The 144,179-nt window shown below is 41.8% G+C and overlaps 4 protein-coding genes and 1 long non-coding RNA gene across 10 annotated transcripts in view; 2 read left to right on the forward strand and 3 right to left on the reverse strand.

Annotated features, from left to right (window-relative positions):
* Positions 1–13,202: 13,202 nt before the first annotated feature.
* On the forward strand, positions 13,203–16,023 carry CITED2 (Cbp/p300 interacting transactivator with Glu/Asp rich carboxy-terminal domain 2). The gene is made up of 2 exons (XM_051792455.1): positions 13,203–13,395; positions 14,033–16,023. The coding sequence occupies exon 2, from the start codon at positions 14,040–14,042 to the stop codon at positions 14,757–14,759; it is 720 nt and encodes a 239-aa protein (XP_051648415.1). The 5' UTR covers positions 13,203–13,395; positions 14,033–14,039; the 3' UTR covers positions 14,760–16,023.
* A 16,642-nt stretch (positions 16,024–32,665) lies between these two features.
* On the forward strand, positions 32,666–68,963 carry TXLNB (taxilin beta). Of its 3 annotated transcripts, none has more exons than XM_051792448.1 (10): positions 32,666–32,853; positions 37,764–38,180; positions 40,134–40,225; positions 43,875–44,045; positions 50,611–50,805; positions 52,450–52,569; positions 57,715–57,789; positions 62,570–62,662; positions 63,743–63,838; positions 64,924–68,963. In XM_051792448.1, the coding sequence occupies exons 2-10, from the start codon at positions 37,778–37,780 to the stop codon at positions 65,716–65,718; spliced, it is 2,040 nt and encodes a 679-aa protein (XP_051648408.1). In that variant the 5' UTR covers positions 32,666–32,853; positions 37,764–37,777; the 3' UTR covers positions 65,719–68,963. The 3 variants fall into 3 exon arrangements, with proteins under 3 accessions (XP_051648408.1, XP_051648410.1, XP_051648409.1); XM_051792450.1 differs by having other exon boundaries at positions 52,471–52,569; XM_051792449.1 differs by lacking the exon at positions 32,666–32,853 and adding an exon at positions 32,858–32,915.
* Positions 68,964–82,503: 13,540 nt separating this feature from the next.
* On the reverse strand, positions 82,504–109,171 carry HECA (hdc homolog, cell cycle regulator). Of its 3 annotated transcripts, none has more exons than XM_051792453.1 (5): positions 108,840–109,171; positions 92,671–93,711; positions 89,445–89,599; positions 86,799–86,840; positions 82,504–82,746 (listed from the first exon to the last, which is right to left on the reverse strand). In XM_051792453.1, the coding sequence occupies exons 1-5, from the start codon at positions 109,066–109,068 to the stop codon at positions 82,666–82,668; spliced, it is 1,548 nt and encodes a 515-aa protein (XP_051648413.1). In that variant the 5' UTR covers positions 109,069–109,171; the 3' UTR covers positions 82,504–82,665. The 3 variants fall into 3 exon arrangements, with proteins under 3 accessions (XP_051648413.1, XP_051648412.1, XP_051648411.1); XM_051792452.1 differs by having other exon boundaries at positions 86,642–86,840; positions 108,840–109,168; XM_051792451.1 differs by lacking the exon at positions 82,504–82,746 and having other exon boundaries at positions 85,470–86,840; positions 108,840–109,168.
* A 21,108-nt stretch (positions 109,172–130,279) lies between these two features.
* LOC127473169 (uncharacterized) lies at positions 130,280–134,796 on the reverse strand. Of its 2 annotated transcripts, none has more exons than XR_007905303.1 (3): positions 134,778–134,796; positions 133,147–133,326; positions 130,280–131,650 (listed from the first exon to the last, which is right to left on the reverse strand). It is a non-coding gene; the product is annotated as an uncharacterized LOC127473169 (long non-coding RNA). The 2 variants fall into 2 exon arrangements; XR_007905304.1 differs by having other exon boundaries at positions 134,732–134,796.
* Positions 134,797–142,234: 7,438 nt separating this feature from the next.
* ABRACL (ABRA C-terminal like) overlaps positions 142,235–144,179 on the reverse strand; it is a 4,245-nt gene continuing 2,300 nt past the window's right edge. Inside the window, exons 2-3 of the mRNA XM_051792456.1 lie at positions 144,019–144,085; positions 142,235–142,787 (exon numbers count right to left, since the gene is read on the reverse strand). Of these exons, the coding sequence (XP_051648416.1) occupies positions 142,603–142,787; positions 144,019–144,079 (246 nt within the window). The 5' untranslated portion in view covers positions 144,080–144,085 and the 3' untranslated portion in view covers positions 142,235–142,602. The remainder of the gene's footprint in view (positions 142,788–144,018; positions 144,086–144,179) is intronic.

Consider the following 144,179-nt stretch of genomic DNA (forward strand, 5'->3'; position numbering starts at 1 on the left):
CAGACTTTCAGACTGTAGATAAACTAATAATACATTGTACTTTTAGTTTGTTATTCAAGGGATGCTACATAAAGTGGGATTGATTTTGCAGCTATTGCACTTGAGCAGCTCCTATATGGGGCAATGGGCACCTGTGTGGGAAGAACTGCTGTGGAAGCAGTCCCCATAATGCACTTATTGACAAGATTAATCCTCAGTTTTCCTTCAAAGTGATTACAAGCTGCATCACCATTCCAGTGATCTTGGACGGTTTCTGTGTATTTTCCCATATAGTTTTAGCAAGAAGTTTTTAAAACTTATATGGCAAAAGCTTGATTAAAAAGAAAATAAAATCCCTAAATTGGGTCATATGTAGGACATTCCTCTTGGTAATCTCTCTGTATTATGGAACAGCCTCACAATTTAAATAGAAGTCAAGCCAATTTACAAAATTGGATTGGACAAAACACTAGAGAACATGTTACAGTACAGGGAGTCATCATGCATACATAGTGCAGATGCACTTCTGAATGACCCAACGTGCCCATTTGCATCTCTAATTTCTATGATATAATCTCCATTCCACACTGCAATTATTACAGAAAGAAATTAATTTCTTCATTTCAAGGAAGTTGGGAGAGGAATAGAGGGATGAAGAGAAGAAATCGCATTTTGCAGACCTATGATTCCATAATTCAGGAAAGAAAAATCCTGTAGAAGAAGAGGGTAAAAAGTTATGGAAGATAATTGACATACAGCATGCTGTTAAAAGTTTGTATTGCTGCCACAGTGACAACAAAGTCACTCCTTGTTTCTATTGTATTCAAACTGTTTTTTCTCTTCCCCTATTCTTTGCCATTTGTTTTTATATTTACTGTTCCATATACCAATTAAGAATTCGTAGCAGGTCTTCCAAGCAGTAGAAATTTAAATTAGATTGCAAAAAGAACCTCAAAAGCAGAATGAGATTTTAAATGGATCATTGAAACTAACTGCAAAATTCTTTTATCAGAAGGGGGGAAGGTAATACTTTTTAAGAGTGCCTTAAAGTTAATCCAAAATTAGTATCACTTATTTTCAGCATGTCAGATGTGGTAGGTCTACTCTGTGGTTAATATGAAAGTAAAAATATTTTAAGCTTTTAATTCACCAAACTGGAATGCCATGAACTGAAAACTTTAGGAAACCAAGGTGGTATCAACAGTACCAGCCACACAGTATGTATGGTGCCCTATTTTATTGAGGGAAATGAACTGGCATACAAGTTGCTCAGGGTATGAGTTGCTGCTTCTCCTTTTGCCACATGGAATGGTGAAAAGGTATCTGGCTGCATATTACTTGAAGGGAACTGCAGTCCTGTCATATGGTTACTCTGCATTGTACAAACCAGCAAAATAGGCAGCCTTTCACCCACACCACCCTACTCCCATCTTTGCCTCCTCCTCCATGCTCGCATGATGGTCATATCTTGACGAGAAACACAGCTGATCTTGCACATTTAAAATTGTTATTTTTTGCTAGCAAAAACCAACAAATAGTAGGCAAGGCAACCTTCTAAAACTGCAGCGTCTGCTGTTTGGGGGGCAGTAGCCTTGTCTGCACCAATATTTTTTCTGGAGTCCCTGAGGATTGACAAGGCTGGACTAACCCCATCAGTACCAGGGATTCAGGGGGCACAGCTGCAGATGGAGCTCCCTAGCCGTACAAATGCCAGTGATAGCTTCATCTCCATCCTTGTTCCCAAAGCTTTAAAAAAGAGCTGTGCCACACCCATAACCAGTGTTTAACAGCCTGTAAATAATAAAAAAAAAATTAAAAAAAAAAAAAAGAGGAAAGAAAAGGGTGGGGAGGGTGAAACAAGAAAAAAAACAAACAAACAAACACCCACATCAAAATCCCCTTAAGGAAGAAGATGTGTCTCCTCCTATGAAAGGTCCCAGTTTGAGAGCATTTCTACTGTCGGGTGTTGCACCACTTCCCACACACTGTCAGAAGTCTCTAGTACTTTGTGCCATTATTTTCTGGCACCAGGTGATCTCAAATCCCTTCATTTTTCTAAGTAATTTTCCATTCCTCAGAAGTATGAAGCAGAGTTTGCTAAAGGTGATCCACCCAAAACCAGGTGATTTTTGTGCACTGTTTTGGCTGGCTGCCTGGTCACAGCCAAGGCCCACTGACCACACGGGACACTGACCACGGCCCACTGACCACACAACTCTCCTCCAGGCTGACAGGTTGACAGCTCATGAGGACACCAAGACACCACTGCTCGAAATCCCCCAAACATACACAGCCACCTGCCTGGACAGGCACCACAGTGAGGGGCACTCTGTGCAGGTGCTGCCAGCTGCAGCAGTGGCTGGGAAGGGGAGGGCAATCCACTTGAGGATTGCGGTGCAGAGGCTGCCATGTGAGGCCTGAGGAGAAGAGGTGCCAGGGTTGAGCAAGGCTGTGGCAAGGCAGCTGTGGGGTGGCAAGCAGACAGAAGCCCTGGAGGGGAAAGGAAGCACAGGCTCGCAGGGCTGTCAGGCCTGGTGTCCGAGAGGAGCCTCTCCTGCAGGCAAAACAGAAACCTGAGGAACTCTCCTCAGGGAGAAGTTGGTAGCTTCTGACCAGCTAGTACCAAATTTAGTCACACAAGCAGTGGACCCTAGGGTTAAAAGTGAACCCTCAGCGAGCCCCAAACTCGGTTGTGGGTACCGGGATGCATCCTTGATGAGAAAACTTCATTTCTTATTTTTTTTCAGCTCTTGAGTGGCTGACAGAACTACTTCTGCAGAGATTGCTACTCGTACAAAACACAACAGCTTGCTGAGATGAATTTAGTTTATAAAGTAGCTCCCCATCACAGCAGCACCGCAGTAGAAGAGACCTGAAAGTCACCTGTACAGAACACCAAAACAACAACACTCGTAGCAACAAAAACTTCTGGGTCAACAAACAAAAGTTTGTGAAAAGAAAGAAGTTTCTTTCATGTGTCAGTTCTTTGGATTTTGAGCAATTTTGAGAAGCTATAGCAAAGTGCAGGGTAATGGGGAACCAGAAGAAGTTACTTAAACAGTCCAAAGGCTTTGAATAGTGTTCACAAAGGGCTACTAAGGAAAGCCAGTTGCCAGGAGGAGAAGAGTGGGTAACACCCTGCCAGTCATGGATGCAAATCCAGTTAGGGGATAGCACACAGGGGTAGAGCAGGAATAATTGCTCAGTTCTCTTCACAGCATTTAAGTAGTGGGGTGCCTCTAGGATCAATACAAACAGCAGCATTGTTTAATGTACTTATCGAGATCCTACCAGAAAGGCAGAATACATAAGAGCAGTGGGCAAGACAAGGCTGGTGAGGCACCTTGATAACCCTTGACAACACTAAGTAACTGAGTAATGCATTGGCAGAGGGAATGCGGTGTAGATGAGTGCAGAGTAATGCACCTTGGAAGGCATGATTTAAACTACTCATATACACAGATGGGTTCTGAATTAATTGTAACCTTTCAAAAAGAAGATTGAAGCATGAGTGTGGACAGCTTAATGAAAATGCCTGCTCAGTGTGCTGCAGTGGTCAAACCCAGAAAATAAGCTGTAATTAAAAAAATGGATGACAGAAAATATTGTAATATGATGATATAAAAAACATTGACAGAAAATTTCAGTTATCCAGCCTTGGACGAATGCAGAAGAGAAACCTGTTTACAGAATAAACCAAATGACCTTGTAGAGGTCAGTCCTGCCAAGTGTTGCTTATCTCCTGAGTTACTGACTGCAGTGTATCCTAGCATCTCAGCACCTTAACTGAGCAGACTGATGACTTTTAAAGAAGGAGTACAGGAAAGTTTGTACAATGAAGGACAGACCAGATGTGGCACATGGCATGCTTATGTACCTTGTTCAATAATAACGAAACATGTAAAAGGACATAGTTTATCAATGCAGCCTGTAACTAATCCATAGAAAACTGGTCATAAACTGTTACCATGGTAAATAGCTTTGTTTACCACCAAAACCAAGGAGACTTAAACATACATTTTAAAAAAAAGAAGCAGTCTTCAGCTCATATAAATAGAGTCAGTCCATTAACTGTTGTAATCTGTTGAACTGATTATACAAACCATGAAGGTACCATTTCATCAGTTGTACAAAAAATAAAAATGACAAGAGCTTTCAATTTCCAATGTTCAAGAGTGAGCAGGGTTAAGATAGAAATCCCTCAGATTTATGTCTCCATCAGTGATGATGTAACTGGCAAGTTGCTTTATGTTAAGAGGTTTGTCCTCTCAGTTGTACGGCCACGAGGGAATCCTTCCCCAGGTATAGTGTTGTTGAATGCTGGATACATCATGAGTTCTTCAAAAGACATTAGTGCTGGCATTGCTAGTTAGGCACATACTGAACTTAGTGTACCAGCAGCTTTTTCTGTGCTATGAATACTTATCTTCAGGCAAAATACGTGTGACTGAATTTCGGATATCCTTTTACCTATTTGTTCTTTCTGAAATCAAGTTTCCTTGTGCTGTGCTAAAAAAAAAATTGAGCAAGGGATTGCTAGCCATGCAATATATGAGCAGCAATGAACCTTACATTACAGTTAAAAATAGCATTCATCAGAGCTATACACTGAGTTTGTCAGTATTAGTCACAGAGCAGCTTGTTTTATTCTGCAAGAACATAATATAATATTCAATACCATATAATATTCAAGACCATAAAAATAATATTCTTGAGCCTGGAGAATTGATACATGAAAGACAATGAATGAAATGTTCATAAAACATTGCAAACCGGCAGGAGTTTTGTCCTTAAACATGAAGACTTCTAGAAAATATGTAAATGAAAATAGAGTGGTGGATATTTCTCAAACTCTTGGAGGACTAAAAGTTATATATGCATGTTTATTAGTAGTCATAATCCTCTTTCTACCCTGGCATGGGAATGGTTGAGGGTATTGGAATACTAGACAACCTCATGGGGTAGAAAGCCTTCACCCTTGGAGGAAATATTTTACTAAAGATCTTGAAGACAACTTCAGATGGATGTAATAGCCCTAACACAAATTTGTGCCATTGCTGAACACCTTCCCTACCAGAGAAAACTGTAGGATATGTGTTTTACTGTGTATGAGAATCATAACTGCATTTAACATTTTCTATATGAATGGAAGTTGGTTATTGGGGTGTCAGAGTCTGGAGGGAAGAGGCGGTGGATGTGGTTATGCAAAGAAGTTGTCGAAGAACATAACTTCACTGTGACTGATAATATGTTGCTGGACTACTACCGTTCACCTTGTGAGAGATCTGGTGGGGGATGTTGCGTGTAGCTGCAGGAAATGGGCTATTTGGAAGGAAAATCGCAGTGATCTTCCTGGACAGGAGCTATGAGGATTGAAAGTCTGCAGGGACAATTCATCCTAGAGCAGAAAGGAAGCAAGAGCCTCCAAAGAGTCTTGCAGAGGTAATTGGTAAGAGGCACTGGGAGTGGAATATTTAGGACACAGGGAAGGAAGAGAAGAGAGGGGAGAATTTTGCCCTGTTGCTTGGGTGGGACTGAGCGCAAGGTTATTGGAAGGGTTACCTTCTGTGTGAGATTAAAAGTGCCAGGGTGGACCTTGCCAACTCTGAAGTCAGTGATGACAATGACTATTTCTACTGACACTGAGGTGGCCAGAGTCCCATTCATGATCTGAACCACAAGCAGAAAACTAGGATAGCTGTAACACGTTTTTGACGTGGCCATAGTAGTGATTCTAAGGCACCAACTCAAAAAGATCTCTGCTAGGCATTTTCTAGGAAAAAGGTATCCGTTTTTTCCATTTTACAGAGACACTGAGGTCTCTGTAGGACTTTCAGAAGGGGAAAGGAATTTGGGTGCTTAAGTCTGATTTTGATTACATTGCTGGAATTGGGGGAGGGGAAGAACAAGTACCCTGGCTGCTGGCCTTTTGATGAGACCACTACACAGGCTGTTAAATGACTTGTTTTCCTTTCTGATTACAAAGCACCATTTAAATCCATCGCTTTCTACTTTAAAAGGAAAAGAGTGCATGCTCAATTCTAGAGTAATTAGGTAATGCTGGTATTATGCTCTGAAGCTGTAAGGTGCTAATTTATGTATAAGGTAAGTAGTAGTATTATTACTGCTTGAGTATGATATCATCAGGCTGACGCATAAGAACAGCAAAGTGTGAAAATTACAGACATCTATTGTGCCTCCCTAAAAACAACTGAAACCAAAAATAATCAATTGGAAAAAAACAGTGTAGTTTGCAACACTCACAAAGATATGTCTGATAAGAAATAGGGTTTATATTTCCAAATAAGAGGCCACAAAACTTGAGTTTTAACTAGTTTTAGGAAATATAAACTATTTTAAATATTTACATTTACTTTGTTTACATTTCATTATTTTTCAGGGCTTTGACTGACTTTACATATTTCAGACCAAAACATAAAACTTACTGAAGTCGGCCCTGTTGTTTCCAAATCCTATGGCCCATGAAACAGCTACTCACACAAATGGAAACAACACTTGCTGGTGCCAACCAAAATTAAAGGCTGAGGGAAAACAGGAAGTAATCGACATAGAAAGTGTGTAACTAATCTTGAGATGGATAGCAGCAAGGCTCCTCTGCAGCAAGCATTCAGGAAGGGAGAACAGATAGGCATCTTCTACACTGAGAATGGCCTGTCTGAGAGAGATTAACCCTTGCCACAGAAAACAAAGATAACCTATTGGTGTTTCAGGGAACACACAACGTGAAGTGCTGGACTGAGACACAGTTTGAAATATAAAACCTCAAAATACAGTTTTGCAGTAAAAAGGTTCTTCAACCAAAGAAAAGCAGTGAAAAAACACTGAAAAAACAGGTCAGACTGGAATGATTCCCAGATTCTTCATACTTGTAAAAAATAAACCACTGGAGAAGATGTATGCAAAGTAAGTTGCCTAAAAAGCCAAACAAGATGAGAAGGTTTATGGCTTACAAATTCTCCTGAACCCACGGCATATTTCTGAAGGCCTGGAATGGATGGTGCTGCCAGTACCACACAGTACACACATTATAATTATTTAATTTAGGAGAAGAACATAATCAAATCAAAGGAGAAAATGTAACTGAAACTGCAACCGTCTGCTGACAATGTGTGACACGTGACCAACACCACAGCTGTCTTGTAACCCTTTATCATCATGAGGAGGATTAAACTACTTCCCTATTTATTTAAATAAGAATTCAAAGTGGCAAAGATGCTGGAGAAGCCTTAATGACCACAGTGACTATACGGAACAACTACTTTCCTACATACTACCATACCGTTCTGGCACACACTTGTTTGCTCTACAATGAACCTTTGTAGAGTCCCATCAAAGTCAGCATTTCTCATGTGATTTAGAGAGGTTCTGCTACATATGATACCGTTGAGTCCAATGTTTAGCACACCCAAAGTATGTGCTTACCCATATCTAAATTGACGTTCAGCATTGCAACAGAACATTTCTCTTATATAACCATTATGTTAATTTTAATAACATTTTCTTCAAGTCGGAAATATTGAAACTGCAAAGATAAAATGTGGATTTAATCAATGCAATAATATAACTACATTTTAGACTGAGTATTATTAAATTCCAGGCCAGACGCTCACACAGATCAGTGTTTTAAGTGGACTGCTGTACTGTAAAGATGTGACCACCTCAAAATCCAGTTCCCAGTACAGACTGTTGTTGGACTTAAGTTGTGTCAATTTGATCAGTTGGTGGTTTGAGAAGTTAAAATTTTGTCAAACTTACTCATACTGAGTGGTATCTTATTTCCTCCACGGCCTCACCAACTTAAAATAGAATATTTGTATGCAGATACAGGGGAGTAGGGTAGGGTATGAAATGATCTGCCTAAAAAAACGTGAATGTTAATCATATGTGTAAATGTATCATATATTGTGGCCTATATTTGTAATCATAAATCTTTCTCTCTTTTTTTTTTTTTGAGCATTCCAATTCATCCTAATAATAAGTTTCACTTATTTGGCGGACTTCAAATAAATTACTTGTCAACTACAGTTCAATTAATTACAGAATGCATGCAATGAACACTTCAGGTGTACTCATCCAGGTCTAATACATACTTAAAAGTATGTACACTGCTTTCTAATAATTTCTAATTAAATAAAACATTTCATTCTACCTAGATTTTTTTTAAAGTGTTTGGTTGACCCAATCCAGTAGCACTAGTACTTGGCTTGGTCTCCAAACAAAACAACTATTTGTTCATACAGTCTAGCTGGTGACTGCTTTCCACCTCGGTGCTCTATTTGAACCTTGTGTCATTCAGTTTACTACAGAAACTACTATGGCTTTATCAAAGGCACCTGAATGTTTCCTTTTGTTATTTCTGGTTCCCACTGATACCCAAAAGTAAAGAGTAGTGAACTCCAAACTGAAGTTCTGTGTGACAAAGAGCAAATGGAATTATGCCTGATTAATTATTTGTTTATGTGTATGTTTATTTTTGTATATTTACATCCTCTTGAGCATCTTCAGGAAATAATGTTCTTAATAAATTTTCCAATTTTTCAGAGTTACTTTTTCAAAGAAGATGTCATGTATTGAAATTACACTTAAGGAAGAATCTCAGTTGTGATCACAAAAGTTTGAAGGACTGCTCTGAGAGGGCATATAAGGGTAAAACAATGGAATTTGTCATGCTTCCAAACACAGTCTCACACAAAAAAGGTGATGCAGATGAAGGGTGCGAAGCTATATTCATTATTACTGAAATAAAATACACTGGCATGTTACTATCTTGAGCCATCTAAGCTAACGCAAAAAATGTGGGTGGGAAGAGAGTAGCACAATTTGCATAGCCTATGTTCCTTAATTTTGGCCAGTAATTTGATACATATATCTTTGGTTCCTGGCATACCAACAAGAGATTCAAGCACATGAAGCCCTCTAACGTATCCCCTAATGCTTCAAGGAAGTTCCTTGCTCTAACTCTTTGCTTTTCAAAATGATTTCCTACTAAAAACATATACCTGTAACCCCCATTATCAGCAGAGTAACCTCTTCCAATCAGCACAGAGATGGTTTATCCTGTGAAATTTGGCAAGTAAAAAATTAGTCCTGTGCAGACTAATGGAGACACATTCTGTGTCTCTCTCTGTATTTCCACTGACTTTCCCACACTAGCCAGCTCTTAGGAACACAATATAGATTTGCTTTGACATCACTCCAGTAACTCCTTGTAACATAGGCTACCACTGAAAGAAAACCCCAATGGGTCATCTCTTCCACGTTTAGGCTGCCTACCTGTAAGTCAGGTGCACTACCTCACTGAACAGTGGCCTTCCCCAAGAGAGCAGATTGTTGCAATGGGAAGGCAGATACCCAGCTCTGGAGAATAGCTGGCTGGTGTCTGGACTAACAGAGGGGAGCTGTGATGGCTTTAGGAAGCTTGTATCTGGTATTGAACTAGGTGAACTGAGTTAATTCTATGTTTTCTGCCATAGTCTGGACTTTGGTGCCATTCAAACAAACATGCCAAGGTAATTCCTTCCCACCTGGATACTCAGAGAATTACATAACCAGATCCATCTTGTGTCCAGTCTTTCCCCTCAATCACATAAGAATAATAGGTCTCTCAGTAAAACAAGTCAGAAAATGGAACTCCCTTTTAGTCAAAACCCCAATGGCAAAAAACCTCCAACTGTTCTTCTCACAAAGAGAATTCCAGAAAAAGGAAAAAAAAGGCATAAACAGATTTTTCTGTTTCCTGGGTGCCTATCTACACAAACTCGTCATTGCTTTCTTCAGAGTGGACAGTGAAACCAGGGCAACCACCTAGCAAAGAGCTGGGGACCTCCTGTACCAAAGTTCCCTCTTCCCTCCAAGCTGCCAGGTGCCTCTGGGAAGGGTGGGACTGAAGGAAGCTGAGAAGAGGTCAAAAACAAGAACAGCCAGAAAATCCTGGCTTGTCTTCCCAATAGCAGAGCATAATCATTTTTACGGAAAGGGCATTTCTTCCAGGATATCATTCTAATATAAAATTTCCTATCAGATAACCCTAGCAGATGTCCTGACCTGGGTTTTCCTGACTGTTTTGTGTCAGCATGGGAGGGAAGACACAGAAACCCACCTCCATGATCATTGGGACAGACAAGTCACAGAGAGTTAGGGATTATATTCTCAGAGTTGCAAAAAATGACTTGGAGATCCAAGTCCCCCTGAAATTGGTTGCCTCATGTATCTTGTTCCAGTGATATGCCCCGGTATTCAGCTGGTTTAAACATTTCCAGTAAATACCTGAAAAAACACCACGTGGGATTCTCCTTTTTGATTTTCTTTTCCTTCCTTTCACCACACTCTACAGACATTCCAGTCTGGAAGGAATGAACAGGGATGCATCTGCAAGCCAGCCTCAGTGCCTGTCTGACCTTCCAATCCAAAATGTTAACACTCAGCCCAGGATCCATCTTTCCCTTTCTTTTCCATTGTTGTTTGATATTTCTCAGTGATTCTTCCTTGATGGGCACATAAGTCACATTCTGCTTTCAACTCTACTCAGATTCTTCACTTAAGAAGCAACTCTGTGAATCCTGCTGCTTTCATTCCCACCCATGGCCATCTCTGGCTTTCTCCTGATATGCAGTGCCCTGATTTCTTGCTGTTTGACTGAGGAACCAACACATGCATGCAGAAGACTTTGAAGAATATAAGTGAAAAGATTCTTTAAATAACCGTGGCTTAGATCAGGAGAGGCAAACAAATGAGATTTGGGGTTTCCTGTGAGATCGGTAGTGATGGGCTCATGCTTTGTCCTGCACTCCCTCAGCTGCCTGTCACAAGTCTTCCAGCCATTTCCTGGAAAGCAACCAACTGATTGTGTTCCCACTTTGCTAAGGCCATAAACAGTGACAGACTTGGCTCAACCACTCAGCTGAGCCTTATCTGGACCCCACTGCAGCCCCGATGAAGAAAACACCGTCCTGCCTAATTCTCTGTATGTGGACTGTAAATACCTGAAGATATGCTTAGTATGAGTGAGGTATCATGGCTGTGACTTCCCTACTATTGCTTCTGGCAGTCTCATGCCAATTGTCCATAACTCACTTTGGCAAGCCGGCAGCTTCCAGCATCTGAAAGCTGAAAATAGGAAAGGGCATTTGCAGGTCGGTGATACAATGTGTGCTTGGCTTTAAAAAGGATTGCAAACTTAAGGCAGTGGAGAGTAAAAAGACATACCAGTATCACCATGGATATGTGACATTAAACAAACCACTTGTCATGATACACAGCTGGCTACGTGCCAAATGGAACAGGATCTTCTTATTATTCATTGTTTTGCCCCACAAAACCTGCACACCAATGAGAAAGAAAAAACTCCAGAAAGGTACTGTCACTTTTCTGATCATCCCTGGCCATACTGGAGGTCCTCACTCAATCACAACTCCCAGATGTCCACCTACTCACATGCATTTGAAGACCAAAAGGTGAAATCATGGTGGGCACCCTACTTGATCACTGCAGGAAGGGAAGCTGCAGGATGAGGTAACTTCCTTGAGGTAACTCGGACACTTTTAAAGCTTCCTGTCCTCCCAGTGCTTTGATTCCACCCCTGTACCTCACAGCTGGGGTGTCAGCCGTGTATTTTCCTGGTGTCAAACCACTACCACCTGCCCACATGGCTTTGCTAAGGATTGCACCAGCCACACGGGGAATCATTCATCCATTATATCTCACTGCATCCAGGAACCCAGCTCTGGCTCCATGCAAAGGAGAGATGAGGTGGAGGTTACCCTCCTTTTAATTTCACCTTTATATTTTGCTGCAGCCAAGGACCTAGCCCACCCAAAAGGAGGCAGGACATGCCACATGGACTGCATCTTGAAGTATCCCATTTGCCCTCACCTGTGCCTCCCAGGGAGGCCCTCCAGCACCACTGCATCCTTGCGAACTGCTTGGAAGAGTAGAAACCTCATGGAAGCCTACAGGATGGCTGCTTTGACGTCCAATTCACAATTCCTGGTGCTGAGGGGAGTGTCCTATCTACCACTGTGCCCGCAGACAGCTGAAAGCAGGAAAAAAGAGGGGAAGCAGAAAGCCAGGAGAAGCCACTATGGAAAAGGGGCCCACCATCCAGCACTTCCCTGTGGCATGCTTCCCCTGACCCTTCAGTTCGTCCCTGCGACTTCAGCATGGCTGCCCTTCAGAGAGGAGCTGGTGGATCTGGAGCAAGAGGCAGGAGCGCCGGTAGGGTAGGGGGTGTCTTGGATACACATGGCCCCGCCTGGGCTGTGCAGCAAGGCAGGGCATCGCCGAGCAGGAGGAGCGACAGTGGACGTGCCCAGCCAGGGCGACTGCCCGTGCAAAGCCTGTGCCCACCTGCACTCCTCATGTTCTGTTCGTCTTTGCCATTGCAAGGAAAACAATCGTAAATAACAATAATAAACCCCATCACACCGGCCAAGGGCAAGAGTGAGTGGGCACTCGCCCTGCACAGCCCCAGGGGCTGTGGGGCAAAAACAAGGGATGGAAGGACGTGGGAGTAGGAAGAGTGCCGGCACCCTCATACACACACCTCCCGCATGCGGCGCCCGTGTCTGTGGAAAAAGGTGGATTTCGGATCTCGCCTCTGGGAGAGCGGCTGGCTCCAAGGACGCCCACGCGGGTTCTGTGGCCTCACGCCGGCGGATCCGGGCACCTGCACCGCGGAAGCGCCGGAGGGATGGGCCTCGCCCTGCCCGGGCAGCGCCGCTGGAGCGCTCAGCCCCACGCGTGTCCGCGCCCGCCGCGCTGCAGCGACGCGCGCGGACGGGGCGCCGTGGCCGCCGGCGATGCCGGGACGCGGAGCCGGACGGGGCCGCGGGCGGAGAGTGAGCGGCGGCGGGGTGCGCGGGGTGCCGCTCCTGCCACCCCTCCGCCGAGCCCCGCTTTGTTCCCAGGGGAGGCGCTGAGAGGGGCGCCGCAGAGCGGACGAGGGGCAGGAAGCGGGGTGCCTGGGTGCCTTCCCGACCCGCCGGGCCCCTTCCCGCGTGTCTCCCTACACGCGCGTACCCCGCTGTCTGCGCGCGCGCGCTGCGCGCTCAGTGTTTGGCTTACCGCCCCCCCACTTTCTCCCCCCCAACACCTCCTTCCCTCCCCCCCGCCCCGCTTGCTCCAGGTTTTACTTCTGGTTGCCTGTAAGGGTTTTGCTCCTCCCTTCTGAAATCCTATATTAGCCGCGGCCAAAGCCGTGTAAGGAGCATAGCTCATTGTTGGCAAGTGCCGATGCGACTCGCGGAGAGGCGAGAACCAGGTCCGGGGCTGCGGCAGCAATCGCGGCGCCGTCACGTCAGCGCCGGGGAGAGGGAGTCGGGAAAGCCCTCTCTATGCTGGGTGACTCTCGCTGACTGATTCCACCACCACCTTTGAAGGAGAAAAAGAAGCCGGGAGGTGAGTGCGGCGGTTCTCGTGGCTGGTGCTGGGTGTCCCTTTTGTGTGCAACAGGAAAAACGTGACTGTATAAACACCCGAGGAAAGGTGTTTCTCAGCTGCCTTGGCTTCACGTCTTTATCTATGCACTACCGTATTTTTAACAAAATAATTGGGACTTAATTCCGAAAGTTGCTGACAGCGGCTAGGTGGGACTTGCCAATTCTTTGCTTGTTCCCCCAAGTTAGCGCGAGTGCCGTGGGAATCCGCTGCCTTCCCGGGCGAAGCCGGGGGGCTCGGGCGCCTTCGGGGCGCGGGGAGGCGGCTGCCGAGGCCGAACGCGACGCTCCCCGCCGATAGGTATGCGCGACTTGGAGTGGGAAGGCGTGCTGCCCACCGGATTAGCGGAGGGGACCGGGATTTTCGTGCCGCAGGCTCCCCTTTTATTTTTCCCTTTGTACTCCATGGTGGAGCCACGGTATATTTTTGGGTTTGGGTTGGTTTGGTTCTTTTCCCCCTCTCCCGAGAAGGAGAGGACTGCAGCACCAGCGGAGTATTTTCTGCCATGTCCAGGCAGATGCGGCTGGTCTGGGAGAGGGCGGCTGGATGTCCGAGGAAGGGTGTATTTTCCTAATGTATTCACACGCTAACTTTCCAGGTGAGCAATGGCAGACCACATGATGGCCATGAACCACGGGCGATTTCCCGACGGATCTGGCGGGCTCCACCACCACCCTGCGCACCGGATGGGCATGGGGCAGTTTCCCACCCCCCATCACCACCACCAGCAGCAGCAGCCGCCGCAGCAACACGCCTTCAGCGCCCTGATGGGCGACCATATACATTACGGAGCTGGGAATATGAACGCGAGCAGCGGGGTGAGGCACGCCATGGGGCCGGGCGGCGTGAACGGAGGGCACCCGGCCGGCAGCATGCCGCCCCCCGCCCGCTTCAGCGGCTCCCAGTTCATGGCCCCCCCCGTCGCCAGCCCAGGAGGGCAGCTGAGCGCCAGCATGCAGCTCCAGAAGCTGAACAACCAGTACTTCAGCCACCACCCCTACCCCCACAGCCACTACATGCCGGACTTGCACCCCGGCAGCCACCAGCTGAACGGCAGCAGCCAGCAGCATTTCAGGGACTGCAACCCCAAGCACGGCGGCGGCGGCAGCGGCTTGCCGCCCGCCGTCCCCCACGTCCCCGCGGCAATGCTGCCGCCCAATGTCATAGACACGGACTTCATCGACGAGGAGGTCCTCATGTCCTTAGTCATCGAAATGGGGCTGGATCGCATCAAGGAGCTTCCCGAGCTGTGGTTGGGACAGAACGAGTTTGACTTCATGACAGACTTCGTTTGCAAACAGCAGCCCAGTAGGGTGAGCTGCTGATTCATTTAAAACAAACAAAGGACTTTTATCGGTGCGAATGAAAACATTCCCCTAGACACGGTGTCTCACTTTTCAGGGCTTGAAAAGGTGAGAATCTGGAAAGCAGAGTCAAATATGCGCTTGTATAATTTTTTTTTTTTAAATCGCTGCCACCACTTTTTTTTTTTTTTTTGTAGCTTTGTCACTAACCTCCCCTCCCGTAGTAATAATATCTAGCAAACTCTGCCTTTTTATGTTGGTCACTACCCTCCCCACCTCCCTCTCTTAATTTCCTTGCAGTAACATGCCCATAATTCCCACAGTGCTGAACTGTTAGATATTAATCTTGGCAAATTCCTTAATCTTGTGGATTTTGTAAACGATGATTTTCAATGACTTGAACTGCATTCAAATTCTGAGTGAACAGGGAAAAAAATTGCATTCATTAGTTGGTTGCATGAACTTTGAAGGGCAGATACTACTGCACAAAAGCTGCCATCTTGCTTAATTTTTAACTATGCATTGCAGTGGACTAATTTTTTTTTTCTGAATACGCTAAACTGGAAGCTTAACAGATGTGGGCCAAACCTTTCCGGATCAGGAAAAGTAATACTGTTACTTAAAAAGTCTGCTACCCATTCCCCCTCCCCCATATGTATAGACAATAATATGGTGTGGATGGAATGTTGACTAGTGGCAAACATTTCACAGATCTTTTTTTTTTTATTTTGTTTCTGTCTTCAGCGTTTTGACACTGTGCTAATATAGTTTATTCAGTACATGAAAAGATACTACTGTGTTGAAAGCTTTTCAGGAAATTTTGACAGTATTTTTGTACAAAACATTTTTTTGAGAAAATATTGTTAATTTATTCTATTTTAATTTGCCAATGTCAATAAAAAGTTAAGAAATTCTTTAGTTTTTCTAGAAGTCATTTACCAGTATTTTTCTTCAAAACTCTTCCCCACTGTCCCTGGTAAGTAGAACATCTATCTGTACAACCGTGTTGGTGTGCAAAAAGACATTCCAAAATAGAAAGTACACTACACCCATATATACGTCATGGTGAACTCCGTAGGTGAGTGGGATTTGAACATACTTACAGCATAAAGCCTCATGCGTAACATTGTAATATGCCTGTCAGTGTGGTTTTTCTGAAAAATAAAGTTGCCAAGGCGCAACTTTTTTGTGACTTGCCAACATACTTGCTTTAAATGTAGTTGTCCAGAGTTATGATGCATAAAGTATTTATTATATTTATCTATTAAACTTGTAATTTTATAAATCTGCTTTCATTTATATAGTAGACTTTGTTCTTTTGTATATTTATTATATCACCTGGAAGAGTTATGTAAAAAGACATATATAAAAAGTATTTGTAGTGTGGGAAGGGGGGCGGGTGGATGTCATCCTGTCCCTCTCACCTCACAGGAGACTGTTGCATCAATCCAGACCTGCATCACACTGGAGCCGATTGCATTTCATTTCCAGTGGCTTAGGAGAAGGGGCATAGCATATATCCTTGAAGTATTCCACAGTGGGATATCTCTGACCCTTCTCTCCCACAAATTGCTACCAACTGATGTCACTGAAACAAATCCATACAGTTCTACTTTAAATATTTTGGGGGAAAATGCCCTTTATTTTAAGGCAGCTGATACTTTGCTCCTTTAATGCCAACTTGCTGCCTTCTGCCCTCATTGGCCCTTTGGCAAAGCTCCTGCACAAATATTTAGTTCAGTGAGGGCTGTGGGACTAGGACCCTAATAATACATTTAATCCTGTTTAGCCATGCTTCCCAAGTTCAATACCGGACCAGTATCACCGTGCTGTCTTTTTGCCTACTTTTTAATCCACATCTTCCGAATTTATTAGGAAGAAAACCAGTGTGGTGGATATAGTTAAATTTTAAACCTGGTCACATAAACAACGGAGGATATCACCACACAATGGGAGTGTAAATAGCAGTGTTTTGAATCCAGCGGGGAAGTTAAACTGATTGCTATTGCTAAGATTGTCCCAGCTGGTGAGAAAAGTGATACTTGGCCTTCTTTGCCTTAAGACAGGAAACAGCTAATATGTTTTATGAATGTTAAAAAAAAAAAAAAAAACAAAACAAAAAAACCCAACCAAACCCCAAGTAAATATTGAAGTATTAGCAAAGATAGAAAAAAGGAAGTGTACACTTCTGGGAAAACCTGAGATGACAAAATTCTCTCTGCAGGCAGTGACAGCCCATTCTTAGACAGCTCTCAGTACCCAACAATTTAAAAAAAGCAACCTTCTGGTTTCAGCCAGTGATGGCTAACGTTTTGTGACAGTAAATTTAACATCAAATGGCAGTGAATGATAACTTAATAACTCACCAATAACGTAAGAGTGTTTAGAAGAATACAGCTGTTGTTTTAAGACCCATTGCCCAATTTGGTACTATATAAATCCTTTTTCCATTTTTAAGGCTGTTTGATTGGTGCACGTTTCATTGCCCTCTTCTGCTGGAGTTTGGGAGGGTGACTTTTCTGATTCTTATCAACTTCTTGTAAAACAGAGTATCAGATTATGTGCATACCGAATTGCATAGATGTTTAAAGCCTCAGCAATCTCTTAAAACAAAAGGGAATACTCTCGCTTTAATGATAGGCACTTTTGCTTCATAAAGTTGGTTAAACAACAGATTCTTCACAGTTGAGACATCACTACTTAAGTCTGTCAACATTAAATCCTTCCATATAAGCTTTTCCAAGAATAGGCAGTTCCATGTGCACACTGGTAGAGTCTATTTGCGTACAACACCTTGTAAAACTCCTGAGAGCTGCTGCCTCTAAGTAACAGCAGCTACTGAAAGCACTGGCTTTGGGCAATGCATCGCCAAGGGTTTTATGATTTCTTAAAAGTTGACCCTGGGGAAATTTGCCAAACAATCATATTATCTACCTTGTCCCTTAATTTCTAATGAAGAGTCATATCCTAGTGGATAACACAACTGTGTATTTTCTTATTCATAATATCCACCAAGTAATTCTGGGGGCCTGACCCTCATCTTGCCAGTGTGAACCCCTTGGCAATGCTCCCGATGGCTGAGGCAGTAAAAGACTTTCAAGTAGGTCCTCTCTGGCCTCCACGCTGCTTGGAAATACACTGAAGTAATTTATTATTGGAACCGAGCGATTAGTGAAGGATGCACGGCGACCCAGTTCTCCGGCTCCTCACGAAGGACACTGCCATCCCGCTAAGTTTCTGTCAGTGCAGGAAACTTGACCTCTGTACTTTGGCTGTTTTTCAAGAACTTCCAACATGGTACATGAGATCTGCTCCTCTTTAAGCCACGGCCATAAATAGCCGCGCTGCTTTATTTGGAAGGGAGATCAGCCCTAAGCCGCCCCGCCACGCAAGGCGCGCTCGGTGGGAAATCAGGCGCCGATTAGCGCAGTCCTCGTCCTTCTTCCCTCGGAATAGAGAACTCACGGGTGGGCGCTGGGCTGAAGGCCGCAGTGGGGGAGCACCTACCCCCTTACCGACGGGGCTCGGGGGCGCTGGGGCAGGCCCGGCCCGGCCCGGCCCGGCCCGGCTCTGCGGCCTCAGCCACCTGCGCGGTCGGGAGGCGGCGCCACGGCGGCCCCTGGTGGCGGCCGCGCTCCCTGCACCGCTCCGCCGCGGGCACGGCCGGGCGCGAAGGGCGAGGGCGCCCAGAGCCGCCCCCGGGCCGGGGGCTCCGTGCCAGCCCCGGCCGTGGGCAGTGCGGGGCCAGGGCCCCGCGCCGAGGCTGGCATGGCCCACAGCGAGGGGAGCCGGCCAAGTGCTCCTCACAGCCCTGCCCGAGGGGCCCCTGGAGTGCCGTGCCGGGAGCGCCGTGCCGGGAAGAGCCGTGCCCGGGGGCGGCGGCCCTGCCCAGCACCCTGCCCTCCCGAAATTTCTCGTAGTGCGTTTAGAGGAGAAGCAAACAAACCTTGTGAAAACATGCCTGTTGGTCTCAGGTTTTATTAAAGAAAAAAAAAAGTAAAAAAAAGTTATATAAACAAGGATTATCCCCTGCTTATCTTGTCTTGCTAGGAAGATTGGAAAATTCCAACATCTGGATTTGCACAGTTCCTTTCATTTGTTTCTTTTTTTTCTTTCTCTCTCTCTTTTTTTTTTTTTTTTTACTTTTCCCCCAGGGAAATGTTTTCCACACTGGGTTGGATACACATCCCAGTTGGATCATTGGTGTTCAGCCAAACGCTTGTGTCTGTGGAGCCCTACAGAATAGAATTATAGAGTCATAGAATCACAGAATCGACCGGGTTGGAAAAGACCTCAGAGATCAAGTCCAACCCTTAATCCAACACTGCCGTGGTTACTAGACCATGGCACTGAGTGCCAGCACTTCTTCAGGGCACAAGTGGTTTCTGAGACAACTCACTGTAGGAGTCATCCTGTTCTTACCTTGTTCCGACCCTGCTCCTCCTGCCCTCTGCCTCTGCTCCCTCCTAGCTGTGTGGCACAGCAGGTCTTAATGTGTGAGCTGGTACCAAGGAGCCAATACACACTTGTATCAGAAACCCAGCAAAACTGGGGTGAGCACAGGCATGAGGGGGAGGCAAGTGAAGCCAGAAAAAGCAGTTCTTGTCCCTGGCCTCAGAACTGTCCTTTTTGAAGCCTTCATTTCCTCAAAAATACTCACTGCAGGTTTACTGCAGGCAGGAATAAGAAATGCCAATGTCACAGATCTGGGCTACACGCACCGACCTTAACCTGATCTATTTCTGTATCATCACTCATAGGGATAGCAGTGTGAACAAGGACTAGGTAACATTGACGGGAGCTGTTTAAATTATAAGACAAAGTATTTTTTAAATAGTCTGACAGATATATTTTTCAGATAACACTGCATGTGCAATAAAACTCAGATGAGGAATAGAGGCTTTTGGAACTCAAGGCAACAGCATTTTCTCAGAATTTCATGTATTCTAAGTGCATCATTTTGTCAGTACAGAGGAGGTGTTTTACATAGTTTATGAAAATATATTTACACATTTCAATATGGTGCCACTATTGAGCTCACGCATAAGATAAAGCTGAGTCGGAGTAACTGCAACAATAATGAGATACATCAAATGACTGAACAGATGAGCTGCTGTTATGGTAGGTTCTCTGTTATTCTGTTTGCCTCATTTTAGAAAAAAATTTGCAACACCAGGTTTTTAATAGAGTTGGTTCAGGTATTGCCGTCCCTCTCCATCTGCTGTGCCCTTCCCTCTCTCAAAAAATTACAGAGGGCCAATTTGATCACAAACCTGAAACAGATTTTGAAAGACATATTTACCATATTAAAAACTAGCAAAACATTTTCCACCTTACTGGGCTTCGTGAAATGCTAACCACTTTTCACACATTTTTCTTTCACCGGGCCATTTTGTTATCTCTCTCTATTGCAGTGTTTATTTGACAACATATTACCTATTTTATAAGCAATAAAGTAAAATAAAGGAAACTTTCAGATTTGTCAAGCTCCTAAAACTGTGTCTTAAGTTATTAGTGTGAATGCACAACATTTCTTAAGTTCAAAATATTCAGCAGATGCTCATCACAAGATACTGAAGGCACACTTACTTATGTGCAGTTTTAACCAGAAGCCTCCTAACAATTGCCCTGTGAGTTTCCTACTGCAGGCTGCTTTGCTAGCACTAGTGCACCGTGCAGGAGAGGGTGATGTTTCTGAAAGTGTATAAAATGTCTTATCTGCTGCTGTTCAAACAGAGGTAATGCAGAGTATTTCAGATTTCACTCTCTCTCCCTGCGGGGATAAGTATTTAAAGGCTTGTTACTCAACATCTTTTCTGTTTTCTTCAAGCTACATTATTTGGTCTAATAATTGATATTATTTCTGTCTATAAACCCCATACAGTTATATGGTGTTTTTACATCAGCTTTGTATGAAGTAGAGTATGTATTTGAAGGCAGAAATGGATTCCCGAGATTTTCCAAGGATGGGAAAGGACACCAAGCTTCTAAATAGTTAAAGTTTTAGGTTGCTTATAGGATTATAAGGGTTATATAATTATACTTTGGGTTGCTTCTGGGTTGCTTATCAGCAGGTTGCACTAAGGCTAGTGTGTGATCCTAAAAGGAGATGAAAGACGAGGTTCAAGCACATGTACAGAGAAGAATATAAAGTCTTTCTGAGTAGCAGGCAGAAAAAAAAATTAGTTATGACCATCAGAGATGAAGTTTTAGGGAAAAAGTCTGAAGACTAGTAAATCCTAAACCACATGCAATGAACAGGTGCCTATCAATGGAGAGATGGGGACAGATTGTTTTTGCTTGTCATGTCTGACAGGCACAACACTGTATGCCAGAAAAGTAGAGAATTCAAGAAAATGTGAGGTGTTAACCTTCTTCATGGACCATTATTTACACCAAAAAACTGAATTTTCTTTCGTGGATGCAGGTGAGCAAAGCTGCTGTCAGATGGAACCAATGAAGCCTGCAGATCTGGGCACCAGCTTCTCTGCTCTTGAGGACGGACACAGGATGTTCGTCCTTGCTTCTGGGATACGAGTAGGGAGCAGACCCATTCCCAGTCAGTCGTCACACTGGAAACTGTTGTATCCAAAACTTAGACTTGAAGTCTGTACTCAGTCCTACTTCTGAAAACCATCTTCTCTTTTTAAATCCCCTGTAATAAAGCATCTCAGCTTCATCTGGTGGGACTCTCTTTTAGTGGTCAGGAAGCACCACAGCTCTGTGCTTCCTCATGTCCTCACTTCAGTTTAATCAGGGCAAATATAAGTCACTGAAAGTGTTTGAGGCAACAGTGTGTTTGCTTTGGGATGCACGATCAGCCACTGTGATGGGGATTTGCAGCTGTGCCCTGGGATGGCAGGGGCGGGCGACAGCTGGTCTGTCACAAGTCACCCTGTGTGTGACTTTGCCCTATATGGAGAAGAGCAACCTCTGACAGGCATCTCATCCTGTTCCTGGCTTCTCAGATAGGGACGTGCTGCAGGACAGCCCGCCATCTCATCGCCTGACTTCTTGGTCTCCTTCTTAGGCTGTCTCCTTTTTAGACGGGATCCTCTTACCCAACGTTTTAATTAAGTGCTTTACGTGAAAGATAACAATGAACAGATAATCACACAGATTTTTACAAGGAGTTGTTTAGATTTTTGATACTTACTTGGAGGTGCCTAGTTTCATTTTACAGCTTTTATATTGAAGCAGAGCGCTAGTTATTTACTATAACAGATAAAGCCTCGGCCTCAGAGCAGCTGCAGAGAGGCTGCAGTACTGGGAGCTTGTAGCTAGGTGTAGCTGAAGCCCTGCCTTTTTTATTGATTAAAGTACTTAAAAAAGCAGCCTTTTAATCTGATTTATCTTATACATTTTAACTGAATGCATGTAGTCAGAGTGAATAGTGATGGATGCTTATGGAGTAGAGCCTTTACCTAATGCAAGAATTGCATCTTGGCAATTCCACAATGCCTTCATAAAAATTAGATTAATACTCACACTGGCTCTTTATTCTACTGGTTCCTTTAGCCCAGACTTCTAGTCCAGGAGTCTTTTTGACATGCTTTGTTTTACCTGTAAATATTGCAAGCAAAAAAGTGCTCTATTAGAGGACTATGTGTTTTTCCCCAAGGCTCTGTTACCAAGGGCTGGTGGAGGAGATTGTCTCCAGAGGAACCAGTGAAGCAGAGCACTTCTAAATTCCAGAGCTGAACTATCAGTATTTCGGCCTAAGGAAGAAAAGAAGACTACTTGTCTTCCTTGCCTCTCCTTCACATCTCTCTAGCTTTTACTGTACATAACAACTTTGCCCTGAATGGTATTCTCCTAACTGTGATTGAAGATAAGGTAAAGCTCAGGAGCTACATTCTATTCCCTTTTTTTTTTTTATGGTTAGCTTTCAAAAGACAGTAGTCTCACTTTATGAATTGTGAAGAATAACAGGACTTAAAATTATTATTCACCTATGATTTTTCCAGAGAAGCTTCATCACCAAAATCTAGATCAGTGGTCTCTGGGTTCATCTGACATAGGTAATTGCTTGGCCAGTGAAGTCCAAGTTAAAAATCAAGGCCTGACTGATGGCTTATCTGGTATAGTCATAGTGTAGGGATCGCTTTTGGAGTGCAGGCAGTACTATATGCCAAAACTGCATTGCTTATTCTAAGTTTCATGCAGTTTCTTCAGCTCCCCCTAAGTCACCACCCCAGTATCAGTGGGCCTAAAAGTGCTCAGAACAGATTGTTTCAGAAGGACTATATATTGCTTGGTCAGGGTACACCATAGTGGTGTAAATCAGTCTTGGGTCTTATAAGTCCATCTTGAGAGTCTGGAGTGATGTCACTGGAGTACCTGCTTGATCAAGATAAAGCATTGCATGAGCACAGCATTTCAGGTGCAGACATGAACCATCCTCTGTAACTACAACACCTTGTGTAATGATGACAATTTCAGGTTGGATTAAATCAGGATTCACGATAACTGTGATGACTAAGAGTCTATCCAAAGTCCTTATTAACTTAGTTCAAATATAACATCATATATTTGAGTATAATCTTAAAGTGGAGTTTGGGGTCAGGAATGGATTAGAGCATGTTCTGATTTGTGTTTTCCTCTGACATGAGTTTATTGGGTTTTATTGCTATTGAAATAATTCTGATAATGAATTACTGGGACCTTCCGATTACCTTTTTTCTTCAGCCAAAAGAGAAATAACTTGAAAATGTCTTCTTTCTTAGTTTTGTGATTTTTTGAATCACCTCGGTAGCAAGTGGCCTTCAACTACTGAGAAGGAAAGGAAGGTAGATGAAAATCTGATTTACTAACATTTTCCTAATTTTCTTCCTCCCCCACAAAAATGAACAGCTCCAAAGTGCTTTTCTTCAGTGGCTTTTGTCAGCCTCTTTCATTGTGAGGAAATTGCATTTTGCTTTTTAAGGAAGCTTAAGTACACTCAGGTTTCACTTTCATGTATGTCACATCTTAGGGTTATAGACACTTTTGTTTTTCTGGTTGTTCCGCTATAGATGCACGTAGTATTTAATATTCAGATCAATTCACATTGCAGAAAAGCATCCATGGTTATCAGGGGGATTTTGTACTTTCCTTTACAAAGGCAAGTTGCCAGCTTATACCTGCATGTGCCAGCAGTTACCAGATTCATGATTCCTCAGTGTTTGTTGTCTGAGATGGATGATGGTGCTGAAATGCTTCATGTCTTTCTTCTTCCACTTTTTTGATGAAGGTTACCTGGAAGATTGATGGCCTGTGGATTTCCTTGACACTTTACCATCTAGGAAGGAACGGGATGACAGAACAGGATTTAAAAATTGATAGAGCCTCACAAGGACCCAGCTAGTCAAACATGAGTTGGCGACATAAAAGGAAAGAGAAGACAGAGCAAACCAGTCTTATAAGAACTGTATCTTCTTTTTGCTGTTGTTTGGTACATAGGAGATTGCTGGGGGCCCCACTGACCTCTATGCCCTCCAACACGTTTTTTTCTTTGTGATTGGAGAATAAGTGAGAAAGAATAGGACTAAAGACTGGTTTTATTTTTTTTCCTTTTCCTTGTTTGTGAAATAGTCCACAGTCTTGCAAATGGTGACTACCCTTCCTGCCTGCTCTGCTATCTGATCTCCTAGTGAAAAATGATTGTGGCACAGAAGTTAACACTGAAAAGCCTGGAGGTCCAACTAGACAGCAGGAATCTGCTGTGTCAGGGAAGCACAAGCATGCAACAGAACAGTGGCTCTGGGTGACTTACCTACTGGATACCTTACAAGACAGGGAAGACAGGGAAGATACCAAATGATGAGAGAAAAAAAAAAGAAAATAAGAAAAACTGAGAAGAGGTAATATTTACTAGTCATTAGAATAATGATATGACAGTCCTTGGATTTTATTTACATTTTTCTCTGTGGGTTGTCATAGTCACAACCTCTGAAATGTCTCAGAGATCTCAGAGAAGTCTTCTGAATTTAATGAAAATCAGAATTATGTTTTTCCGTGGTCATGTGAAGTACAGTTCCTTTGTATAGGGAAGATTCCTTTATATTCATTAACATTTAGGCCCTCCAGACCTATAATTTACCTACTTTAGTCCTCTTTTGTTCAAAGCAGCGTGGTTTTTAGGCCATCTTTATTCAAGCTGACTGGACAGGTCCTATAAATTTGATGCAAATCCTTTGCAGAAAGTGAAGACACATGCTCAGAGGGAAAGGGAGGTCCCCTTCACAAAAATGCTCGGTGTCTTTATGTGCTTTATGTAACTCTGGTCCTCATGTATAAAACAAACATGCCACAATTAAAGTAGGGAAGAGTCTGAGCGCATCTTGTTCCCATCTGCATGACCTTGGGCAAGTCATTATTTATTGTGCATGTAACATGTAACACTTTATGTCTTAGTTTACCCTTTCAAATAATGAGTACAATGAGCTTTCTGTAGTTCATCGTTGCTTCATGGTAGAGTTACTTAATAGAATTTATTAGATCCTTGCATGCAAGCTACTACACAACTGGAAAACACTACCACAGAGTTAAATAGTAAGTAGCGATGTATCTTGGAATGCTATAGGAACTCAGACACTATTATGGATTGGCTGATGATGAGTATCCAAGTGAACTAGAATTGTTCTCTGTGATTCCAAGTGGGGTGCTAAATAGTTGATTCCCTCCCCCTCCCCCAGTAGTTCAGCAATTCCCCATACTCCAAATAGTTTGGGAGTCTCACATTAGATAACTGCTCTGAGGCTATTGAAAAGCACTGAAATTTGACCCATCCTCTCCTTCAGAGTGCCATTAGAGGAAAAATACTCTTTAAATTCTTAGTAATAGGGTTCTGGGAACACATCTGAAGATATCTAAGGCTAAATATTATGCACATATCTGTCTATATACTCCTATTCAATCCAGGATCTATATTAGAGACCAAATTGCTTTTCACATTAAATATTACTTGCATGGGCTTTTTATCTACACAAAATAAAGACTTGCCGTATTCTAACAAGTTTGTGACACTGTGCCACCTCTTGTATTTGTCTGTCAGCTTAGTAAAATATGAAAGTCAATCTCACCTGATCTTTTCATTATTCATCCTTTCATCTCCTGGGGTTTATTTTCTTCTTTATTCATTTGGTCTTACAAACGTTGTTATGTTTAATAAGGTGCTTCTACCCAGATAGCTAGAAAATCCTTTTAGAAAAATCCAATTAACACTGTTTCACAGTTTTGATCTGCCAATGCCAATACACCTTTTGCATTTTCCATGTAGTCATTCTCTTTCCACGCATGCCTTAAAATAGGTCATTGGTATTTACATCAGCAGCAGTTTTAGACATCACACAGTAGCGCTGCCACTTCTGCTGATCACTGCAGCATTCCTTCTGAACTAACAGTTCCTCATCCACCCTATCATTATCCTATAAAATCCTCATTAGGACTTATTTCACCATCACTGTCTCTGTTATTTCCCCCCATCTTTCTACAGATCTTTATCTTTCACCACAAATGTTCCCCTAATTTCCAAGCGTGTTTTAAGTGTTATATCAATCTGTGTTGTTCCCATTGTGTTAGTCCCTATTCTTCCTTCCAGTAGTCCTAGACAGGTTAGTTGTAACCTCAGTGTTGTCCTGCCCCCTGACCCCTCAGCTTACTTATGATTTTCAGCAGAATTTGGACTTCGTCCTTTCCAAAGAAAGATGTTTGGCTCCAATTATGAGATACTTTCTTGTCCATGTACAGCCCATACAGATGAGAGATTCAAGCCTTCAATTTCTAATTTTCTTTATTCTCTGTGCTGCTTACCAGCAGGTGCTGCTAGGAAAATCAATGGCAGCTCCACACACGGAGCAGCTGCAGGACTGAGCCTTTAATGAGCCTTTTCCATTCCTAATTTTTACAAGCCAGTTCTAGCAGCAATCTAAAATAAATGATACATACTGATAATGAAACCGATGCAACTGAACATTACTAGCAAATGGAAGGATTTAGAAAAAGTAGGAAAAGACAAAAAAAACTGCCTTGTACAAAGCAAGTCAGTTTACATTATCATACAGGAGTCAATAATTTCCTCTCTATAACTCACCCTTGACAAACGTACCACTGGCATTTAAAAGACTTCAAAATTACACTAGATATGTGATTTTACAGCATGATCACATCTGAATTGGGCCCAGAGATTTCCCCTGGCAGGTTTAGAAAATGTCCAGGATGACAGTTGATTTGGCCCAACTCTGTTCTCACTGTGTGTTGATAAAAGATAATTTCTAGCTAGAGGAGCATCGTTTTAAAATGCAATTACATTACAAAAATAGACTGTTTCAGGATTCAGTACCTTTTTGAAGTTTCATGCTAGATTTACGTTTGCTTATAATGCTGTAAAGCATCAGTAACTTCACTGCAGTACCAGAATAACTGGAAACAGCTAACACTGCTCTTTCCCTTCCCAATAAATTACCTTTATATATTGGGGAAGAGTTATTTTCAAACAGCAGATATACATTCAAGTGTGACTGCATGCCTCATCTGAGGGTTTACCTTACCTTTTGTGTGACTTTTCAAGTGAAGCTATTCTCAACTTTGCCAAATTCTCCAAATAGCACGTAGCATAATATATTTATGTAGAGTCTGTCTCTTGGGCAAGCTGAAGCAGTGGAAATTGCCCAGAGAAAATTGAAACCCTGATAATTGATTTTGCTAGCTCTTAAAGTTTCAAAAGACTTGAATCTTTCCAAGAATAAATCAAAAACTGTTCAGTAGCAGAGCATAGGGATTCCCTTCAGATTCTTGAAGTGGTTTCCATGCTAAAATTCAGAAATTATATTCTTAGCGATGTAGATTAAGAATTAAATTATTTGCTTAAAATAGTTAAGTCAGTTGCCTACTGGGGTTTTTTGTGTCAGCTAATTTGGCTGCATTATTAACTACCATTGGTAGCCAGGGTCTTTGAGCTGTAGAAGAAAAAGACCTGTCAAACATTAGGTATATGACAAACCCTTCAGGTCATAAAATCTTATTAGAAGGCAAATCACAACCTTCCAATCCTTTTGAGATTGATTTGGAGCTAGGAAATCTATAGAAAATTGATGCAGTGTGGAACACCTGCTTTGTATATACAAATAAATGCAATTATATTACTCCTCCCCACCTTTTTTTTTTTTTTACATTGACACAGGACTAAACAAGAGAGAAATGATTCACAAGAGGCCACTATGCAAAATGTCTTATTGGTCCAGGTGTTTATGACATTTCTATGTAATTCTAAGTAAATTAAGCCCAGTGGAGATTAGTCTTGACAAACTTTTCATTGGGACAGCATAGGACTCTCACAATATCAGTTCAGTCATAGCTGCCAGTGGCAGAAGAACACTGCCAGATTCAACAAGCTTCTGACTTCTAGACCACTGCTCACATGTGAACATGTTTCTGTGTCCCAAGACCCTTTATGAGGGCTCTTTCTAAATTCTAATTATGTGGATTATGTTATAGGCATTTCTAAATCCTTCATAGACACTGTACTTTCATTATGTATTTTACATGCCTGCTTGTTACTGTGTATTATCATATTGCATGTATGTTATATTATTATGTAATGACATGAATATATTATAGTCATACTTAAACAGAACAGATCAGTTTTATTTCATAGAATGGTTTGGATTGAAAGGGACCTTAAACACAACCTACTTCCAACCTCCCTGCCATGGGTAGGGACACCTTCCACTAGATCAGGTTGCTGGAAGTCCCATCCAACCTAGTCTTCAATGCTTCCAGGGAGAGGGTATCTACAGTTTCTCTGGGCAACCTGTTCCAGTGACTCACCAACCTCACAGTAAAGAATTTCTTGCTCGTATCTAATTTAAACCTAACATCTCTCAGTTTGAAGTCATTACCTCTTGTCCTACCACTATCTGTCCATGTAAAAAGTCACTCTCCCTCATTTTTATAAGCCCCCTTTAGGTACTTGAAGGTGCTGTAAGGTCTCCCCAGAACCTTCTCTCCTCTGGGCTGAACAACCTGAACTCTCTTAGCATTTTTTCACAGGAGAGGTGCTCCAGCTGCCTGGTCATTTTTATGGCCCTGCTGTGGACTTGCTCCAACAGGTCCACGTCTTTCTTGTGCTGAGGATCCCACAGCTGGATGCAGTACTCCAGGTGGGGTCTCATGAGAGCAGGGTAAAGAATCACCTCCCTCAACATGCTGGCCATGCTTCTTTTGATGCAACCCAGGATGTGATTGGCCTTCCAATTATATTTCTAATATAATTGACTGAAATAACAGTATTACAGGAAATGGTTCTGCCCAGGTGCAATATAATATGAAAAACCTGTATCTTTCATAAAATAAATCACAAACTGTTCAGCAGGAAAACTGTGAAAGTTCCTGCAAAAGAATAAAAAAATGGTGCTCTCACCGATACGGATCTGGCATTGAAGTAGCAGACCATGGCAGTCCACTCAAGTCTGCATCCTTGTGTCTGACAAGACTGGGAACGATTGTCTCCAGATTTTATTCTGCTGCTGGCAGGCAGGGTCTCATGGAGCAGAGCAGCTACAATTTGGGTGGAAGAAGAATTAAGGCTTGCCGTAGCTTGTGGTGAAAAAAAACCCCTCAAAACTTTTTCAAGTGGTTTTAACCAACACAGTATTGCCTTCAGAGAGAGACTGCGTTTTTTAAAGCCCTTGAGCATTTGAGAGAGAGACTCTAAACATGAACCACTGGTCTTTTACCTAAACCAAAAAGAATACACAAAACTCCCAAAAGTAACATTAGCACTGGAAGAAGGGAGGAGAGCAGGGAGCATCAGCAGGTGAGACCTGAATCTTGTAATTGAGGAAAATGGCCTAGACAAAGAAAGGAAAAAGTATGTCAGAGAAAGATAGGAAGAAAACCCAAAAGCTTCAATAGCCTTGACTTAATGGTGAACTTATCCTTCTGTTTGGTAAGGCTGAACACATTGAATATTATATAGAGCAAATGATAAATATAAGTGGAAATTTTTTTCCTCCCTGGGAAGCCTATATCTTCAGTAGATTTATGTTGCTACTTAATATGTTTAACCCAGAAACAGACAGTTTCTCTGTAACATGCCTAATGATCTTTGTGTAAATACCACTAAGCAACAAAGAGAGTGTATAGTTATTGATATGCAATCCAGTTCACAGCTGAACGCACCTGTAAGATAAATTCAGCTTTGTTACTGCAAATTCTCAAGGAGTCATCTAGCTTTAATGTAACAAAGGTGCATTTCTCTTCTTTCTCATGTATTAGAGAACGATTTCTTTCTCTTCCCCTAAATAGGGACATGAAATGCTGAAAGCATTGCAAAAGCAGAAACCTCAGAAACAGTGCAGATTTCACAGAGAGCATTTTCAGTCAGCTCTCTCCTCAGTTTGCCAGATGCAACCATCCCAGTGTGCGGAGTCTGAGTGCCAGTCAGCTGGTTGTCCTCAGCATGTAAATTGCCTGCGTGGTAGTTTCAACACACTCCTCTAAATTTCTCTGTCTGAGTTTCACTTTCGATTCCTAAGGTGGTTATTTCAATTCACAGGCCAAAATCCATCAGATCCCTTTCATCTTCGGAAGCTACACCCACATACTCCCCACAAACTCAGGAACATAGAATTTGTCTGCCTCTTTCTATTTCCTGACTGTACCAGAGACTGTTCTATGTACTCGTTTATTTAGGAACAACTCAGAATATGTAGCTTCATACTACAAACTAATTTTTATAATGATGATCCCAACTAATTTCCTGTTATCAGTACACACTGATGTCTTAGGGACATGACCAAGTTCCCAGTGCCCAGTGAATCCCAGCATGTCATTTGAGCTATGATAAGGGTTTTGTGTGGATGCTGTCAGGCTATTGAAAAAAATGAGCTGACATGTAATAGCTATACCACCAGTGAAAGAAAGCAAAGCTGAATGTGTCTTGCCTTGTGTTTGCCAAGGAGTTTGGATATGCTGGAGTAACTTTCTGCATCTCAGCTGTTACTTAGCTCCTTGGTAGCTCAGTTGTGCATTTTGACCTCAGAGCTGCTTTTATTTCAACAGAAAAATTTACAGGGGACTGAAACAGGAGAATTCTCCAATCAGATCAGGAGGAGCACGAAGAGCCCACACAAACTCTCTTATCTTCACTGGTATTCTGCTCTCTCACGCTTCCCTGTCACAAACATCCCCAGAGCTTTATCTTCTCTCAAAACACGTTCAGCCAGTTTCCAACTCTCTCCGCAAGATTTGCTGCAGAAGCCCCTGGCCTTGCAAGCTCCTTTTCATTACCCTTAAATCTGTGACTTCCTTAAGACCACCACTGAGCCACCATCAGTGTCTGAAGAAGATTGTAAGAACTGATTTTCCCTTAAGCCGCAATGCCCACACATACCCAGACTCTAGGAGCTGCCTTTTCCAAGCAGAGAAACAAGACTAAGGAGAAACCACTCCAAGTGTGAACTGTTTGTCCCATAGACTCTGCCTCCACAAATATAACAAGACCTTTAGTCCTCTCCAGTGAAAGTCTGAGATGCTGGTAACACATGGGCTATTTCTGAACTGGTACTTCTTGATACTGAGCTGTGCAGTACTGTTTTCTCTTACATGCCTTGTAAATCAGGCACAAAACATTTCTGGTTCCTCTAGTGCCATGGTTCAGTTTGAAGGCTTACTCCAAATCATTGTAGTATACATGTGTTTTTCCATGTATTGTTGTTCTGAGCCTTATTTTTTTTCACTGCAGACCAAGTCCAGTTTCTCTTCCATAGCCCTGGCTGCCACTTCCAGCACCAGCCTATCATTTCTCCGTTGTTTGCATATCTGCGTGTTAAAGTGGCCTACATCTCCTTCTAGGGAGTGGGTGGCAGATGGTCCGTAGGTGATCTGGCATCTCAAGATGCTGCCTGAGTGGCTTGTGGGTCACAGAAGCGGGAAATACTGGTAGCTGCATAACCAGTGTGCAGCTGAGCTCCCTCGGGAGCACTCTGCTTGTTTGTGTCAACAACTTTGGGCCAACCTAAGCTGGCAGGGTAACATGCAGAAAGTGGGTCAGGCAGCTTACCTTGACAGCAATAAGAGCACTTGTTTGGGAGCTGCTAGGATCAGCGGGGCAGCTACACCAGCCTACTCCATTAGCATTGCTGCCTCAGTGGGAGAAGCTGGTCAATTCACTGGAGGAGCACCATGATGGCTCGTGCTGGAGCACTTGTTCCATGCGGAGAGGTTGGGGGAAGTGGGATGTTCAGCCTGGAGAAGGGCCAGCTTTGGAGGAGATTATCAAAAGACAGAGTTAGGCTCTTCATACAGGTGTAAAGTGGGAGGACAAGAGGCAAAAGGCACAATCTGGAACAAGGGAAGTTAAGGCTAGGTAAAGAGAAACTTTCACCACCATGACAGTCAGGCAGAACAGGCTTCCCAGAGAGGTCATGCAGTCTCTGTCCGTGGGGGTTTTTAAGACTAATATAAAGCCCTGAGAGACCTGGTCTGAGATCACAGATGAGCTTGCTTCAAGCAAGAGGTTAAACTAGAGGCCTCCTGTGGTCCCTTCCAGCCAGTGAGTCTGTGATTAAGAATCAATCTGTTTTAAACAAATCCTGCCCAAATCCCAGGTTGCAAAGGGCAGTCACAGCTGGGAGTTCACATTATGGAATGCCACTCCAGTCTTTGCGATAGAGACAGAAAAATTCAACCACTTTTGACCAATCCATAGTCAATACAGACAAATTTCACACCACACAGCAAGTCAAGCAGTTGAGGGATTAACACTTAAATTTGAAGGGTAGCAGCTGTGTAAGTATCCTTCCTTTATTTTCTCTTTCAGAGGGCTGGAGTCTCTAACCTCTTGTGCTATCTCTGTGAGAGCAGGGAACAGCCAACATAGCTAGCTTACGCTGCCAGCCAGCAGGCAGCTTCCCTGTGCACCTATCAGAGACTGTCCCCTACAAAGTGTGCACTCAGTCCCTGCAGTGCTTGCTCCTGCTGTGTCACTCTGTCCTTCCCTCCTCGTTTGGTCTTCCCATCCCTCTTCCCTCGGTGGCAAGATTACAGAGGCAGTGTCCTGTTGCTGGTGTGCCCTTGTCTGAGGTTTCTGCTTGACTTTTTTTTTCTCTGCTCAGCTCTTCTCTTTGCTCGGGTAAGTTAGATGAACAGCTTCCTTACAGTCACTGCTTGGTGGCATGGTGCAAGGGCTTTAATGTGAGTACTTCCCTTTTGGATTGTCAGCACACATTTTCTAGGAATAGCCTTAAAAACCTGGGCACCATGTGACACCTGAGGAAAATGGGCAAGTATCTAGGGTTGTTGGTGAAAGTAAGAAATGCTTCTTTTAAGAGTGATCAAAAACTTTTGAGATTATTTTGGTAGAGCTTGCCTTGAAGTGAGACAAGGGGCCATGGCTGGTTTGCTACAACAGTAAGTGATCAAGACTCAGGTGCTGAACGTGAGGTGAGGCAGGGGACTTCAGAAAGTCTCTGAGTCTGCTTCTGAGCCTGTATGGAAACCTGCCATGAAACCTCCAAACTTTTGTTCGGTTTTGTACTAGAAAATTGTGTATAAATCATAAAGCTATTCAAATGTAGCATGTAGTTGGCTTTATCATCACTTTCTGAAGTAATACATAGGGTGGTGTCTAGACTATAAAAAGGTACTTGTATTTTTCTGGAGACTAATTGGAGCTACAGTAGTGTGGGCCATTCCAGAGTTTAATGTTTTCTGCTTTGACATGTTACTGTAGTTCAATCTGGTGTTATGTCAAGGTAAGAATTCTGATTTTATCAGCATATGTTCACTGCAAATATACAAGTGTATGCAAAGCTTTGTTTTAGAGAATTGTGTGAATATGTGAATTTTGAGCATAAAGTGCCCATCCCATTACCCATTTTAGAAATGCTTAAAATAGCTCCTGGCTGCAGAGCAGGCGCCATGTGTCCTTCTGCTGGATACATGAGGAGGCAAAAGCTAAATATAGAACAGTTTGTTAAACCTCTAGAAGTTCAAGCTGCAAGAAGGAAAGGGGGAAACAAATTCCATGAAAAGGAAAGGGAAGCACACTGTCTAACAAAGATAAACAAAACTCTATGACAGTCTTTAAGACAACCTGCAAGAAAAGCTAAGAAGAAAACATTTAATTTTAATTTTTGCTTTATTCATGCCAGGAGTGTGCCTGGGCAGCAGTGTTGGCTCCAGCAGTGCGAGGTGGGCTGGTGCAGCCCAGCATGGGAACAGCTGCCCCAGCAGCAGAGGGATGGCTGTTGCAGCTCTGCTAAATCAGTCATTGACTCTTGCCTATTGACCTTTTAGTTTGGAAATACTGGCTGTTGTCAAAGCGCAGTGAAGGCAAGTTGTGCTGCAAATGTGAAATATTAAGGGATATAATCAGAGACAAACAAACTCAGCATGTAACGAGACTGATCTGAGCAGCACACCTTTTGCTGTTGCCTCTGAGTGCAGCTGCGGCTGTGTTGTGTGCTTAGCTATTCTGAGAGCTCCATTGCTCTCCTGGGTTTTCCCAAGTTTTTAAAAGAGGAAGGAGGAGAATGCAGATGAGTCTTTCTCACAGAGGTGAGGCAGCAGCACCCTCCGGCTCTTGAGGGTATTTCCCATTGGAGAAGAGGAGGGCCACAGTGACTATCTGTAGAAGCAGCAACCACAAGTGTCCGGAGTCAAGTTTCCGTCCAAAGCACCAGGGCCAAGAAAGGTGCTGATCTCAGAGCTGTGGAACAGGTCCAGAATTTGGGAATGCAGGGGGAAAAGAATAAACAAGATGCAATCGTCAGACTCACTCAGATAACTGGTCAGTCCTCCCCTTTGCCATAAAACAGGATAAGGCTGTGTTGGAAATTTAGGTACCTGGAGGCAACAGTAATGGTAGTAGGAGTTGCAAAACTCACAAGGTGGGTAGTCTAAAATTAGGCAAGTCTGAGAAACCAAAGAATTCCTCTTCTGGACTCAGTCACCTAATTTTTAGGCATTACTGTGTCTAAGATAGTATATAATGTAAACACTTTGGGTCTTGGTGAAATTGGCACTGAAAGTCTTTTATGGCCTGATAAGGCAGAATTCCTTATCTGCATCAAGCTTAAACAGGCTGGAGCATGAGGAGAACCAGGGCCAAATGCAGTAAAATCTCCCAGCGTCAAAGGCTGTAAGCAGGCAACTATCAGTGGATGAGAGCTGCCCTGTCTCCCTCAAAATAAACTCCGTGAAGCTGTGGAAGCTGTTGTGCAAAAGAAGGTACAGAAGTCTTCACAGGCATTGTGTTTGTGCTAGAAAGAATTTATCAGACCTCTGGTTTAGCCTGAAGAAGAACAAAGGAAAACATTTGGATATTTATTTGTGTGAGTAAATACAATCTCTGGTATGACCTAGCAGGTGGGCATCCTTGGGTTAAAGGTTCATTGCTGGATGTTTATGGGGTTCCTGCCTGCTTACTGTTCTGGGCTTGTGGACAGGACCTCAGAGGATGCACATTGCTATGGTTTCAGAGACTGATTATAACTAATCTCCTTCTAGCTAGGAATGTATGTTAGGGATGATTTCCTGCAAGGCCAGCTTGTAAACATCTTGATTCTAACAATCCAGTTTCTCTTTCATTCACCCATGCTTTTCCCTTATTACTGAGCAACACCATGCATAGATCGATTGTTGATTTAAAGCCTGCTGTATTTGCAGGCATACTTCGTGTTTAATGTAAGAGGAAACCTTTAGCCAGACAGTGCTGGTTCGTGAGAGATGAAGTTGGGAGTTGGGAGGCACCTAAGGGAGAGAGTTGAGGTGTGATGACAACATCAGTTTGTGCCTTCTTACAAAGAGAGGGAGATAGTCAGAAGAGAAGTTCATGTTTGGAAATGGAACATTTTGCAATCCTGTTCTTCTTCTGTGATGAACATATTAAAAAAAAAAGAGTTTTGTTATGCCTAAACAAGAGCTGGTGATCTTGGGTTTTCTAGCTGATTGATTCCAACTGCCAATTAGCTCAAATTAATGATTACAATTGTAAACACTAGACTGAACATGTCAGAGATAAACACATACTTTGTGGAGCTTCTAGCTTAGCATTTACAGTACTCTCAGTGACCATGAATTATTTGGCAATCAATTAGCCCTAGTTAAAAAAAAGATCATAAACTGTAGGCTAATATTCATGCTATCTGGAATTATTTACCTAAATTGCATACATAAGGTCTTATGTTTCAGTGTAAGTTAAACTCAATATGGCATCAAATCAGACAGATATAATTTGACAATCATTTTGCAGTGATATCATGACAATGCCACGAGGAGGACAGAATGGAATGCAACTGTCTGAAGGGTCTGTGAAACAAGGTCCAGACAACTGCCTAAGCCATTTCTTCTGGCAAGTTGTACCTATGGGAGGACTGCAGGGGCATGGATTTATAGCTATGAGTTTTCAAGCACATCCTGAGCCCCAGTCAAAGTTTTCAATTATTTGCTTGAGAGATGATAACTCATTTGACTATCTTATCTGCAGGCCTAGTCATATAGAAAATCAAATCTTGAAAAACGTTGTTTTAGTGATGGCCATCACTGCACTTTCAAACATCACTTTGACTGGGGAGAGTTTAATAAAAAACATCAAGTCATTTATTACAATAAATGACATCTCTCTTATCATATACCACCTTTGGCCATGCTAGTTTACAATTTTGAAAGCTGAAGAAATTTAGACACTATAGAAGATATATGTTACAGCCCGCATGAACAGGGAACAAAATGCTTCCCAGTAAGCTCCATGTTTTCAAAGCAAGTTGTCTTTTAAAAAATAAGAAAGGAACTGCTTCAGATGCTAGAACAGAACCAACCAAACAAGCTTCTTCCTCTCTTCCTTCCCCACTGGCACCATTGTAAATCACATCATTAAAGAGAGGAACAAAAATCAGCCTGAAGAAGACCGAGAAAGGGCTCATGGTTGAAAAGAGTATAGTCTGCAGTCAAGAAGAAGTAGAGGCTAGTTGCAGAGCAAGGCCCACCTGTGCACCCCCTCTGGACTACTTCTTGAGGGCAACACAGTGGTGCAGCAGCTCTGCTGGCACTCTGAGAGGGAAGGAGCCTTCTCTACACCGAGTTTTTTAGCTACATGCAGCTTCTGCTGGCCCACACCTTGCAGAAGCTAGGAGCAGGTGCCTAGGATGCTCTTGCTGACACCCTCATTGCCAGTTTCTGGGTAAACTGGAGCAGGCTCTGAAGAAACACAGGTATGTTTGGGACTCTGTATTTGCCTGGCTCACTGCAGCTGCTCAAAGACATGAGAAATCAAAGGCTTCCCTTTGCAAACTGGGAATAAATTAGCTGAAATGCATCCTGGAAAACACCATGGACTATCAAACCATGTTATGTCTAGTTGGTTTTATTTCACTGTGATTTATTCTTATTTTTGTACTTTGTCAAACAAGATGTCAGCATCATGCAGCAAGTACAAGAGAAGGGTGGTTTAGAGCTGTTTATCTTATTCTTTGCTGTTATTGTGACAGTACCAAACCAGATCTCTTGTACATCAAGCACCATGCTGGGCTTTCCAAGGGCACAGCACAATTTTCAGTGCACCAGTTTCATTTAAAATATTTTTCATGATTATTGACTTAACATGTGCTGACAGGGGAAAAATAGGAAATGAAACTAATGCAGCTCTGAAGTGAAGCTGCCTATATCGGTAGCCAGCGTTGCAGGTAAACAGATCAAGAAAAGTAAACGTGGTAAATGGTGTGCAGGGAGGAAAATGGTATAAGTGACTCAGGTGTCATTTCATCTGTCATTGCTGGCAATGGGAATAGGAGGTTTTCCATTTTCAAGTGATAGATTTGGGTAGGTTTTTCTCTTGGAAAGTATATAATTTGCTTTTCTCCTTGCAGGCAAATCACCTTGGTTATTTATTTAAGTGTGATATATTTATCAAGCCAGAGCTAATGGATGAGATGCCATTCCAAATTTCACACAAAATCACTCACATGCTGGCCAAGCTTTGGGAACAGTTCGATGACTAATTCTGTGTGCTTTTAAGTCAACCCTCCATTTGTTTGCTGTCAGGTACTGCACTAGGAATGGAGAACGACCAGTCTCCGACATCACCTGAGCAGGATACCCAGGGGCAGAGTGGGGACAAACCTGCCCCTGGCTTGGTGTCCCCTGCTCCAGCCCCCACAGAGCAGCCAAGTGCCGGGCCCGAAGAAGCCACGTGTGACATCTCAGAGGAGTTGAGCCGGCAGCTGGAGGACATCATTAAAACCTACGGGTCTGCCACGAGCCTGATGGAGAAGGAAAACACTTCTACAGGAACTGAAAAGCCTAAGAAGGGAGAGCAAGGCATCTTGGAGGATGCAGAGTATGAAGATGGAAATGAGGAGAGTGAGAAAGAGAAGCTGGTTCCTGGGGATGCTTGCAGAGCAAAGGAGCCCAGCGGCAACAAGGAGCAAAAGCTGGAGAAGAAAATCCTGAAAGGACTAGGCAAGTATTTACATACACAGCCCTTCTGCAAACACAAGTAAGAACTCCCTTGCTCTTTTCCATTTTAAGTCTATGCCATGGATAATAGGAACCTTCAGTTACCACTGAAAATTACAGTGACCATTACATCTTTTCTCTAACTAGTAATTTTATTTTTTTTTGCATTACCCAACATGTAGGCTGGATCAGATATTAGTCCTTTTAAAAAGAAAAGAGCTTAGGATTGTATCACACAAATCTAATGTACTACTGAGCCGCCCAAAGTGGTTATCCACAGCTGTCAGCCTGACAATACACTGCACAAAGTCACTTCTCAGACAAAGGAAAACCCAGTCTCTCGTTTGTGCCTCAGTATTCTTTTCCTGCTTCCTCAGGTATGACTACTCACCAGTCACAAAGGTGCTAATGGTGCTACTATGTGGCGTGGGAACCTGCAGAACAAATTCAGTCATACCCAGGTTATTTTTGATTTAGCAAATTTTAGGAAGCCTCTGGACTCATTATGGACTATACAAAATAAACTAATACATTTATTCTCTCTAAGCACAGCGCTTAGAGAGCACTTCAGCCCTGCTAGGGCTGTTAGCTGAGCTAGAAAGAAGTCTCAGCAAGTTTTTGTACAGCTTGTCCTTTCTGCTGGGCAGCCACTAGAGAGCAATGTAGTCACATTCCAATCTAACAAACATGTAATTTATTTTCCTTCCTGCATTTAACTCTGGCCAATCTTCAAGCTTCTGCTTTGCATGAGAACTCAAACTCAATCACAGACTAAGCCTGTAGAGGAATAACCACAGAATGTTCTTACAGGCAAGGCACTAAGCATAGGACAGATTATAGATTTTTTTTTCCCAAATTCCTTGAATTTCCAGAAGAAAGTTCCTCAGTTTCTATTGTCTTGGCTTTGGTGCAGTTATTGGTACCTCAGCAAGCTCACTGAAAACCCTACCAACACACAGTGCTCCAGTTGCACTTGCAACAGTTTTCACACTAGGATTTGATTTTAGCTCTCTTCGACTTATTTATACAGATGCTGTAGAGAGAATTTAGTGTGAAATAACGGATTTTCTCCACTGACAGTACTTCTGGACTGCACTAGACTTGAAATGGAAAAAGTCCAGCCTAAAGCAGAAAGCAGATTTTGTCTCACAGCCTTGGGAAAGGGGAGCATTTGGAAAAGCACATCTAAGCCCCTGGCACCACAGCCAACCTTATCTCCTGGGATGCCAGGGACACTTTGTATTTGATGAACAAGTGGTGTTCAAGCTCAAGCTCATGCTTGGGGCTGAAATGAATACTGAGAGGTATCAGAGGAAAAGCAACACTTAAATGGCTGTGCAGTGATTTAGCTATTCACACCCCAGAGAGCTATCAGACTTTCTCTGGTATACATACTCTATTCACCAACTCATGGAACTGATTTACACCACTATCATGTAGCTCAGACCTGGCTGGCAGTACCTACTACTCTCTGATTGTTGACTTCCACACCACAGTCTCCGTACCTAACTTAATCTTCCTTATGTCATGTATGAGTTGAGCAGCAAAGGAGCTGAGTACACCAGTTCTGATCTGCTTTCACTTGCAAAGAGATCTATTCCTGGGCCTTCAGGGTCCAGGCCCTTTCTCTCCCTATTTCAGTCAAATGTGCCATGTATGTGACCTAAACATGTTGCAAAAACATTCAATGAAAATCAGATTACACAGGACAAAAGCATTTCAGAGATAACGCTTTTGCTAGAGTAGAGCACATTACTGAGGTCTGAAATGGAGGAAGATTCTAGCATGTTTGTTCTTATGGCGAAAACCCCAGAAGTTCATAGCAAAAAATATTCCTTTCCTTCCAAAATACCTCATTTCTCTCTGAGTTTTTCCAGATCCATGCATCAAACAACCAATTTTATAAAAGAACATCAACCAAACTACCATCAAATCTCCTCTTCTTCTTTTTTGAAGGAAAAGAAGCCACCCTACTGATGCAAAGCTTGAATAAACTGAATACTCCAGAAGAGAAGTTGGACCTGCTGTTTAAGAAGTATGCTGAGTTGGTTAGTACAGTATTGGTTCTTTTCTGTACAATCTGTCCATATAGGAAGGTATAAAAAACTTGTCATGCAGCATGGTCAAATCTCATGTAATGGTACTGTCTGTTGTGCTAAATGAATCCCAAAATAATTGTCATGGTCAAATAATTATGGGTAAGATGGAGAAAAAAAAGTAAAAAGTGAGGAAAACAAGCTGAACTTTGGGTCAAAATGTTGATGAGGCAGAATATTCATACTTAAAAGCAAACCTACCAAACTGACCCACACTGGAGACTAATGCCTAGGCTTCTGTCTTCACCTTCTGCAAGGAGTTTTGCATGCATCTGTAAGTGGGTATTTCTTTAAATTACGTTTCAGTCATTTAAATAAAATGAAAATAATACAGGACTTAGTATAAAATATTAGGAAGCAGATAATAGCCAACTGGGACTAATCGTAAGAGAAAACACAACACAATGAAATGAAGAATCAAAGCCTCTGCCAACATAACATCATCCCTATAACAATGCCACCTACCCAACTCTGTTCTTTCCACACTGATGATGGGTTATTTTCAGATTAATTTTTTTCTAAGTAGTCAGAGGACTGTATGAGCATAAGCTGTGAAAATCTTTCAAATTAAAAGGCTGCAGCATTTTACAGTTTGTGGAGTGCTGAAAAATGTGCCAAGCAGATCATTGACTTTGTAATTGGTTTTATGCACAGATGTGTCCATGTCTCATCATAATGTGAAGTTTAGCTTTCCCTTTTTTCACATGAAATCCTCTGTTCATGCTTTATCTCATGCTTAAAGGGAATTCATGCTCTCAGATTAACTGAAATAGGTCTTCTTCCTCTATAAAGTACTCTTCACTGCATTCAAACATCACTGCAGCAATGTATAAAACAGGGACCTTATTTCCAGTAACCCATGGAGGAGAAAGGTGCTAAAACAAAAATACTGAGCATTTGTTTCTGACATACTGTGCAATGTCACTGAAATAAATCATTCAATAAATACAACTAAAATCTTGTTGGAGAAAGCCTTACACTGCTCACTCAGTGTGGCTGAGGGGTGTAGTGTGATTAATAGCTTGTCAGCTCTCTCTGCTCCCTCTTGTCTATCCCCATCACACACTTCAGATCACATCTTGTTTTGCTGAGTTGTTTTCCACCCAGATCAGCCCCCTGGTCTGGTGAGCCATGTGGTGACACAAACACATGTTGCAGCAGAGGCCACGGGAAGATGTAGCCATGTGGCAGACTGAGCTTCCCCTGCTTTAGGTAGTGTTGGGGCTGGCTGTGGCTTAAGAGGTTCCTGGTACTTGGGGACCCAATGCAGCACTGACCCTTCCCCATGGCCAACCAGCAATATGTTATTTATCTGTCAGCACATGCCCTGGCACAGCCTGTAGTGACTGTGAGTGCACAACAGAAGGCATCAGGGAAGAGCATGGGCTGGTGAAGGAAGAAGCCATGCCTGTGAGGTTGGGGAAGCAAGACAGCATAGCCATTTGGGCACAAGCTGTGACTGCCTTATTTTCAGAGATCTTGAGGGTCTCTCATAAGTGTTGAGTGCAAGAACCATATGCTAATAAATAAATAAATGTAAGTGTTGTCATTGTCTGCAGTGGGGTCAAGATAAAACTTTTTTTCCTAAATTAGTTGTTTATTTCTCTAGATCAGCCTTCCAAAAATCGTAATTCCTTCTATTTGCATTTAATTTTAGCTTATATTTCATTAATTGTTCTTAAAAATTTATCATTGGCAGCCCTTTTGTCATTCCTATTTACCCTTTCTCAGTGCAAAAGTAGTCTTAGATATTCCTGAGAATTTTGAAATACAAGTTTCTAGTACAAGTTATTTTAATGGGAAAAAAAAAAAAAGGCAAAAAATGCTTGGAAGACTTCTTTTATTATGATTAAGACCTACTTTATTCTAAACCACCTATCTCATGCAGAGTTTGAGCGAATCGTGAAATTTGGATAAATCATTACCCACTCAGCACTGGCTGCACATGCAAAACGTGAAGCAAAAAGAACATTTTTTATGTTTCTCAAATGAAAGCGGAAGGGAACAAAATTAAGCTTATAAAGGAAAAAAAATAGCCTTTCTGTAGTTAAGGCTGAAATTTTTTTTCCTTTATAAGCTTAAGAAAGGCTATTTTTTTTCCTACAATACTAGAAAAAATTATTTCGGTGCTTGAATAGATTGGAAAGGCCCTATTCTGATCTATGGGAGTAAAACACAATGCGCACGCTGAAAGTTGGACATAAACTGTAAATATACTCCAAGCTGATGACTGCACTGTTTTGTGGTACACAAAAGGTGTGATTTGATTAATAATACACAGAGGTCTCTACTGGAAGCATAAATTACAGAACAACTGCAGAAAACAGATCCTCGGGCAGAGAAAGTGTAAAAATATGATGCTTGTTGACTGTCTTGTTTGAGCTGCACATCATTCCCTGGTGCTCACAGACTTTCCCAGTCATACTGGGGTTAATAATTAATACTAGTGGTACTATATTATTAGATAATATAGTCTTAATAGCAACTGTTATTATTAAGGTTTGCATGTTGCAGATCATGTGCTAATATTTTTCAACAAGAAAACATCTAGACTTCAGAAATATCTCACAATGTATGCACGCCTGTGATACAGTGGGGAGGGCTCTTGTGTGTTGGAATGGGAGATGAAATCATTAAAAGCTTCAGAGGGAAAATGCTTCTTTGACTTGACTGTTAATTTACAGTACAGGAAATTTTTTCCAAGCAGACTCTAATAGGCATGTGTCAAAAGAAATGACCAGACTGTGCAGGGACTGATATTAGCAATTCTGTTGCTGCCCCTCATTCTCCCCTCCAAATACACTCTCCTCCTCACCAGCCCTCTAGGGAAGGCAGGAGCCATGCACCCACAGGAATAGGAGGTTCTCAAATGACCATCAGGGACTGTCCACATTTCCTTCAGTAACTATATGGAGACAAAAAGCCTAAAGGAGTTTTCACTTCCCATAACCTACCCCTGTTGATGACAGGACCTCCAGAAACACAATTGACAGATGCTGCCACATGGTCCTGTGAACAAGAGGACCCTGGCAAGAGTAGGTGCCCGCATGACATTTTGGGAAGCTCTTCCCTGAAGAGAATTCTCCTCCATCAGCAACAAGGCTCCCATACAGACAGCATTCTTGGTTTCCAGCACTTGTCTTGCTATTTTTTCCAGAAGGTTCCTGGGTATTTGGGAAGCCACTTTTATTTCAGGAAACTGTAAAAAAGAATGAGCAACTACTGTGTTATCTCATGATCTGGAGAAATCTCACTGCATAAAGCACTACTGACTGTTCTAGTTCCTAAAGCCAAAACAAAAATAAAAACCTCACAGATGTCCTTCAAAAAAACTCAAACCAAAGAAGGAAGGACTGAAATGGTGTGACAAGAATGTTAAAAATTGTGTTCACCACCCACACTACAGCAGACTTGGGACTGTTGCAGTGAGCAGTCTTGGGACTCTCTCCAGCTCCCTCTCTCCTCTCCCATAAGCACTGATGAATACAAAACATTTCCTAAGAGGTTAAGAAAGTGTGAACACTCTCTAAACCAAAAAAAGCTCATTTTCTTTTCTTTTTTTGCCTGTCTTTTTTCATTTTAATCCCTGTTTCCTGCCCAGCTCGAAGAACACCGTGCCGAGCAGAAAAAGCTGAAGTACCTACAGAAGAGGCAGGCTCAGATCACCAAGGAGAAGGACCAGCTGCAGAGTGAGCACAGCCGAGCCATCCTTGCCCGCAGCAAGCTGGAGAGCCTGTGCCGGGAGCTCCAGAGGCACAACAAAAACCTCAAGGTGGGTGGTGGCCTTAGCAAGGTACTGAGCAGTGGAGAGGAAGAAGATGCTGATGCCTTCCCATCTTGCTCTAGTACCAGGTCAAAGAGACGTTTGCTTCTGTACTTGCAATATAGAATTATATGTTATAATTGTATTTATAATAAGTACAATATATATACTATATACTGTATAATATATGTAGTATATAATATATATATAAATATATAATATATAATTATATGTTTTAATTATATATCATGTAATTATATGTCTTGAGGTCCATTTACGCCAAGACCTCTTTATTTCTCATTTGGAAATATCCAAGCACTTTTGGATATTGTGTTTGCCCACACTAGTTGTAAGCCCTCCTTGCATGATCAGGGAGCTCAGCACAGAGAAAAGCAGTGGTGCTAACAGACCAGGTCCCCGAGACTGCAGATGAAAATGCATGTGCATGGACAGAATAATAGGGACACCAGCTTTGCTCCAGTGGACTCACAGAATGCTGGTGGGTATTTTCACGTAATTTGAGTTCTTGGGTTTTTCAAGTGATTTGTGAAGGTCAGTCAATTAGGACATTTGCCTCAAGACATCAAACATAAGACAGGAAGAATGCCAACATTATGAAAGTAATTTGGATTACAAGAATCAGTTCAAAGAGGAAATTTTCTGGAGTATCAAAAGGCTGGGATCCATATGTCTGCCTATTGCTTGGTGCATCACACCATTTAAATGTGAAATTTATAATATGTTTATGCTTTGTGAAAAATTGTAGGTTCACAAAGTATGTTACTGTTGTGATTGTCCTTTTTTTCTTGAGGACATGTTAGTGATGGTGGTTGTATTATTATACGAAAAGCCTCTGCTTTCATCTATTCAAACCCCTTCTTTATGGGGATATAGTTATGTATAGAATTACATATATGAATTGTCAGCAGCAAGAATTCCACCTGATATAACCCCTATTAACTGTAATGGATTTTCATTCATTTCTACCAGCTCAGGAGTGGGCCTTCAGGGTGTAGCTCTAACTTTTGTTGTACACTGGTAAGAATACATCTGGGAGAGGGCAGTGGTCACACATATATTTAAACTGTGTGCTAGTAGAAGGATAGAAGCAGTTTAACAGATGGGGAAACTAGAAGCAAATCTCTGTGCCCAGTTATAGTAGCACAGAACTGGTAGTGAAAATTAAATATATGCCTGTAATTTGTACCAGATCTGAACTGTACTTCAATACTGATTTACACTGATTTACCAGACTGTCCGTGGGCAAAATCTTTCAACAGAAATACAAGCCAGTTCTAAAGTGAATTAAGAGTACAGAGTACAGTGCTTTGCATAGCCTTAACTGAGATTACTAAACAAATAATATTAGGGGAACAAGTTGGTGGAGACTGGGGTATAAAGAAAAACTAATTATATTTGGAAAACATATTTGGAACAAATTTGGTTGAATTTCTCACACAATTTCCCAGCTACTTTATGCTTATTAATCTTGTTACTAGAAAGCATGATTTTCCCTTCCCCTTTGTATATAAATATTTCATCACACATTTCAGCTTTACATTTAGGAAAGTCTCTTTCCAGCACCTTTCCACTTGTTGGACTGTTTTGCCTTGTGACTAGGTCCTCTAAATAAACCTATCAATTTCAGACAGTTCTGATTTTTATCCTGTGCTTATGCCAGATGAGTCAGGAAAGGTACCTGAGTTGATCTGGTAGTAGGAAGAAGTGTTCAAATTCTGACCACTTCTTTCAAAGAATTTGGAGATCTTTCCTCTGGTTCCTGGGCTTTCAGTGTAGAAAAAACAAAGTTAAATAAGACAGTAAGACAAAAGAGACTTGCAAAATATACGTGAATTAAATTAATAAACAAAGGCATTCATTATCTTTATCCAGTTTCATCTCTCTGAGAATTTTAGCATAGTTCTTGGAATATTTGCCTTTAAGCTCTAGCTCCTGGAGATCTGTGACTCTCCAGAAACTCATGTTCTGTTTATTTAACTGAGTGCAATTTTCTTTCACTTAAGACTGTACTGAGAGGGTCCGAAAGAGGAAAATCCGTCAAATGTTATTTTTAAAATCTCATACTTAAATGTTTTTATTTTGGTTTTGGCAGGACAGAGAAGCTGATTCATAATTTTTTAGTGCTTGGGATTAGCACCTCTGATTATGTTCCAAATCATGAAAAATGAAATCTGTAGAAGATTGTCCCATTTCAATAACAAAGGAGAAACCTGGCCTGTCCAGATCATGAACCATCTCTGACTTACCATGTGGTATATTGTATGCACATCACGTCATGTAAGTGTCATCTTCACTCAGCTGGTGTGTGGAATTCCCATTAACTGGAGATCCATGCAGCCAAGTGGTGATGAATATGCAATGTGGAGCTGTATTGAAAATCCACAGGGCAGATCAGAGAAGAAAAATTTCTGGTTAGTATTGGATACCAGCCTCAAATTCTGACTTGCATACAGCCCAGGTATTCTGATTATTTCCTTGCAGTTACACAGACATTTAATTCTCCCTCCAAGAAAAGCAGAATAAAGGTTCATGAAATAGCAGAATGTATTCCCACTGCAATAGAGAGTAGGTCTCCTATGAAAAAGAGCAATTAATTTCTCTGCGTGGAGTTCATGTTCTGTCAATTATCTGACAGTTTGGTAACTACTTAATATCTTGCAGTGACATGAACATCTCAGGTCCCCTGTCCTTCCTGCCACCAGGCATTAAGCAATGACTTTCATACAAATGTCACAAAAGTCAACAGCTTTGACTGTGGGCTCAGCTTCAAACTGGCTCAGACTGTGGTGCCCAGGAATGAAGAAAACGGTTAATTGAAAAAAAGAATTCCACTCTTATATCCTCTTGGCTGATAGGACTTCAGCAGATCAACAGTCTTCTTGAGCTGGCCCAGAGAGGCATGAGGACAATTCCAGAGACAATCACACTCTTCTATTTTCAAATTATCTCACATTCCAGTGCTAAATCCCAAACTGCAAAATATCCTTGTCTTGATTTTACAAGGTTTTATTCAATTCATTCTTACATTTTTAGCAGCAAAACACCTGAGCAAAAGCAATATTACAGTAGGATACAAGAATATATCTTTGAAAGGTTGACATGGATTGTGAAGATTAAGAAAAGGCAGAGAAAAAAGAACAATAGTTTATGGCTGGACTTCAGCTTTCCACAACTGGAAATCTAAAAATAATTTACAATGCTTTATTTTTCTCACTAAATTTGAACACTTAATTAAAAGCTACTAAAAGAATAAGTAGAAAGTGAAGCATCTGACATCTGTATGCATGTTAGGAATTAACCATGATGATGCTGAGAATTCACTACCCCAAACACCCTCTGCTCTGCTCCCTAAAACCAAGTCAGCCAGAAGCTCTAGACTCCACGCAGCTACTTCAGCTACAACAGCAGTAACACAAAACAGTAATCAGTCTTCAAGACTCCCATTTGGGGGAAATCTTCAGGATTTTACTTTACACTGTGTTGTCTTGAAATGGGAAACACTAAGGAAGTATTCGAAAAACATGCATTTTCTCAGGTGCCAGGGATTGGTACGAGCAAAGAGCTGAGGCTGTAGCCTTGCAACAATAAAACCTAGGTGATAATGATGATTTGAGGTTTGCCAGACTGTGCCTGCCCAGGTGAGATGGGTGAAGGGGAGCTGGCCCCACAGCCCTGAAGCAGAGCTGGCAGGGATATAGAGCTTTGATGCTGGCACCGTGGGCATCCAGCCCTCTCCTTGGCTCCAGTGCAGACACAGCCTCAGCCATAGGCTAGTAAAGGCTCAGATTTAAAGCAGACACCTCCAAAGTCCTATCACTATTCTCATAGTATTATTGGTAGCACTTAGAAGCCTGTGAGATTAAAACTGTATTACCTTAGGGACCAGGCACCAGCCTACTGTTAGCTGGGCACTAGCAGCAACGCAGCGAGCTCCACTCATGGCAAAGCACTGAGCACAGAGGCTTTTGGTCTTGGGCACAGGGAAGAGGCAATGCCTGTCAGTCTGTGCAGTGCTGTAGCCACACAGTTGTCCTTCAGCTCAGCCAGGTCCTCTCACCCACACTGAGACTTAATCTGTGACTGGGATCTCAAGGATTTAACAAATGAGGGACTCTGAGGAGCTCTCTGGCACACACACCAGGGCCTGTCCCCAAGCAAATATCCTCCTCAAATATATTTTTCTCTGAAGCAGAAAAGATCCAGAGAAATACTGTGTCTTGCAACCAAATTCTTGCTGGCTCAGTGTCTTAACAATGAATCTATATATTGTCTCTGTGCTCTGTATTGCATAATTATTTTACCTCAGAAGAGCAGGAAATAAGATCCTCTGAGGAACACATGCACAGAGGGTTGGTTTGTGTACATTTGCATGATTGTTACTCTCAGGATGTCTCATTTCACCTTGTAACGGAGCCGTTTGGTGTGACAGATGCACAATCCACCTTTTTTTTTATATTCAGCTGGATTTATTACTCCACAGAGCTTTAAATCACAGCAGTGATGTGTTATAACACTATTTGGTCTACTGAAACAATAAATTTTTTGAGGAAGGATGTTTTGAAACCATAGAAATAGGACTCCAGACATGCAAGTTCAATTTCTCACTTTGACTTCCAGAAGTGAAAGCACCTGGTCATTCTTTTCCCTGCTCAGGGCTGCCCTTCTATAATGAAGAACTAAGAGGCATGAAGAGTTTTTTAAACAGTGTATTAGAGGTTGTGCTGGTTTAGAAGTAAACCGGTAGGAGAAATGAACCCAGCTCAAGAGAGATTGCAAGTCAGAGTTACAATTTATTAAAAAGATTACAATAAATACAGTGATACAGAGAAAACTGGTTTTAACCCCCAAGGACAGATGTATAACTCAGCACCCTGGGACAAGAATAGAATGGGGTTTGTTACCCCTGTGCTGAGCACCACGTGGTCCCCCTGGGGGCAAAGTAAAAGGAAAGGAGACCTGTTGGTCCAGATGATGGTCACAGTCCTGTTGAAGTAACGATCGCAGTCTTGTCGAGAGTGGCAGTTGCAGTCCTAGTGGACTTCTGGTCCTCCTCCGGAACTAACAAGTGGTACCAGAAGTTCCAAAACCCCAAGATTATATATGCTTAGGTTCAGTACCTCCCCCAGGGTGGGGAGTTTCACAATGGGTGATTTAACTCTGTGAGTCATGGGATAACTCTACTTTGGAAAAGCTTTCTTTTACTAGAAAAATTTAAACAAAAAGTGACTAGAAACAGAACACAGCTCAACTGCTGGTCAAGAAAAATGTTTCAAAATCATTCTCACCAACTGGAAAAAAAAATAATTGGAGAGCTTCTCTTTCATCTTGCTGCAAATTTTCCATGTGTCCAATTTCCAATCCAGGTACTGAACCACGACCCAATCTCCAAGTCACTTGCCCAGCTCCACCTGACATTCTTTCTTTCTCTTAAAAGGGAGAGTTCTTCTGGTTTCATGTTTTCTTTTACTCTCTTTGTGAGCATACACATGTGTTCTTGTGTAATCTGCAGAGCACAGCAGGGCTTCATGGTGATTTCTGTGCACATTCATGATACAAATTATACCCTATTAGAGTTAGCTAAGGCTTTATTCAAATATATTTACAGAAAATATCCATATGCAGTGTCATCAGAGATTTTTATGTAAATGACTATGCTAGTTGAAACCTTACTAGAGTATGCCATTTGCATGCTATGGAGTGAGTTCTTAAGATGGTCCTGGCATGATTTGTAACTACAGCAGATATGGTCCTAGCCACTCTGTATCAGGGTTACATTCCACAGAAGGACAAGCTGTCCTGGAAGCAAAAGTAAGGACTAAAAATAGTCCGTATTTCTGGATCCAAAGCAATGAATCCAGATTCTTTCTGCATTGTCTTTTATATAAACAAATCTAAAACAGAATTTCAATAATAGGTAAAAAAAAATTCTGAATGTCTGCTTTGATTCTGTAAGAAACTGCACACAAGCTTTCCTTGATTCCACTCACTAATAAATTAGTGCAAATGTTTATGTTGGTTAAAAAGTAGGGGAAAAAACTTGAGGAATTGGAATGGATTCTTCAGCAAGTGATGAATTTCTCTTAAAACTAAAATCCCAAAGGCCATACATTTGATATGAAGAGTCCTAGTTAACAGGAGGTATTTTAAAGGGTCATATTCTAATTCAGTCAAAGAGAATTTCGATAAAAGAGCTTTGGACTGCTTCACTAAACATCTTCTTCCAAAGCAAAAGCTGTGCTGCAGTATCATGAATCAAGATATGCACACATGTCCTCTCTTTCAGGCTTGCTTTGATCTGGAGCTCTGCTCTACATCCATCTTTATAAATGCAAATTCTTTGTTCCCTAATTTTTTCAAGGCCACTGTGTAATTTGCTCTGTAAATTTAGAATCACGCCTAATGCCGGAGCAGATGAAAGCAAGAAAATCTCCAAAGAGGAATGCAAACATGTAAAATCCTTCAAAGGGAGGGCTTATGCTACTCTGAAACAGTATCTTTCTGGAACTGCTTATTATGCCTCTAACTTGCTGTGTTCCTTCCCATTTAACAACAGGAGGAAACAATTCAGCGGGCACGAGAGGAAGATGAGAAGAGGAAAGAAATAACTAATCACTTCCAGGGCACACTGAGTGAAATCCAGGCTCAGATCGAGCAGCAAAGTGAGAGGAACATGAAGCTCTGCCAAGAGAACACGGAGCTGGCAGAGAAGCTGAAGAGCATCATTGACCAGTACGAGCTGCGGGAAGAGGTGAGAGCAATGCCGTGGGTACTGGAGGAGACAGGCAGCAAACCCAGGGAAAGCAGAAGGCATTGCCAGCAGCCTATCTGCCTTGCCGGCTATTGTTCAGGTGTCTCACAGAGGTAATAAGGATAGTCCTCACCATACTTTGCCCTCTGAGTGGGACTATGCCTGCAGCAAGCCTGCCACGCTCTGCGGCCATGGAGTTGTATGGGACAGCACCCCACCCATGGCACCCATGGCAGACTTGCTGCTGTGCCAAGAGGTGCCAACTCACACAAGCAGCAAGGTGTGCCAGCTGTCTGCTAAACTGCCCAAGGCTCCTCATAGCTCCCCCAAATCCCTGGGGACATCTCCCAGCACCCCTTTCTTCCTTCCTGCTGAGCTCCCACTGAGCACATCCCAGCTCCCATTTTTCTGAACAACCTGTTCTGCTGGTGACACCAAATATACTTTGTTCCCTCCAGATACACTTTGCTGAGAAGAGCTCTGATGTAAGTGATTTGACCCTTCCCCAAAGCAGAAAATTAAGACAACAGATAAAGGAGGCCCTCTGAAGTTGAATAGATTCTTTTCTTTTTTTTTTGCAAACACAGTGCTCACCATAAGATTTAGCAGATAATAGACAGATGGGAAATTATTCTTTCTGTAAACATTGGAATTGGTCAGAAAATTTTGACGCAAAAATCCCCATCCTCCATTAAAATCCCAACTGCCTTTTTGTTTTATTTTATGACAAATGCTAACAAATATCACGATGGGTCTTTTTATTGTTTTTAAATACATTTACTGTGAGCCTCAGTGCAATCAGACAACATACTGAATAAAACATAAATAATCTGTCTTTACAATCTGGAATGGCTGATACAATACCTGCATTTCCAAATCTGTTGAATCATGTATGAAGTCATATACTGAATGAAGGAAGTGTACATTCCTGTCTTGTGGTTTCTGTGAGAAGAAAATGTAAACCAGAGGGACACAGAATATTTGCTCCAATGAATTTTACCTAAATGAATTAAGAGTGAAGAGGGCTATCAGCAACATTTATCTCCTGAAGGTCACCATGGAGCTAGACATTTTACAGTCTAGAGGAGGCCTCTGGTTCATCTGGTCTGATCTCCAGATCCCAGGCCCTCCATGCCCACATTGTGCAGGTGTGGCCAGAGCAAAGGGGATTGTATTTACATAGAGGATGGCATGGGCTGTACACCTGTTTCCAAGTTCTGTAGGTGTGATTTACACATTTGTTCACATAGTGACTTGGATCCATAGGCCATTGAACAGCTAAAAAAAGTGTGTCCCCAGCATATTTATTATCAATGAGCAATTATTTGATCTTCAGTCTTATTGGATTATAGTGATGACTTCATATGTAGACCATAAAACTGGCAAAGATGCTAAGGCTTTTTTTTCCCCCTACAATAAGTCAAAATTGATAATGTAAACTGGTTTCCCTTCTCATGCAAAATCTGTCACAGTTTGTTCTTATTAGAGCTGTGATTTTTTAGTAATTGCAATAGATTGGGTGTCTTCTTGTTTTGCAATATTTTTGTCTTACAAGAGTTCTGGTTAATAGCTGTACATGCATAAGCATGAAGGTCTATGTAGATTATTAAACCTACACATTCAGCAGAATTTATTTTCTTACAGCACCTTGATAAAATATTTCAGCACAGAGAACTTCAGCAGAAACTGGTAGATGCCAAGTTGGAACAGTCTCGGGAAATGATGAAAGAAGCTGAGGAGCGACATCAGAAAGAGAAGGAATATGTACCTGTCGTTCTAATCTGTCTGTCTTTTATCTAACTTTAAGCCAAAACAAGCCCTGCATGCTATTTCACTAATATATTGGTTCTTCAGGTCCAATCTAGGATACAGTAGCAGAGAAGTTTTTATAGCTACCATCAATGCTTAATGCAATGGAACAGCCTCTGGAAGGCTGCTTCCATTGGCATTTACAGTTTTAGAAGCAAACTGCAGAGCGGTAGCTTAGAGTACAGGCTGCTCTAGCTAACTCACTGTTACTATGCAGTTGATTCATTGTGATGTTGGGTAGGTGATGCCATCAGTTTTCAAATGGCTCTGGTATTTGATACTCCATCTCCCCACAAGATAAATGCACACATCTAAACAATCAGAGAGGAGAACAAGAACATGGCTGAAGGCTGCTATTCTCCCAGGTTCGGAGCCTCCCCAGGCATCCTCCTGGGGAGTAGTCCACAGGAGCTGCTTGCTGATAGAGCCTTCCCTTCTCAGTTCCCCTCCCTACATTGTTCTGCCAGCCCACCTTTCAGGCAGAAAGGGTCTGGGTCTGCTTAGCAGCCTTGTCTGCTCTTCCTCCCTATCTGGAGGAGGGGACCTCTTTATCAGGGGGATAGGGAAGAGTAGATCCAGGAGGGATGTCACCCACAGGCACAGCTGGGATCGGAAGACAACACTCCTCCATCCACAGTCTCACATATTTTATGACTCAATCAGACCAAAATTAATTTTGTCAGACTGTCTGGTATTTTCACAGCAACCCTCACATCTACAAAGGATTGGAGTTCAACACTGACACATAGTACCTCTTCTCAGCAGAGGCAACAGCTGAGACTACTCAGGGGGAGTGACAGGTTCTCATCAGCTGGAAGAAAGCTTTAGTTTTCACCAGTCCTCCAGCTAACTCAGGAGCAGCATGAGAGAGCTCTAAAGAGAGAACATTTATCCCCTCCCCATATCTGGAAACAGATGTAGTAACACAAGCATGGCTAATAAGTATCTTAAAATATGGACAAAAATGTGGGGCTCTGATTCCTGGGGTTAGAGCACAAGCAAAACACAGCAAACACTTCTTACCAAAAATTGCCCATAAGAGCATTTATCCTCTTTCTTTGCACTGATCTTGTGGCTGGAACACATGCTCTTGCTCAGCTTTACTAGCTGCTAAAGAGGGCGGGTGAAGAGGGGCTGGGACTTCTCTGTGTGCAAATCTGCATGTCACTGCATGACATTTTGATTGGTCCAGCTGAGTTATTCCTTTTCACTGTGAAATGTACGTAAAGCCAAACCCCAAAATTCCCTTTATGACCATTGATTCTTGGCAGATTTAAACCCCAAGAAACATGTCCAAGAAATCACTTGCAATGGCAAAGCAAATATGGAACTTACTTTACTGCTGTCACTGGGAGTTTTGCTACTGACTACCAGATTTCAGATACTGGGAAAAAAACCCTCAAAACAGAAGATGTAAAAGACTAGGCATTATCTCTGTGGAAAACTGACATACACAGCCTTGTATCAATGATCTTTCTTGCTGTGTCTCACAGAATATGAGTTTTGGGGATGCTTGTTGCCTGTGACTGGCCATGTTTCTAGTCAAAACTACTTTGTGTAGATTATCCAGAACTGGTATGCACAATTTTGGGATTTTCATTTCCTTTTAAGTAGCAAAAGTCATCACTGTCTACAATTGAGAGTGGAAGATTTTCTTTCTGGCTTTGCTGTATGTATGATTAGCACCTCTGAAATAACAGGTTCAAAAACAAGCTGTAAAACCTTTAAGCAGTGGGTGTATAATGGTATGTGCAGTGTACAAAGAATGTTTTTCACACTGTCCAAATTAATGCTTAAAAACTCTGTCTTTGAGGCAGGCTGGTGATATATGGCTAACATCACCTCAGAGCAAGGTAGATTTAGCTGAAGAACTTAAGTGGCAGGCCAAAAGCCATGCAATGAGTCAAGGCACGATTAAGCATGTCACAACTCATCACAGGTAGCCCAGCACACAGAAAGCTGGCCGACACTTGGTTCCCACCTCAATCCTATTGATATGCTCTTAGTCCCACCCACCAAGCTATTGTGCTAGTGTCTGTGGGAGTAACGTATATGTATGTATGAAATCGAGGTGGTTTTGATGGAGTTCTCTCATTTCACTGTAACTCTCTCCAGCTCAGTAATGTGCAAAGTTAGAATGGCTTTCAGAACCTTTCTATCCATAGCATTTTTTATATCCCTGTGCATGACTTTTGCTGCAGGTTTTTGCAAATGTTCTTAAATTAAAATTATTGTATTCTTTTATCTATTTGATTACTCTTTGATGGCTCACTTTAATATCTTCCTAGGCAGTTCTTCCATGTAGGAATCTTTGCCCCTTTGCCCCTTAACTTCTTTAAGTCAGATAAGGAGAGATGTCCCCTCCTGCAGTCTCTGTACATCTCAACAGGCAGGTCCTCTCACTGCTTGCACAATTCACTCTGCACATGCATCCAAGAATGCAATTCCCTATATAAGCAGCAATGGTTCATAGTGTGTGGCCTCCACAAAGGGCCAACTTGACCTAAGGATGCAATTTCATTATCATCCTGTAACTGGTCAGCACTACCTGGATTTCTTCTCCCCACCATACATTTTTAGCACTTGTAATACAAACTTTGATGTGCAATTAATCACAGTTTAAAGCATCTATGGCTTTCAAGTATATGACTGCAAGGCATTGATTAGATTTCTTCATAATTGGAATTTACAGAGTCTGACAGCAAAAAGGGAAGCTTAATTTTCTCTAAGCCAGTCCCTAGATGCATGCCATTAAATGAGAACTGGTCCTTTTAGTCCTGGGTGTGATGTGACTGTCTGGGTCTCCAGCAGCTATCATAGCTCTAACAATAGAGTGTAACATCACCACACTTCACTCAAGTGCTGCTTTGTAAACACCACATGCAATATTTATTCATTTTTTTATACTTCAGCCTCCTTGTTACCACTTCACAGCCTATTAATAAATGTATCAGTTCTGATTCATTTTCTCCCAGCTTGGTGTTTGCAGATGACCTCGGGCTGCATATGAACACATACTAATTTGAGCAAGGCTCTCTGTGGCTTGCTTCCACTACAGAATAGTTTATTAACTCTTGGATTTTTACTGGCTGCAGAAGCTATGTGGGTCGGTAAGAGAGAAGAATTTCATTAACAGGCAAAAGAAGCAACCTTCCTTTGCCTTCTCTGTCCATCTGTTGTGCTGTGGCAGAAGACATGGCACAAGATGTGGGACCTTTTCATTATTCCAGTCACACTGGGTATGAAGGTAACCCTGGCTGAGATTAAAGCAATACAGATAAAAGCCCAGTTCTTCGAAGAAATGACTGGCCTAGGGACTGCGTAGCTCTGAAGGTTTTCAAAAAGGTTTTCATTAAATCATTCAAGCCTGATACCCTATAATTCCTAAAAAAAACATAAACAAGTAGATATTAAAAAAGGTGAAATATAAATATCCAGATCTCATCCAACTTTAAAAAAAATCATTCTTTTTATGTGTGTGAAACCTACCCTCTTCAAAGAAAATAAATGCATGGACTGAAACTCATTTAACCCAGGCCCACCCATACCATCTCTTTTTACTGGCTATGACACAACCTATTTGAAATGTTAGCCAATAAGATCTAAATTCATGAATTTGATTTATTTCCACTGAACCAAACATCCAATTAAATCCTCAAAATAAATATTGAGAGGCAGGTAGAAAACAAATAGAATGTGGCATTTCTTCACACAGTACATACTTTAGCTGTAAAACATTCTTGTCTAGGAAGTTGTAGATGGCAACAATTCTGTGAGTCTACATCAAAGGCCAAATTGATGGAAGAAATATTTTTCTAGAGCTTATAATCTTTTTGCCACAAATAGATGGAGGCAGTCAGCATTTTAGGATGCATCCTAAGCTCTCTCGCCAGGTGGTATATAGAGTTTACATGCGTTATTTCCAATAGAATGGTTAGAATAAAGGTTTTTACTGGGAATCAAACACATTTCCTGCATGTGGTTATATTCACCTTTCATTTCCAGTATAAGAGTAGGGTCCACTGATGTACAAAGTCCTTTTAATTTTCAATATAATTTCAGAGCCCAACTGTGTTATTTTAAATCCAATTTACAGTACAATTTAAGCACAATTTAGTCAAACAGAACAAATTCTTGTGGTAACTAACTTCTTTATGTCTCATTGCTCAAGTTATCATTAGCATTCTTTTTCTAAAACACATTTGGCTTCACTGGTAAAACACTTTATAAATGTTTGGTAGGCGACCAGTATATTTCCTCCACACTTGGCTAAATGTTTCCTGCTTTCAGATTAAACCAATTGCTAAAATATTACTCTGCACTTTGGAAGTCCTGACTCAGAACTGTAGCCAGAAAAGGTCTCTGTACACCTCATTCTTACAATTCATTCAGCCTCGACCAACCCTCCATCTGGTCTATCTGAAGCCTTCATATCAGAATGTAATTTTGCCAAATGCCTGGGAGCAGGGAGTTACATCTTCCCACGAGCAGCCAGGAATGAAACTGCAGTCAAGCTCTTCCTGGGCTGCCTCCTTGACCTAAGCGAGATGTTTGTCATGCTGAGCTGGGATTCTCCACTTGTCAATGCAAATAGAGCCCAAAGATAACAGACGGCAGCAAATATATGGCCTTTACTATGCATTCCCTTTCTGAAAACTTGCAGATTTTTTAAGGCATGTCTGACTGTGACCATGCTACGTCCTGATCGAAAGGGAGTTTGCCATTCATTGGAGAGCAGGAATTTGGCTGGAGCTGTGCTGAAATGAATGTGCCAGAAAGCATCACAACCATTCTCTAGAAGTCTGGTGAAGATATGGTTAAATACCACACTTTTTATAGTCCACTGCACTGCACACTTAATTCAAAGCAGTTTTTGAACTGCAATTCAAATGTTCTTTTGGAAACCAAATGGCCCATCCCATGTCTCAAGTTAACACTAAATACCCTGTCTTGCCTAACTCCTCTAACTACATTCACCTGAAAGTTAGATCACTCCTTATTACAGCAGCAGAGGTAGATGTATGAGTAGCTGGAGAATGAGGATTTCCAACTGATAAACTAGAGACCTAACAATTTTTCTCTCTGCTGCCCAAAACACAGCTCCTGAACCAAGCTGCAGAATGGAAGCTCCAGGCCAAAATGCTAAAGGAGCAAGAGACTGTCCTGCAGGCACAGGTGACGTAGGAGAGATTATTGCATGGTGTGCCTTTGTTTCCCAGTTTTTAACCCATGAGGCCCATTCCAGGTAAAGTATCCAAACTACTTTCTGTGTATTCCTTCTACCCTCGTTCTACATCCCATAAACTATTGCAAAGGAAACAGGTCATTTTCAAGCCAGCTGTAAGGTAATGCCCACAACTGCGGATCATACTGTGTCATGTGGTTGCTTAGTCTGTAGAAGAAAAGGCCCTGGGGAGACCTTTTTGCAACCTTTAGATATTTAAAAGAGGTTTATAAAGGTGGAGAGAGACTTTTTACCAGAGCATGTGGTGATAGGACAAGGGGTAACAGTTTTAAACTGAAAGAGGAGAGATTTATATTATATATGAGGAAAAAATTCTTTACTGTGAGGGTGGTGAGACACTTGAACAGGTTGCCCAGAGAATTTGTGGATATCCCATCCCTAGAAGTGTTGAAGGCCAGGCTGGATGGGGCTTGAAGCAACCTGGTCTAGTGGAAAGTGTCCCTTCCCAAGGCAGGAGGGTTGGACTAAATGATCTTTTGAGGTCCCTTCCGACCCTAATCATTCTATAGTTCTCTGATTTATGAGTGTTTACAGTATTCAACCACAAAACAATGTATGTGCCTTGGCTTGATTATACACCATAACTACCCTTCAGACAGGTTTATAATCCAGCAAAGCACTGGAGTACATGCATATCATGAAACATTTACCAAACTGAAGCTGATGTGCTCATGTGCTTTTCTGAACTAGAGTGTGAAGGCAGTGTTTTCATTAACTTTAGCAGGAATTCTGTCTACTAAGAGTTCATGCAAAGGGGTCGCTAGTTTTAACTGTAATTTGAAACTTTCAATAAAATAAAATTACTTGCCAAAATTACACGAGGAGTCAGGCTGGAGTGAAAGGTAGTAAAACCAAGAAATAGGCAGTATATACTACACTTTGGGAGCAATGCAATAATCAACACTGAATAGTCGAGTGAGACCATGAATCAAGGAGTGAGAACACTGGATGATATCCTGGACTTTCACATCAAAAAGAGAGTATTGGTAGATTTCCCTACACCTAGAGAAAGAGTCATGTAGATTTATCTTCTTTGATAAATCTGCGAGAAAGATTAGCAGGAGCTTGAGAGGGGTGGTGTCAGTCTTTCAGCCCCTCTTGCAGCTGCCAATCTCCTCACTCATCAGGAAACCCTCTCCTAGCCCTTGCTCACTGTTTATTATACTGGTAAGTTGTTCCAGCTTTGACCTTGCAGATGGTCTAATTGCTACCTGTTGAGCAGTCAAGAAATGCTAGTGTTAAACTGATAACCTGGAAATGTGATAAGAGGGGTTTGGTTCTTCAACTGTTTTTTCAAGGGTTAAGATAAGCCAGTAGCACACGGAAGAACATCATATAAATTCCTGCTGACACCAGTTTGACAGGTTCTGCAATCAAACCTCAAATGCCTCCAGCTGAGTCTGTCCCAACTGCAAACCTGCTCCCAATTTTCTCAGGGTGGTTTTAATTAAACTTTTATGTTCAACCAGAAAAAAGGGGTTTTTTGCAGGCAGACCTCTGTAGCCAGTTTAATGAAACTGAAGGTATTGATAAAAACTAGAATTTATTAAGCGTACATTTGAAACAGTAAAATTGTTTTTAGAAAAAATCCAGTCAAACAAGTCTGCAAAGGCATTGAAAATACATGTGCCCCTTTCAGTTTTGTGTAGAGAAACTTAAGTGATTCATTTGCTGAAATGAAACATACAGTTGTATATGGCTCGAGTGTGAGGGCTCTGTCACACATCAACCTCCCTTTGAAATTACTGGGAATAATAACACTATTAGTATTATTTTTGTTACTTTTATTATTTCTAGAATGGTAACACTGAAAGGCCTCCCTCATGGACCAGATGCCATCATGCAAGGTCTTGTGCAAGTGCCAAACAGAAAGAGCATAAAGGGCTCCTTGATGCAAACAACACAAAAAAATAAATAGATGTTATGTCCCATCCCTGGAAGTGTTCCAGGCCAGGTTGGATGGGACTTTGAGCAACCTGGTCTAGCGAAACATGTCCCTGTCCACGCCAGGGATGGTCTTTAAGGTACCTTCCAACCCAAGTCGTCCTATGATTCTTATGATTAGCAGAGGAACAGCTGCATGGAAATTATAAGACATTAGTCAGTGAGATAGGGAGAAGCCATAATATAACCCTCACAGAAATACCACTCCATTTTAGAGGAGGTGATGAGCACCCACTGCTTCCTTGAGCTGTAAGGAACTGCAGACATCATCTTCATGCCAGCCTGTCTCTGGGTCACACAGTGTGCCTGAGATGGCCAATTCTGGCACTCCGAATGGTGACAGGAATCTGGCACCAGCTGAGGGTTACACCCAAACTGTGGTGGTGCTTCCCAGGATGCTGCACGCTCTCCCCAGGTATGATGCTTAGGCAGATTATTTTAGCTACCTAGGTGCTGCCTAGGGCCCCAGCTGAGGTCAGAGCTTGCCCTGTTCAAACATGAAAGGTTTTTAATTTAATTAAACAAAAATTGTAAGAGAAAAGCAATGACAGAATTGAGGTGAGCTTTTTTTGAGGCAATGGGTCTGGGCTAGGAGCCTCAGTTTGCTGATTCCCACCCCTGCTCCCTCACCTGGCTTTGAGATGCTCAGGCATTTCCTCTTAGAGCTATGACATCTATTCCAAATGTCTTACTTGATATCAGTGTCCCACTTAGGCTGTGGCACTTGGGCTGCTGAAACAAATCCCTCTGAGTTTTTGTTTGTGCCTAGGTCACAACTCTGGATACAGCTTTCTATAAATACACACGAGCTTCATGTCAGCTAGCTCTGATATTGGCACCACAGAGAACTCTGTACAGATTAACCTCCCATGTCTTCACTCACCTTGGTGGGAAAGGGCTGCAGCCAGTGCTGTGTTCACAGCCACTGGGGCCATAACTACCTAGGTTAAACTTAGCTGGAACACATCCACAGTACAGTGCATTTATGGCTGTGACAAGGGGCATCATAACAACTAGCTTAAATGAGTATAATACATAATATAACCATACCTGATTTCAAAATCAGAATTAAACATGCTCCACCACTAGCAACGTTTTCTAAATCTTCTTTTCCTCAGTAATTGCACAGTAGTATCAGGGGAGGGGATGAGTTGACTGGCACCACACAAAAAGAAAGCTCCTAACTAATCATTTAGCCAGCTCCCTGCCAGTGTGGAGAAGGCAGCCAGCCTCCACTCAGACGTGAGAATACTGCAGGCTGTTCTTGAACCTCCCATTGCCCTGCACCTACCCTGCCTCAGCCACCACATGTTATGTCAATCACTTTTTCTAAGAGCTGTCAGGCTGGACAGATGAAATATCTGATCACCTAAACACTGTTGGGGATGCTTTGGCACTAGAAGGAAGTGAATAAGCTGGAGATGGTCTTCCTTTCCAGAGGACAAAAAACCAAAGAAACAAACACAAAAACCCCCAAAAAAATCCCACACCAGAAAAAGTGAAAAATGAGAAAATCATAAAGAAAAACTAACTTCAGATCTTTAGAACTCCCTAATGATTTTAGATATAAAAAATAGGTATTACTGACAAAATACAGCTACTGGTGAATTTTCACATGGCTGCCAGGTATACACTGACAGTACAATATGGAGCCCTAGTAGTCTGAAATGCTGGCACATTGCAACAGACCTTTCTTCTGCTCTGCTTCGTGAAGTGAAACTGGCAGAAAAGGCCAGCTGGAGATCACTTCTGCTTTTGCTGGCCTTGCCCACAGCTGCAGCCCACATGCAGGCTACAAAACAGAGCTGACAAGGTACCCTCAGCTTGCTCAAGCCATGGTACAGGGATGCATCTTGAAGTAATACAGTGCAGAATCACAGTGCTGTGAAAGTGAAGGGTGGGCTTTGTTTAGTGGTGGGGTGAGCAACGACACTCCTCTTCAACAGGGGAGTCCAGTGAAGCACATCGAGCACTGCCTTTGCAGCTCCAGGCCACAGTCTGAGCCACCAGGCAGAATGATGGAAGAGGGGAAACTGTGGTTGCAGCCTGATGTGGGGATGCCTCTCCCCCAGCTCACTTGGACATCAGAAGCAGCATAGCCAGGGTAGCACTCAGCTCCTAGCCTGGCTGGGGGAGTAATCCGCAAGGCAGGTGAACAGCTGGGCAGCCAAGTGGTACTGAGCTCCTCTGCTAAGGTCCATCAGGGCTTATGACCTTGGGTTAAAGCAGGGGTTTGGTGATGTCTGTGTGGTGAAGTAAGACTTAGAGCTTAGGCACAGCTCATTATCACGGTGGCTCTCACCTTGAGTGAATCCTGTTGCATGGTCCTGCACAGAATCAGTGGTTGGACCAGCTCAGCTTAGTTCGTGTCCATGGGGATGGGTCGGGGATCAAACCAAGGGAAATGTTTCAGAAGTCTCTATATCTAGGGAATTATTTTGCTTCTGGATACCCTGTGTAGAAACACCATAGCTGGAACATTCAGGAGAATAGGGCATCCACAGTTCCCAGGTCTTTTAAAAATCACTTGCCTGGATCTTTCTATTCTTACTCAATGTACCTTTCTAAAATAATGGAATCATAATAGTTTGCAACCTTAAAAAGATGTGTAGAGTTTCTGTTTCCTGATGTCTGTGCTTCGTATTCTCCAAACAGAAGCTAATTTCAATGTCCAAATGCAAAATTTATTTTATTATCTTCTACCAAAGTAGAAGTTCACTGTCCTGGAGTTTCTGAAATTAATATTTTTTTTTTCTGTTAATGCAGATCACTCTCTATTCTGAAAGGTTTGAAGAATTTCAGAAAACATTAACCAAAAGCAATGAAGTGTTTGCCACATTCAAACAAGAGATGGAAAAAGTGAGTAGTAACTCATGCCTGAAATTTGTAATTGATACTTTCCCTTTATATTTCTCACTGTAATAATTGTACCTGAGATGGGACTATTTTTTCACATTTTGAAGAAAAATCTCATCAACATTCAAATAAGATTTGGGACACACTCAGCCACAACTGACAGCAGCTTAGATTTCAGCTCTGCAAGCTGAACATTTCATTTTCCCTTTCAGCTAAAACCAAGATTTCCTGTAAGAATAAACACTTTACCTAAAATCTAATATGGTAGTTGGGTACAGATCCCTAAGAGATACCAGAGGGGGAGTCTGGAGCCATGCTTGTCAGACCATGTCTCCAGGAGTGCTCAGAAGCTTCTGGGGACTGACACTGGTACAGAGAGCTTGACATAGGCTACACATCTTTCCACTGGAGTGCCTAGGCAGAGCTGAAGCCCACCAACACCTTTTCACTGTGTGGAAACAGCCCACACAGACTGTTTCCTTGTAGCTGGGGTTATGAATTCCTGTAGTGAAACACACCAACATGCTATACCTGCTTTCATAATAAACACTCTGCCACCAGGGCTCAAAATCCTCATGCCCTGATCCAAGCAGTCTCTAATGATTCTTCACAGAGAGTTCAGTCAGAAAACCAAAGGGGAGAATGGGGCTATTTAGCTAGTGGTGTGTTTTGGAGGTAGTATAGAGGTGACTAATCCAGGGGGAATGTCCTTGGCATTGATGGCTCAGAAGATGCCAGCCCTTCTTTACCTTCCCAGCAATCTAACACTGTGGTCTGGTAAAGAGACAAACAGAATGATTCCTCCATTTCTTTGCCTTTTGTTTTTGTGATAGTTTGTATGCTGGAAGATAGCTATAATCAACTGGTCCTATTTTAGGACTACAGACTAGAGGCTGAAAGTTATATGGCAGCTACTTAAAATGAAATCCATCCCTTAACATAAATTATTACCTAGCACGGACACTACAGCTGCTGGTAGCAGAGTTATGAGTACAGCCAAAGACTCGAATAAAAGGGCAGCCCTATTTTCATCTGCAGCATGAAATTTCTGTTGTGATTCAGCTTTTCTTCCTGCTTCTATAGATGACAAAGAAAATGAAGAAGTTGGAAAAGGATACTGCTACATGGAAATCCAGGTTTGAGAACTGTAACAGAGCATTACTGGACATGATTGAAGAGGTGAGCGGTCTTTCTCGTCTTAAGATGCGTCTTTTTCCCCAAATAAAGCTTTAACTAGGAGATAAGATAACCTGACACTGCCAAAAGTCAGTGAAAATTTTATTTTTGAATCTAAGGGTCTTTTTTTAAAGCTACCTTGATAATTAGATGTCTTTTGAGAAAAAGACAATCCCAGCTGCTAGGGCTTTTAGATTGTGCAGACATTCACTACATCCATGAGAAACTGAATTATATAACTGTGAATTTTAAGTGCTCTAAAAATGGGTAATTGTTAATGCTCTCCCAGAAAGGCCAACTGGCATTAGTTGACTTCATACTACTTTCTTTCTGCATAAGAGCATCCATCCAGGGAATTAATGTGTTCTAGATAATGAACTTTAAATTCACACCTTTCATTAACTTCCTGTTTAGGCAAACTCCAAGAGTACAAAGCAAGTACTGAGTCTCACCATGGTTTTAAACATGTTGTCCCAGGGGCATTGCAAAGGAAGTTCATAAGCACATTGGAACTCATTCAAATAAGATAAGAGGCTGCCTGAAGTTTCACCCCAAACATATGCTGAACTTGGACCAGGTCTTTCTGGTTAGCTTTGTAGCTCTGTGCTATTGCTGTTTCTATTTTTATGGGTTTATGTATCTCTTGTTTCCTCACTGGGTGTAAAAGCAGAAAATGTTCCAATTCAGGCTGCTCTCACAGGACCCAGAAGCAAAACAAACAAAACGTAGTATGCAGCTTGTTTTCCTCCAAAATTCACACCCACACCAACCAAAAGTCCAGGAAGACTTTTGGATGCTTCTCTGTATAGACATCCAGTATGTTTTTCCACCTCTACAGATCATCAACAGGTATTCCTGCAAATATTTTTGAGTGAAATTGATCTGAATATGTATGGAGAATGCTAATACATTGTAGTAACAGGGATGAATTTCCTCTTGAATCTTTGTTCCAAAAGACCATAGTTATTGTAGAGCAGTTGGTGAAAGCCAGCCACCTGGCAGCATCCTGTGAAGGCTGCTTAGGTCTCAAATTGTTTCCTAATTGCCAGTTCTACTAATGAACCCTTGTCTGATGTCTTTGACTACAGAAAGCCATGAGGTCCAAGGAATATGAGTGCTTTGTGTTGAAAATCCAGAGACTAGAGAACCTTTGCCGTGCTCTGCAGGAAGAGAGGAATGAATTGTACAAAAAAATAAAGCAAGCACAGTACCCAGAAGAGGTGAATGGAAATGGCATCTTAGAAGAAGAAGAAGAAGATGCTGATACAAGCCCTTCCCCCTCTGAGCAGGCGAGCATTGAGCTGCATGCAAGTGACAAGAGAATGCTGAAGGAGCTGGCTGAAGGTTTCAGTGTGTCCCACAAGGCAGAGGAGTCCCTCCCAAGCAACAGCAGCAATCCAGAGACCTATGACACTCAAACGTGTAATGCTGCCCTGGAGCCAGAACTCCCCACTCCTCTCACCCCACAGTCAGAGTCTGGGAAACACTGTGAGCAGCCCAGCACAAGCACACCAATATCCACTGAACACATGCCAGCACCCACTGAAAGTATGACAACACCCACTGGGAACATGCCAAAGCCCACCAAAAGCATGCCCGCACTTCCAGGAAGGGTGCCAATGCCCACAGAAAGTGTGCCAATACCTCCCAAGAGTGTGCCAGTATCCACTGGGAATATGCCAAAACCCATTGAAAGCATGCCAGCAAGCCCCGAAAACATGCCAACACCCACACAAAACATGCCCCCTCCCCTTGGGAATATGTCAGTACCCATGGAATGTCCACCAAAAGCTACAGAATGTGTGGATGACCCAGCAGATAGATCTGTCCAAGGTCAGTTCACTGAGCAAAGAGGGGACGCAGACATGGAAGCAGTGGATTGAAGACACTGGTGTGTCCAGGCTTGTCTTCTGCAAACCAGAGCTCTGCTTTGTCCTCTAAATGGATACCTTTTTTTAAAAAAGAAACAAAAATGTGGGTGCTAAAACACACTCACATATCTGAAGGCAAATGTAATGCACTTCTCTTTGCTACCACTATCCAGTAATAATGAGTCTGCAAATTTTGCAATCCTTCATCTGCTTGAAGTATAATATTTTCTTAATGACAGGAAAATACAATAAAATCACAGGATCTTTTTTTTCCCAGGCATGATGAGTCATCTCATTCAGCAATATAATTTTAAAGTGTTGCAGTTTCATGTTTCAAAACCTATGGCAATTTACATCCATATATTTAAAGACTCATAATTAATTCTATCTATTTGTTTTGACATTGCATAAAAGATGGCCTACTTGGACATACAGTTATTTTAATAAATGAGCTGAAAGGAATCTGTAATTACAAAGTAAAATAGTGAAATGATCAACGTGGTCAGCCATATCCAAGGAGTAGTGCAACAACCAAATGTGAATTTTTGTAAGAGGAAATGACCGATCAGCACTGTGGCCTAAACACCCACCAGCTTTCAGCTTTACCTTCCATTGGTCTTTTCTGCTCAGTGTTCTAAAAGAGGTTTTGTTTTCCACAGAACTACAGGGAAGAGGAGAAGATCTTTTCTAGATTCCCATAAAATAACTAAAAACAACTGAAAAGAAACTTCCAAACTGATGGCAATTCCTAAGGCAGGGGTCACAACCCCCTTTCTGCATCCAACAGAAAACTGCTACTTTGTCATACTGTTTGGGATCATGAGCCCAACAGTGGGGATCATGGCTGTTTCCAGCTCACAAATAAGGTCAGAAGTTGGCTGCAGATCCCAGTTTCTAGGCAAGGAGCAGAAAGCAGACTGGAAGACACCAAGATGTATTCCAGAGGAAAACCCTGAGATCATGCTTCTGGATGGTGGCATCTCTCCCAGTTACAGCCACACGAACCTATTCACCACAGCTTCCTCCTGGCCCTGCTGCATGTGCTGATGCTCCCAGGAGAAGGGCAAGGACACTCACTTGTCACCCTGCTCATTGGAGCAGAGCACAAGTAAATAGCCCAGAAGCAAATAGGTATCAGGAAAGCAGGAATCCTTTTCACAGACACTCCCAGGCACTGGCTACATTCTTATCCCCTCTCTTGTCTAACCGGCTCTTCCTGTATGCCTGCCAACACACCATTGCTTATTAATGTAGCCACCTTGTCAGAAACTGGTTGATTCTAGTGCCAAGAACAGAGATGAGGAAGGAAGGAGACAAGAGAGGGTACCAACCCAGACAGCTGTACATGGTCTCAAGCAAAGAAAGTAAGAAGGCCTTTTGGAAGAAAGTTGAAAAATCCTGTTGGCACATTTCTTGTTTCTCATCTCCTTCTTCTGAATTCAATCCAGGCCTTTCAGAGTCTGAGCTGGATAGCTTAAGAATTTGAAAAGGGCAATTAAACAAGATGTTCAGAGGCCAGAAAGGAAAATGTTGAAATCAAAGAAACTTATGTTTATAGACAAATCCCAGGAAGACCCTGAAGACAAAGTGACTCATTCAAGCCAAGGTTGACATACAGGTGAACCAAGAGGAAAGATGTCATCATTGGCAGACCATGGGAAACAGTGGCCACAGAGCCCTTCCAGCATGCCACCCTCCAAAAGTGGGGTTTGAATCTTTGCTTACTGCCAACATGATCCACACCTTGGCTCAGTATGTCTGCCTCTGCACTGCCTGGCCCAGCCTTTTCAAGAGCTAACTCTTGGAGTATACCGAGCACGAGTTGCAATAGCCTGTTTGGATATGGCCTTACGAGTAGCTATTATGGCTACACTTTTCAAATATGGATGCCTTATGCTAGATAACAAGACCTACAGGATTTATTTCAGGTCTTTAATCACCTGAAAGTAGATCATTCAAGTCTTAGTTACCTTAAGCTCCTTTTATAAGCAGTGGAGAAGAAAAGGAATCTTTCAAGGACAAGATATCTCACAGTAATATTGGCATCCAAGACAGAAGGAATTACTTTCTCTCTGAAGATGCCATGTCTCTTCAGACTGTAGAGCCAGTTTAAGACAACTAGCTTAAATTTAATATGTCTGTGATTAGGTGTTTAAATTAGGCAACATGAATACCATCAAATGTTCATATTCAATACACTAAGTGAATGGCCATCTCTGAAAACCAAGCCAGTTATGTGCCTGTGAAAATGTTAACCTATAACAAATCCTTGTCCTAAGATAAAAAGTTATACTCATCCAATATACTTTTTTTAGTTTCCATTGACTTAAGTCTGTAGAAATATAGTTTCCATTACAAGTACAAGTTTTGTTTGTTGTTAGGGTGACTTTTAAAATTAATGCAATTTATATACTTGTTGATGTTTTGGGGTTTTTTTCATTCTTGATTTTGTTTGATTCTGCTGCCATTTTAGTAATTACCTGCATGAAACCAACTTTTTTTTCTTTAAATAGGCCCTTTTTTTAGTTCAAATAGCCTTCAGTTGTTGAAGTTTTCTTATACATTCAAATATTCAATTCAACAATAATGGCCTTGCAACTTTAAGTTGGTTCCATTTTACACAATCATTATGGTCACATCTTTAATTATGTAATTGTTGCTTTATACCTTCCAACTTCAGCGAGCAGGGAGACAAGGATCCTGCAGATAAAAACTTCCTACATAGTTATGATTTATTCTTACAGCATCATTCCTCCTGAATAATTACACAGCCTTCTGGGAAAATCACTCCCACTCTATTCCGCCTTCCTCATTTTTGCCCTTGTCATTCTAAAACTGGAGTCACATACTTGTAATTCCTATTACTGTGTGAGTTTCTACCCACATACCTGTTGCTTCTCTTCTTTAATACCATGTACCAACTGCATTTTATCCCTGCAGTTTCCTCCTCATTCTCAGTGTGTACACGTAACACTGAAAGCACAGGAGAGTGACCCTCCCAGCTGTTTGTTTCAGGATTTGGCTTCATGTTTTTGCAAGACGGGAGAAACAAATTGTAGGGAAAATGCTGGCTGATTCGAGGCTGCACAGAGTATTTAGAGTCAAACTATGGGGATGATTTATGTGTAAACTCATGGTCTATAGAGGCTGGAGACTCTCAGTAGAGGTGGAAAATCTATACAATTTAACCAAGCACCTGTTCATTGCATCAGACTGGAAGATTAAACCACCATCACAGGTTTCTGTGTGCTAACCTACTTTCTCTCATTCTTCAAAATTAATTCCTAGCCTTCTCTTGCTTTTCTTGCACTGGTACCCAATATAAAACTGCCTCTGCATAGTAGCAGTGTCCTTGTGAAAAGCCTTTGGGATGGCAGTCTGCACAACAGCTCTGCTGCACTTCCCTGAGGTACCTCTGCACTCAAAACACAGAAACCCATGACACTTCTGTGGTCATTTGGAGGCAGTAAGTAGCAGTGAGACGTGTCTTCCCAGTGTTCACCCCTATCATTAACTGTCATTATCCTACTGATACTGCCAGTCTCATCAATCCTGGTGTGTTCTGTGGTTGCCTCCTTCAGTCTTGCTTTTATTTCACATAGTTGTTCCCATACTACCAGGCACAGATTTGGGGGTGAGGAAAGGTGATGATGGTAGCTATTTCTTCCTTACTAAACCCAGCCATTGCTGCACTGCTTCCAAATCAGCAACTTATTTGAAAAAGTTGCAAGGAAAGACCAAAAATATTTTCCCTTTCTGTATATCTAACCTTTTGTTGCCTCAAAAATCTGACAGCTCCCCTGCTGAACATGTAAAATACAACATCTTTCAATAATCAAAGAATTTTTACATATGTGAGAAAATTTTCTTGATGACTGCTAAAATCACATTCATGACACTAACATGACACCTCTCACCTAATTTCTGATCCCTGAGGCAGACTACAGAACTGATAAATCCAGTTGATGAGAGATTAGTAAGAAACAGATGATCTGTTTCAGTTTAACTTTTCCCACAAAACTGAACAGAAGTAGACATAGGCATGGAATATACAGTCCAGATGACAGAACTGCAGCAATATTGCAAATGACCCAGAACAGGGACATATGGTAAAATACAGTGAAACTTTCATTCTAAGCTTCACTATTAATGCCATCTTCAAATTCACTTCATAAATCACATTGCAATCAGCTGCATATGTAGTTTCATGCTCAGATTCACACCGCCTCTCTCTTTGCAATGAACATCATTGCACTCATGAGTATTGAATTTAGACTTTTCTTCTTACTTGCTCAGGAAACAGCAGCAGGACTTGTTCTTCATCTGGGCCCACACACTACCCCTGTGTTGCCATTCATGCCAACATCCACCCATGACCTCTGCTGAGACAAGGGGGAAGCACCAGGGACAGAGATAACCCTTCCCTCCAGGCAGCCTGCCCAGCAACACAGCACACACCAGCTGGATGAGAGTCAGGAGGACAGGAAGGGCAGACACAGAGAAAGGGTGTTTGTGCACTGGTGGTCTCCCCTACCCCTGAATTTTTTGCACTAACATCATGACTGCTGTGCAATGCTGTTTTTTCTGCTTGGAAAATACTTATCACACCCCTGTCAAAGATGCAGGAGGAGACGATGATCGTGGCTGTGGGAGGATAGTGCTGGGCCAGTGCTCAAATCCCAGGGAAACCCAGAAATGTCAACATGCAAAGCCCCCACTGGCTCAGAGCTTCACATGGCTGACAGCTCAGGCCCCCCTGCAGCCTGGCCGCTTATCACACTTGACCCCACGCAGCAGGTCAAGTGGTAATTGCTTGTGGGCTGCAGATGGCTGCACAAACCATAGGTCAGCTCCATCTCCACAGGCATAGTGAGGGGCAGTGGAGGGTCTTACATTTTGGTCCTGACTTTGAGAGAGGAGTGGCAAAGAAGATGCCAGGACATCCATCATTTGTGAGCAAAGTAGCTTCCACATTCCTTCTGATATTTAGAGATATTCTGAAAGAAAGGGCATACAAAAAGCCAAAAGAGGTGACAGTTCAGAAATAAGGCCAGAATAATGTACTTTACTATATCTACATCACATGTATATGAACAAGAGTCTAAAGGGAATGCTCTTTGCTCTTTGCTCCTACTCAAGGGAGCCATATGATGTAAGCTTGCCCAGACAGAGCAGCTGAACTCCTGTATCCAGGCTAGGGAAGTTCTGGATTTACCCTGAGGATGCCACAAAGGGATGCATGTACACCCATTCGTGTTGCCTCGTGAGGTATGTGCTCTTTGTCCTATAGGATGCCACCATAAAGAGGGAACAACCATGTCATCCTCCTTCCCTGTCACAACTACTTGCAGCCCTGTCTTGAAAACTGGAAAAAGCTTTACATTTCACTGTATTTGGATACTAGGTTGTTTTTTTTTCTTTACGCATCTCTGATTTGAGATTGCTTTCCCTGTTTATCCCATTGAAAGTATTTTTATGCCTAAAAGAAAAAAAAGGTAGAGGTTTTAGTGCAAGTCTGTCTCTGACGAAGTTAGTAGGCTTCAGCTATGAGGTGCAGATAAAATACTTGCAATACAGACTGAGAGAAAAGCAGCCTTAGAAAAATACTCTATGCTTAGCACAAAAAAAGGATTCTAAAGTTGCACTAAGATGTTGCACCTTGTGGCCATGAGCCACAGAAGAGATGAAGAAAATATGTTCACGGATCAAGAAAGTAAGTTATATACTACTAGAATAGTAGAATAATTTTTTTCTTTCTTCTTTTTTTTTTTTTTTTTTTTTTTGCAAGGGGGGAGAAAAAAGAAAAAAGGGGGAATAAAGAGATGTTCAGCGTTAAGGAATGATTTATGACCTCACTTTGGGCTGAGGGCCACCTGCTCTGGGCTGTGATGCAACAGCCATACACTGCAGAAATACAGACAGTTAGAGTTAGGGCAGAGGTTTTCACTAGGTATAAATTGTAAGAGGAGAATCCATCCAGAAACTGGTAAGAGAGAGAAACCTTCCAATTATGAGTTTATTCCATAATTGGGGTGGGGGTTTTTTTGTATCTTGCCCTGATAATTCTGGCACTGCCACAGCAGAAAATTAAGTTCCAATTATCTGCAGGTGTAAATCAGAGGAGCTTCTTTGAAGCCAGCTGAGCTCCACACATTGACTCCAGCAAGAATCCCATCCAAAGGGACTGAATTACTGGACCATTAGCCAGTCCTCTCTTCCTATGAAGCAAACATTTTACCCAGAAAATACTTCAAGGGCCCTGATAGAGACAGAATGGATTTACTCAATTAGAATTTAGCCAACACATTGCATTTATTGAAGTTACTTTTAGAAAAAGTGCTAAAAAAGCAATTTTTATTGATCACAAGGGGCCACACCCTCCATGTTGCAGCTCTTCCAAACACCAAGCGCTGCAGTGCTCCAGTTCACATTCTCTCCTCAAAAAGGATGAAAGGCAGACTACCATCTCACCTATGAAGACAGGCTGAGACAACTGGGGTTGTTCAGCCTGAAGAAGAGAAGACTCCCAGGGGACCTTGTACCAGCCTTCCAGTACATAAAGGGGGCTTATAATAAAGATGGAGAGAGACTTTTCATAAGGATGTGTACCCTTAGTACAAGGGGCAACAGTTTTGTACTGAAAGAGAGTAGGTTTAGACAAGATATGAACAAGAAATTCTTTACTGTGAGGATGGTGAGGCACTGAACAGGTTGCCCAGGGAAGCTGTGGATGCCCCATCCCTGAAAGTGTTTGAGGCCAGGTTGGATGGAGCTCTGAGCAACTTGGTCAAGTGGAAGGCGTCCCTGCTCATGGTAGGGAGGTCAGAACCAGATGATCTTTAAGGTCCCTTCCAACACAAGCCATTGTATGATTCTATGATTTCTTTAACCACTTCACTGACTTCCTGCAGCTCTTCACTCTTTCTCACACTTCTCCCACCTAATGGCTGGCCTAAACCTGTTCTGCTTGCTGCAGATTGCTGGATAGTCGTTGTTAAAAATAGAACAAAATATGATTAAATTCAGATTTCATTTCACATGACATCTAGGTCAGGGCTGACAATACTGTTTGAGCTGCCGCAACAACTCTCTGTTTCTACATCGAGAGATGTTCTGCTCCTCTCACAAGCTTATGGCTCCACAGACCCTTCTCTGTGCCAGCTTTGGCACTTGTCAGGCTCTCTGATGGACTAATCTAACTCACTAGCCCAACAGAAAAGTAATGCAACTAAGGAAAAAAGGATTATTTTCCAGTATGTTAAGAATGCTGATGGAAAAAAGTGGGAATAGTTCTTCAGGCAGCAGCAAGCTGCTAGGTCAGCTCAGGTGTACCGAAATCCTGCTCTCTTACTACATAAACACAGCATGTTGTAAACAAAGTGTGATTCTCCTATAGCCAGAGACAGAGATAGAATATAGGACTATATGGATGATTGTTGTGAGCAGCAGAGTATTTGTTATTTCTTAAACTCTAGCTACCACAAAAGAGGTTCTTCCACTTCTGCTGGGTATCACAGTCTTCTCTCCTGTTTGGGTGTTGGCACCTCCTGACCCAGTTGTGGGCTGATTTACAGTTTAACCTGGAAAACAACCAATCTTGAAAAAGAAAACAATTTTTTTTTTTTGCTACTGTGGTTCTCAAAAATGACTTATTATGGTGTTGTGGTGCTACCACTTCACTCACTGCAGAAGCTGAGAGGAGCAGAGGGCTTTTGAATGTCCATATGTCCTCACACATCAGTAACACTCAGGCCATGAAAAGCCCTTCTGGTAGAACACTCATTTCACATCACTTCTAGTTTGCAAAGCTGGGCAGTTTTCTAGGCAAAAAAAGCTATCTCAGATGCCAGGCTGTGGTAGCATCTGACTTTGCAGCCCAGAGGGAAAAGATACACTGTTTAACATCGTGAATCCCTTGAAGAAAAGGTTATGGTCTAGACACCAGGGGTCTGAAGAGATTCTAAGGTCCCAACCCCACGTGCCAGCTCAGTGGGATCTGCTGTGGACACAGAGCTGGGAACCTTACCAAAATAAGAGGGCTGGGAGAGCTGGCCTGTGTGACTTGGGCACATGGACCACAATAGACCTCACCCAGACAGGGAATATTTCAAGGTCCCTCCTAGCTTCATTCCATGATTTGTCAGTTATCAGCAACATTACAGTTGGGCACTGTGGTAATCCCTTTTCAATCCATCCCTTGGAGAGCATTACTAAAGACAATAACAACAAATAAAACAAAGCTTTTTAAAATCAGCATTTGCGGAGATTCACTGGGTTTCTGGAATTTCTGTTTTCTCATTTTAGGTGGTCCTGGTGCCCTACGGCTAACACTGGAAGGCTTCAGCCTACAAACTGCCGGCTAGTTCAGTTTCTAAAAAAAAAAAGTTACAAGCTGAACACCTCCAGTGTCACAGCCCATCATACACAGAAAAAACCCCTAGAGTCCCAGGAGGAGAGTCAAGTTGTGCTACTCATCATGCTACTCAGCTATTTTTTCCTGAGTGTTTTCACCAGTTTCCACAGAATTAAAAATAAAATGCCAGCTCTAGCAGTAACATGACTTACAGCTTCTTGGCCTGTCCCCCTGTTCAAGGCATCACTCCCACCCAGACACCTCACCAGCATGGTGCTGCGCAGATGCACTTGAACTGGGTCACTCAAGCAATTCAGGTTAAAAATACACCACCACCATCACCAGGAAGAGCTAATATTAACTCAGATCATTGCAGTAATTCCACTGGGGTTTTTTTTGTGACAACATCTTGGGAAACTACAACCTGAATTCTGGTCATCGTAACTCTAATTGAACTTCAGCCATCCTTTGCTCATAAAGGAATCCACACATTTGGATGTTAATTCTGGAGTATAATGCTGTTCTTAATGGTAGCCTTTCCTTGACTATTTTAAGAGACATCTCCTGGACTGAAAACAGAATTTGAAAAGTTGTACTTTAAATCTCAGTATATTGGTGAATGAACATATACCATACTAACATTTTATTTATATATTAATGTTCTATTATAGCTGTAAAACATACAGACCTGAAGAGCTGTAGTAAGGCACTTTAATAGTATAAGCTCTGTAACACCACAGCTGCACTTCTGCTCTTCCTGGTGCCCTTCTCCCACAGGGAGGAGCTGGGTCCCTGCTGCACCCTGAAGAATCCCATTGGCACTGGTAGATAGCATGGGGAAACATAGAATGCAGACACCAGGTGGTGCACCTGAACTCCTGCAATTATTGCATTATAATCCCTGCTCTTGGGACCCTGTGTCTCAGACAAATGAATGATCTTTCTGCCTCATATTCTTGTTTGTAAAATTCGAGTGGTGAATGTGGTTGTGAGTTACTGAGCATTTACTGCTCAGTAAGATTGCTTTCATCCAATTTAAAATGCCATTAAAGATTATAATCATGTAATATTTTATATTGATATAGATCCCTAGAGGTCACCTCCCCTTCCTAAAAGAAGCAGGACCAATTTTGAAGGTACATCAGGGTGCTTAGGTCCTGTCAGTTTTGAGTATTTCCAAGGATGGAGACAGCATGTTTCTGGGTACTCGTTCCCATGTTTGATTTTCTTCAGAGTAAATTTTTTTTCCTTTTATCTAATCTTCCATGGTGTAGCTCATGTCCTTGGCCTCTCTGCTTGCCACTATGTATCACCATCTTCTTTATAGCCTCCCATCATTACTTTAAGATTCCCTCTGAGCCTTCTCCAGGCTCAACAAAACCAGCTCATCTGTTGAGAAGACATGGGACATCCTGATTTCATAACAAGAGAACCCACGTATGTGTTTAACTGCAGCAGTGACCTCCCTGCCTGCTTGAACTGCTCCTATCCAAGCAAAGCAGCCACCACTCCCCCTTCATACACCAGTCTTCCTAGTACCTCACCATGAACTCCATCACTGGTCAAACCCTCACCAATTTTGCCAGCGTACCAGCTCGTGTGATGATTTTCTAAGCCAGCCTGGCGAAAATACATAAGACAGCTTTAGATTTAGTTATGGAAATGCTCAAGCAAACCAGATCATTTTGACCTGGCTTCGCTCAGGGGATGACTATGTAGGCAGCTGTGCCAGATGAGCAGAGAAACAACTGTTGGCAAACAGGTGGGATCATCCAGGTCTGTTGGGAATGCAAAAGCCTCACCTCTTTGCAGCTGTAGCTCCAATAGGATGTGTGACACAGCGACAGCTACTTGAGACCTACCTCCCATAAGCTCAGGTTCCTGTACTTAATAGTTTTTCTCCTGAAGTTTTGGCAAAACTGCTCAGCAGAGCAGTAATTGTTAACAATAACATTTACACAGGTGTATGAACTTTCAACGTACTGTTCCTGCTTGTTGGGCAAAATGTTACAAGGATTAAGAACAAAAATACAGCACCAGAAGAACCTGGTTAAAGCACACTCGTGTGTTACATTCAACCAGAGAAAGCAAAATAAACAAAAGTCTTTTCTAATCCTTAAAGGTCAAGAAGCTTAAGTCAATCTTATAAAGACATTTTATCTTGTCACACCAGCCTCCTATTGAGAAGCCCTCTAGAATAGAATAGAATAGAATAGAATAGAGTAGAATAGAGTAGAATAGAATAGAATAGAATAGAATAGAATAGAATAGAATAGAATAGAATAGTTCAGTTGGAAGGGACCTACAATGATCATCTAGTTGAACTGCCTGACCACTTTGGCACTCTCCAAATGCCTCTTAAGCACTGATGGGCTTGGAGCATCAACTGTCTCTCTAGGAAGCCTGTGTCAGTGTTTGACTACCCTCTTGGTAAAATAATGCTTCCTAATATCCAGTCTCAATCTCCTCTGGTGCAGCTTTGAACAGTTCCCATGTGTCCTATCACTGGATTCCAGGGAGAAGAGATCAGCAGCTCCCTTTCTACATCCCCTCCTCAGGAAGCTACAGATAGCAACAATTCAGACTCCTTTTCTCCAAACTAGAGAAGCCCAAAGTCCTCCTCCACTCCTCACAGCACATGCCTTCAGCCCTTCCATCAGCTTTGTTGCTCTCCTCTGGATGAATTCAAGGACCTTCACATCCTCCTTAAATTGTGGGCCCCAGATCTGCTCATAGTGCTCAAAATGAGGCCACACCAACACTGAATACAGAGGGATAATCACTTCTTTTGACCAGCTGTGTTTGATGCACTCCAAGATGCAGTTTGCCCTCCTGGCAGCGAGGGCATACCCTGTTGACTTACATTGAGCCAGCTGCCAACCAACACCCCTAGATCCCTTTCCGCAGGGCTGCTCTCCAGACTACTTTCTCCCAATTTATACTTGTGCTTGATGTTACTCCATCCGAGGTACAGAATCTGCCATTTGGACTTGTTAAACTTCACCCCTTTAATCATTGCCCAGTACTCCAATCTGTCTAGAGCCCTCTACAAAACCTCTCATAGTCATGAGCAGTTTAGTATTATCAGCAAACTTGCTAGTGGGGCATTCAACTCCTTCATCCAGATCAAGTACATTGAACAGAAATGTACCCTACAGGGCATCTCCCAGGGGAATTCCAACCAGCAAAGTCTGAACAACAAATGTGTTATAACTCTTTTGAAGTCTGTTGGATATGTATTTTTGTTTTGAAAACTTCTACTGAAACGACTTTAGCTAAGAGTCATAGTTACAGCTGACGATCAACTACGTAACTGGTAAGACTTGTGAAGCATCAACCATTTGGTTCCAAAAGCCAGGGGCAAGCTTAAGACAACATGATGAAGTTCACATGGTTTGTGCTCGAGCACTATCAATTCCAGGACTGAAGCCTGTCTGTAATATATCTTCCCCTATGCCCATGCAGTGTGCACCTACAGCAGTCAGAGGGAGCAACTGTGCTATGGAGGAAAGTCAGACTTATTTTGGGGTCCTCGCCACCACACTACAGGTTTTCAAAAGTGTAATACTGACATTTCTGGGTCTTGTTCATGCCTGTACATTTTCAATTTGATGTGGTTAAACTAGTGCAAGCTTTCACATGCATGTTTATCATGCCTTGACCTCCATCAAAACAATCAGAAGAAAATTACAGAGTTCACAGTTACACAGTATTTTTTCTGAAGATTATACGCACCCACTTTAAAATTTGGCCTACTCTCTCTGACTTGGCTCACAGAACTGCATTTCCACTAGTCAGCAGCTGAGCACGGCAGGAAGAGAGGATTCAATAATAAGCTGGCCTGGAAAGTCCAGCTGCTTTAGGTGTAGGTGTGTGTTTGCACAGACATGGCAGCTGAGTGGCAAAGGGGCACAAGGGCAGCTGTGCTCTCAAACCGGTAGCAGAGCAGGGCTGGGCCCTCCAGTGCTCCTCTTCTGCCAGCACATTTTCATCAGAGGTCAGACATGAAGCACACCAAAATCCACACAAATAACAAACCTCCAGTAAGGTCATGACAACACTGCCATCCCCACAAGGAGAGTGCCAGCGTGCAGACACAATCCTCAGCAAAAGCTGACTGCAATACGCAAACTCCCCTCTCATGGTGTCCTTGCATTGGGCTGTGCCCAGTGCTATGCGTAGTAACTCACACCAGCTCTAGTGACCATGACAAGACAGAGAGACCAGTGGAAGAAGCTTTTTGTACTTGACTTCTGTTGAGTCAGAGCATTCCTCCCTCCAGCCCTCTTCTGCTGTACACTGTCCAGAGAGGAAGTGAAATGTTAATTCTCCCATCACCTCTTTCATGCTTTCAGCCTTCAGCCAAATGTCCTCACCTTACTGTATGAAACAATTTTCTGATTCTTTTCTTCCTTTGAAAGGGATTTAGAGGATAAACCCTCATTAATATTATAATTCTTATTAAGAATTCCTTGCTAACGAGGGATCTGCAAAACACATGACTAGACTAATTTGTACAGTGCTTGTTCTCAGCAATACCTGTACTCTGAAGTTCTGACATCCATCAACTATCCAAAGCACTAGCGCATATCTTTTTCTGGTATAAACAGGTACAACTCCATTTCCACAGACTTCAGGAGACAGAGGACAACTACATTGCCAAAATCCCAGCTTGGCTTCCTGGTTCTACTGCAACTGACTCATTTCTCATTTTTTCCAGCTACAAATAGGCAGCTCCTGAGACCTACTTCTGTTAGGATCTTCCCACAAAAGCAGAAAGATGGGTGGGTGATCATGCTCCACCTGCTGCACAGCTGCTCCACCTCCATGAACACTTCACATTCAGCAGTCACACCATGGCAGTGACAGTGTGCTCCCACTGATCTTGTTCTAGGGCACAACTAAGGAAGCAAGGACCCTCACCAAATGTCTGTGTGCTGCAGGGAACTTGAGCAAGCTCATGATGCTTTATGTTCCCCTGGGTAACAGGTCTTATGACACTGACATGCACCAACGGGGGCAGTTAAGTCCTGCTCCTCTTTTGCCTTCCTTTTCCACGCAAGCCTTTTAGATAAATAGTTCTCAGAAGCACATCACAAGCATACCACAGATGAGGTAGAATGCAGAGGCAAAATAATTCAGCTCAGTCCTACCCATGCTGGCTCTCTTCAAGGCTTCAGACTCTCCACATGGAATCTTGCACCTGCAAGCACTAAGGTGCAGAGCCAGTTCACTGGGTCTGGAGGGAGCCAGGTCCATCATCTTCCTGGCTGTGAGCATCCCTTCAGCTCCAGCATGAGTGGGAGGGCAGAGGTAAAGAAGTGGAACAGGGACTCTTCCAGCCAGAGCCAGAGAAATTTAAATTCAACAAGGTACAAGCATTGTCAATTTTTAAGTGAGGACTGCTTACAAAATCATCAGGAAGAACTGCCATAAAACTTTTCGTCCCTTACTCTGCAGTTGACTTCTACTCGAACCAATGTGGCTGCCGTGCTGCCTGCAGCAGTGAATTACACTTTATGTGGTATTTTGCCCCTGATTATTAGGTTCCTATGTTCCACCCATCCGTACACCAAGGTCTGCAGCTGCTCCCCTTCTGCCATCAACACAGCAGCCCATCTAGTGTTGACTGCACCAAATGGAAAGGCTGCCCAATGACAAGGAAAGACTCCCACACAGTTCAATATATTCTTTGGCAGAAGACTGAAATTTAAAAGCATACTAAATTCAATTACTATTTGTGTAACTGGAATATCCTGGTTACAGAGCTTGTAACCACAGCAATCACTTAAACAAAGCTTTAAAGAAAATATTCCCTAGTTTTTAAAGTACTGATTCTAGTTTCTGATTCAGTTTCTCAGTCTTTCTCGTTTCTGACCTGAGGTGCTGTCTGCCTACAGGTCTTATAAAAGACATGGAAAAGGAAAAGCCCGGCTCAGTATCCTCAACCAGTGTTTGTGTCTTGTACCAATTGAATGATGCTTCCTAAACACACAAAAATGGAAGGATCAGTTTATCACGTGGGGATTGGGAAGTCTGCAAACATTATACAAGTAATCAGCTAGCAGAGATGCTTCTTAGAACAAGTCCCAGGCAATTAAACTGAGCCTACATTAATCACATTCCAAACATAAAGTATTACTTCAGTTGGAGCCAGACTCATTTAAAAGTTCAGGTCCTGAAAGAAACACAAAATAAGGAAAAAAAGGCTGAAGTATTTGGCAATTGGCAATATGTATTATTATTTAAGTCACCTTGATTTTTATGGCTGGATTACATTCTATTCCACAGACCCCATTCCAGTTACCATTCTTGTATTAATAAAAGTCATGCAAGCATCACATTGATTTGTTATTCTCTAACCCTATCTTGATAACCAGGGAGAATTTCATTTTGAAAAGATCCTGCCAGAGCTTTTTATTTTTTTCAACTGCTTGTTAAATGAGTACGTAGCCAGGAAAATGGGACACAGAAGCCGTAAGATGGATGGGATCTGCATGTGTGTTTTTCTCACAAGAAAACAAGTGCAGCACATGTTTAACAAAAGGGAGTAGCTCCAGGGCTACATTATATAATGGAGCCAAATGCAAACTCTCGAATATACAGTACTTCAAGCAGGTACATTACAAAATGGAAAGTAGTTTCTTCAAAGGAGGAAGGAGCAAATTTCTTCTTGAAGCATGACTTGAGAGTTCCTCCTGGATGCTACCACAGTTGGTTTGCCTCTGCAAGCTTGGCTCACATGAGCTTCGGATCAGGTGGTCTGTGGGTTAAGGAGCTATACCAGCTGCTTTAGCTTCTCTTCACATCCCATTGATGGTGGTTGGACATCAGTGAATGAAAAGCAAATGTGCAGGAAACTCAGTGACTAATGCATGTATTTAAGGCCAAAAAATACTAATGTAGCAAGTCAATGACAAAATACTGCAGCAGCAGCTGTTTTGGAAAGCCGGTTTTGTTTTATAAGGCCAGGTTTTACTAGCATCACAATGAACAGAAATTGTTTCACAGAATACTGTAGGAATAGAAATTAAATACAAATATATTTGTGTGAAACCTGGACATGTATTTTTAGGTGCAAACACCCACATGCATATGCAGTCTGAATAGTTCATTCCCCTCCTCTGACACAATCAGGGATGCCTCCAGCAGAATATGAGCCCAGGCATGCTCCTAACCCAATTTGCCTGTGCCACCCCTATTTTACCTACATACCATATCATGTAACAGCTTGAAAAGTTTTCTTTTCTGAGACATTTTCCTTTCTCTACATTCTCACAATGCTATTCAGTTTCTTTTAGCAACACAGTAAGTACCACAGAAGATCAAACCTCAAGTTCTGTAGTTTAGTACTCAGTACCAAGAACTGCAGTAATTAAGCTAGGGGAACAGTCCCCCTGAAATACTAGTTATCATTTAGTTTTCCCACATAGGCTTAAGCGTTAAACCATTACCCATTATTGTTTCAGTAAAATATCGATATGGAATTCCCGCATTCACTAGCAATTAGCTGAGGGCAGCTTATTTATATTTTCACCTCATGAGCAAATATTCATATTTTAAAAAGCAGCTAGAGTGCTTTTCACAATTAACATACGGGTTGTCAGTGTCAGGTTATTCAAATCAGCCATGGCACCTGCTTCCAAAATTAAATGTGCACAGCTAGAGCTGGCTCTTTCAGCGTTCCCAAATCTCCAAATCACACCTCATCTCTCCTGAGCTATGGCCTTCCATCCCTCTCAGCAGTATTTGCTTTACTTTTCGTATGTCCAGATGGCCATGATCACTTATATCCTTCCTGAACTTCTCTGTGGTAATATGCAAAGGCTGAAAAATCACGCTGCAAGCACATGGAGCAAGGTTTGCTAAAATGCATGATTCCATGATTAGTCAGACTGCTGAAAAAACTGACACAGAAAGCAAGGATTTGAGGTCCCCTCCCTTGCAACTGGGTTTCAGAGATTACATGTACAGTCATAACATAGGAAACCCTTTTACCACAGTGCTATTGTATTGTGTTTTCCCCTCCAGAAGCCCTTCTGATATTTCACTGGCACCAGAGGGAATATTTCCATTAACAGACTCAGCCAGAAGTGAAGGATTCAGCACTCTGTCCTCTATGCAGCCTCACTGGCAACAGCTGGCATAGCACATGGGCGTTCCTGAAACAGCTCCCGCAGGACGTGCTGTGCTACACACAGAGCACTTCTAACATCAACAAAGTGAACAGGACTTCAGTGTGGCAAGGTGGCACATCACATCACCCACCACCACCCTTTTAGGACAGCTGTCTCCAAAATTATTACAATTAAGTTTCACTTTAACTGACACCAAAAACCTGGTTTTATTGTGCCCTTTAAACTTAAGGCAACTAGAGTAATTCTAGAAAGAGCAGGTGTAAGAAACTAGTCCAGAGAAGAACAGGGAAAGAAGAACCAACACCATTAGCTGTCTGGTATTTATTACTTTTTAATACAGAGAAGCCACAACAAAATATTCTCTAACAACACATGTAATTGATATCATAACCAATTATTTTAATTTCATCAACATTCATTTGCTATGTACATATTCTTCCATCTGCAAAAGTGCAATCCAAGAATGTCTCAACAAGGAACCTTTTGGACAAGTATATTTTCGAGGGGTTTTCTCACCAGTGGCCTTACAACATGTTTGTCCTTGGTTACCTGTTACAGCAAAGTGAAGAGTACATGGGGGGAAAAAGGGAAAAAAGAAAGAAATTGGGTTAGATGCCTCCCTAGTAGGAATATTCCCTATTTTCCCAATTAAACTCACGAATACACTGCTCACTACTGGAGATGTTAATGCAAATAGACTGTAGGATAGTCTATGGGCTGGCTACAGAACACTGTAGTTTTAATGACTCCGCAGCATTAGATGGAACAACAATTTTAGGCTGTTCACCTTGGTAGATGTCAAATTACACATCAGCATGTAAAAGATGTCCATTTGGTTAGTTATGGTCATCAGAATTTACTTGGAAACATCCTACTGATGGATGAAATAATTTTTACACATCCAAAATATGACATCTATCTAAATGCAAGCCTCTCCTATGGAAAGGAGAGTTAACTACTGGAAAGAAAAGCATTTGCACATGCAACTCCTATTACTATCACAAGGAGTAACGTGCACTTAAGGAGAGTAGAATGAACCTCCAAATCCAGAGATTTGGAGGTTTGGACTGTATTCTCGTTTACAAAACATATTTCAGGCAAATTTAATCTGACCACGGGTCAGCTTAAAAAAAACCACACAGCACCAGAAAAATGAAAGGTAATGAAGAATAAACTTTAGCCGAACAAGCAAAGCAAGCAGCTCCCTAGCTAGGGAAATAATTTCCCTTTTGACACATTTATAAGCTCATAACTACTTCCAATGCTTGTCAAGACAGAAAGCAAAGCCAATTGTGGTCTAGTTTAACCTCCAAAGTAGCCATTATGTCCCAAAGAAGTTACATTTGCCCTTCTACTTAGGCAAAACTCTCATGGTCAGAGGCAGGGGCTGACTCCTTGACTGTAATCTGCAGTTACAAAAAATACTGCATTTTGCAGTAACCCAAGAACAGGTTTCAGCACCAGCAAGAAGCAGGGAAAGCCTCTACAAATTAGGGACAATTTACTTTGGAGTGAAAGTTCAGAGGAATCTTTCTGTAGCTCAGATGGTTTCCATCAAGGATCATTTTTACAGTGCTACGTGTGCTGCTAGCCTCCAGTTGAGAGTGTTTTGCAAGAAAATAGGCATTTCCTCAAGCAGCAGGTAAGACTCACTTAACAACAGAATTAAAAGGAAAAGCTGATGGAGAACTAAACTGTTTTCTTGGATAGATTTGTATGTAAATCCTTGTCACTGCTAAGACTTAAAATACGCTTCTCCCTTCTCATTTTCTCAGTCTGCTCCATTCCTACTTTTGACTTGGATATACTGTACAATCTCCCATACACTTGTGTTTTTAAAGCTGGCCAAATTCCCTTTCCTCCACATCTACTCATTCTCGATTGTCACACATACATGTTTAGAGAGACATCTAAGAACTTAAAAGAACAGAATTATAAATTAAGCTACTCTAAGGGAAGCAAGTGAACAAGCATCTAGGACTCCAGATACCACTTCTCCCCTACCATGTGCATTGTACAGTGACACCTCCCCTCATCAGTGCACAAAAAAGTGGGTGCACAATGCCATTAGCCTATGTGGGAAGTAACACCCTAGATTCCCGGCATGTGTGACTGGCACTCAAGACCGAACACTAGAGGAAGAAATGTATCCTTTAATGTTTCTCATTACAGGAGCTTTGTCTTTGCTGCATGATTTCAGGCTGCTAGGGCAGTCTAGCCATTGTCTGTCTGGTGTGATTCTCATGGTACTGCCAGTAAATGCAACTCCAAGTTTGTTGGCCACCCTAACTCCATGAGCCTGCTCAGTGCACCATCAAAGCTGAAGAGCTCATCCTTCCCAAGGAGTTAATCCAAATTATAATTTATTGCCCTCCATAAGGGAAGTCTACACTGCACAGCTAATTAGGTTTTATCTCCTAGAAACCTTCTTCCATCCCAGGTATGCCCAGGCCAGCTCCTGCTCCTATGAACAATTTTTACAGTGCTGGTCCCACTGCAACTGGGCTTGGTGTAACGTTGTGGTAGCCATGGGACAGTGTTAGAAGTCTCTCAAAGTCCTTCCCATAATTCTCCTTGAAGAGGAAACAGGGGACAACTGAACAAAACCCAAGGATGTGCTGCAGACCCAAAACCAAGCTCAGGAGCGGTGACTGAAGGAGAAGAGCACCAGTGAAGAAGGCTACCACAGCCTGCTAACACTGCTGTTTAGACTAGCAATGGATCACATGAGCTGGGTGGCTTTTAAGGACATAACCACTCAAGTTAGCAGTAAGTCACTTGTGCCCACGTAAACCCTCTGTGCAACTTGAGTATTACTCAAAGAGTAGCTAATGCTAAAACAACCTAATTCTGCAGTGAAGATAGCCAGGAAATAAAACCGTGAACTTGGCATTTTTACACTCAAAGAAATATGGGTATTCAGCTTGAGTTTTATGTGCATGTCCATTTCTTAACTTAGCAGAAAGCATAATTCCCAGTCCAATACAGGAAAAACTTTCTTGGCCTCTGACTTTTTTGTTTCTTTCCCAGTGCGGCAGAGTATCAGGGCCATTTTCAAGACCGTGATTTTGACAGATACATTCTTTAAAAAGATTCTAATTTGGAAAACAAAAAAACTTAAGAAAAAAAAAATCCCATCTCGTAAAAAGAAACAACCCCCAAACTTCTCAAGTGGACAAACACGTCATAAATACACTACAAAGAAAAGCAAAAAAACCAAACCTCCCGTAAGTCTCAACTGATTTGAGAAACCAAGCAAAAGAATAATGACCTATTTTAAAAAAATTTATTTAAGCAAAGGAGAAATGGGAATCAAGAAACAACAACTGCAGAGTCTACAGGGCCAAACTCTCTGATACAAATTCACTGCCTAATGCAGTCTGTTATGTACAGCACAGAGGCATGTAGAAAGTAAATATGCTAAGTTTGCTTTCTTAAAATGTCTCCACGTTTTTAGATCCTAAACTGAACACAATTCTGAAATATGAAGATGCAGCAATTAATTGTTTTAAAAAGTGATGTCATGTTTTGTACTCAGTACCTCTCAGCTCTTACAGATCTGAGGGCCCAGATCCCACTTCATGGTTCTCCTTCCACATCAGTCACACCAGTCTAGAGCAGGCAGCAAAGCCTCAGCCCCAGCAGGCACGTACAAACACATACCCACTCAGCTCAGCCAGTTCCTTCTCTAAAATGTCTGTGAAGAAATACCTTTAAATAAAGCATTTTAAGATCTCCAGCTTGTTTTGGTATGAGCAGATGACCCAGCTGGGCACATGACAGCCCCGTTGGAAGCAGCACTATTGCCATGAGGGCAGTGGACATCAAACACACATAGCAGGAAGATGCTATGCCAAAACAAAAAACCTCATTCAAGATTGCATCTGCTGGCATAATTTACATTCACTTGTCATGATACCCTAGTTTACTCCTGTTTTGGGAAATCTGAAAGAAAGCCTGCTGAGGGGACTGGTAGGACTAGCAGCATAGAGCCAGCTCCGGCGCCTGTGAGGACCGATTAAAAGGCTGAATGAATTCAGCACTAACAGAACCATTTCTTTCCAAGGATTTCCCATTTTCACCAAGCTGGAGGAACGACCCTACACAACTACCCATTTTTCAACTGGACATATTTCTCTGTCCTGTATGTCTCCCCATACCCTTGCTATAAACTGTATTACAATTATACAAAAAAATAAACCCAAATCATTTTTAGCTGATCTTTACCCCATACTTGGGGTATATTCAAAGGCCATTAAATTGGCTTGCCTCCAACCTTCACAGAGATCATGTCAGGAGGATTCTGGTTTTAACGACATATATATATATATATATACATATTAATATGTACACTGACAAAGAAGCTGCTCTTTCAGTTAGAAAAGAAACTAAATTTCATCACAGAATGAATCCTATAAAAAGATATGTAATAAAGTTGAAATACCCATAAAATAGCTATTACTAAAGCAAAGCTTTCGTCAATAAGCCTCCAAAACTTTAAATGAAGAAAATGGCTTCACGAAGTGGTAGTCTAGATTTCCACAGTGAGGACACTGCTGGACATTGCTGTATTCAGAAAAATACTGCATGCCAATCCGTACATCTATTACTGGCTTCCCACAGTGCTTGCAGTTCAGTCGAGCCTGCAAACAACAAACAAACAAAAAACACTTTTTAAACAACCAAACTCACCTCTGGAAAACGAAGGTGCCAGAGGCAGCCCCTTGCCCTCCCCAGCAGGAGAATGGGTCAGTCAGGAAATTGGCAGTAATGGGATCTGCTAGCAAGGACATTCCTCACCTGGACTGGTAACTCACAGGTATGCACCATATATTTCACATTAAATATCACCACCAAATTCTGGAGAGTAGGTCAAGTCCCATTCTGACTGACGAGAGGCAGAGAATTTCAAGGTTTGTGTACACAAATGATTGTTTTGTTTTGCCTAATCTCTGAACCAATTCCTCAATCTCCAGCACAAGAAGTGCTGTCTCAATAAATTATTAATGAAGCCCCAAAGCACAGAGAGAAATTTTATATTTGTGCCACAATTCAACCATTTCAGCTGACACTTGAACATCATCTGTCCGTGAAATATATAAGCATTTTAATCCTTTGGCTTAACAAATGTATAACTCAATCTACTTTATCAGCAGAACATGATATTGTTGTCACCTTAAGTAGTTATTTAACCATTTGTAATACTTATCAGGATACACAAACTAAACCTCACTTCAAGCACAAAAACTATTCTACAAAATCAACTGAGAAAAAAGCAACATTAACTGGGTGGATATGAGAAATTAAAGGTCAAAGGTGAGGACAGACAGAGCCATTAATATTCAGCTGTTACAAAAAAGTGAGTCTTCAGAAGGAATCTAGCTGAGAAATACAGCCCATCTGATGTAAAGAAAGCAACAGGCAGCATGAAAGCTCAGCAGGTCTTTCAGCAGAAGCAGAAGGGATTTGAGATTGTAAAGGAGTTTAAGAGTAAAGGTAGCAAAAGAGCAAGGGTCTGAGCTGTACTGTAGCTTAACCTTACAGCCCAATACGCTAATGAAAGCTTCAGCTCTTCACTGAAATGAACAAAAAAGTATTGTCTATGGCCACCTTGATTTAAGGGATTTTCCTGGATGAGGAGAGGAGGAAATTATTAAAGTACTATTCCTGTTGAGACCAGACTCAAAAAGAAACTAATCAACAGCTTCACAGCCATCTGTTCTGCTTGAAAAGCAGAAATTCTAAGAAATACAATCTATTAGATTATGAATTTTTATTAATTTCTTAACCAAAATGTTTTCTCCTTTGCTGCTGTCCAGCACATCAGTTAAGTCTTAGTAACCTGACAGAGGCTTTATTCTTCATGTAAATTTGTGGTGTAGAATTAAATATTTTGAAATAATGCATGAAATTATTCAAAATAAAATCAGCAAGGCAATTTGGAGTTAAATCATATACCATATTTAAATGTCATTCCTCTGTATGCATGGAATCACCTGTAACAATCATGGTGAAACAATAATGTGTATTATCTGGCAACTACAGTCACTGCAGTTAATTACTTTATAATCAGTTCTGATACCATGTACTGTCACACTGTCCATTAATCACGTAATTAAGGGTCTCAATGAGCTCTTAATTCTTGTATTATACATTCTACAGAAGTAATTCAGATTTAAAGTTGCTACCTTTTACAAAGATAGCAAGTCAGCATCAGTGTTTTATCTTTAAAAGTCCCTAGTTTTTAAAGTTAAATTTTCAAGAAACACTAAATTTGGAGGCAGAGTATCTGGCTGTAGTTATAACTGGCTATCAATGTCATCTTAACTAGCAGCAGAAACACCACCTGTCTTTAGAGCAACGCATTTTCGTAAATATGTTAGATTTAAAATAAATTGCCATTTTTCATATTGACAAAATGGTATTTTAGATTGCTCTTAAGTACGCACATCACCACGAAGTGAGCACAGTTTGAACATGTGCATCTCTGCGAGGCTCCTGCCCTAACCTACCAACAACACCTCTGTGTCCGAGCATCTGGAGCGGACCACTGAGATCATTCCCTGACAAATGCTTTTTTTGCAGCTGTCTACCCCTACCTGCACAGCAGAAATGCTCTGTCCATCACAAAGACAATTCTCTTGAATGCTAACTAACCTGCTGTCTTGGGCACATGTCTACTCTGGAGTAGCCCCAAGCCTTGGATCTTCCTCACTCAAGGTATAGATTAGGTGAGCATTTAATAAAAACTACGTTGCTTCAGGCTGTGGTGGATGAAGCACCATCACCAGTGTCAGTCATAGCAAAGATTAAGGAGAGCTGAGTAATCTCCAAGCATAAAGACAGTTTAGACCTTTCTGTTCCCTTGGAGCTTTTTTGCTACAATTATGATAAAACATGATTTATGAACTAAAAAAATCTGAAAACATGAAACAGCTGCTGAAAATGTGGATTATATCTGATGCTAGTGATGCGGCACTGGATTTAATAGCAAATGCATTTAAGGGGGCTTTTTTTAAAACCAAAAGTATTAACCATTGACCATTGCAATGCCTTTTGTCTAGCTATAGGCTGTTGTACCTCTTAAGACAAAGGGACATGGACCCAGCCAGCTTTCTTGTATTCCACTCATAGGTACAGACTGCAAAAGAAGGATGGAAGGAGGAAAGGGAGAAGAGATACACAAACCTTGACTTTATCATCATCAGCAATTTCACCTTAGAGTCTTATTTATGTATAGTACTAACCTGACAACAGGGAGATGCTGCCAGAATATCGTAGGTATACATAGTTCCCAGCTGATGCCAGCTTCCATCCCATCGGGACTTGCACTTGATGCAGATAATTTTGTGAACCCCTTCTAAGCAGTCTACACAAACAGCATAGAGGTGCATAAGCCTTCCTGTGGACAGGAAAGACATATCTTCATGAGACAAATCAGAAGATTAAAAGAGACACATTTTCTGCAATGTGCTATCTGATCTTTAGTGACACAAATCACACCTTTTTTTTTTTCCTTTATAAAGGATGAATGATAAAAGTATAAAAAGCTTCTCTATGGGAAATACATAGGATTTGACTAAAGCTATTTTCCATGCATGCAGAACTCAGGAATTAGTCATCACCCTGCCCACTCTCCCTTCCATCATTTGCTGGTAGAACTTAGCAAAATATTTTATAAAAGGAATTGCTAAACCTCCAAGAACAGATGCCAGGTTAAGCTGTAAGATCAGCTGCTGTGTTTCCAAAACCAGGATTTTGCCCTCGCTTCATCCCCACCTGACAGAAGAAGTGAAGTGCTGAAGTTTATTAGCAAACTTGGTACAGATTCATTTCACAACTTGCCAGAATCTTCCAGCAAAGAGGGAACTAAGGATCTAATCCCCACAGAAAAAGCAACAGTTAAAAGAGTCATTTTTTTCATGTATTTTCTTCTGACCATTCATTAAGAATATTTAAAAACATTACGTATTACACATACAGAGTTTAACATGCCATGAACTATGAATATATTGAGCTCTATCATGACTTTAGGCTCTGTATGCACAATGACTTTCAAAGCCTGAGTTATATTTATTTTCAAAAAATCAAGTGTTTCAGACTTGGAAATCAAATATTTTCACTACGTACATGTGATTAAAATCACTAATGCAAAATCTGAGATCAAATTTCACAAAAAACAAAAAAACCCTACACAGATTACAAAGATCTGGCACACAGATTATTATGCCTGATTTGTAATGACTAAATTGATTTGTAGTTTAATAGTTGGTTATTAGAAGTGGGCTGACATAGAGTACTAATTCTGTAACATACCATATTTTGCACTGCTAGAAAATACAAAGCTAAGCAGTACTGCAGTTACAGATCAGCAACATAACAGGACTGTGTATAATATGTGTTCATTTTGGATTGCAATTTGTGCTCTTTAGCATCAAAGTACAGAACACATCACAAACTGTAATTTAACAGACACACATCCTGTATCTCTTCTAGACATATGGGAACAAAATATTAATAATTTATGATTAGTCTATATCAGACATTTCTGAAATTAATAGTTTGGGTTTTAGCTTGTTTTGGTTTTTTAAGCCAACTATTTTAGAAAAACAAGAAGAAAAAATAGACTCTTCTTAAAATATATATACTAAGTAAACATGCTAGTATGAGCTGGTAAAAATTGAGTTATTCCACACTGGCATAATTGGCTTTAGAAAACGTGATGCAATGAGACTAAAGCGCAAATATAATAAACTCTGTTCCTAAAGCAAGCACTTGACATTGGTGATGTTCAAATAATTCCACACACAGAAGTTGGGTTGTGCCAGAAGATACATAACTTTCCCCATCTGAGGTTATGCACTGTTTCTGCACATTAAGATACTACGTTTCCCTATCACTTAATTTTCAGGATCCTTGTTATAAAGGAAACAAGGCACCTGGTATCTTAAACCCACCTGAAATAAAAGAAGTAATTTGATGTACTTAAAAGAAAATAACAGTCTGGAACAGCACCTTACAGCTTAAAAATTTCATTTCAAAGCGCACTTCTGACAATAAACCATTTCACCCAGGACAAGGAGGTAAAAATTTTAACAATTAATTATTCACAGCAACTTGTCTGAGCAGGTTTTTCAGATATATCATCCAACAGTTAAAAAGTAATTAATTACAAAAAGTAAAATTTCACAGAGTTTCATTCTTAGTGGCAAACATTAACAAATGATGAGTTACATTATTACTAAACCAGCTATTAGTACTGATAAAATGACAAGCACCTTGTGCTTGACTCCCCACCAAAGCAAATAAGCATTGTTATCTCATATACGTATATTCTGTTTATCCTGGAACTTTTTTAGCATGTATATTTGCCTATTGTTTTTTCTCCTTGAACTATATTAGGCAAGACAGAAACAATAATGTCAGCATGAATACAGTTCAGCGATTTAGTGCACAGTGATTTAAGGAAAGGAAAAAAATAAAATACAAAGTTTGTTGAGCAAAGGAATGTTACGTAACATATGACAGTGCATGGGATATAAAAAAATTTATTAAAAGGTGAGAAACTTCAATGTTAAAATACCTCTCATTAATCACTTACCAACACACTTTTCAACATATAATTCTATGCTTCTGAACTCCAAACTATGAATACTCTGACTTATTTTAGCCATGCTGTCTGCCAGTAGGCTGCAGGACAGGCATGTCTAGCTATATACCACCTGATCACTTAGTTCGAGCCTTCAGGAAGAGCTGAAGCTCATGCTAGCCCACATTCATTTGTTTCTCTAGGAGAAAAAAAACACATGCCTTGGTCTCATCTCAGAGCTGAGACATGATGAGGACACAGTTCAAACAGGTAGCAGTTTGGAAATAAGTCTAAAACCCTCACTACTATACTGCTGCTTCAACCTACCATCCTAAAAGCTTACCTTTACTATGTCCAACCTCTCCAGGCCAGTGTTAACATAGGTCAGACTATAGTCTTTTCCATATGAAAAAAATAACAGTTTGCTACAAAACAAAACCGATATTCTCTGGTCTGAAAGCAAATGAGAGGCACCTCACCCTCATCAGTGGTACAAATACAACTTTCACCCATGCTACAGCACTGCACTTTTAAAATTAAAAGGTTGATGTGTATCTTGGAGTAAAGTTCACGACAGATAAAGGAGCATGCAAAACAGACTGGCTGGAAAACATTCCCATGGTCTACCTAGAAATCAGATAAGAAATCTTTTAGTTGTAAACACAAACACAAGGCATGGACGTTCCTACAGAGTATTTGCTTTCTGTAATTCCTTCTAAGTGTTTCAATTTGATCCACGCGAGTACTTTGGACATTACTTTAGGCTTTACTGAACTCCTTAAAAATGCAGAATAGGGATGAAAATCTATAATGGAGGGGGACAGGGCACAGAAGGCAGTTCCATCATTTAATGAAACCTAGCATGACTGACAGACAACCTGTACCTTGAAGGTGACAGGGAACATCATATTCAATCTCATCATGTCTTGATGGGCTAAGGAATAGGGTCCCATCCACCAGCGGAAACTGTTCAAACACTGGCAGCGCCCTGTGGCATAGAGCACAGTTTACAACGTTCCTGTGGCTGGCACTGAGAGCAGCAAGGATGAACTTCCGAAGGTCCTCCCCTTGGCCCACCTGGGCATCGTCTTCCATCCGCACATGGAAAGTATTCAATTTATGCCTGGGGATGTGAGTGAGCAGCTCAGATAGATCGAGCCTTCTCAAAAACTGCACAGGAGCATCGAAGTGTCCTGACCTATGTGCTTGCAAGCCAGCTGCCCCATAATCAAAATGTGCATTCCTGAACATGCCCCCACCAGCCATGTTCTTCTTATGAGGCTCCAGGTGAATGGCGTTCTTCAAAAACTCTCCCAAGTATCGCGAGGAACGAGGCCCACTGAAGTGTGTGGGGGCAAGAATAGAGTAGCCAGTGGGCGGGGACTGGCCAGGAGAGACACAAGGTGAACGAACGGCGTAGCTGCCACCCATCACACCCTTCTCTTGGGAGTTCTGCCTGTCCATCGAGTGCCTTCGCTGGAGGTCATTACTCAAGCCTTTCTGGGGCTTGTTGGCCGGCCTGCCCTTTTTGGCCTCCTCTGTTGACTCTGCCATGGACCTTCCCGTACTCTTCTCCAACACTGATTTCTTCTTCTTATCATCCTGCATTCGCTTCACCTGGTACCAGTCAGTGTCCTTCTTTAAATGACCCTGCCCACACCGACAGGAGCAAAAGCGAAAAGCCAGGTCATATCCCTTCTTGGTCCACATGTTTTGGCGACACTGCTTTTCGTTCCAGCTCCTGGCTCTGCCGATGCAATTGAACTGGACGAGGATGCTGCTTTCCCACTCGTAGAAGCACTGAAGGTGCATCCAAGTGCTGTAAGGACAATGCTCATTGTTGCATATAACCTTCTGGTAGTCATCCTTCTCCAGGTCCACTGGCCTTCCAAAGCTACAGATCAGTGGAGTAGCACAAGGAGCTTCTGTGGAAGATAAAACAGATACATTAATAACTTAATAGTCTATTTATTGCAATACTTTTTTAAAGACCATGACAAACACACAAGTTCTTATGGCCCATATTACTGAGGGGCCACAAGCACTACCTCTGAGTCAGTGCAAAAAGCAGTATTTTCCAAAAAGAGTTAAGCATGTGAAAGGAGATATGGAAATGCAGGAATAAAGAAACAAAACAACATCACAGTGTGTTTAGTATTCAAAACCAAAACACCTCACAAGCATTAGCCCTCCTCAAGCGTTTGCAGATACTGTTTCAAGACCTTAAGAAGCAAGCAGAAAGCTTTGTGAATGTTTCTGGAGGGTTGCTTTGAAGCCTGAGAGGCCACATGGAGAGAACACTGTTTGAAAAACAAGTAAGCAATACAGCGCAGCTCCACAATCACAGGGAGAGGCAGGAATTGATCTTTTCTTTGGGACTGAGCAAGAGACAACAGCTAGGGAGAGGAGGAAGCAGACTACTTTGAAAAGCAAGACAAACAGCTTATATTCCTAGTACAGAAAGGAGGGCCTTCATTACATTGCTTAGGCAAATACAGACTATGTCATCACCAGTGACATCCTGGATAGCTAAATTTCACAAACCAAACACTTCTGCAGCACCAACAGGTTAAAAAAAACAAATGCCACATGGTCTTTTATCATCAAAGTAGCAGCTTTTGCTATACCATTGAGCAAACAACAGTTTACTTCAATCATCTCCTGGCAACAAAGTCAGCTTTTACACAAAAAATGTTCTACAAAAATATGTTCTGCATTTATTGACTCATGACATTTTCTGGTCCTTCAAAAATACCCAGGACTACATATGACTCCCACTGCTGGCTGCTCTGTTGCAGCTGGGAGGCACAAAAGGGGCCGGAAATTTTCTATTGCAGTTTCTGTATGAACTTTTTAGATGCTTATTCAAGTATTACAAATATTTCTTCTCTGTATTTGTCTTCCTAATTCCTCCACTTGTCATGATCCTCTTCTTATGAATCCCGTAGTAAAACAAGCTTTAGCAAATATTCATGACTTCTGATTTCTTTCTAGAAATTTATGATTTATTACAATTTGCTAAAAAAACTTTAGATCCATACTTGGAAAAGGTAATCTCATCACTTACACGTGGTCATTACAAGTAACTTTGCTGACCTGATTCAGGATTTCTTAGCCACAACTACTGCAGCAGGAAAAGCCACTACGGCTGTCTGGAATTTAGTTCAGAAGGAACCACCTTCAGAAGCTGATTTCAGAGAGGATGGGGTAGATTTAGATAAATAATTTGAGACAGTACAGGGAGCCATAAGGGAATGGAATCCATCATATCCGACTGTGGCATACACTGGTATTCATTTATCCATTTTTAATACTCTACAATAGCAAACATATATAAGGTACAAAGGCTGTTGTGGTAGCATACAAATTGTTTGATCTGGGGAGAATCAAATGTGACAGAATATATTGCCAGATTGCAAATGTGGTTTCTGACTCCTGCGACCTATAGAGGCAAAGATGCCCCGACCATTAAAGTAATCACTAGACCAACTCAGGGTAGCACCACACAGCTCAACAAATTCTTTGGCAGTTGGAGGAAATGCTGGATCGAGAGACAGAAAGAAAATACTGATCCAACATGGCTGTCAGGCTGCCTTTTAACCTCTGTATGGCTGCATTCAAATACTAGTAGACTCCTTCAGGGTATTCCATAGTCAAGTGCTGCCTCACCCCATGTACACAACACAGCACAGCTCCCTGCTGTTTCCCTGCCTCAGCTAGAGTTCCAAGATCTACAGCAGAGGTACAGAGAGCCTTGTTGAGAGAGACAGTCATGATCCAGGTTTTTTTTCCTTAGGACCTTAAATTTCTATCTGATAAGCAGGGAAAAAAAACATCGCTTGGTTGCACTGTTTTTAATCCCATTCTTATCACTGCTAGCATAAATAATACGATGTAATTTGAAGTGGAATAATAGGTTTTACACTGCTACGTTTACTTTTACTCAGACTCTAAGTAACAGACACACTACCCATCATCACCTGTCCTCCAGCAGCAATACACGTGATGTTTTACAAGGGATCTTTACCACACTAGGTGTTTTGCTCCTTCCCAACAAGTTTTTGTAAAATGCTATAAACAAACAAAATCTTCAAGGTTACCTTCAGTAAATTCAAGATTACTGTATCTCTTAAGACTATTTATTTACACAGAAGAAACAGGCACAAATAGCACAAAAAAACCTCTCCTGAGCCACTCCCTGGAAGATGCCACATCCTTCACCTCATTTCTTGGCCTCTGCTTCTAATGCCAGAAGTGGACCAATTGCACGGAGAATTTTCTGCAACACTTTTCCTTCAAGGACTCGCCTACAAACTGTAAGCAAAGCACACTGCCAAAAACTGTCTTTTAAAGCAGAAAAAGCCTATTTCATTTCAAAATATGGATATGTTCAGTCATTAAAAACACATTACCAAACTGGAGAGAACATAGACGAGAGAGGCTTTCCCTAGGGACTTTTCGGAGGTTCCTTCTATACCAGAGGTACTAACATGAACAATTCTCACTTATGCATTTCCTGTATTCATCTATTTTGATACATGTTCCTTATCACCACTGCAAGGAGGCAGGAAAGGAAGAACATGCCAAAAATCCACTTGTACTCTCCCCATGTTTCGGATAGTAAATGTTCTAACAATTGCAGGTATAATTATGGCTGACAGCTGAGAAAGTTACTATACAGAGAAGTCTAGAACTGAATGAAGACCCTACACTTGTTCATCCATACTGGCATAGTTAACTGACTAAAAAAAGTGTTTTCTTGATTAGCCTTTGAACATATTTTTTGTTTTGTACACAAAAACATATGATCTCTAGCCCCCTGAGAAGTTTACAGACTCTTCACTATGTGGCAAAAAAATGAAATTAATAAGTGACTGAAATATAAAAAAAATTACCACAGCCCATGATTTCCACAGAACACGTTCACAATTATTCATTATGATCATGTACTGGGTGTCTAGAGGCTAATGTAAGGGCAACTTTCAACATATTTTTTTTCCCTTTTCCTAGTTGGTCAATGGAAGTATACTGTGGAATGAGATCTTTTCCAGCTTCTTGAGAACTTACAGATGTCAGACTACCTGAGGAACCTCCCATACAGCATAACTATGAACAAAAAAAAGCTTCAAGTTTTGGACAGTGATGTCTTCTTCAACATTTAAGTTAACTAGATGATTACTAAGTTTTCAGACATTACCTCACCTGATCTTCTATCTACCCAGTGTGAATTGGCTGGTCACTTAATCACCATAGCAAAAGCAGGTCTAGAGCAGCTGGAAGAAAGCAAGAGAATGAAAAAGTCTTCCCCCTTCCAAAAGACACCAGTGAATTGTTAAACTGTGGCACTGAGATCACTTTGGAAACCATCGTTGCTAAGAGGAGAAGTTGGTCTCTACTCAGCTCTTCTGGGCACTCCCCTGACACTTCACTACTGTCACTTTAGCAGCGTAAGAAATACTCGGTAGAAAACTAACAGGTCTCTCTGCTGTGCTGCCATGCTCCACAGCACGGTTTTGCGCCATGCCAGTCAAAGCACCTGCCTTCACTGATACAGATTTGCTATTATGAAGTCTGCTCGTTTGCAGAAGGCCTTGATTGAACTACAGCAGTATTTCCACAAGAGAAACTGAAGAGCCCAGAATGGCTAATTAAAATTGTCTCAGTAGAAAGTTCTACCACCTCTGTAGTATCCCTGTATTTAAGAAAGCAAAAAACTCCACTACCTGAAAAGCATACGGAAGCCTCAAGCCAACATTTGGTTCTGCCTAACATTTCCATTTCCAGCAGGTCTATCTGTACAAAACAGACTGTACAGGACTGAACATCCCTTGCAGACTTCTCTCCATCCATGTCTCCTGCCAAACATAACCATGCCACATGTTCCTGCATGAAGAATAAATGAGAAACAGAAAACAGCTATTTTTGTGCAACTTTCCCAGTTCACGGCAACAGATATGACTTAAGAGCAAAAGAGACAGCATTCAGATCAGTATGGGAGCCACTTTTTAGCAAATGTGAAGACCTGTTTCCATCAGTTCACATCCTCGAAAGTGGTCTGGGCTATTTAATCACCATTTTATAGATGAGACAGAACGTTTATTACAATACTACAAAACTTTCAAAATTCTTGTTATCAAGCCCTTGTACTTCCCATAACTAAAAATGTCAAGAGAGATGATAATGGGGAGTAAATAGAAATTCACAAGGCCAAACTGCCCATCTACACCTGCAGCCCCAAGCTGGTTTGTCATCTAAATATAATCTGCTTCCAAGTAGTAACTCAACAGGTTTCTGGTTTCCAAAGTTATGAAACTGAACTTCAGGAAAAATGAAAGATTACCTGGTATGAGAGCAGTATCCATTATTCCAGCTGCCCCTTCTAAAAGAATGCCAAAATAATGATAAAAGAACTTCTATTTAACTCTCAGTTTCAAGATGCATTTTACAGCCTAAGAGAACAAAGCAAGACAGAGTACAATTTTGTGTAGTGGAACAGCTTCAGTGTAGGCTGTCAAGTTGCAACTACAGGCGCATGCTGCTTCTTTCCAGAAGTTATGTTTCCACATAAAAAAAAACAGGTTTTCTCATATTCCTCTGTAATGATTTGGAACAGTAATTCTGAAAATAGTTGCAAGGAGCAGTACATAAATTTCTTCAAAAACAGATGTGACATACAATATTCCACACAAACATACATTTGAGCAAAGACAGCTCATTGTTTAAACAAGGTTGTGTTTTATGTTTGACAGAACTACCACAAAATTAACTTTTCTTTCAAAAACGAGGACATGACAGAAGACTGCAAGGAAGCTGGAATGGGTTGTTTGGCTTTTTCTCAGCTTTTCTGTTCAGGTTTATAAACATCAGTAAAAGCCAGGAACAGAAACAGACATCTGAGATAAACCTCTTTCAACAAAAAAACGCCCACATGAACTGGTTTCTACCTTTTAATAAAAAAGAGAGGGGGTATATGAAGACCATCCTTCCCATTTCATGACCCAAATCAAAGCAGCAGAACAACGGCTGCCTGAGGAACTTCCCCCGGTGAAGTAAATTGAGGAGAATGTTGTTTACTTCTGTTTACACATCCATCATAAAACCAAAGTTGCATCCAGCAAGCCAAATGTAATGATTCCATGGCTTCAGTTTCATGACTGCTCTCATTTGTTCCAAGTCCTCCGTGTAGATGCCTAAAGCAAAATTGGCTCTTCCCCCGCCATGCTCCCACATTATCTATTGTGTTAAGCACCAGAGTTTTTCAGTCAGTGGACAGAAACACATAATTATTTCCCATACTCGTCAGCACAGGTTTCAGCTCACTGCACAGACTTGCCATTGCTGGTAAAGCTCAAGGGAGGTGTTAAACATGTGAGGCTGGGAGCAGAGGAGAGGGAAGTGCAGTGGCTGCTGGAAAAGGCAGCCCTACTGTCACCTTAAAACAATTGTCAGGCAACAGGAGGTTGTTATGGGTCTGGAAAAAGTAATCATCAAAAAAAAAAAAAAAAAGGTAAGGTCTTGGCACCAGATCAGTTGCAAGACATTTACTATGACTTGCTCTTGGTCTACCGTTACTCTACCATCTCATCACCTATGCCAAGGACACTTTATTTGCCAGCACATTACGTAGGCCAGAGGGGTATCTGTGGGATACATACTTTGCAAATCAAGCACTTTAACCTCTACTCTGCTTTCCCATGAACACTGCTCTCTTCACAACCCTACACACTAGGAATTGTTCACTCTGCCAGTGTGAACCAGAGCTGAGTCATTCCTGCAGAAGGTTACTCCCTACCAACCATCTGCAAGAATCTTCTGAATTTCCTCTGCCATCAGCAGCATAGCTTTATTTTAATTGAAGTCACACAATACTACTGTGCTAATACTGTAATGCAGCTATAATATAGAAAATAAATCACCACCACAACAACAAAACAGACAGAAACAGAAACTTGAACTAATTGTTTGCTTGGTTGAACCCTGGAATACAATCTAATATTAAAAAGATTATCAAGATGTGATAAAATGGTATTGCCATACCCATAACTGGCTAAACAGTACAAATCATATGGCAATATAGAAATGATCAACCACCTTCTTGAGAGCCTGAATGCAGCAGAAGAATAGAATGAGAAAAAATATTTCCCAAGTGGATCCAAAAGGCAGGCTTGGATCTTCAGTGAAGCAACAGCAAACAACAACTAACAAACAGTAAGAGAAGTCTTTCAGAATAGTTTAGCTCACTGCTTATATTTGTAACATTCACTGATGATAAGTGATGTGTCTTCAAAACTTCTTAAGCAATTGTGATGGTTTCAGTCTAGGCCTTCCTGGAAACCAGCTTGTAACCAGGAAGGAACTGGGAAGGTGACCAAGGAAGTATTCCATGCTATTCCTTTACGTAACCTAGGGTATAAATAAGGCATTGATAAGAGAGTTCGCTCTCTTCTCTTCCGGCGAGGTTGGAGAACGGTGGTCCCTGTCTGGGCCTGGCTTATCTGGAGCTGAGGCCTACAGTAACTGCTGTTATCGGCCACGCGTGAGGGGGGAGTGCTGGGCCGCGTCCGGACGTACTGCTTTCTTTCAAGGGAAGTGGTGAGCTCTTGCCAATCCTTCAGCTTTGCTGGGTTTTTAGATTGTGTGGATCTGTTTTATTATTTGCCCCTTTTCACCCTATTTTATCCTATTCCCTTCTCCCTTCCCCCCTCTTCCCTTCGACTTCGGGAAGCTATTTGGGGTCATAGATTTATATATATAATTCTCATTGTATATCTCTGTTTTATACATAATATATATATATTTTGGCTAGAACTTTGGCTGCCTGGTTTTTCGTTTTTTTTCCTTCCCTCTCTGGGAAGGAGACCCTGTTGTTGAGTTTCGGAGATTTGGTAGGAAGCCAACTCCAAACTTGCACAGCAATCTTTACCAATTGATCAATATTAAAGCTTCCAATCAAGAGGGAAGGGAAAAAACAAGACAGTAGTATGTGGCAAGCTACCTTTAACACCAGCTTTCTTCTGTGTCATGAGACTCCCTCACACATTCTTGGAAAGAGAAGCTGAGGCTTCCATTTTCAGAGAGCAACAGACAGTGCCACTGACTCCAGACAACTCCTCATCACAAAGGCGGTCTGGCTGGTAGCTTTATACGCATAAGCACCTACGTACTGCCACTGAGGTGCCAATCTGGAGTTCAATCCTACCTTCAAGGACCAGGTAAGCTGCCAATCAATATTTATGCTCAGAAGGGTTTTAAGGAGAACAAAGCCATAAGCAGCCCAGCTCCTTCACATGCTTTACCCCCTGTGCAAGATGTCACTAATTCTATTAAGTGAGCAGTCACATGAAGTGATCACCTTCCCCTAGAAAGGATTTCAGGTAATTTGGAGCTGATAAACTCTGATTCATCTGGGAATTCAGATGGCAGGACTATCTCCATGCACTTCACCTATGCTAATTTCACACCTGGTCTCCAAGGGAATCTCTTCACAATAAAAAAATAAGAAGCCTAGAAACTATACAACAGTAGGAAGATGCCATGGAAATCATGAAGGCTTAACTCATACCTGCCACATTAACACCTTCTAACTTACAGCACAGCCTGACCTAATGGCTGTTTATGAAATCAGCAACTAACGTGTGATACGAAGTCAGTTATCTGAGGCTCTCATTCAACCACCCACTCCCAGCTAAGACATCACCTCACCAAAGTAAGGCAGAAAGTCAAGCACAAAACTGTACAAACTAAGGAGGATAGGCACTTACATCTGCACAATAATTTTGCAGTTTGTTTACACAGCCATCTGTGCTCCAAGCTGGACCAACTGCCTACACTGCTGAAATCCATCATATGAGAATTCACATGGTCTTGTACAAGTCACCATAATCTGCACAGTTATCATCTAGCCAACTTAGCCAGCTTCTTTGCATTTAATATGTTTCATCCAAATACACACAACAACTCCATCACCAGCTTTGGCTTTTGCTTAGGATGCGCAGGTCCTCTCTGCATAGGAGAAATCTTGCCCTGGCTTGTGCTGTAGTACCCTGAATTCAACTGAAAATATCTCCAATTCACCATACCAAAGAGAACAGACCTAAGCCTCTAGCTGTATCAGTACCAGAACAACTAAAGCCAATGCACTCCTGATACTCCCATGCGAACTCCAAGTTGGTTTAAAGAGGTCAGGCAACAACTGGTTCTACATCCCATATGCAATCGTGCCCTAGCCAGGAAGACTCCTTGCACTCCTCAGCATTGGGTGGATTTTTCTGGTGACCTCCACCGTGGTGAATGCAGAGATTAGTGACTATCTCAAGCCTGGTGGGCCTTAATGTGTTTTGAACATTGGCTATTGCTTAGTCTGCACATGAATCATCCTCACAGAAGAGCACTTCCAGCACTAAACCCTCTCATTTTAGTCTTCCAAGAGCTTTTAATAACTTGAACTGTTATAGAGAACTAACCTTGGCGCCTAAAGAAACAGACGTTTTAATAAGTAAAGTAAGACTCTAATGCACCTGCCTAGTAAGCTTTCAGCTGCAAACTCCAACTCATGCTGGGAATAAAGAGATAACCGTGGCATGCAGTAGATACCCTAATACCAAGTACAGATGTAAATGCTGCAGGCTGGACTCACCCAGACTGAGAGCCAGTTAGCCACCAGACCCAGTCCAAAAGCACGAGAAGGCAGAAGAGAAAAGAAAATAGGTTGAATCAAGTGGTATCAGCACCTCCTATAGTTTCAAGTCTGGGATGTTTTTGTCATTGGGCTATCCTTCCCAAGCTTCATTGTGACAGACTGTACTTTATTTCCCATGCTAAAGCCTAAAGAAGCTGGTAGAAACTCAGTGGGAAACAGGAGATGCAGTACCCAGCATCTCTGAAAGACAGCGGCTCCTGAGCAAGGAGCTGTTGGTTCCCATAGACGTCTCTCTCACGATGCTATGCTGGCTCTCAGCCCTGTCATGTACCGTCTTTGGCATCTGTGCAGTACACAGAAACCTCAACTGCACACTGTTCCCAAAACGGGTATCAGTAGCACAGAAGTGGAGGTTGAGAGTGCCAGACATACTCAAACAGCCAGGCTCTAAGAGAAGCTACCTCCTCTCCCAGCAGGCATTCAAGACAGGAACAACGGCAACATCCCCCTCAAGCCTGGGAAGGAGGACTGACAGATTCGGAGACAAAGATATGAAGGTTGAAGTGAATGCTCTCAAGATAAATGTCACTAAAATCTACCAGGAAATGCCAGTGCTCCACTCAAGATCCCACAAGCTTTCAAAATGGAATTACCCACTCCAGTGACTAGATTACTGCTTTGAGAGGCCTCTTTGAAATTACCTGAATTTCTACCAAAACTGTTAAAGAAAGCTCATGCCTAATGCTGTTATAATTTAGACACCTTGAAGATTAGCTGTAATCACAGAATCATAGAATCAACCAGATTGGAAAAGACCTCCAAGATCATCAAGTCCAACCCTTGATCCAACACCACCACGGTTACTAGACCATGGCACTAAGTGCCACATCCAGTCTCATCTTAAAAACCTCCAGGGATGGTGAATCTACCACCTCCCTGGGCAGCCCATTCCAATGTCTGATTACTCTCTCTGTAAAAACTTTTTCCTAATATTCAACCTAAACCTCCCCTGGCAGAATATTTTACTCTGAGCTGGATGCAAGGTTTACCTCAATTTTTTTCGCTCACACACGCTGCAGGAAAAAAAGCAGAGAAGGATGGATGCCTACCAGTCATGAAAGTACTTTAATCTCAAAGGATGTCTCAATATGCAAGGCTGTAAGCGAGGCTGAAGAAAACTTACAAATGACTCCAAGGACTAGAAATTGTTTTGTCACTACTTGTTAGATCACTGGGAGTAAGATATGGGATGAGTACAGACAAAGAAAGGAATCAGTTCAAAAACTGTACTTCCCTGTATGAAACAGAACAAACATCAAGCCTAACCCTTACTCATGAAAGTGCTACACTTGAGCAATGACTAACCACATGAACAGAGAATGCTGTCAGGTCACTGATAACCATTTTGATAGCAAATAACTTTAAAAAAAAACCTTAAATGGGTGTGTACGTGCTTGCATGAAAGAATAGTATTTGTGTTATTCATTAATAGCATAGACATGATTCCATTTGCAAAGATTTGCAGAACATGAACTATATTTGCTACCAAAGCATGTAATTGCATAGTTTTAAAAATTCTAAAACTAACATGAAAGTCCTTTCAAGCCTGATTTGCATTGAGACAGCAAAATTTGCATTCAATTGATTTCTGCAGTTAGACGAATGCAATGGAATTATGAAGCAAAATTATTTCCCTTTAGTAAATTAATAGGTATTAAATTCTGTAGTCACTGCAACAGAATAGAAACTTAATTTTCCAGGTGGCCTCACTGATATCAATGGGACTCCCTCAGGCTAAATAATCAGAAGGTGCCAATACTGAATATCATTAGAGTGCCAAACTGGAACTGAATGTTATACGCAGCAGGGAACATTTGACAGCAAATATTAATCCAGGCTTAAATATTACTACAATTCATGCTCTGAAAATACATTTTTAAATTAAACATTGCACTGACAAATTTTCTGGTCCTCTTTAACTATCCCACCTCCAGGATATAATTTCTGGTTTTTAGTAAATCAAAATCGCTGGCCAATCACAGTTTTCAACACATTAGTTACTGTTGTGCTGATTTTCTTCTTCGTACACTTGTTCTACGTTACCATTTTTATTTGAAAGTACATAAGTCTTAAAAATTTGTGAAACTTAGGTAAAGAGTGTTCAAATCTGACACAAATCTGACCACTGGCTGCTCCACCTGACAGCCCACCAAGTTTCCAGCTCTGACACTTGTGCAGTTTAAGGGCTGACCTATACCAGAAGGGGAAAACTATGGTCTTAAAACAGGTGGCCAGTATACTGTTAAAACAACAATTCAGGAACAGCTTTTTCATTGAATTTAATTAAGCTGGCTTTATTTAACCCCATGTTAAAGGATAAAATACAGGTAGGGAGAGCTAGCTTCTTTCTTTCTCTCATCTCTTCACAGCACCAGTGTTGGAGAGACCAGAGTGACAAGGACAAGGAGATGAAGCAGCAAGATGCTAAGATAGCAACCACTAAGTGGAGGAAGAGGACCTGGGTCTACTGGACAATGACACCAAGAATGGAAACCAGTCAAAGAAAATGGACAGAATAAAGAATTTTAGGGTCAGAAACAATAGCATGTGGAGACTAAAGCTAGAAGTTCAGAGGACAAAGGGATAAAACAGCTGGAGCTGATGGTGTAGGAGTGCCCAGCCTCAGCATGGCAGGAACAGAACAGGAATTTGCTACTCAGAGCCTCAGACCTGAAAGTAAACCCCATCGATCATTGTCCTCTTCTGCTGATTAGGGCAAAGTATCCACAAAATGTTACACTTCTTTATGTCTACAGATGAAGGGAACCAACTACTGCCATCAGGAATGCTGGTGTCAATGAGGTCGCACAATCCTATGCAGCTGCTGGCATAACGTTACATGATAACCACTCAGATTTTTCGGTTTGGTTATGAAAAGTAACCCAGAAAGCCATCAAGAAAACTAAAAACATTTTAGAAACATTATTCAATCACTCTAAAGACAAGGACTCTAAGAAATGAGGCTTTCTGTGACACCACATCTCAGTCTCCCTGTACACTATGATACTGTTAAACTAGTCTACCCACACCCCACACTTCTCTCTCCCACAACCTGTGCCTCATTCAATGCAGAAAATGACCACTCCTTTCATCAAGAAAGATTACTCTATTATATACAGATTTCCTGCTTGGTCTAACTGAAGGGAGAGGAATGAAAGGCACAGCCACAGAATGTGAATCCTCTTTCTAGGCATCATCCCAATACCTGCTAAGAAATCACAGTGCAAGACGGAGAAAAGCCATCACATCTGTCAGTGGTTATGCTCTCTGTCTTCCTGATTCCCACGTACGACTGTAGAACCCTTCGAGCACAATTTGATTTCTGAACACGCAAAAATTAAAACATCACAACAACAACAACAAAAAAGCATAAACAGAGGCCCTCTTGGGGCAAGGGAAAAGCTGGTATTTCTCAGATATCATGCCAAAAACTGAATGATAGTTTGAGGGAAAATTGTGCAGGGATTGAAGCAAAATTTATCAAAAAGTAAAAGGGAACAATTTTCCACTGTAAAGGGGTGCTGTAACAGCAGTTCTCTACTACATAGCACCACTAGTCAGAGCTGCACGGATAAGCCCAGAGAAAATTAGAAAATTCTGTTTCATTATGGCACATGGGTGGGGGCAGAAATAATACATGGAACATAGAATGAACTCTGAAAACTTAAAAAACCCCATATCCGAATCACTATTTCTTCGTGAGTGAAGCAGAGTCCTGATGTGACTGCATAATTAGACTGTCATACTGACACCATGATGCAAAGCCAAGGTTTGCACAGACATTTTCAATTATTAAATCTGATGCTTTCATCTCTGCATACTTCTGTCTTGTCACATTAATGAAAGAAAACAGGCTATGTTATTATGACCATCCCTTGCTTTTCCAGGGTAAAGATAGAGTAGGAGACCGAAGAGACCAGGTATATGCAAATTACTCTAGAACAGCATATGGTGACAATGCAGGAGAGAAGAATGAGCCTGGGGATCCACAGCACCAGTGAACCTGGGTAGCAGGAGTCACAGCATGAAGCTGCACAATCCAAAAGCAGCACGATGAAGAGCTTCCCTGCACCCAGCACACTTAATCCGCAACCCAGATAGTCTCCCATGAATAAGTGAGGCTTGATTGTGTACAGAACTCTGTTAACCTCACCACTCACTGCAGCAGGCCACATCCTCCATAAACTGCTTAGTGATCAGGCAACCCTAAAGTGAACAGCCTCTTACAAATGTCTTGAGTCTAGTAACGGGCTAGTTGTCTCCAAGGCCATGGCTACAGTACAGAGCTTCATTTCAGATTCATTGGTTTTGAAGACTTCAGGGAATCCATTATCATCATCTAATCTTTTCCTCGCATATGAGAGCCAGATTCCTAATTCTGTAGCATGTCAGGAACAGTTTCTCCTTTCATCTCCTGAACCAAAACTGTTGAAAGCTTTGGACTTACCAGTGAGAATACAATTCACGAAACTTACAGCTCAGGATTATCTGATGGGCAGTAGCCAGTGTAAAATAAAGCTAGCAACCACATCTACTCCTCCAGCCTTTATGATTATCTGAAAAGAAAGGTACGAGTAGATGCAATGATCCTGTCAAGGCAAGGATCAGGTGTGCTGACCAGGCACTTACAGCAAATGTCAAAGCTGATGTTGTACATCTGTTGGGAGGGGGAAAAAAACGGGGAGGGGAGGGACTTGGCAAAATAGTCAAGGATGTTTCTGAACACTGAAGTCATACAGAAGCAGGGAGAGAGAATAAAGGAGCACCTCAGGTTAGCTCTCAAACAGGCAAGTCTCAACTTCCGAGGAAGATGGCCAGCACAGAGGAAGGATACGTCAGGCACCTGGCACACACAGTCTCACAGCTGAAGAAGACTAACAACCTGTCCAGCTAGAGAGGTGGACCACCACCCAGTGTTCAGTGGCATCACCTTCTGGGGCATCTGCAGATGGAACACCATCTCATTATCCACAGGCAAAAAGCCACACCAGAAATGCACCTCTGCTGCCACTTGTGCTTGAGCAAAAAAATTTCCAAACACTGCTTTTCCCCATCTAAATGAAAGCCAGCGGTGCCATGTATGAGACATCACCTGCAAAGTGAACGTTGGACACCATAATGAAGTTATGATAAAAATGCTCTAGAAATTCTCTAGCTCCTGGTAACCTTTCTTTTTCTTTTTTTCCCCCGTTGTTCACTCACTTAAAGCAAACAGTAAAGAAAAAGACCAAAACAAACCGAAAAAGGAAATTCTAAGCATTCTCCATGATTCTCTGGAGTAAGTAATACTCTTACAAAAGCAGTCTGGCAAACACCCTGTAAGCTGAAGTGATTCGTAATTAATTGCTACTATTTCCAAGGAAAAGTTTCCATTAAATAATACACAGGAATCAGACATCTTGAAAACCAAACTATGGCTCTTGAAACTGCCTTTGTGGCTAAAAGCAGCCAAGGCAAAACTACCACCACATAAAAGCAGCCAAGGCAAAACTACCACCACAAAGCATAGAACCAATTGTAGCTACCCTCTCACTTTTTGTAAAGCATCAAGAGTAAGAAGCTGACATCCAACTTGGGAAAGGAAAAAAGTCAAGAGTAGGGACTCCATGCCACAGTTTGTAAACCTAGCAGCAGACCTAAGAGGTGGAGTTTTTTTGGCTCAGCAAAAAGTGTAATAAAATCCTCGCCTGCCTTTAGTTTTAGCCTGACGTATCCTTTTACAGTAAAACAAACACGAATAGCAACGCAAGTTTCTGCAAGAAAACACCTTACCAAAATTGCTCCGAACCAAAACTCAACCCACCGACCAAAAGCACCATAAAATGGTTGATGAAAAAGTGAGTACGTTACCCTGACAAACCCAACTGCTGTACAACGGCAAACGAAACGGACCGAAAGGCAGGACTCCATTTTCAATCGTGATGAAATAAAGCGGGGATTTTTCAATTGAGCACCGAATCCGACGAGCGGCGGCCGCTGCCGGCAGGCGCTGCGCCTCCCGCCCGCCGGGGATGCGCTCTGCCCGCGGACCGCGCTCCCGGGCCGGCGGCCCCTGCCACCCAAGGTTACGGCCCACGGTGCAGCGGGGCCGCTTTCGGTGCGGCCGCCTTCAGGGACACCGGGCGGGGACACCCCGGCGCGCAGCCCCCGCCCCGCCGCGCGCTCCGGGGAGATCCCGCCGGCAGCAGCCGCGCAGGGCCGCGGGCGACACCGCCCTCCGCCCCGGGCACCCGCCCGCACGTCCCCTCCCGCCAGGCGCGCCCCCGCTCCGCGGGTCCCCCCGCGCCGCACCCCGGGTCCCCGCCGCCGCCTGCGCCACCGCGGGAGGCCGCGGGGCCCGGCCCTGCCGCTCACCGCTCTTGACGTCTCCGGGCGCCGCGCCGCCCGCGGCCGCCGATCCGCCTGCCCCGCCGCACCCTCCGCCGCCGCCGCCCGCGGCCGCCGCTCCGGCTCCGCCACCTGAGGCACCGCCGCCCGCCGCCGCCGCGGCTCCGCCGCCCGTCGCCGCCCCGTTCTCCTGCTCGTCGCCGCTGCTGTTGGCGCGCTTGTTCTTCTTGCCCTTGCCGCCCTTCTGGTTCGGCATCGCGGGCCCGGCCGCCGCCGCGGCGGGGCGGGCGGGCGGCGGCGGCTGCAGAAGGCGCCGCCGCCGCTACCTCCGGCTCATGGCGGGGCCGCGGCGGCCGCGCTGCGCTGCGCCGCGCCCGCGGTGGGCGGCAGGGCCCGGGGGGCCGGGCCGGGGAGGGCGAAAGGCGTGTCCCGCTCGGCCGCCCGCCACTGCCGCCCCTCTTCCTCCCGGAGCAGGCGCGGGCGGCGGCGGGAAGCGGCGTGTGCGGGGGGGGGCTGGGGCTGAGCCAGGCGCGGGCAGCGGGAGGGGCTTATCGGGAAAGGGAAAGCCCCGCTCCCGCCGGCACGGGCGGCGGGATCGCAGCGCCTCCCGGGAAGGGACGGATCGCGCCCCGCCGCCGGGAACCAGAGCGGGGATCGGGGCTGTAGCCGGTGCCCCCGCAGGCGGGGCGAGGCGGGGGCCGGGGGTCTCCCTGCGGGCTTCTCACGCCGGCCCTGGCCCGTGCGGTGAGGGCTGGGTCCCACCGCGGCATCCCAGGCGGTGTGAATGTCCAAACAGCGAGGAACAGTTGGAAAATGTCACCTGAGTGTTCAGGAATAAAAGGGGGGGGAAGGATGGGAGGAAACCAAAACAATGCGGTCTCATGTTGAGGGGTGGGTCAAGGAGCACAAAGCCTTACAACAGTCCAGCCCTGACTTTAGAATGCTCGTCTTCTGTGATTCCTGGTAGGGGTAGATCCGTGGGTGACGGATAACGGGACGAACCTTTAGGATATGAGTTGGATGAAGACATTCAAACTGCTGCACGCGCCTGGAGCAGAGCTGGAAGCACCGAGCCTCTACAGAGGTTTTGTGGAGGGGCAGCAGCCTCATTTTCTGCAGGAGCCCAGGAGTTCTCAGTGGGGGAGGCCCTGCGGAAAATTGGTAACTAATATTCACGGGATTCCTGCACCCAGGGATGTGAGATGCTGCCTGTCAGCTGCAAAACAGCAGCACTCGTGACATGCCTTTGCCTGGCTGACAAGCAGCATCAGCTCACAAGTACCATCTGGCAGTGTGCTCACATTGCTACCTACCAGCTTATCCAACTCGGGAATAAAAAATTACAACCTATTATAAGAACATTAGACCAGCTCCCAGAATGAGCTGTTATTCTGAGCTTGGCAAGCTTTTCCTTGCACAAAGGTTAACTTTTTTTCCTTCTCTTCCAAGTCTTGCAGATTAGGCTTCCATGATTTCTTCACAGAAGAAGTACACAGGCATGCAAGAAATTGAGGAGTTATGGTTAGTGGTCTGTGACTGATCCAGGCTGGGAGGACAAGAGTATGCCTAAGCTGTCTGGGCTCTAGAGGTCAAGTCAAAGTGGATGGGTCAAAACGTGCAATAAGTGAGGTCTGTCTGATGGGAAGGTGCTGTATTTTGTAAGTCACAGTTTTATCTGCAGTGACTGGGCAAATGGACTGGAACAGTTCCCAAATCTTTTCCTAGGAGACACTGCACGTACATCCCAGATCATCTTGTACCTGGGCCTACCTAAGCCAGAGCCTTAGTTTTGCAAGAAAATTAGCCGCCATATTTTGAAATAGTCTTGAAGCAGCTATCACAAGAAGTTTTGAGTCACATAGCCTAGTCTCTTTCCTTGCAGAAATCAACATTTTAGAGAGATTTTAAAGCAGTTTCTTGTGTTCGTGGAAACCTTCTGAAAATACGTGCTTTTCAGTATCTTGCATTGCCATAGCTAAATGTCCTGCCTATCTTAGGTTCACAATTTTGAACCTTCTAAATTGCACTTCTGTTTAGAAACCAGAGGAATGGAGAAAGTGTAGCCAATTTCTGAGGCCACAAGTTTAGGCAAACCTTGATTCCAGCCACCTCAGTTATAAACCTTCTATTTGTTTTGACAAGAGCAGATTTTACCCTTCTTTAAGTTTACACAGGAGAAAAAAAAACAAAAAAAGGATCCCTTCCACTATCTCATTCACTGGCAAGTAAAGGTGTTTGCCTGCAGTAACAGCATCAGACCTCCAAGGAAAACTGTTCAAGTCTTCAAGTTCCTGTAAAACAGTGAAAACCCCATGGATGTAAAATAGAGGCCTGATTCTCATGTCCAGAGTACGTGCGGTGTGTCAGAGTAAATTTGACACTAAATTGACTAAATGTGTCAGTTTGAGCCAAGACAGCAGCTCCTTACTATGAATCAGAAGAGCTGGAGGAGTAACTTTCATGGCTGGGTAAAGGAGTGTAACATCTCAAACATCAGTTTTGCAAAATGTAAGCTTCCTGCTTTGGAAGGTCAAATCTTAGTGACGTCCACTCAGTTTTTACACTCTTACAATGGTTGTGCCATGTGTGAGCAAGACCTTCTCAGGATGAGATCATAGAAATCAAGTGCAGAGATCAAGTAATTTTCGACAATTTCAGCAGTCATGGAGATCTGCTGTAATGTTCTGTGCGTGAAAAAGGTCTTCCACAAGTGTGGCAAGTACCAATGCTACCATATATGCTGCCTGATTTCCCTGGCCTGGTCTGACAGGGGAACGAGGCTGGCACAGTCCCCCTGTACATGTCCTACTTAGACCCATGGTTGGTTGTGGGGTAATGAGGATCCCTAAACATGAGGGGTCTCCACCAGCCTCTCCACAAAGGCCTTCCCATTCCCTGTCCCATAGAAGCAAGTCCTTACTGCACATCATCAGCCAGGACTTGTCCTGGAGATATATCTTTCTGACGAGTGCAGCAAGTTCACACCAACTGGTCCTGCAAATTCTCTCTTCACAATCCAATCCTTTGCAGAAGCTTTCATAACTCAAAAGTAAGTATCTCTTTTTCTTTCTATATATACTACACAGATCAGTTGTGACCATTTCACTCTGAAATTAGTTATTTTAGAAGTCGGGTAAGTAGTTACATCATTCACACAAATTTTGGAAAACTGAACCAGATTTCTGTTCACACTTAGATCTTTTCCATTTATCATACTTTCTTAGGAGTTCCTTTATCAGAATAGATAAATCCTTAAACAAACAAGGAAGATGTTAGCAAAGCACATCACCTTTCACAGCCTTTTATTCTTATTTGTTTGTATTTTTTATATTTTATTTCTTTCCCTAGCAACACAGTCAGAAAGCCGACCTTACATACTTGATTTGCAGCTGTTCACAAATTGTTAAATCTCACTGAATTTTGATTTGGAACATAAAAGGCACCTTAACACCCATCTGTAGTAACGTAAACAGCATCACGTTTGTGTACTTCAAAAGAGCTGCACATAGAAAGGATCAAGAGATTTTGAGAAAATGTACTAAGTCTGTTTTCTGCAGAGAAGAAAAATTCCCCTAAGCAATATATTTTGGGTTTACAGGTATTGGCCAGTATTTCATTCTTGGTGTAATCTCCTTTGAGGTTAAAAAATGAGCTTGAAAATGTCAATAACAGAAAAAAATTACTGCACCTGATCAGCACGATGGTATAGGAACCAACAAGACTTTCTTAGTAGGTACAGACTAGACACTTGAAATCAGGGACATACTCTGAAAAGAGACTCAATTGACTAGAGATGGGAGTAGATAAAATAGTGCCATTTTACTTAAATTACTGACAGAGAGAGACATATTTCACTCCATGGCTGTCAAAAAGTGTGAGAGAAAGCTAGTGGGAAGATGTTGTGAATCATTTTGGGATTTTCCTGTCAGAAATATTTAATACAAATAACCTGTATTATGAACTTTCTATGTAGGTGCTTTTATGTAAGCCTAAGGTTAAAAAGAAAGAATTAGATTAAAATAGTGAAAACTCAAACCTCTGCAGTTCTCCACAACTGTAAAACGTTCATTCAAGTCCAGATTCAAGCTGATCAAACAGAACTACCCATAACCAAGAAATAAAAATAAAACATCCTTTGTGGGAGACAAAATGGAGTACTTTGACTGGTTTATTTTATTGCTAGCTATTACCGTCACCTCTCCAGATAACAGGTTATGGCTCACCCAGCTTCTTAAGACAACTAAAAACTCACATCTGGGCTCCAGTTAGTTGTCTTTCAAAAATACCCACTCTGAAGAGAGATAAGTCTCTCATCCTCTCTCTCTGTGGCTCCCATCTGCACTTTCCTCTGATGCCACAGTGGTCTTTCACCTCCTATCCTCTGTTAGTAAAGCCCCTAGCTGAGTGCCTGGGAACATCTGTATTGCAGTTTGGCTTTGGCTGAAACTCTGAAAGCAAGAGATGAAGTGACTTCTGTTCTTCAACCCACTGTCTGTAAGGAGTCTTTGTCCTAGAAGTCACTTATAATTTTTCCTGAGTAGTGTTATGTGAATCCTTCCAGCTTTTAAGACAATAAAAGCTGCGTTTCCTGAAGCATCTTTCTCTGTCCCTAATATGAAATAATGGCAGATAGGCTGTTACTGTTGCAGTTGGCCAGTGAAGTTTGCCAAGGAAAAGTGGTTTAATCAGAAAATGTGAGCTTCTCAGAAATTATTTGCGACAACTGGCTGAATGCAGACTCTTGCAAAGCGCCAAGTATTTTTCAAGTCCTGGGAGCTTTGGTGTCAGAGCAGCACATTCACAGCTTTTGCAACTACTGAGGGAAAATTGGTGGCATTTTTTACCTTCACTGCTGCTATTCAGAAGTTGGTAGATGATGAAGTTAAAGAAAATTATATCAATTTCACATAGTTATTGCTGAGATGACAGGCAGGGCACAGATTTTCCAAGAGAATATCATGTGTCTGTGAAAAATACCTGAGTTTTGGGAAGCTGCAAAACACAAAATTATCCATAACCTGGGAATTTTTCTAGTTCTCCATGGGTGTTCACTGCAAAGAAGTTGCTAGCCTTTCTTTCAGGTATTTTTTAACAAAAAAAAAAGGAAACACAACATGTAATGTGTGGGCTGTTACTCATCCTTTGAGTAATGGATGCTATTTTCTGCAAAGGCTCCAAGCCACACACAGGCAAGTTTTCTCTGCATCTGTAGAAAGGTGGTATAGCAACAGTTGTTGAAGGAGAAGGGATGGGGCAGTCTTTATTTCACTGTTGTGGTGTTTACTTTTGAAAAACTAGATTGAGCTTCCAAAAATGTAAGGGGGGATATGCTTGCCATCCCTGGGATGAGTGAGAGGCAGGGGATCAGTCTCTTCTGCTATCACTAATTATGTGTAAACGCCTGGGTTTGGGGATTTATAATGAGATCTCAGGAGATGGGTTCCACTATTACTAATTGCTATTACTCAAATGAATGGGAAGATTGGTTTAGACATCTGTGGTAGGGAAGCTGCAAAGCACTGCAGAGCTGTATGTGAAATTAAGGAAAGTGGTGCTGTATGAAGTCCCTTGTGCTCAAGGAAGTTTGAGCACTAATGATCAAAGGTGAAGGCCCTGACTCCAGAGCAAAGCATGAGCATGATGTTCACCTTGTGCTGAAACCCAGACCCACTGCCCCAGACCTTATTGCCTTGTTATGGAACCAGAGCAGCTGTGGCTGCAGGCACAGGGACAAGGTTTGTTTATTCAGCCTCCTGAGCACAGCCAGTACAGCAGGCTTACCTGCCCCTTCCCAGTCACTAGGTTAAGCCCTTTGTGGTGATAATAGTCAGTTATTCCATATTCCATGCCTGAAGACATCGCCAATGTTTGGAACAATTGCGTACACCCTCTGCTGTAAGCAGCAGGGGAGGCTGAGCTCAGCCTCGCTGTTCTCCAATCATCCTCATTCTTACAAACAGATGGGCTTCCTGTACAAATCATATCTCAGTTGCATTTAGCTAACAAAAGCAACAATCAAAATCTCCACTGCATCTGCAAAGAATAATGAGGATTAGAGTCTTGTCCAGTGGTCTGGAAGGCTCATTTGCATTCCCTGGTCTGGTGATTCCCCTTTTTTCCATGTTGTGAAAAGACCCTCTCCCCAATGTTTTTCTGTCCCTAAGACAAGAGAGCTAAAAAGCTTTCGTTGATGGGGGAAAGTGGAAGATCATGTTCATGACACCTGCTTTGTATGTAATTCCTACACATCATACACTTCTGCCACAATTATTACTTAATTCATTCCTCTCCAGAAAAATACACCAGTCATTTCATGGTCGCCCTGTTTATCATCCCCAGCTGTGGGAGCCGGTACCGGCCAGGTGCAAGGACTATAGCTGGCTATTCATTTCTCTGAAATGAACCAGCTGTTCCCTTCAGCATGCACTAAGTCTGGGTCCTGCTGGTGACAACCCTGTTATGGCTGCTGCTGCAACTTTAATTTTATTTTAAGAGCTAATCCAGAGTGATCGTTCTGAGAACATGCCTAAGTATAGCGAGGGGTAAGTACATTTTACAGAAAGACATATTCCAGGCTTTAAATCTGTTGTAGAATAGCTTATAGGTCTGTGTGAGCTTTTAGATTTTTCCCCCAGATTCATGGGAGATGTTGATTGGTACAGTTAGATAATGTCAGGTAGGGAATTGCTCACCTACTATTGATGTCCACTGAACTCTGTGTTCCAGCATATGGGTCAAATCGTGACCTAAGTCACCAGAGATAGCAGTCACAAGTCCAGTGCCTGACAAAAAACATGTGTGGATGACAAAGAAGAGCCTGAAGTATATTTCAGCCCCATGAAGATCCCAGAGCCAGCAGAGAGTCCATTCCCTTGGGTCTGCTTGTGACCAAAGGACGTGGTCTGTATTATGCAGCTGAGATGTAATAGCCAATAAAGACCAAAGGAGAGATAATTTGCTTATCAAATTATATTTGCAACATTGTAATTACGAGTTGCGATAAACAAAGTCCCAAGTTTCTATAAGTTCCAAATAATAATTTCATTTGGTGTTTGTCTTGACTACCTCATGCATATTGATTGTATCATATACCTGTATATTCTGTGAGTTTTTGGCAAAATGTTTAATGAGAAGTTTTCTCATAACTGAAGCTGAGAGTTATCTCTACAACTAGTCATAGTTCATGTATTCTTAGATGAACAGGCGCCTAAAGATTTAAAGTTCCATTATATTTACAGCTAAGGTTAAAAGAGCTATCTCTGCAGCCAGTCCTAATTCATGTACTCTTGGACGAGTAGGCGCCTAAAGACTTAAAGTTGTACTATATTTCATCCTTAGGATAGTGAGAAGGTTTAGGCCTTTTGACCTTGAGAGGGTCTGTTTTGTTTCATTGTGGGGGTGTAGTTAAGTTTTAGAATCTATTTAGTCTGTTTTTAATGTAGTCACCCATTTGCTTCACGAATCACAATTATTTATATATATCACACAAACCATAATGTTATGTTACCATAATTAGTGATATTTTGTTATGTTATGTAAGAAGAAAAAGAACTGAAAAAGAGAACAGAACTCTCTTCCAGTGGCAAGACAGCACATGCGCAGAAAAAGCTGACTACATCAAAAGGATGAAGTGAACAGAGCCGAGCTTGTCTCCTAGCAACAAGATACGCATGCGTAAAGCCTCTTGGCAACAAGAACAGAGCCTGCGCAGATAAACCTGATGAACAAAGGAGGGGATTTTAAAGGAGATAAGCAGCTCCAAACCTATAAAAGGCAGACTGAAAATTATTGAAGTGTGCCTTAGATGAGCAAGGAAAGCTCACTAAGACACCCAGCGCTGTTTTGCTTATTTGATTTTTATATAAATCTATAATAAAACTTTTTACTACGATATTTGAGCCTAGTGCCGATTTTACTTATAACAATTTTGGTGCCGTGACTCGGATCAGGGTTCCTGGGCGGCGGAACTGCTACCCGGGACGGGTACCCCCGTCCTTGTTTTTTGGACGGTCCTGGGGAGAGGTTCCGCAGCACAGACTCTGAAATTCCGACCGAGAAGATTTAGAAAAAGCAAATAAGCAAATAAAATTACTGCAGTTCCCTGTAATTCTTATGCATAAGCCCGGGCGAAGACTAACTCCAGGAAAAAGTGAGTAGTGAAACCTCTTCAGTCGGGAGGGACCGTTCGACAAGAGTTCAACGGAGACTTACTCCGGGGGGAGTAAGTGTTTTACTCCAAGAGAGAGTAAAAGTACCAGGTGCCGCTCGGTTTGGGAAGGGACCGTCCAGCGAGGAGTTGGATGAAGACTTATCCAGGAGAGGTAAGTATTTGCGTACCCCTCTCGGTGGGGAGGGAATCCCGGAGTGCGAGGGATTGAGAAGTCCAGCAGGACAAGTGATTGAGACCTCCCGGTAGTGCAGTTCTGGTATTTCCAGAAGAGATAAATCACGAAAGGAGGGAAGCGACTGAGGTGAATTTGTGTGTGAAAGCATTCTGGAAGATGGGACAGAAGAAAAGTAAATCTTCTACTCCCATGGGTGGCTGTGAATTAGTGCAGGACAGCCCTAAGAGTGAAGAAAAACCCAAAGGGAGGGGTGAAATGGGGGATCATAAGGAGAAGCTGCAAGATACCCCACAGGAGAAGAAAAAACTAGAGAATGAGTTTGTGGTGGGGTTACCAACTATACCCCCGGATAGTCCTTTAGGAGTTATGATCAAGTATTGGAATGATTATCCCTCTAGAGAAGGAAAATCGAGGGAGAAGATGGTGCATTATTGTATGGAAGTATGGGGAGGAAAGCAAATCAGACAGGATTATTTGTTTTGGCCGGTGTATGGTTCATTTGAAGATTGGATATGTCAGGCTTTGAATTTGTATGTGAATGGCAAAAGACCATTTTGTGCAGAGGAATGTGAGTATGCTAGCCTATGGATAGAAGTGGATACTAGAATCTCTCTCTCCCCGTTAAGTGAAGAGAAAGGACAGAAGACGGCTTATGACCTAAAAGAGTTTCAAAAAATACCCCCCCCATATGTCCTGCCTTGGCCTATGCCCAGGGGGTCACCTCCGTATGGTGCTGTAATTCAGAATGATCACAAGAGTGTATTCACTCCCACAGCTCCAGCAAAATCATCCCTCTCCCCTATTGAAACTGAGGGAGCCACCCTGTCAGTGGCTGCTGGAGTGAGAAATCAGCAAACACCCTATCCACCCCCCCCTCAGGAAGCGCAGCAGTCAGCAGCTCCTGAAACACAGAGTCCTAACATAATATCCCCAATGACTCCACAGTCCATGCAAACAGAGCATTGTTCTTCAGGAATAGTCTCTTTATCCACGAACACGTCACAGTTGTACCCCTTAAGAGAGACTACAATGGGGGGAGGAAGAAATCAAGGGGATAGGATAGGGTTTATATCAGTTCCCTTGAATTCAGGAGATGTTAGAGCATTTAAGAAAGAGATGGGAAATCTCTTAGAGGATCCTTTGGGAGTGGCTGAGAGGTTTGACCAGTTTTTAGGTCCTAATATATATACTTGGGAGGAAATACAGTCAATTTTAGGAATATTATTTACTGTGGAAGAACGGGGAATGATTAGAAAAGCGGGAATGAAAGGTTGGGATCAAAGGCACCGGCAGGGTCCAGCTGCAGATGTTAAATGGCCTTTAGAAAACCCTAATTGGAACCATAATGAGCCAAATCATAGAAGAAATATGAATGATCTGAGAGAAATAATTGTCGAGGGGATAAAGGAATCTGTCCCTAGAGGGCAGAATGTTACAAAGGCTTTCAGTGAATATCAAAGGAAAGAGGAAAGCCCAACTGAATGGTTAGAGAGACTTAGAAGGACTTTCCAGCTTTATTCTGGTATGGATCCAGGTGATGGAATGGGACAGCAAGTGCTTAAGATGCGGTTTGTGAGTGGAGCATGGGCAGATATTAAAAAGAAGCTGGAAGACATAGATGATTGGCAGTGTAAGGAAATGGATGAATTGTTGAGGATTGCGCAGAAAGTATATGTGCGGAGGGAGGAAGAGAGTCAAAAGGAACGAGAGGAGAGACAGGAAAAATTACAGAAGAGAGAGGAAGAAAGGCAGAAAAGACAAGAAGAAATGCAGAGGAAGCAGACAAGAATTTTAGTGGCAGCTATAAAAGGAGGACAAAGAGGGGATAGAGAACGGAGACGGAAGACCCCTTGTGGACCTAATAAACGTGAACCCTTTAGAGAACGTGTGCAGTTAGACTTAAGTGAAATAGAGTGTTACTACTGTGGGCAGAAAGGACACATAAAAAGAAATTGCAGGAAGAGATTGCAAGATGAACAGATTTACCAAGAGGAATAGGGGAGTCAGGGGCTCTATTTGCTGGGGACCCAGAAGAATACAGAGCCCTTGATAAAACTTAAAATAGGTCCCCAGCAACAAGAACTTGAGTTCCTAGTGGATTCAGGGGCAGAAAGATCGACAGTTCAAAAGTTACCTTGGGGTTGCACGACTTCCTCAGACACAATCCAAGTTGTAGGGGCCAAGGGAGAACCATTTAAGGTGCCCCTCATAAAAGATGTGGAAATAGAAGCCCAGAATAAATATGCATTAGGAACATTTCTATTAGTTCCTGAGGCTGAGTATAATCTGTTAGGGAGAGATTTAATAATAGAATTGGGAATAAATTTAGAAGTGAAAGATCAAAAATTACAAGTCCAAATATATGCCCTTACGGCGGAGGACGAAAAAAAAATAAATCCTGAGGTGTGGTTTACTCCTGATTCTGTGGGAAAGCTAGATATAAAACCATTTGAGGTCTCAATTCGAAATCCAGAAGAACCAATAAGAGTGAAACAATATCCCATCCCATATAAAGGAAGAGTTGGACTTAAACCGACCATAGAAAGACTTTTAACACAAGGATTATTAGAACCATGTAAGTCACCTCATAATACTCCCATTTTGCCGGTAAGGAAATCTGACGGATCATATCGTCTGGTGCAGGATTTAAGGGAAGTAAACAAACGGACAATTACCCGGTACCCTGTAGTCGCTAATCCTTATACTTTACTAAACCAACTCTCACCTGACCATAAGTGGTATAGTGTGATCGACCTGAAAGATGCATTTTGGACTTGTCCTCTGAAAGAAGAGAGTAGAGACTATTTTGCTTTTGAATGGGAAGATCCTGACTCACATAGGAAACAACAACTTAGATGGACTGTTCTACCTCAGGGATTTACAGAATCCCCTAATTTGTTTGGACAAGCCTTAGGACAATTATTAGAGTCTTTTGAACCTCGCCAGGGTACGGTTTTGATTCAATATGTTGATGATTTGTTAGTTGCCGGAGAAAAGTTAGAAGATGTCAGAGATGAAAGCATTAGACTTCTGAATTTCTTAAGTTTAAAAGGTTTGAAAGTGTCAAAGTCCAAATTGCAATTTACAGAGGAAGAAGTTAAGTATTTAGGACATTGGTTGAGCAAGGGACATAAGAAATTAGATCCTGATCGAGTAAATGGAATTCTGTCACTATCTGTACCCAGGAGCAAAAGACAGGTTAGACAACTTCTGGGCCTATTTGGGTATTGTAGGCAATGGATTGAAAATTACAGTAGTAAAGTCAAATTTTTGTATGAAAAATTAACCAAGGAGGGGCTAGTAAAGTGGAGTGATGAGGATGAACAGCACTTAGAAAAATTGAAGGAGGATTTAGTAAATGCACCTGTGTTAAGTCTGCCAGACAATCGGAAACCTTTTTATCTATTTGTAAATACAGAAAATGGTACAGCATATGGAGTCCTAACCCAGACCTGGGCCGGACAGAGGAAACCGGTAGGGTACTATTCAAAATTGCTGGATCCAGTAAGTAGAGGTTGGCCCACCTGTTTGCAATGTGTAGTTGCTACAGCTCTGTTAGTTGAAGAAGCTATAAAGGTGACTTTTGGAGGAAAATTAAAAGTATTTACTCCCCATAATATAAGAGGAGTATTACAACAGAGGGCTGAGAAATGGTTGACTGATAGTCGACTATTAAAATATGAAAGTATCCTATTGCACTCCCCGGATCTGGAGTTAGAGATGACACATGTGCAAAATCCAGCTCAATTTTTATATGGAGAACCTAAAGAAGATCTAGGACATGACTGTTTACAGGTAATAAATCTTCAAACAAAGATTAGGGAGGATTTAGAAGAAGAAGAACTGAGTTCGGGAGAGAAAATATACATCGATGGTTCTTCTAGGGTGGTTAATGGGAATCGAAAGTCAGGATATGCAGTGATAGATGGAGAAAATTTTCAGGTCAGAGAATCTGGACCCTTAGATAAGACATGGTCAGCCCAAGCTTGTGAGTTATATGCACTGTTGAGAGCGTTACAATTATTAGATGGAAAAGCAGGCACTATCTTCACAGACTCTAAGTATGCATTTGGAGTAGTTCACACCTTCGGCAAGATATGGGAAGAGAGAGGATTGATTAATACCCAGGGTAAAGGACTTGTTCATGAAACTCTAATACGAGAAATCTTAAAAGCTTTGAGAAAGCCAAAGCAGATTGCAATAGTACATATTAAAGGGCATCAGAAAGGGTTAAAAGCTACTGTTAGGGGCAACAATTTAGCAGATGAGGAAGCAAAGAAAGCAGCTTTATTAGTAATGGCAAGTTCAGAACCAGAAGATAGAAATGTCCTGAAAAGTTTTAGTGATCAAGAGAAAAAGAAACTGCAGCAATCTGGAGCGAAAGAAGAAAATAATAAATGGTTATTAGCAGATGGTCGAGAAGTACTTCCAAAAGGGCTTGCTCAGAGAATAATGAAGAAATTACATGAGACAACCCACTGGGGAATACAGGCATTAGTGGATCAGTTTGAAAACAAGTTTGCCTGTGTGGGAGTTTATGGAATAGCAAAGAAAATTTTAGAAGGGTGTTTAACCTGTCAGAGGGTAAACAAAAGGCAATTGAGAGAACGAGTACAAGGGGGACGAGAAATAGCTAAGAGACCTTTTGAGAAAGTACAGACAGATTTTACTGAATTACCTAAAGTAGGCAGGTATCGCCACCTACTGGTGTTAGTGGACCATCTCACCCACTTTGTAGAAGCCTTTCCGGTAGCCCGATGTACAGCCAAAACAGTGATTAAGATTTTATTAGAAGAAATTATTCCAAGGTATGGTGCTGTGGCAATAGTAGATTCGGACAGGGGACCACACTTTACTTCTAAAATAATTAAAGAAACAACAGAACTTTTTGGAACCAAATGGGAGTACCATACTCCTTGGCATCCACAGAGCTCTGGTAAAGTAGAAAGAATGAATGGAGAAATAAAGAAGCAATTGACTAAATTAATGATAGAAACTAAAATGAATTGGGTAAAGTGTTTGCCATTGGCCTTATTATATATACGGACCCAACCACGTACCGACACAGGAATCTCACCATTTGAAATGCTGTATGGGATGCCATATGATTTTGGAATCCCGATTGAAAATCCCAAGGTGGAAGATACCCTCTTGAGGGAATATATAATTGAGTTAATGAAAAGGAGACAGGAATTGAGGAAAAAAGGATTAGTAACTCAGAGACCCCCGTTGGATATGGCAATACACAGAATTCAACCTGGAGACAGGGTATTAATTAAAACATGGAAAGAGTCTTCATTAACGCCTCGTTGGGAAGGACCCTTTGTTGTTCTTCTTACCACAGATACAGCCATTCGTACCGCTGAAAGAGGATGGACTCACGCATCTCGGGTTAAGGGGCCAGTCAACACTCCTGAATGGACTGTAACTCCTCAGCCTGGGAATCTCCGAATGACGTTCAGAAAAACTGGACTGGTAAATGAATAACCCTGAACGAGACTGGGACCCAGCCCAGCCTATACTCCTGGTCTGAAGTACCTCGAGACCTAACCTTAATAAGGGTTCGGTATAGACATTGATAAGTGGGCTAATCCTCTACCAGGCTGGGGAAAGTGGATATACCAAATTGCTGAAAAAGGTAAAACTTTTCCTCATTGTTGTGATCTTGAGACTGAAATTACTTTGCCAGAAAGACCTGCACAGAAGATACCCTGTATAAAACACCCAGTTTCAAGACCCCGGAGCTGGGTCAGTTGTAAATGTACATTATATGGTATAGAGTGATATTGTACAGCAGTAGGCAGGACACCCATCGTACGAATTGCCGAGAGTTCTTTGTTGCTTCTGATGAGAAACTGAATGTTTAGAAATTGATAAGTTATTCTGTAGATAGGAGTAGTTGGTACCAGAGAACTGGGAAGTCCATGATAAAATATTTTCTAATTTTGGTACAAAACTCTAGAACAGTGTGCCGTTAAAATTGCCTAGAAAACAGAGTTCACAACCAACCAACTTTTAGAAAACATATGGATCTAGAGAAATAAAGGAAAAGGTCACAAGAACCTATCAAGAGCCCATATTCTCCTGAAGAATATTGACTGCTGCCGAGAAGATATAGAACCCCGTTGCTCCCAGCAAAGGAGTAGACGGAGGAGGCAGAGCAATAATACAGTGGAGAACAGATATGGGAAATTATATATGGATTGTAGTATTTTTGTGGCAGCTTTCCCCAAGCAGGGAAAGCCCACATCGGCCGTACAAGTGGACTCTGAACAGATGGAGTGATCTAAAAACAGTTAGGACTAATCTTACTGTAGGATCTCCCAGTTTCTCTGCTACACTGTGTCAAATAGCTCCTGTACCACATTGTTCAAATTTGAAACCTTATTATCTCTGTCCTGCATCTAATCCAGGGAAAGGATATTGTAACTACCCTGATCAATATTATTGTGCACACTGGGACTGTGCCACTATTGCTTCCGCCTGGACCCCTAATTCTCAAGATAAATATCTAACGACAACATGGGGACCACCTGGCTGTAAACCTTCACAATTTGTTTTGTCTAGAGGATCGAAGAGGTATAGCGATTGTAAGTATATTACCATCCAGGTACTGCAACCAGAAGACCCAGGATGGTTGATAGGAAGAACTTGGGGAATCAGATACTGGGAAGCTGGCACAGACAGGGGAGGGCTAATATTCATAAAAAAACAAGAAATCACCCACCGCCCTCTGGCAGTAGGACCCAATAAAGTAATAAAGAGAAAAGAGGATAATTTGAATCAGAAAGAGAGTAGAAAAAGACACACCTCCACAGTTTCAACTGCCCCGACTGTAAGTTTTAATGACTCTAGTAGAATCTCAACCTACACTAAGGTACATGAGAAAACAGAACCGTTGTTAAAATTGATGCAAGCGGCCTATAACACACTTAACCACACCGACTCTAACTTAACTAACTCCTGTTGGTTGTGTTATGACATCAAACCTCCATTCTATGAGGGGATAGCTCTGAACACCTCAGTTACGATATCCAATCAGGGCAACCCTACGCAATGTAATTGGGGGGAAAAACAAATAGGAATCACTCTCCAGCAGGTGAGAGGACAAGGAGTGTGCATAGGAAATGTACCTCCAACGAAAAGAAACTTATGCAGCTATACCCTCAAGAAACTTGATAAAACCAAGAAATGGGTTATACCTAGCAAAGAAGGATGGTGGATATGCTCCAAGACGGGGGTCACTCCCTGCTTGTCTTTACGAATATTTAATGAAAATAAAGACTTTTGTGTTCAAATAACAATAATACCCCGAATTCTTTATCATTCGAAGGAATTGGTTCTTGACCAATGGGATGATAATAAACACAGGATACAAAAGAGGGAACCATTTACTGCCATAACTATCGCCATGCTCCTTGGGCTGGGAGCGGCGGGAACGGCAACAGGAATTGCATCCCTCATTGAACAAAATAAAGGGATTACATCTCTAAGAGCAGCAGTTGATGAAGACTTAGTGAGAATCGAAAAATCAATATCATACTTAGAGAAGTCTCTTACTTCACTTTCTGAAGTAGTCCTACAGAATAGGAGAGGATTAGACTTATTATTCTTACAACAAGGGGGGCTATGTGTTGCATTAGGAGAAGAATGTTGCTTTTATGCAGATCATTCAGGGGTAGTTCGTGAATCTATGACTAAATTACGTGAAGGAATTCTTCAAAGGAAAAGAGAAAGAGAGACTCAACAAAACTGGTTTGAATCATGGTTTCACAAATCACCCTGGTTAACTACTTTAATTTCTACCCTAATAGGCCCCCTAATAATGTTGTTAATTACTTTGACATTTGGTCCTTGTATTTTGAATAAATTTGTAACTTTTGTTAAAGGTAGGATTGAAACAGTACAACTTATGGTAATGAGACAGCCATATTCCGAATCGAGCGAAGAAACATCTAAAGCTGAACCATTTCCTACCTTGAGTGCAGCCCGAGAAGCTGTAATAAGGTTTGATAAGCAAATTAATGATAAATAGAAGAGGGGGAAATTGTAATAGCCAATAAAGACCAAAGGAGAGATAATTTGCTTATCAAATTATATTTGCAACATTGTAATTACGAGTTGCGATAAACAAAGTCCCAAGTTTCTATAAGTTCCAAATAATAATTTCATTTGGTGTTTGTCTTGACTACCTCATGCATATTGATTGTATCATATACCTGTATATTCTGTGAGTTTTTGGCAAAATGTTTAATGAGAAGTTTTCTCATAACTGAAGCTGAGAGTTATCTCTACAACTAGTCATAGTTCATGTATTCTTAGATGAACAGGCGCCTAAAGATTTAAAGTTCCATTATATTTACAGCTAAGGTTAAAAGAGCTATCTCTGCAGCCAGTCCTAATTCATGTACTCTTGGACGAGTAGGCGCCTAAAGACTTAAAGTTGTACTATATTTCATCCTTAGGATAGTGAGAAGGTTTAGGCCTTTTGACCTTGAGAGGGTCTGTTTTGTTTCATTGTGGGGGTGTAGTTAAGTTTTAGAATCTATTTAGTCTGTTTTTAATGTAGTCACCCATTTGCTTCACGAATCACAATTATTTATATATATCACACAAACCATAATGTTATGTTACCATAATTAGTGATATTTTGTTATGTTATGTAAGAAGAAAAAGAACTGAAAAAGAGAACAGAACTCTCTTCCAGTGGCAAGACAGCACATGCGCAGAAAAAGCTGACTACATCAAAAGGATGAAGTGAACAGAGCCGAGCTTGTCTCCTAGCAACAAGATACGCATGCGTAAAGCCTCTTGGCAACAAGAACAGAGCCTGCGCAGATAAACCTGATGAACAAAGGAGGGGATTTTAAAGGAGATAAGCAGCTCCAAACCTATAAAAGGCAGACTGAAAATTATTGAAGTGTGCCTTAGATGAGCAAGGAAAGCTCACTAAGACACCCAGCGCTGTTTTGCTTATTTGATTTTTATATAAATCTATAATAAAACTTTTTACTACGATATTTGAGCCTAGTGCCGATTTTACTTATAACATGAGAGGTCTTAGGACAACGCTGCTTCTGTCTTTTTACTACATGGACTCCCAAATGTAAGGAAAGGGGAGGGAAGAGGATGCTGCTGACAAAGAGTTCATAATGAACTGATGGCATAGGAAAGAAAAGTTGCCTGTTAAATGTCACAAGGCCTCAGGAGTCTGGACTGAGGATCCAGGTCCCAGTCATTTGCTCTCAGAAGCATGAAATCCATCATTTCCCATTTAAAAAGCAAATAAGACTATCTGGGTTTTCATGGAAATTCTGGATCTGGTTTCAAGTTTGATTGTTCACCAAAACATTAATTGTGAGGTTTTTAAAAATTGCTTTGAACAAGACATGTTGTAAGAAAGGAAGAGATGTAACTTGCAGCTGTATGAAAAAATGCAAAAAAAAGAGAAACTCAGAAAATATTTTCTTAGCCTTGATGATGTCATTCACAGATCTATTTCAACTAATTGTTTTTAAATTAATAATTTTCTACTAATTCTTTTACTTTCAATACTTTTTCATTATTAAGAAATGGAGACAAAACCTACTCATAGCTATGGCTGTTACATTTAACTTAAATCAATGGGATTTTCCTCCCTCTCTTTCTCAGCTCATTTATATTATCCATCAAAATTCCCCATTGAAGAATGTACTTTCTGCTTCTGAGATTTCTGCTCACTTCCCCCCAGCTGAGAGAAGGAATTTGCCAGTACTTTGACCTTTCACTCTGTACTAATCCAACTTGAGTCAGTAGATGCCAAAGGGAGCTTAGTTTTTTCATATTTTCCCAGTTTTATCTGCCAATAGTGTATCATTCTTTGCACAGACTCAGGTCTGCAGAATAGTCCATTTTGTTTTACAGGCCAACAAAACAAGACAAATGGGATGCTGTAAATACAGTACTAAACCCCATGAATAAATGAAACTGCAAGCTTTGAGAGAGGTCACTCAGAAATAGCTTCAATTCCAATAGACTGTATTAGTGACTCAAAATTGTGTACATAGCCAATGAAACTTTCAGTTCATGCTGAGATACAGGGATAGGGACTGCTGCCTATTTTTTGTGAATATTGACTTTTCTTCCAGGAGATCTGCCTTCTCTTCCTAGCAATTCCACACACTTATGGTATGATATTGAGCAAATCATTCTCTCTAGTTTAAAATCTCATGTTCATTAGAATGATGGGATCATGATATGGCTGTCCCTTGTAAAATGCCTTGAAATCCATGGATAAAAGCAAGCTTTACACTGAAAAATTATTGGCATTATGCATTTACAAAGCAACTTCTAAGAACCTCATAGTGCTATCCTGAAATGATACAAAAATGCATACAGTTTTTCAGGAGTGTTCTAGTTAGATGAAGCTGTCTGAAAAGGCCATAATCCCAGCTCAAGGACAATATCTTTGTTTTCTATTTTCATTTTCAGCTTTGGCCCATATCATGTCAAACTCAGAAATCATTAATATTTCCCGCAAATGACAAGTTCCCAGGGGAAAAAAAATAATCAGAAATACCAAGGATCACTTCCAAGACAAAGTACATTCCCAAGCGAATCCTGCATTATAGACAATGTGGTGCCTCAGGCAGGGGGTAAGGAGGAATAGAAAATTAATCTTGCAGGATGCCTGAAGAGAACCAGGCATACTTTGTGTATTTTAGCGTTTCTCTACTTTTTGTGTTTTAACCTTAATGCTTAGCCAAAATTCAAGGTTCTGTAGTAATTTTCTGTTAGGAAGAGTAATGATAAGAGAGGTGGGTGTCTTTGACACAGCTCCGGTTGTTTACAATGTACAAGACTTTGCTTCCTTGAACAAGGCAGAAACCAGCAAGCTGGAGACAGCTGCTCAGAAGGGGGTCTGGCATGGCCAACTGTCAGTGCTCCGAACAGCAAGATCCCAGGAGATATTCCCAGCACCATCTTCCCTGTGCTTATTCACACCCTAAAGTATGCTTGGCTTTACCTACTCCCTCTTGGGTCCTCCTGGGCTGCTTGTATGGAGACACAATCCAGGCAGTGGGTATTGCAACCTGAGGTCTCTCAAAGTCCCCACTGCTGGCTGCAGCATCAAATTAACAGGGGCCTCAGATAATTTCAATGAAAAGTTAAAAAAAAGCTTTCAGGGCAATCTGAAAACTCAGAAAGGAGAAGATAAGAGAACACCCAATGTACTTGCTTCACCACAGAAAAATACCCTTGATGTGAGGGCACTTATTAGTCTGGGTCCGGCTGCTGCTATGAACATCTGAGATCTGTGATTTTCAGGAGCAGACTCCATTAGGTAACAACTCAATACACTTCTGCCACAAGTAATAGTTGGGATGATGTGGGCAGAATGGGGATGGGTAAAGGTGATAAAGTACACAAAGGTGGTACAGAAATGCCAACAGCATCTCTACTTGGCACAGCCGTTGCTGCCAGACTTAACCTCAGTGCCATTCCTGTGACAGATTGAAAGCTCTCTTCTTGCTGTACGAAGTCTTTTTCAACTCTCAAAATAAAAGTGGGTTGAGTATCACAGAGCTTCACACCAGGAAAAATGCATGAACTCAGTGTAAATTATAATAACGAACTTGTAGTATATATGTAATTTCTAGCAGAGAAAAATCTTCTATGAGCCAGGAAGAAGAAAAAAAATTGAGGTCTTTTTCATTATCTAATTTACCATCATTCCTTGATATCTCCAAGTAGGACTGGGGGCTCTGGAGTAGATCATTAAAGCTCTTTCCCTCTTTTCTGTACTATAGACCTCTGCATTACAGAAAAGAGAAGCTGGCATTGGAACCTGTAGCAATGCCACAAGCTCTAGCAATGCTAGTGAATCCATAGAGAATTTATGGAGTATAGCCCCAGGCGCATGATGAAAAGGGCAGAGAGATTGAAGGTGATATTCAGTCTTTGGAAACACTGAGAAGAGGTGAAGTTTCTTGGAAGAGATGACCTTTTTTTTTTCTCTAATCAGAAAGAGTAGGCTGTCAGTTATTGAGTTTAAATTTAGATTGCAGTGTTGTTCACTTCTCTGTTACAAAACTCAGATAGATTTAATATCCAGACCTGCAAATCCTTTACAGTGAAACAGGAAAAAAAATGAAGTCACAGAACTAAGACCAGTTAATGGAAGCGTATGCGTGAATGGCCTGTGGGGTGTTCCCATTAACTGCTGTGCTGATTTATATTGTTGTCATCACAATCTTTTTGCGTTATGTCTCATTATACTCAAAGAATATTGTTACAATTAGATTGAAATTTGTCTTCATGGGAGGCATTGTCCTGACTGAAGGATAAGGGTGATATTTCTGGGCAATCTATAATGCAATTGGCCACCTATGACTGCCAGCTCACATACACTGGATCTTCATCACCACAGCCCAGAAGCTGGGGAATGGTTAACGCCCACACCTGCACTAAACCTTCAGGTGGAAGACAAACAATCAGCTTCGTGTGGGACTGAGGAAGGGAAAATCCAGGCACCTCCCTCCCTGGTTCAGGAGGAGTTGAAAGCAGCTGCTCCTGCTGGGATTCATGCTAGTGCTGGGCAGAACAGCCTGAAGGTGGCCTGCCCGGGGGATGATGTGTGCACACATTGCAACTAATTGCACTCTGTACATCAGACTGCAAAAACCAAGACAAATTAATCATCATTTCACCTTGCCAAGTAAGTAAATACTGAAACCCTCACCTTACATACAGGAAAAACAAGTCACAGAAAGAGCTGGGGCCAGTGCCAGGACTGGGAAACAGCTATCCAAACTTTCTAGTATGCTAGCTTTCATCCTGCCCCCCTCAGGCAACACAACTGCTCTCTTTCAGAGTCAGACTCAAGTTAGCTCCTCTGGAGCCGAGGAAAGTGGCAGTCAACCTGTCATGGTATCCAGTGTGCTCCCTCTTTATGAGGAGCACATAGAACTTCTTAACTTTTGGCTTCTTGTAACTTGTTCTTTCTTTGTTGAGATGAATTGAGGTCTTTGAGGAGCCCTATACAGTATTTCTAGAGGATTCTGGTTGCTGCTATGTAGCAAAATAGCAGGCACAACAAATAACAGTGACAAGCTTTGAAGAACAGCTAATGTTTCACTTTCATTTAATTTTCAACATTTCTTATGTGTGCATACAAATACAGAAAGATTCTCCTTAAAAAATAAAACCAACAGCCTGGACTTTCCTTAAACTCAGAGGCATAACAGTAAGTGCTTCACAGGTCCCATAGCTGACTGTTCCTTTTGAAGGCAAACCAATACAAATTTCTTGCTCCTGTAGTTATGGCTCAGTTCATCTTACAGACTCTGCTTGTAGGACCATGAGATTGATGTAAGCATGCAGGTATGGTTCAGTTTGCAGACCTTTCCTCTCGCTACAGGACAAAGAAAGAAAATGTAATAAATAAGTAAATAAATTTTAAAAACACAACATCAAACTTAGCAGAGAAAATAATATGCTTGGCCAAACCTGGTGCTCTGGGAGAGCTGACATCTGATTTATCCTACTAACACATCAGTAATTCTCTGTGCTATAAAAGAACTATGTGGTTCAGCTTGTTTGCTCTCAGGGTTTTTGCTGAAATCCCCTAGTCACATACTCAGGAAGGAATCCTTTTATCAAAGAACCTTTGCACTTTGCACCACAAGTATTGTCCATGGCTGCTATTGCCCTTCATTATAGCCTTGAAGGGGACTGACTGAGCGCTGTGGCAGCAATGTGCTGACACCAGAATTTGGTTCCAGTTTGATGAGATAAGGCAAACACATAGATTTTGGCACTTACATTCAGGAGGGCTAATAACAAAGGTTAGGTCTCTGTGGACATTACCAGGTCAGTGACAAAATTCTAGTTATCCAGAATACCAGCAGGGACTTCAGCTGTATGGGGAAACAAAAGTGCAGAGCAAAATGAACATGAGGAAGAGAAAAGAATTTGAACCAGCTGAAGCAGTTCATCTCCAGACAAAACCAGCATGAGTGAAGGTAGTATTTATGTGCATAAGGGTAGAGGGGACAGATTTTGTGCTTGCAACTAGTTAGGGAAGGCAGTAAGCCCTGGCCTTTTCTTTCCAGAAAGTAGGATAGACTGTTCTGCATTAAAAAACCCAAAAAAACAAACAAACAAACAAACAAACAAACAAACAAAAACCACAAAAAAACCCACAAACCAGGAGAATTCCCACACTGGACTGTTCTTACTCCACCTGTGCAAATACTTTTGTATCCACTGGCAACTAATCTGGAAGGCCCATCTGCTTCCAACCAACACATAAGCACCCACTGATCCCACCTCACATGCTGTTACTCTAAGTCCCCTCATTTTACCAGATCATAGAAAGGGAAGAGGAGGAAGAAACCCAACAGATTTACTTTAATCCTTGAATGCAGCTTTCGATCTTCTTTGTATGGTCTCAGAGCCACCCTCTTGTCTATATAAACAATGCCCCACGCTGAACAGGAGGTTCTGTATAGTCTATGGAGAAGATAAAGGACAGAAGAAACAGTAGTGAGAAACAGTATGTATTTTAGGAAAGCATAATATAAGTTTGCATTTTATGCCAAAAAAATCCCACCAGTTTTCTTGGCTTGTTTTACAAGAACTTGCTGAAGTTTAAGAGGCAGAGAGTAATTTTACTTACTCTGACACATTTAGCTGACTAACAGAGCAAAAAAACTTGGGAAATACCTTTCACGTTCAAAGGTACAAAATAATACATCTTGTGGTTTGTATCAGCCTGGTTTTCTACATGCCTAGGATTTAAATACAAATCTCTGCCAAACATAGGGAGTTTTTAAGGGTGTTAAATTGCCTAGCTCTTTTTACAGTGTGCAAAGTGATTTGAAATCATTGGGGAACATTAATATTTTGTGGAGAGAGTTCCAGGTTGGAAGACTGCAGTTTGCAGCACTAAGACTTATAAATCACTTCAGCTGTTGTGGAATGTGATGATTTGAAGCCATTGGGTTTGGAAATGGAAAAAAGACATGATCTTGAAAGATTCAAACTGCTTTGAATATGTTAAGCCCAATCTTACAGCTCTGATTGAAACATATTCCACAAACATCAAAGTACAAGCTGTAAGATCAAATACTTTCTGCTGGAAAACTTCCAGTATAACTTACCCTTTGTAGCTCTGCATATATTTAGAAACACTGGGCCTAATCATACAGCAGTTTACACTTGATGTAATCACCTGCTGTTGTGCAAACTGAGCACAAACACCTTTTCTAATCTAGTAATAATTGTACGTCATTTTGCCATCATTGTGAAAAGGCACAATGAACAAATGCTCTCTTCTGCAAGGAGAAAGAAGCTGGAGATAAAATTTTCTTGCTTCCATGAGATTGCCTTGCTATAATAAGCAGAAAAAAGATAGAAAGATGAAGGACACTCACAAAATTGTGGAAGTTACATAAAATGAAAGTGAAAAAAGACTGGAAGGACACCAGCTTCATTCCTACGGGCAACATCAGCTGGAGAGTAGGAAAATACTATCATCCTCTAACCTTGCTCATAGGCATTCTTGAGGACCAAAGGGAAAACACAGCTTTCATTCAGTTTCTATATTATTTATGCAAGACTTCCACTGTCTGAGACCTAGTACTGTGCTAATAGGAAATGTTAAGAAAGGAAATCTCTAAAAAAAGGATTTAGGAACAAACAGCTGTCAATTGGTGATGCTCGGTAAGATGTAATTAGTGACGGGATCAAATGGCATGTGTTTAAACATTACACTTGCTTCTAAAAGCCATTGTGTATCCACAAAAAAAGAATTGAACACATTTCTAAGTTTACCAAATTTCTAAGCATGCCAAAATCATTCTTCTGAAAAAGTTTCCCTGCCTTTTGCCATGACTTAGATCAGCAGTAAGAATGATATGAGAGAGCAAACTGAACTTCTATGTGCAGGTTGTGAGGAGTTACATATTTAGCTTGATTAGTCTTTGCTATTGCAAAAGATATCTGACCTTTTCTGGAGGAGCTCAGTGCTACCTCTGCCTCATAGCAAGCCCTTGCAAGTCTGGAGGGGAGAGTGGTGACAAGTTTGCTGCCTGCCTTCCATGGAGTTCCATTCAAACTCGGATGACAAACAGCATTTTTCAGGTTGCTGCAGTCTTTCTGCCATCTGCATTTGCCTCACCAGTATCCTGCCAGAATAACAGAGCATGAGCCCTTTGTGAAGAGGGAAGATAGAGTATGCTACCAAGAACAACTCCTACAGGAATCCAGAGTGAGACCCTGCTTATCCATCTTCGTCATGGAAGACTCATATGTAAAAATGCTTATCAACATGGAGATAATGCTTATCAATAAGTATATATGTTCATCAATACAGCATTTATATAATATGTTCTAGACTGAGTTTAAACATTCTAGAATTATAAATTACACCTTCCATGGCACCTTAATTTGAATCCTAGTGTATGTACAATGAAAGATAACCTTTAATTAAATGTTATTCCTTTTATTTTCTCACAGGGATCTTGTCATATAGTGAGAACAGCAATAAGAAAAAGAAGCAAGATTGGGAATTAATGAGGATCCTTGCTTCATTTGCTCCACCATGTAGGAAATGAAACTTCTGCAAAAAGGAAAGGCAAGAGACTACAGGAGAGAGCATGTCTTTTGGAATAAAGCAAGTGAACATTACAAAATGAAACTCAGTCATGTCTCTGCCACTGCTACACACTTCCTCCCTGATTGTAACCACAGCTCCCACAGTCTGCTCCCTGGACAGTGAATCGGCAGTTCAGACACAACAGAGCAGAAAAGAAAATGTGTGGGTCAGTATAACATGGGCCAACATTAGAGTGTCTGGCAGCTCTGGAAATCAGAAAAGACCAACGCTTTGTAAGAAGAGGAAGGCACAGAAACAGAACATGACACCCAGTAGGATTAAGTACCTGTTAATATCCTATGTGATACAATACAGTTCTTACTTAATAGAAAATGTGTATTTGGCAAAATTCCCCTTGGGACAGTTTTTAAGGTAAAGTCCACTCCAATACATGACATACCCAAGTTCCCACAAAGACAAGTTACTCTATTTGAAAACAACAGAAAGTACTTCCCCAATTTTTCTTCCCATTTTCTCTGGTACATTAAATGACTTCGTTTCAGAAGTGAGCCAAGGAGTAGCGTTAAGGAATCAACTAAGTTCACCTGCGTTGTGACTGCTGTGCATCAAGGAATCAGTCATCCACTCCACAGCTAACCTGAGCAGTCTTTGGCCTGTGCTGTGCCATGCTGCACATCCAGCATGGCCTTCAGCCTGTGCTGTGCCCCACACATAACTGCACAAATTCAAAGTACAATACTTATACTGGAGAGTTTCCACCAAAAAGCCCTGGTGCTATCTGGAAAGCCACAGGGATGGGCTCTGTGATCAGATGCCTTTATGAGAGATTTTTCTGGGATTTATGGGCTAAGAATTCAAAAGGCTATTTTGTCTGCCCATTACGCAAAGATGGAGATGTTTCGCAGTATGACAAGTAGGGTTATGCTGCTTGGGCATACCCTAGAGCCACAAAGTAAAACAAAAAATATAGATACCTGTAAAATAGACTGCTGATGTTACAGACACAAACTCACACTTTACCTTCTCCAACAAGCTCAGAGATATCACTCTGTTGGATAATCACCCCAAAAGGCACATCTCAGAGGCAGAAGGTGGCCTTATGCCCACCCCTCACCCTATGGGCCTCCAAGTGAGGAGGAGCTACGCGGCTGTACCCACAGTAGAGACAACAGTGTCCCCGGAGCAGAGCCCCTTCTCACAATCATGGGCAGGACTGGGCTGAGCACCCAGCAGAACGTCAGGTTTACTCAGGAGTTTTATTCTGGACTTGTCCCCCAGGATTGCTGCCTTCCAGCAACCAGGAGACCAGGTCACTCAGCAGCCTTCACATCTCTACTACCCCAGTGAACCTTTAAACCTGAAACATAATGCTAATGGGTGAAGACAGTAATATAAACCTCTCTCATGAGACAAATGTGTCTAGAGTATGATTGTATGTCCAAGCTGTGGCCTTGGTATCGTCTAGTTAATGGTATGGTATCCCTAACTACTGTAGTTATGAAGCCACAGGATCATGATGTTATGCCTGAATGGCCTGATGTGTACTACCTGTGCTGAGGATGGAAACATGCATAAGTACTGAACGCAGTGATAAGACTCATGATTTTCATGACTGCCCTCTTGCTTCTATAGCCACAGCCTAATACATGGCTTGATCTCATGTGAACCATCCCATTGATTTATAGATGTTTGCAAAAATAAAGATTCTACGAAATACAAAAGCATTCTTAGAAATCTGGTGTAAAAATATTTATTTCTTTCGTGGCCTCGCCTTAATCATACAATACTCTCAGATTTTAGATTTAATGAAAACATTGTCCTTGTACTGCAGACAGTACAAGGCTTGGAAATATGACCCATTCACAGCCAGAAAATAAGGAAAGCAAAGAAAAAGCACCTCAAGCCTTCTTTAAAAAAGAACTTTCCAAAATCTAATTTTTGCATCAGCCTCTTGATATTTTTGCAGCCTGACTCATAAAATGCTGAGTGTATGTGGGAGAAGTGGAGTGGGAGTGAAGGGATGGCACTGCCATTTTAAAAATTATAAATAGATAAAGTGCCAACTGTCTGCATACTCTCAAGACATCACTAGCTGGCCAAGATCATTGCCATCATCTGTAACTAATAATGCAAAGATTATTAGTTTTGTTTCTTACATTTACAGGAGAGTAAATGAGATTTACATGAGACTTGACAGTAACACAGCTTGCAAGGTATGGCTCAAGTTAGGAGTTTTCTAGACAGTTTCAGTGATGTTTCTTTTTTTGTTTAAAATAGAGATTATCAACATAGCAATTTAAAATATGTGCTTGCATGATGACTAGCAGTCTGGATTACCATAAAGCAAAAATTTCCAGTATCATTTAGTTTGCACTGTTTATACCGTTTACTCCCTCTTGCTTCTGCTGACATGGATTGGTTTTGTTTCCTTTTCTGCAGAAGTGTTTCACCCCTGGCTGTCACCCACCACAACATCCTGCTGGTGCGCAGGCTGCAGATTGCAGAGGGGAAGGTTTCACTTTTACATCGAAGTGCAAACCCTGCTGTCTTTGGCTGCTTTAAAAATGTAAGGGAAGCACATTGCATACAGGCCTAAACTTAGTAATGGCAGTGGGACTGCAGTATTGCCATTTTTTAACCCTTCCGTTTCTGGGCCACATATTGTTATACTTCTAAGACAAGATGTGTTCAGTAATGTCAACAAAGCTGTCAAGACCCTTACTAGGGTGCACACCTCTGAATGGGGTTCCAAGCATGATTGGGAGCTATTTTTCTCACTATACAAGGTGTTTGAGAGGAAACCAAGCTGATGTGTGCTTCAAACTTAAAGGTGCCTTCCAACTAGAAATATTCTGTGATTCTATAAACTGCCAAAAGTGTTTATAGAGAAGAGAACAATTCTGAGAAGTCCCATTATGACACTTCCCCACTATCAGGCCAGCTGGCTGGGCTTGCTTAAATGTAACACAATACAAATGTAAGCACACAGAGCAGCATTGTATTCCACACCACAAAGATGCAGGTTAGGGAATCCCACTCTTGGCTCTGAGCAAACCATTCAGCCTTGATGTTGCTTGACACAAAAGTGCAAACCAGCTTCCCAAGGAGTCTGAGGCACAGTTTTTTATGTAGTGATTTCTTCTCACCTGCTGACATGTTTTTTGGCACACCATGTGCCATGCAGGGGCCTGGCAGCAACCTGTGCCCACCTGCTGCTGATGCTCCCATTCTCTTCAAGCCAGAACCATTCGCCAAGATCATAAAAAGTCTCTTAGTGGATGCTTAAGGAGAAAATCAGACATTTTTGTAAAAAGCTGAGGACCACTCAGTGTCCCTGCTTCCCAGCACAAGATCCTGGTGGACTTAAGACGTGTGTGCTGATCCCTATGGACAGAATACTGGGGGGTGGGGAGGGGGCATTCTGCTTTCCTACAGATCAGTTAATTTTTTACTTTGTAAACTGTCTATTAAGCTTATGCAAAAGACCCAAACTGTTCCCTTCAGTGCATTTATTATGTACCAGAGTAAAAGACAAGGACAAAAGTACCGATTAGTACTCTCCAATACACGCAGGCAGGATCCTAGTCAAGACTGTTGATGTTACAGGTGATGTTAAGAAACAGTGATCTGCCTTTGCTCTAAGAGCCAGCACCTATATCAATTTAGATCTCCTAAGGATTTGATTTTCAAGGAAAGATCTCTTCAGCATTTTGATCTGAAATGGCATTCTCAAAAAAATCAAGAGCAGGTTGAAGAACTGCTCCAGTCCAATGATTTCCAGGAATCTGTATGGTCAAAATTTCCAGGTACTTCTGTTTTAAAAATAAGTTGAATGGGTTAGTTGAGGATAAGTGCTTGATAGTGTTTCTAGAAAGCAGTGTTTTTAGGATCTAGTTACATAAACTACCCTAATGTGAAATTATTCCAATAAAGTTTTCCTGAGGGTGGCAGTTCAGTTTAGTTCTGCCATTCTGTGTACAGCTTTAGCCAGAAACACACTGTAGATGCATATTTAAGCAGCTGAAGCTAGTCTGCTGGCAGGTATTTTGAATAATGCACCAGACGCAGCATTATCTTGTGGTGTAGCCTAGATGTCATTGCAGATTATGCTTATCTCTGCCAGACCACCTGGGCGACTCGGTGAGGTTAAATAGCAGTCTGGTAACCTAGAGAGGGAGCAGCGCGACCTACAAACACTCTCCGAAGTCTTGTCAAATCAAATCCAGATGAAATGTCCCTTCAGAGAAATGCTTAGAGTTATACCTGAGCATTTTCTAGTACAGCATTTTCACAAATACAGCAGCATTATGTCCATCATCTTGCTCCTTTTTGGAGCTTATTCCTGCACAACCACTGTAAGCTGAGTGACACTAAGAGTTTTGCTGCCACCTTGCCATGCTTAAAGCTGTTCTCCAGAGAGAAAAATTGTATGTACCATGTAATTGTATATGCATAATATGTGTATGTATTGGTATAACAGGTACTTAAAACCTATTTTTTTCTGAGTGGGGAAACACTCAGTAAAATGACAATTATGTTTGCATGGGAATATAGTGATCTGCATTTTCTGGTCTTTGCTAAGTCTGCTAAGTGCCACAGAATATCATGTTAGAATAATTAATATCTATATCTTGCAGAATTAGGTCTTTTGTGAAGCTTTGGTAATAGAAGATGTATTACTGCCAGGTCTTTATGAGTGAAGAGGCCTTGCTCTGTCTCTGCAGCTAATGTTCTAAAAAGCTTCCTTTATAAACTTGTATTTTGGACCACAGTATGATTTTCTTGGATATCTGTTTTCAGTTTTCTTAGAGAAAAAAAAAAGATAGTCAACAGCAGTTGAAGACACCACCATTCATCAGGACTTCAGCACTGTGTAGCAGTTCACACAGAAGTCAAGATACAACCATGGAAATAATTGCATTGCAGGTACCTTCCGTGGCCTTGGAATACTTAAATTCAAGTATGTGATGTTTGCAAGGTACTCTGGTAGATCCAAGTCCACCTAAGTCAAACCTTTTGCATAAGCTTAATAGGCAGTTTACAAAGTAAAACATTAACTGATCTGTAGGAAAGCAGAATGCCCCCCTCCCCACCCCCCAGTATTCTGGCATATATCATCATCTCTTGGGTTTCAAAACAAAGTATGTCACACTGACTTTGGTCCTTAAAAGTATCCAGGCTTAAATATGACTCCGGGCCACCAAACTCCTGTTCTTCAATCTAGTCAGATCACCAGCTCCAAACAACTGTCAGAGAACTGAAACACCTTTTTTTGGTCTAGGAGCTCACTTTCCTTCAAGTTGCTTTGTTCATATTTAGTTCTACCTTTTGTGGCTGACTTTGGAATGAATCATTTTCTTACACATCAGACAAAAAGATCCGTAACAAACCAAACGTCCCATACTTTCTCAAGAAGGACATGAACAAGAACATGAATTTTGCAAAATTACTGACTTTTTCAGCTTCCAAAAAAACACCTTGGGGTTTTTTAAGTCCTTGAAAGCATGATTCCCATAATACAGTTATCAGACAGGATTTTCAAGTAATGCTGAACATTGATTATGCTGCAGAGTATGGAACAAATGTTTAGGACTTGTTTTTATATTAGGTGGAGGTGATACAAAGATAACATTATGGGTTAACGTTTTAATATGGAGCCCTAAGGCCAGTCCTGTGATAATTATTGGTTCATGTTGTGTCTCCTTGGCAAATGCTCTGCAACTGTTTAAACATACTTAGCATTTTGTGCTGCTGGAGTAGAGGAGAATCTCAGCTTGTTCCTACAACATTCAAGTAACTTTAAATAAAACCACTAATATCAGTGGCAATATAATAAGTTTTCAGCATGTAAGAATTTCCTGCTCCTCTTACTCTTGTTCTTTCCTTCAAGTGTTTTTTTGTGGCAAAGATAATCAGCTTTACAAAGCTATGAATGGCAAAAGTGACATTGCTGTCACCAAGAGAAATCCCTTGAAGCAGAAAGAATACCTCCAGCAAATCTCTGGACGAGAGATGAGAAACAAGCAAAACACAATATTCATTTTCAAACTTCATTCCAACATGAGAGACGCATGTAAAAGATAGTGTCATGTACATTTCAACCCTTGCTTTGCTCATGCTCCCAGCAAAAGAACTATGCTCATAGGAGAAATAGCTGCAAAGTTTAAGATGTCACCACCTCTCACAAGCAGTTATGATGACCTGCACCTCAGCACCTTCACAGCTTAGTCAAAACTGCTTTGAAAAGCATGTTTATCTCCAGTCACTGCATTTTGCACGGAAACAGCTGAGGTGAGGTAAGTGCACACACTCCACTCAATCAGTTACTTTTAACAGTCCCAGCTGAAGATACGCACTGATAGCATCTTACATTTTACCAGCCAGATTTGCCTGGAGCTCATCTAACCTCTCTTCAAGGTTCCACCATGCTCTCGGATCTTATAGAGTCTGAATTAACTAAGCTATACTTTTGCTAATTTCCCAGCATTATCACATGCAGGTAACAGCTCTACTGACACCTCTTATGCTGTTACAAAAGATCTCTGATTCCTTCTACTTCCTCACAGTCAGGAGAATTACTTTCTATTTTGGAATCACTGGTGCTCCTGACTGACCTACAGATCTTCAGACCCATGCCTGAAGGAACCCATCACAGGGGACTGCTGATTGTACTACTGTTTACAGAAATAGGTAATGCTTTCCCTATAGTCAGCCCTTCTACTATTGTGTCAAGTGCTCCAGGAACTGCATCTCATGTCCAGGCCATTTGCTGTGGTAATTATTTCCTTAACAGATGTGTGATCCCATCCATGTGAAGAAACGTGAGTATTTGATTTTCTCGGAAAAAAAAATTGGAAAATAAATCAACAGTGCCTGTATATTAACCTGGAGTGAAGAACCCTACACAATTCTGGAGCCAGAAGATACATTAAACTTTGTACTGAGGACAATTCTTGGATATACATCCTTGTTAATTTTATTCTTCTTCTGCTTTCAGAAGCAGAGGAAAAATGAATCTGAACTCCCTCAGGCAGTACACAAGTCACATTCTTCTCCGATTGTTACAGATTTGTTTTAATGCCAAGTTACTCTGTCTCTTTCTATGCTCCCAGAAGCCCTGAGCACTTTTATTAGTATTGCTAAGATAAATCTTAAATGAGATACATAAAAGTCTCTTCATAGTCCCATCTCAACTCCTACTCAGCACTGAGCCTTACACTTACTCATTTGGTTGATTTGTTTTCACTAAATTTTCAAGGCTGAGCCACCTTCAGCGTTTTAAGAACTGTCACGAGCCTGTACAGAGAACTACATCCTGATTGGGGCAGGTTGGTGCCCTCTGTACCAAAACTGGCATGTCAGACAATCACAAAAAAAATCAGTCAGCATACTCAGGCTACCCTATGAACCCAGACAATGACTCAGGCTTTCAACAAAACAGAAGCAGAAGACTGTGGTTATCTGGTAATGCAGAGCTGTCTGGTCTCACCCCTCCAGCTGAAGGCCTGGGTGTCTGTCCCCTTTCTTTCTGCCTTTGGAGTGCAGGGGTGCAGGCACTTGCCAGCTCAGGTCTGGAAGCAGCATTGCTGCATCGGAGTGACAGAGCACTGGAGCCAGTAAGCTGTGCTGAGCTCCTGCTCTACTTCTCCACTCCAGCTGGCTTAGATCCAGACAGCTCAAGTTTCTCTGCATATCACTTCCCTGCTCTCCAGATCCCGGGGCCAGCACAGGCAGAGGCAGCCCAGATCTGTTTGCATACAGGATCTAAGTTGTCTTCCTGTTGTGTGAAGCAGAACAAACAAAGATGAAAGGAATGGCAGCTGGAATGACACAGCTTTGTAGAAATTCCATAACTGTGCATGCTTTTCCTGTATCTGGAAAAAAGGACACACTTTTCAAGCATTTTGCACTTGCATAACGCTGCAGCTGTAGAGTGTAAGCAAAGAGCAGTAAGCAGTTTACTCACCCACTGCTGCTTCCCTCATGCAACAACTCTTTCTCCCTACTGGAGAGAGCATTTTTACCTGCTAAGAAGAATTAGCAGTAAGCTAGAAAACAATTGAAAGAGCTTTTTCCTTTCTCCTCTTACTTTCTGCCTGCAGTGATTTAGAAAAAGTATGATTTCTTTGAGGAAAGTAATCACAATCTGAAGCTGCTGTACTAACTTCTGGTTAATACCACATGAAAGCATTCAGGGAGCTCCTCACCCACTTCCTTGAAAAGTCTAGAGGATAAGAAAATGAAAGCATATGACACTGCCAGAGACGAATGAGGTACATCTAACATTCATGCCTTTTTGTGCACAATCTGGTCACTCTAAAGGATGGTCATTCTTCTATTGAATCATGATGCAAAATTATTTCTATCTCAATGCCATGCTTTCTGTACAGTTGCCTAAATATGTTCCTTGCAGGAATTCAGTTTGCTTTCATTTCAGATTACAAATAAGAAGAGAAACCAAAGCAATAAGAATTACACAAATTTAAGTATGTGCTTTTATTTTATACTTTCATGGCACATTTTGATCTGTAAACATTAAATTACCAGTTCCATTCTTCTTATGTTGAAAATAACCACTAGACATTTGAGAGAATTACCTGAGATTTAAAAAAAAAAAAAATTAAAAAAAAAAAGAGAGAAAAAGATCTGGCACCTTTTACCTTACATACAGTACCATTTTAGGAAGACTTACAAAAGGGAATGTTTTCCAAAATAGGACAGTTTTCTTTTGGCTATAAAGATATATAAAATACATCAAAACACCATAGAATGATCAGCCTTATTCAGAGGATATGGAAAGTCACCGTTTCAAACAATTCCATTAATGCATAGCTGAAACACTGCATCAGTCCTGCAGCAGCATGATATCCACGTTGTCATGAACACCTTGTAAAAGTAGCTCTCCTTGATAAGTGACAATCTTCCGTCGTTTTGCAGCCTTAAGAGTTCCCACCAGGGCTTCAAAGAGGTTGGCACACTTTTCATCAGCAAACAGCACACCAAATTTCACACTCACTTGTCCATCAGCATCTAAATCAAAGATGTAATGTGAAAACACATGCAGATTTCCTTTTAGTTAGGAGATTGCTGGGGAAACAAGGTGACACAGTCAGAACATTGAAAGTAAATCCCATTGTGTCTCCCAATTTATTGGGGAACATATTATAAATGCTGATGATAAACCGTAGGCAGAACTCCTGCCTGGTATAACTTTCCATTTTCTTCCAAAGACTCATATCAAGGACCACATATCTGCTATGTTTACTTTTACTGATGGCTTTCTGAAATGTATGACAAGCACAGGCTACTGAACCTCTTCAAAGCACAAGGAGGAAATTAGTTTTAAATAATTAAAACCCTAGAATCCTAGATTATCTCAATTTGAAAGAGACCCATAAGTATCAAGTCCAATTCCCTGCTGCTTCTACCTAAATCTAAACCAAACATTAAATATTTTTTCACATTTTTATTTCACTCATTAGTATTTGAGGTTCACATTGAAAAGGCTGCAGTGTGAACTCATTTCTCACGCAAAGCAAGAATTTTAAAATATATTTTAAGGTTAGTGAGGTTACTCCTAAAAAGCAGATGCAGTCATACAAAACATGACATATATATCCCTTTAGGTTTCGAAAAACTACTGGAACTGAACAAATGACATTAGAACTGCCATATATGAACAGATAACTCATCCACAAACTGCATAAATAATTGTAAGGAAAAGAGGAGTTTTAGCAATAAAAAACAATCTTAAGAGAAAAGGCTACCTTCTACGCAAGATTAAGGAAGGTTAAGACTACACCTGTAACTCCTGGATTAGTTTTAGGCATACAGATCAATTTCTTCCAAATAATACAGTCATGAACAGAATTGAAGTGTATGAGTTTTGAAGTACAGAAGTTACCAAGGAAGGAGGTGGAAGGAAAAGGTGCAACTTTCTTCTGTGATCACTATAGTGAGTATTGAAAACCAATACTCCTGGTGATTTTAGTGGGAGCAGGATTTCAGGCCTACATCCTCCCTGCTGCAGAGGCTTAAATGTTTAACTTCATAACAGAACTACTTTAAAGGATGGGACACAGGTAGTACCAGACAGTCCAACATTAAGTGCATATGCAAGTTATGAGCCTGCTTAATTAAATCTGCCAGGTTCATAGGTTGATATAACATGACTACATCTGTATGAAATATATATGTCATATACATACATGCATCTATGACATGACTACATCTGTACAGTCAGAGATGTTACAATACTTACTTTTGGTTCCCAGCCGCCGAATCTCCTCCACTAAGAGGCTAATTTCATGTTCCACGTTCATTGTGGCCTACAAGTAAAATAAATTTTTTACGAAGTTATTAGGAATCCTGTAAATATCCTTTGCACTGTTCTGGCCTGTTCTCTGTTCTTTAGGAATGTCA

This window comes from Manacus candei, unplaced genomic scaffold, assembly GCF_025592945.1.
Source record: "Manacus candei isolate 608988 ecotype Guabito, Panama unplaced genomic scaffold, ASM2559294v1 h1tg000034l, whole genome shotgun sequence".
NCBI lineage: Eukaryota > Metazoa > Chordata > Aves > Passeriformes > Pipridae > Manacus > Manacus candei.

Coding starts and splice junctions, on each gene's coding strand:
- CITED2 (XM_051792455.1), top strand. CDS start 14,040: ATGGCAGACCACATGATGGCCATGAACCACGGGCGATTTCCCGACGGA.
- TXLNB (XM_051792448.1), top strand. CDS start 37,778: ATGGAGAACGACCAGTCTCCGACATCACCTGAGCAGGATACCCAGGGG. Junction 44,046..50,610: donor GGCACAACAAAAACCTCAAG/GTGGGTGGTGGC, acceptor ATTTAACAACAG/GAGGAAACAATTCAGCGGGC. Junction 63,839..64,923: donor TACTGGACATGATTGAAGAG/GTGAGCGGTCTT, acceptor CTTTGACTACAG/AAAGCCATGAGGTCCAAGGA.
- HECA (XM_051792452.1), bottom strand. CDS start 109,068: ATGCCGAACCAGAAGGGCGGCAAGGGCAAGAAGAACAAGCGCGCCAAC. Junction 93,712..108,839: donor GCCCGGAGACGTCAAGAGCG/GTGAGCGGCAGG, acceptor TATCTTCCACAG/AAGCTCCTTGTGCTACTCCA. Junction 89,600..92,670: donor TGTTCCCTGTCACCTTCAAG/GTACAGGTTGTC, acceptor TCCTGTCCACAG/GAAGGCTTATGCACCTCTAT.